The 144,179-nt window shown below is 34.9% G+C and overlaps 3 protein-coding genes and 1 pseudogene across 4 annotated transcripts; 2 read left to right on the top strand and 2 right to left on the bottom strand.

Annotated features, from left to right (window-relative positions):
* The first annotated feature begins 109 nt into the window (after positions 1-109).
* Positions 110-20,397, top strand: FAM89A (family with sequence similarity 89 member A). The gene is made up of 2 exons (XM_051993653.1): positions 110-520; positions 19,099-20,397. The coding sequence occupies exons 1-2, from the start codon at positions 203-205 to the stop codon at positions 19,360-19,362; spliced, it is 582 nt and encodes a 193-aa protein (XP_051849613.1). The 5' UTR covers positions 110-202; the 3' UTR covers positions 19,363-20,397.
* Positions 20,398-37,918: 17,521 nt separating this feature from the next.
* ARV1 (ARV1 homolog, fatty acid homeostasis modulator) lies at positions 37,919-51,469 on the bottom strand. Its single transcript, XM_051993650.1, has 5 exons — positions 51,215-51,469; positions 43,592-43,711; positions 42,501-42,654; positions 39,089-39,313; positions 37,919-38,256 (listed from the first exon to the last, which is right to left on the bottom strand). The coding sequence occupies exons 1-5, from the start codon at positions 51,383-51,385 to the stop codon at positions 38,123-38,125; spliced, it is 804 nt and encodes a 267-aa protein (XP_051849610.1). The 5' UTR covers positions 51,386-51,469; the 3' UTR covers positions 37,919-38,122.
* Positions 51,470-51,614: 145 nt separating this feature from the next.
* Positions 51,615-134,405, top strand: TTC13 (tetratricopeptide repeat domain 13). 2 transcript variants are annotated; one of them, XM_051993637.1, is made up of 23 exons: positions 51,615-51,973; positions 67,333-67,430; positions 78,997-79,072; positions 83,103-83,173; positions 88,387-88,452; positions 91,086-91,178; positions 95,108-95,224; positions 96,016-96,126; positions 104,172-104,254; positions 108,730-108,871; positions 109,294-109,468; positions 111,536-111,692; positions 112,583-112,713; positions 113,423-113,555; positions 114,198-114,290; positions 115,144-115,227; positions 118,022-118,106; positions 122,696-122,802; positions 127,523-127,658; positions 129,003-129,082; positions 131,314-131,392; positions 131,547-131,626; positions 133,466-134,405. In XM_051993637.1, the coding sequence occupies exons 1-23, from the start codon at positions 51,706-51,708 to the stop codon at positions 133,578-133,580; spliced, it is 2,580 nt and encodes an 859-aa protein (XP_051849597.1). In that variant the 5' UTR covers positions 51,615-51,705; the 3' UTR covers positions 133,581-134,405. The 2 variants fall into 2 exon arrangements, with proteins under 2 accessions (XP_051849597.1, XP_051849596.1); XM_051993636.1 differs by having other exon boundaries at positions 122,693-122,802.
* On the bottom strand, positions 68,833-78,822 carry LOC127559209 (casein kinase II subunit beta-like; annotated as a pseudogene).
* Positions 134,406-144,179: the final 9,774 nt, after the last annotated feature.

Here is a 144,179-nt window from a genome sequence, read left to right as displayed (position 1 = left end):
AAGGGGAAGTCTGCGGAGAGAGGGAGAGTAAGAGGCCAGAAGAAGGGAAAGGGAAGTGGGCGGGGCAGGCGGGGGGCCGGGGAAGGGGGCGGGCCCGGGGTGAGCCTGTCCCTCTGGATTCTGGCTGGAGAGGCAGTCGAATCGGGGCTGGAACCAGAGTCGGAGCCGGCCGCTGGGCGTGTGCTGGCGCGCGTGCTGGACTATGGCCGGGATGAGCGGCTCGGGGCCCGCCGAGACTGCCGGCGGGAGCAGCAACAACAGCGCGGTGCGAGGATTGCGGGTGGACGGGCTGCCTCCCCTGCCCAAAAGCCTGAGCGGACTGCTTAACTCCTCGTCCGGTGGGGGCGCGTCCGGAGGCTGGCGGCACCTGGAGCGGCTGTACGCTCAGAAATCCCGCATCCAGGACGAGCTGAGCCGCGGAGGGGCTGGGGGCTGCTGCGGCAGCGGGGGGCGGACGGCGGCGCTGCTTCCCAAGCCCCCCAACCTGGACGCTGCCCTGGCTCTGCTCCGCAAAGAGATGGTAAGAAGGGGGTTCCAGGAGATCGGAGAGGAAGCAGGCTGAGGCTTCCTCTCCCTTCTCTCTTCTCTTGGCTCATTTCTTCCAGCCTCGGAAAAGTTTGCTATGCTCACTTACACCCTTTAGATTGAAACAGCCCGGGTTGAGCAGGAGGGAACTTTGCTATGAGCGCCTCTAGCTCCTCTGGAGCCTTCTTGCTTCTTGCTTCTGGCGCCGTTGCTTCTGTTGTCTTCACCTCTGCAAGCTCACTCTTTCTTTCTCTTTAACTCTGACCTCTCGACCCTCCGCTGCCCCAGGCACCCGCTCTAGAGTGGGAGAAAACCTCCCCTCCCCCCTCTTTCATTGCCTTCTCCTGTAGGCAGGATTGGTTCCAGTTAAAGTTCCAGCTTCTAAAGACTGTGGCCAGGGGCTCAGGGGACTGTCGTTGGTGACTTTGAAAACCCATTTGGGAAATGGTTTCCCCGCTGGCCTACGACCATCAGCGAAGAGAGGTGTGTTGGGGGGGGGGGGTGTTTCAGCGTTTGGGGAAGCTGCCTCATTTTCTCTTATCCCAGAGTGAAATATATATTCCTCCTATAGGGGAGAGACTTTTAGTTCTGGGTGGGTGGTTATGGGCTGTGAAGCTGGGTGGTAGTGTTTAACCTACTCTGGAGAAAGGCTTTTTGTCCTGCAGCTAGTGGAGACAACAGATTGGAGAATACCTCCCCCTTTCCTCTGGGGGCCCCTCTGAGAATCCGATTACAGCTCTGATGCTCCGGCCCCATAGATGGCTGTGTAAGCAGAAAATTAACCTTGCTGTCTGGTAGCGGCTTTAATCTCATTCAGCTCTTATAGCTCTAATACCCTTTCCCTACCTTAAAAAGTACCATCCTTTCAACTTCCCTCCATATGGGTTACTTGTTGGCTATTAAAGTAACAAAGAAGTTTGTGGATGTGGATATAAGTATTTAGATTTCCCAAATTCTTTTGGAAACACATGTCATTTATAGACTGATGTGTTCCATTTGTGCTGTGGATAGCATAGATTTGTTTTAGCAAGGGAAAGCAACAAGGAAACTTTTCTGCATTTTCTCTTACATGGGTGGAATCCCGTCAGAGGGAAAGCAAGGGAAATTTTGGTGGTTTGACTACAGAGTCTGCTTTAGGTGGCCTACCCAAACTCCAGGAGATATTTATTTAACTCTATCCCATGCCTCTTACTGTCTCCTATTTTAAATTTTGTTTTCCAGAACAAGTGTAAAGTACTTTAAGCAAACACAAGCAAATCAAATTTCCCTCTAAAAGTAAATTGAGGGAAATAAGGGGATTCTTTGCTTTTAAATAGACTCCCCTATGGAAACACTTTGAATCTAAGCTCTCTGTATATATATGAAGCTAGGCAGTTAAGAAGCACAGTGGATAGGATGCTGAACCTGGAGACGAGAATTTGAGTTAAAATCCAGACCTCAGGTTCTTGGTGCTACTCTGGACAGATCTCTTCTTCAATTTATTCATTTGTAAAATAGAAATAATAATCATGACATCTACTTCCTGGGGTTGTTGTGAGGTTTAAAAAGATAGTATTTGCAAAATATGCTATATTAAAACTAGCTAGTAGTAGTATTACTACTGTTGACTGTTACTCACTTTCTGTACCCATCTGATCAGAGCATCACAAATATTAGAGCTGCAAGGAACTTCAAAGATCATGTAGTTGAACTGTTTTTTACAGGTAAAGAAACTGTGATCTTGAAAACCTTAAGTCATTTGCCTCGAGTTACATGTTATATTCCTAAGCCAGGATTTGTCCAAAGGTCCTCTGAAACAGAGGTAGTAGTCTTGCAAGGGCTACCTCTAAGTAGAAAAGGAATATGAAACATTTTGTAATTCTCTGGTTTTATCCCCAACGTTTTGGCCTGTCAGAGGATTTTCCATCCTTAATGAAGTCTTATATTTCTCACATATTTTACCAAACTACTTAATACCATGTCAATCTTTATAAAGGTGGGTGTCAACAGCAAACAAGGGGATAAGTTGGACCATAACTTTGTTGTTGTTTAAGTGTGTCCTCCTTTTCATTGACCCCATTTGGGTTTGTTTTTTTTTTTTTTTTTTTTTTTATAGAAATACTGGAATGATTTGCCGTTTCCTTCACCTTCACTTTACAAAGGAAATTGAGGCAAGCAGGGTTAAGTGACTTGCCCAGGATTTCAGGCCAGATGTGAACTCAACATGAGTCTTTATGACTCCAGGCAAGGGATTCTATTCATTTTACCACTTAGCTGTCAGAGCTATATCTAGACTGTGACTAGATGTCTGTCTATAACCACCAGGTTGACTCTGAGTGGGGCAAGCAGCAGAAACATGAGGTGAAGAAGATAAAAACAACTGGGTGGTATGTTTAACTTACAGGTTTGAACAAGAAACTGGGATATCTAACAAACATTTTTTTTTAATTGGGAACTTGTAGTTTGTAAGGATGTTGATGGAGTCTTGCCATATTGATGTAGATCCTTTTCCTTAGGATAGATATTTTTCAGGCCTCTGATGTAGTTGAGTTTCTCTCTTAGTGCAACATGAAGAATGGACTATAGCATTATCTTTGTAATTATGCCTTCTACCTAAGCTTTCTCTAAACCTGATTATTTGCATCACAGAAAAACAAACATCTATATTTGGTTCATCTGAAATTCAGATGTGATGAAGATAAAGTATGACTGTAAGTCTTGACAAGTATCTTTCAAGAAATGCCACTGGAGCCTTAAAAAGTATTCTGCTACATTCAACCAGCTTTTTAAAAGAAGTTTTTTAAAAGGCCTATAATTTATTGACATGTATGGAGGGAGGTGTCTTTGTCCTTAAGGAATTTACAATAGAGTAAAGGAGATAAGAAATGAATGTAAATAACTATAATATGAGGGTATATATCAGGGAAGATTTATGATAAAATTTCATGACTAAAACTCATAGGATAAAAAGATATTCGGTTGGGTTGGAATTTGCAAGGGAGGGAATGGCTATAATGATGAGTTCATAGGTCTACAAAAATACAACTGCCATGAAAGAAGTTCAACAATTTTAATAGAACTCTAGGAGATTAAGTTCACTTCTGGTTGGGGTGTTAAGGAAAGACTTCATGTATAAGGTGGCATTGGCTTTCAGAGATGAACATAATTCCAGTAAGTAGAAAATTGTGGCAGTAGAGGTTTCCCAGGTGGAGAGGAGAGCTGGAATTCATTAAAATGGGAGAAAGCATAGAAACCTCTTGAGAAATGTGAGTGGTTCAGTTTGGTTGTAGTAGAACATATTGGTTGTAGAGAAACAGGGAAAAAAGTGAATTGAAGACAAATGGTGGACGGCTTTGAAAGACTTAAGAAGATGGACTTTATCTGATGGGTAAGGGAGAACCAGTGTTGCTTCATAAGTGGAAAAATAGCATGACCAAGTCTGTACAAAAGGAAGATTAGTCTGAAAATGCTGGAAAATGTAGACAATCAATAAGTCAATAAATATTTATTAAGCACTTACTAGGTGCCAGGCACTGTGCTAAGTGACTAGAGAAGGGAAAGTCTGGAAATGAGAAAATCTTTTGGGAGGCTGTTGTACTCCACACTGGAGGTAATAATCATTGTTTGAACTAAGGTGGAGGCCTTAGAGATAGAAAGGTATTTGTTTTGGGGAAGTGTTGGAGATTAGTATTGTGACATAACTGACTGGAAGTGGGGAAGATCACAAGGGAAGAAGTCAAACATGTCCTTCCTAGATTTGATGATTAAGAGAATGCCAATCCCATAAATAGAAATAGGAAAGTCAGGAGGAGAAATCTTACCACATGGAAGAGACTCTGGGGTTCTCAGAGATAGTGCTAATAGAACAAAGCCAGTAGTAGGTCTTAGAAAACTAGAAGATATGGATCTGGTGAGAAACTCCAAATTTGGAGAGACTGACAACTAATACAGGGCCAGGAATAAGTTCAATATGGGACATTGATTTCTAATCTACACATAATAAATGCCTAACAGTATACAATTCATTGTATTAGTTGTTGGCGCCACAGAGATGAACCAGACATAGTCCCTATCATTAAGCAGCTTACAATCTCGTAAAGGGAAAAGACATCTATACAAATACTGTGATCTAATTTGTGTTGTAGTTAAATGGGGAAAAAAGCTTAATTTGAATGTGAAGTCTGAATAAAAAAATGTGAGGAATTTGAAGGAGAGATATCCAATGTAGGAATTTTTTCTTCCAAAAATGATTAATTTTATCCACTTTACATCTTCATCATTCTATACATGTCTGCTTCATCCAAAGAGACATTTTTAAAAACTGATTTTTTTTTTATTCATTAGATCTGTATTACTTAGGAGCTACCTTCTGGTGATGACCCTTTTTATGCTTAGCTAGCTTGGCCCTCAGACAACAAATAGGCCGTCATTGCCACGATTATACTTAGGCTGTTTTCATAGAACATAGCAGGGATATGCTATTGGTATAGTCTTAAAAACCTTGGGTTACCTTCATGCCATGATGGAGTTTCACAAAAGGAGTTTATGAATTTGATGAAGTTAGGAAGCAAGTAGGATATTCAGGCAGAAATGTCCAATAAGCAGTTTATTCTCATGAGCCTGATCAGGTCAGAATTAGAAGTAAAAATGTGATGTGATATTCAGGAGTAGAGAGGATCAGAAGAGAAGAAAAATAAAGTCAGAACTTTGAGGGAGTGCCTAAATTCAGAGGGTGGGAGAAAAAAGATGAACCCCAACCAGCATCAAGAACACTTGGCTCCTAAGTGGTGATTAACTCTGTACAGAAGAAAGCAGTTTCAATACAAAATTTAATAGGTTTGTTTTGTTGGTATATTTATACACATATCTTGTTTCTCTTAAAAATGGAATAAATTTTTTATTATGCAACATGACAAATATGAAAGGATGTTTAAAAGGATTAAAAGATGACTTGCTGTCTTGGGGAGAGAGCAGGTAAGGATAGGAGGGAGAAAAATTTAGAACACATACTTTTACAAAATGAATATTGAAATCTCTCTGTATATGAATTTGGAAAAATGAAAAACTATTGAAAAAAATTAAAAGAAATTGGAATCATAGTAGCAATTGGAAAGAGGCATGACATTGGTCAATTTTCTATAGAAATAATCCTAAAATAATAGGACATATCACATTTTTCCAAGGAATGCTTCTAGAACTTACCAATTTAGCATCACTGGAACTCTACTTTGAAAAATTTAGCTTAAAAAATAAGAATATTCTTTTTTCAGAATTATATACAGACTATCCTTTACAGGTAGATTGTAACATACTTACAACAAGTTAATATTTGGATTTTATAGAGTCACAAAGAAACTTGGAATCATAGGCTACAGAAACCAGAAGAGGAAGGACCTTTGACCTGTGAAGCCATTAAACAGCCTGGATGTGCCTGGGAGCCTGGTTTTTCAGCCTACATCAAAAGAACTTTATAGAAATGTATCCTGGAGTTTTTTCCCCCTAATGTTACTACTACTCTAGGCTTTATGGTGTAGATATAGTGATTTTGGCTTCCCAATCCTACATGAATCGGAAACATTAAATTTGTAGAGAACTTTGAGTTCCTGGAATGAAAGGGGCTGCCGAGGGACAGCCTTTCTTTTGAAATTTAAGAAATAAAAGGTTTAGTTTCCATAACCAGCTCTGCTTTCTTCCCTTCCTGGATCACTCACTGTAAATAAAAAATGTTTCCTTGAATTTATCAGCCCTTAAATGTATGGAATGGCACTATTAATGAGCCTCTCAGATGCTTCCTGGAGGTAAACATTAGCTTGAGTAACCAACTACCCCTAGAGAAATATAGTTCCTTGCCCTGCATATTAAACCAATATCCTGGAGGAGTTTGGGTCCCTAAAAAGTAAAATTCCATCCCCAAGTCTATAAAGGAACAAAATGGTTTCAATTTCCTATAGGCCTTTTGTATTGAACAAAATAAGAGAATTTTTAGGTGTCTTTTGGAACTGCTATTTGTTTAAAAGTCTGGGTATAGGAGAAGCCTCATTTTAATTTTTACTATAAAACATGCTCTTCTTATTGTGTAGTGTGATAGAAAGAATGCTGTGATCATGAGATCAGATTAGATTATTTTGTAATGTCTCTTTCACCTCTATACATTTTTCACCTACTGTGCCTTCATGTAATATCTTTTCTTTTTCCAAATACATGCAAAGATAGTTTTTAACATTCACCCCCGCAAAACCCGCAAATTTCTCTTCCTCTCCTTCTCTCCCCTACAACAAGCAATCCAATATAGGCTAAACATGTGCATCTCTTCCAAACATATTTCTATTTGCCATACTGTGCAAAAAAAAAAAAAATCAGATCAAAAGGGGGAAAAAACACAAGAAAGAAAAAATACTAAGCAAACTATAAAGGGTGAAAATACTATGCCTCCATGCACATTCAGTTTCCAGAATTCTTTCTTTATATGTAGATAGCATTTTCTACATGTAGTATCTTTTTTTCCTTAAGGAGAAGATCGTTTTGGGTAGCATGATGGTCTGGCACAGAAGATTCAATATTATCTACTCTTTAGATGCTTTTGTGAAAAATTGTCCATAGGTCCTTGAGGACATTTTCACAGCAATTCCTTATTGATGATGAACTAGCTTAAATACAGACATGCTATAAGGTTTCTTGGTGTTCAATCCTTTGTCATCTGTGCTGAGTTTTTCTGTTCTGATACCATACTCCTGATGGCTTTCCTTGCCCAGTGATGCTTTAAGTTTTTATAGCAGGGAAGGTTCCAGGAACCATTCTCCACATTTCCACTTCACCAGAGTAAAAAAAGGGGGGAAGAAGGAGGCAGAAGATGCAGGAGGGAAAAGAGTAGTAGTTCTGATAGGCACCAATAGCAGATACCTTTTTGATGTTTTGCAGCTTTGATCTTTAGCAGTATAGAGTAGGGGGGGCCTGAAGAGATAGAGTTGTGCTTACCTTGTTCACATGCTTTCCATTTGCTGTTAGCAAACAGCTGTTTGAAGTTTTGTTGCTTTGGTCTCTAATGATTCCCCTGGAACAATGCCCTATATATACAGTTCCTTTAGTATGAAAAACTTAAGTTTTTGATAGTCTTGGGAGTAGGAAGAGCCAATCCCCTCCAAACCCTCCTTAGCAGGAAACCAGTCCTGATGCTGTTTAGCCCAGATATTTCCTCCATTCTTGCTCAATGTCATTCCTAAGAGGTCTTGCTTCACTTCTCTCACGTTTCTTTGTTCACACCCTCCAGATGTTGGTAAATGATAATTAGGCATAGCTAAAGAAAGGTTGCTCATTTTTCCTGTGGTCAAAACACTTGATACAGAGATGTATGTTGGGATCATCAAGGGCCTCTGGAAGTTGAATGTGAGTTTTTATTCCATTGAGACAATTCTCCAGGAAAAATAACCTGATATGGGGCAATTTCTGTTTTGATGATTCTTTTTTTCTTTTCCCTTGTTTTGTTGGCTGAACTCCAGCACTCTTCAGAGGTGGCCACAACGCTGGGCCACTCTTAATAGTGAACTAAAGTCTGAAACTCAAGTAAAATCAGATGGCTGGTTATACTTCTTTAATATGAATTGCCACAGGCAAGACAGCTTATACTTTTGCCTTGGAGTTCAACCCTCTAACTACTGAATCCATTAGGTTTTCTGGAAAAAGTCAAGTGAGAGTTGGTGAAACTTTCTGCACTAAATCCGTCTAGGAGAGGATATAATATGGGAATATTGTAATAATATGGGAATGTGAGTAAAGGATAAAATGAAAAGAAAATGTATGGTGATTATTTAGTGCCTACTATTTACCAGGCATAATTCTGTGGAAACAAGTAGAAAGAATGAAACAATCCTCATCATTGAAGAACTTACATTCTAATTGGGGAGTCAAGAAGTACATATGTTCAGTTAATGACAATAAAAGCCACGAAATTATACTTGTATTAGTTTTAGAAAAATTCAGGTGTATGACATCCCTCTGAAATAGCTTCAGATTTAAAGAATCCTTCACCACATGAGGAGAGGTCATGGTAATTTATCCCACTAGGATCATATGTCTATGCAATGGTGGTTGGTGGTGGTGTTAGGGATGGAAAACTTTGGAGGTGGAGAAAATGGTAACTTGTATTATCATTTCTGGGTTTCACTAGTGAATCCAAGATGCTTTCTTGATTCTTCTTCTCTGGGCTCTTTCTTCTTAGATATAGAGTACATGGTTGAGTAATAATTTTGCTCATTTTCCTCTGGTTTTGTGCACATTTGGAAGAGGAGGCTATTTTTATCTATATTCTCTAAATAGCTTAATCAGCCATTTAGTGTTTAGAAATCTGCCTTATTATTTTTAAAGATTCTTTAAAACTTATTAATATACTCCTCTGTTTTAGAGAAACAGCTAGCTATTAGTGATACAGATGATTAATTTCATTATTATTTTCCTTTTGTCTGTCTTTTCTACTATAGAAGAATGTCATTGGAAATCACCATAGTGCAGTGGAAAAGACAAAAATTTTGGAATTAGAAGTTATGAGTTTGAATATTTCCTCTCCAGCTTAATGTTTGTAGGATTTTGGATGAGTCATTTAACTTCTGTCAGTCTCTCAGCTCTATCATGCTATCGAGAAATCGAAAGAACTGAATTTGTCAGCACAGATCCAACCACATCACTAAAATAAGCTTCTTTGTCATCTTTAGGATCAAATACAAAGCCTTCTGTTTGGTATTTAAAGTCCTTCATAATCTGACCCTCACCGACCTTTCTAGGCTTCTTATAACTTGTACCTGCCATGTACTCTTCAATTCAATGATGCTTATTTCCTTGCTGCTCCTTGAACAATGCTCTCCATTTCCCAGTTTTAGACCTTTTCCCAGTCTGTCTTTCATGTATAAAATGCTTTTTCTCTTCATATCTGTATCTCCTGCCTTCCCTGATAGTTCAACTAAAATCCCACCTTTTACAGGAAGCCTAAATCCCTACATTCCAGTACCTTCCCTCTTTTGATTATTTCCTATTTATCTTGTATGTACCATGTTTGTAGATATTTATTTGTTGTCTCCAAGCAGAGAAGAGACTCCCTCTCCATTCTTTATATTTGTGTTTGCCACAGGATTTGGTACATATTAGGTGTCTCATAAATGGTTATTGATTGGCGGTCACTGACCAGCTTTCTCACTTTGGGTAAATTGGGTAATCCCTCAGTTTCTTATCTATAGTATGGCATATCTTGCAGAGCAGTGGGTTTATAGTCAGAAAGTCCTATCAAATTCTATCTTAGATGTATCATGTGACCCTGCGGAAATTATTTAAACTTAGTCATTTCCTCTCCTGTAAAATGGGCATAACAATAACTATAATACTTAAGGATTGATTTGAGACTCAATATATAGGAAACACTCTGAAGCTTTAAAATGCCACAGCTGCCTTTATCTGTAAAATGGGGGTGAATGAACTGCTTTCTCTAGCGGTTTGTCAGGGTCAGATGGGTCATGTGAAACATTTTGAATACTATCAATGACTATAATCAGTCATTAAATATTTATTGTGTATTATGTGCCAAGTATTCTAATCATTGATCATACAAAGGGGAAAATGCCTACATGGCAAAAATGTCCAATTGTACAAGGTACTCACAATCAAATGGGGGAGACAACATGAAAATAACCATGTACAAATGAGATATACACACACAAAACATCTATATACACATACTTATACATTGCCAATTTTTAATAAATTGGCAAGAGCCATCAGAGGGGAGGCACTGTTATTTAGACAGTCTCTATTACTGATCTTAAAAAAAAAAAGCTAAATAGGACAATTTCATAAAGAAACCACCTCTCCTCCAAACTCCAGACCTAGTAAAGGACATTTGCTATAGGACCATATGTCCTGAAACCAGATTCCAAGGAGTCTGGATTTTCCTCCCCCTCTTTAAATATCTTGATGGGGCTTCCTTTGTCATTTTTTAAAGTTCAAAGGCAAAAGGAAACACAGTGGTAAATATGATTCAAGTCTGGTCCCTTTGTGAAAGTTGTACCATATTGGGAAACCACCTGTTTTCTAAACACTAGGTTATGTGTATGGGAGAGAAGAAGAATCAGTGATCAGACAGGAAGGAAGCTGGAAGTTTAAACAAAGAGAGAGGAAGGAATTGCATTAACACTTTTAAGCAATAGAAATTAGTTGATTGTTCCTAATTGTTGTTAAAATCTAGGATTTTTTCAAACCACAAACTCTTTAAAATTCTGTTTTTTTTCAGGATGAAATTAACTTCTGTTTTTAAAAACAAAGCTACTTTCAATAAGAACTTGATTTCTTGTGTGCAGCTGTTACTTGGGAGGCTGAGCTCCCTACCCTAAGAAAAATGGGATTAAATCACTAACATAACAAATACTCCTTGTTTATGGAATAGATATTAGAGAATTGCTCTGTGTGAATTTTTTTCTCCTGAAAAGACACACATTTTTATTAATATTCTCCATATGTTTTTGAATATAACTGTAGATTTCATTTTCATACTTGCTGTCTTATAGTGTGGTTATTTTAGTCAAGCAAAAAACATTTATTAAGCACTTACTTTATGTCAGGCACTATACTAAAGTTGAAGATACAAAGAAAGGCAGAAATTAGTTCCTGCTCTTAAGAAGCTACTGATATACAGTCTTATTTGTTTTATCTCCCCAATTGGATTTTAAACTCATTGAGACTAAGGACCATATCTTACTCGTTTTGTATTTCCTGCAGTACTGGACTTAAAATGGATGGATGTGTTTTAGGGTGGAGAATTGAGCCTTTCACCATTTCCTAAGTGCCTTGCATCAAACAGATCCAATAAGAATATTAAAGGAAAGGAAAGAAGAAAGTGATCCCAGCACAGGTAACAAAAGCACAAAATCCCACAGTGGGAGCTTCTTGGGATAAAGCAGGACTTACTTGGTTAATGGCTCTTTAACAGTTACAGAATTGTGTATAAAGAACACAACCAAGAGGCAGGAGAGGGAACAGGCAACTCTTTGTGTACACTTATCCCAAGATGCCCCTTTGGAAAGGGCTTGACCACAGGAAAACAGCATGATCTCCTCCAAGTTATCAGAGAAATACTCATCTCTTGCCTGATGACAACAATAAAAGGCAGCAAAACAAGTTTGCTTTCAAAGCATATTTCTACAGATATTGACATCAGGGAAGATTCAGACAGGTAGTAGTCATTCCTATCAAAGTTTAGGGATACTATCTTCATCCAGAGAAAGAACTGATAAATAGAAGCTGCTTAGAATGGTTTTATATTTGTTTCTTATGGTAGTTATTGTTGTATAACTTTATTATATTTAAGAGGAATAGCAAGTGTACATAATTGATTTGCAGTTTCATGTACAGTCTTTTTTTCCTAATCTATTATATTATTGAAATGCTTCTTTTGTTTCTTAAATTCAGAATAAAAAAAATTTTAAAGTCTAGAACTGGGGTTTTTAACATGTGGTCCATGAACTTTGAACATATGATACATATGTATGTATACATACACCTATATAGGTATTGATAATTGCATTTTAATATAATTGGTTTCCTTTGAAACCTTGTGTTTTATTTTATGCATTTAGAAGAAATGCCGTAAGAATGTAACAGTGTACAATAGGAATTAGAAGAGGGAAAAGATCTTTTTAAATTGGGGTGATTAGAAAAAGCTCTGTGAAAATCTAAATCTATAAACTGAGTCTTGAAGCTGCCCCTTTGGAAAGGGTTTAACCACAGAAAAACAGAATGATCTTCTGCAAGTTATCAGTGAAATACTCATCTCTTGCCTGATGACAACAAAATATAGCAAAACAAGTTTGCTTTCAAAGCACATTTACACAAATACTGACATTAGGGAAGATTCAGACAGGTGGTGGCAGTCAGTTATATCAAAGTATGGATAGGAGTTTAATAAATAAAATTGGGAGTCAAGAACTCCCTAGGTTGGGGGAAGGGGAGTTAGTGTCGTTGAGTTGTTTTTCAGTTGTGTCCAACTTTTTGTGACCCCATTTGGTCTTTTCTTGGCAGAGATACTGTAATAGTTTGCCAATTCCTTCTTCAGTTCATTTTATAGATGAGGAACAAAGGCAAACAGGGTTAAGTGACTTGACTAGAGTAATACAACTAATAAGTATCTGAGTTTTGGAATACTGGATTTGAACTTGGGAAGTGCCTGATTCCAGGTCCTGCACTCTATCCACTGTGCCACCTTTCTAGCTTTAGGCAGCAAGGGACAGGTATGAGCAAAGTGGGGGAAATGAAGATTTGGGTCAGGAAGTGGCAAGTGGTCCAGTCTGGTTGTATCATAGAAAAAAATATACAGTACTATGTATATCTATGTAAATGTATATGTATATATGTATGTATGAATAAATAGAGAGAATGCATGCATTAGTGAGGGGATATGACAAAAAAGTAGATTAGGGCCAACTCATGGAAAGTAACGAATGCCAAACTAAGCATTTTCAGCTTTTCCAACTTTAACTTGTAAAGTTGCTACGGCAACCTTGGCTACTTTTGACTGGATAAGGTATGATCCAGCTAGGAAAGCTGGCATTGTTCATTTGACTAATAGCCTCATGACTTTTTGTATGTAGGGATCTTCTGAGAAGTTAGAGGAGAATGTCGGTTCTTTAGCATGATTGGGAAGGAGAAAACTTTCCATTTGGAAAGTGGGACATGTGTAGGTTTGTATTTAAAGCCTTGTTAATTACTTATTCTAAACATTTGGCATCCGGAGAATTGTGTAATAGATTGTATAGCTTGACTCATTCTTCCTTTGCCAAATCTGTTTTCAGGACTGGATCACACCCTCTAAAGAGGTTGGTTTATTAGTCATCAGGTGTGTTTCAGTTCAAAAAGGTCTAAACTCAGCCCTATTCTGGTTCCTGCCCTTAGCCAAGAGTTTATAGCAGGTGAGCCCTTGTTATAAACCTGGAAAAAGTAGCATAAGAAGAAAAGACTAGAACAGCTTTTGGGCTAGCAGCAAGTCATGGACTGGAAAGGACTTCTGGCAGTCATTTTTAGTTTAGTCTCTGAGCCATAGGTACAAGAGTCACAAATTATCTCAAAAGTCTTGGAGGCAGCTTTTTTTTTTGGTTCTTGCCATTTACGAATTTCTTCACTATTAGGCAGTAATGAGAGTGTAATTCTAGGATCTCTTATATCAGTTTGTATTTAAATAACTCAGCAATACATTTGAGATGCCCAGAATGAATCATTTCAATTTCTGGATGGTTGCTGTATATCAGAATTGGTTATAAAACACCATAGATGTCTTTTAAAAATATAATTATAGGCCCAATTATGGCCCAGAAAATATTAATCCTCATGCTTTGAATTTGTGGAATCCATTTCTCATGATTTGGTTATTTTCTACCCCCCCCCCATTTTGATAGAGATTTGTTCAGTCATTTTCCATCTTTTTGAGTTAATTTAGAGATGAATCAGTTTATGATTCTGCATAATGGGATGAGTTCCATTTGAAAAATACTAAACCATTTTAGAATTGGGAGAGACTTTAAAATTACCTGGTCTAGTTTCTTTTCGTAAATATACAACTAGCCTGTGTAATCTGAAACATGAGGTGTGGGGAAGGTGCTAAGGTTCTTGAGATCCCCAAGGAAAGGAATGCTCTTGCTATCACTGCCGAGTCCAGTTTGGTTTCCTACAAAACCAGAAATTGTGCATACACATATTTGCTCACACCACGTTTACCTCTGAAGGCCAATCATTTAGAAAGAAGCTTAAGACCAGAGATATGATCAGCCTAGATGAGATGATCTGCAGATAGCGTGAAAGATGGTTTGACTTTGGCCTAAGCCTTGCAGAATACAGGGAAATGCCAGAAACCAAAGAAAGACATGTGACTATCTGAAGTATGACCCGATTTGAACACAAATATGTGGCATTCAGGGTTCATTTCTAATACTCCTACTTACTTGTAAATATATGTGGGTTTGTTTTTTTTAATATAACCTGAGTTCAGGTTCTGGCTATTCTTTTTAGTAACTTTTTTTTTTTTTGGGAGGCAGTTGGAGTTAAGTGACTTGCTAAGGGTCACACTGCTAGTAATAGTTAAGTGTCTGAAGTCACATTTGAACTCAGGTCCTAACTCCATGGCTGTGCTCTGTCTACTGTGCCATCTAGCTCCCTCTTTTTCATAACTGTATGACCCTGAACAAGATATTTTAAGTGCTTGAACTTTAGTTTTCTCACTTATAATATGAAGGGGTTGCTCTAAATTATCTGAAACCAGCTTTTACTACAAGGCATAAGACTTTGGAGGCTCACCAATTACTTCCAGTTTGTCAGATACCATTCAGAAACAACAAAAAAAAGTGGGGGAGGGCAATAAATGACTACATAGAATCATAACATGTTAGAACTGAGATAGGGCTCATGTGGTCCAATTAAACTAATTTTACAAGGAAATTGAAGATTAGAGTGAAGGGGAGTGATTTCCATAAAGTTTCAAGTCAAATGGGGGAGCTGGGATGATGACTAAGGACCCTTGATTCCTAGGGATGCTCTTTTTTCTGATAGTCCCAAAGGATTTATCACTGCTATCTCCAAAGGTTCATATTTCACTACTGCCATGTGGGCTACAGTAGTAGCAGTGGGAGAATTTGGCTCAATCTCTAGAAAGCTTCCTTTCAGCTTCTCAGAAGAAGGTGTTATGTAAATACAAGATGGTGCCTTCAGTGATGGAGGTGAATCCTAAATGTTCATTCAGCTGTAGAGGTTTGTTCCTTTGAAGAGTACCCCTAAGAACTATCTCCTAATCCTACCATCTTTGGTTCTATCCTGTTGCTAGAGTTTAGTTTCCTACTTGGTAAAATTGGAATTTATGAATGTCAATAATGAATGCACCATCTGTGACTTCAGGGTAGGGATTTCCTGGTGTGAGAACTCTACTCTGCAAATTTCCTAAGGCACGTAGGAACCGACTTTCCTGGAGTCATATAGCTAATATTGAGGGAAGATTCTTAGCCAGTATTCTATCCACTTTCTTATATTGCCTCTATTTATTGGAAAAATGTATAAAGAACATTTTCTTTGCCTATATTACATTCTAGGCAGAAAGGTGGTACAGTGGATGGAGCACTAGGCCGCAAAGACATTAACTTACTTAGGAGTTAGTGATTTTACCTACTTCAGTTTCCTTAACTATCAAATGGGAATAATAATAGCACCCCATCCAGGGTTGTTGAGACGATCAAATGAAATAAATGTAAAGCACTTAGCAGTGTGTCTGGCCCATAGTAAGTGCTTAATAAATATATATTTCCTTTTCAGTTTACCTTGTCTTTATTTTTGGGGGGCGGAATGTAAAGTATTTAGGGTTAAATGACTTTCCCAGGTTCACACAGCTAAGAAGTGTTTAAGCGTCTGAGGCCAGATTTGAACTCGGGTCCTCTTAACTTCAGAGCTGGTGCTCTATCTATTTCATATGCTTATCCTGCTTCTGTTTCCTTCAACACTCAGTTGAAACTTCATTTTCTTCTGTTGTTTGTTCAATCATGTCCAACTCTTCATGACCCCATTTGAAGTTTTCTTGGCAAAGTTACTTGCCATTTTCTTCTCTAGCTCATTTTACAGATGAAGAAACTGAAGTAAATAAGACTAGGTGACTTGCCTAGGGTCCCCCAGCTACTCAGGTCTTCCTAACTCCAGATCTGGTGTTCCAAACACTTACTTACCCATTTATCTCTTTTACTTTGTGTTTATGTTGTTTGTACATGTCTCTCCCTTCCTCCTTTCCCCTCCTTGGAAGATAAGTTCCTTGGGGATGGGGATTGCTTGATTTTTGTTTCTTGTCTCTGGTATATGTGTCCTCATTGGTTGATTGATTGATAAATATATTTCCACTAGTAGATTAAAATTCATGAAAGACCATTGAATGAGAAGGTTATAGTTGTTCCTTAGAACCTTATCCTTAGACCTTAGACCTTAGAAATTATCTAGCTCAACCCCCTCATTTTACAGGTGAGGAAACTAGGGCCAGAAAAGTTAATGAATTTGTCCAAGTTGATATAGGTGTCAGGACAATGTATTGAACTCAGATCCTCTGACTCCAAGCTCATTTCTCTTTTTGATGTACCAGGAAAAGACTTATCTTTATCTTTGTATCACTAGTGTCTAGAATGATGTCTTGCAAGTATTTGATGTTAAATGAGTTCTTACTCTAAAAATAATTCCAGTGATGCCTTACCTATATGTATTTTAAAAGCACTTTCACAGACATGTCATTTATGTCTCACAACAACCTTGTGAGTTGACTGGGCCAGATGAGGACACTGAGACAAGCTAAGGGACAAAGTGGAGGGCAGTCAGGATGGAAAAGGTGTTGAATCCTTGCATATGAGGCTTCAAGGAATTGGAGATGTTTAGCTTGGATGAGAGAGCTGCAAAGAAAGGCCGGGATAGGCTTGGGAGGGGATACCCTGATAGCTGTCTTCAAAGATTTGGAGGACTTTTGTGGGGAAGAAATTGGACTTGTTCTAGTTGATGCCAGACAGCAAACCAGAAGCCCCAGACAGAAGTTGCAAAGAGCCAAAGTTCAACTTGATGTCAGGGAAAATTCCCTAAAAATTAGATCTGTGCATGAATGGGACTACTTAGGGAGATTGATATGGTGGATATCCCCTCCCTGTAGATCTTCAGGTCAAAGCCTAGAGGACCATTTGTAGGATATGTTGTATTTAGGATTTCTTTCTTTTTCTTTTTCTTTTTTTAGCTCTTCAGGTCAAAACCTGGAGGACCATTTGTTGGATATGTTGTAGTTAGGATTTCTTTCTTTCTTTCTTTCTTTCTTTCTTTCTTTCTTTCTTTTTTTCTTTCTTTCTTTCTTTCTTTCTCCTTTTCTCTCTTTCTTTCTCTCTCTTCCTTCCTTCCTCCCTCCCTCCCTCTTTCTTTCTTTCTTTTTTTCTTTCTTTCTTCAGGTCAAAGCCTGGAGGATCATTTGTAGGGTATGTTGTAATTAGGATTTCCTTATTTTTTTTCTTTATTTTTTTAACTCTTTATCAAAGCCTGGAGGACCACTATAGGGTATGATGTAGTTAGGATTTATTTTTTTTCAGATGTGATTTGTGCTAATGTTTCTTGAGGTCCCCTGAACTTGAAATTCTGTGATTCTATGACTTTTTCAAGGTAACACAACCAGTTAGAGCTAGAACTTTAAGGTTATCTAAATTCTATCAGGATTCTTCTCTTGACTTGTTCTACTTGCATGAAGGTGCTTTTGGGGGTATTATTCACTCACTCTGATCCAGGTTTCATCTCTATAATGCTATGAGATGGTCAAAATGAATAGAAGTAGCACAATAATATTAATAAGCAGCATGCTTTATCATTTTCTATCTGGCCTGGCCATAGGGCTGGGTGATGGTGATAGTGATGGTGGCGGTAATGGTAGCAGTGGTAATGATGATAGTGGTGGTGGTGGTGGTAATGGTAGCAGTGGTAATAATGATAGTGGTGGTGGTGGATGGGGACAAGTTGAAAAGCAATATGGCATATCAATTTATGCTTTAGTCTGTTATAACAAGGAAGTGAGCTTGGGGGAAATTAAGGAACTTGCTTTCTACTTGGGTCCTGCTTTAGAATTACCTATTTCCAATCCACAATAGAGTAGACCTCACTGAAGAAACTATGGATGCTGATGGATGCATCATCAGTTGTCACCAGAAGAAATCAATTTCACTAAGATAAAGAGGGGATCTTGCATCTCTGAGTTTTTCATTTATTTGCTCTAAGCAGCATCATAGATAAGAACAGTAAACTTGGAGCCAGAAGCTTCAAATTCTTCCTCAGAAAAGTACTACTGCTTGACTTTGATAAGTAACTGAACTAGATCTATCTCAGTTTTTATATCTGTCAAATAGAGATAATAATAACACCTTCCTCCCAGTGTTGTTGTAAAGATCAAATAAGATTATATATATATATTTATAGGAATATAGAGATATAGTATTTTGCAAAGTTTAAATGCAATAAAGTAATACAAATAACAATTGCAATTCAATAATTCAAGATCCTTTGGCACTTACTTAGGGGAAAACCTTTTCAAAGTGCTGTGGTCCTAGTCCCTAAACCTTTGCCGTTTAATCTTAAGGATTGTTGATTTTCTTGGTCTCTTAATCCAGCAGGGGAAAAAGGAGGGAAGCTGCTCTGAGACCAATGCCTGGTGAGCTTTCTTTTGATCAGATCACAGTGCACGTCAGGCTTGTGTCCCAACGTTCACAGTGAAACAGGCTGGAGGTGTCAGGGTGTGCCAACATTGCTGCATCATCACAAAGAGTGCAGGGATAATTCCATGGCATGTGTACAGCCCCTAGGCAGTCTGCCTTCCCTGACATGCTGAGTAACTGTCTGAGGTGGGGTGATATCACAATTCATGTTTTCTTGAACTTCTGTCCCACTCGATGGATTGAATCATCAGCTTCAGGGAAAGAATGTGTAGATGCCAGCAGAATGTAGATGTGACTGTCGAACCAAAGTGAAACGGAAATGCTGACTCTTTGTTTTCTTCTCTCTCTCTCTACCCCCACCCCTTTTCCATGAAAGGTTGGCCTTCGACAGCTGGACATGTCATTGCTCTGTCAACTGTACTCCCTCTATGAGTCAATTCAGGAATACAAGGGGGCTTGCCAAGCAGCTTCCAGCCCGGACTGCTCTTATGCCTTGGAAAATGGCTTCTTTGATGAAGAGGAGGAGTATTTCCAGGATCATGGTTCACTTCACAATGGAAGGGAACAAGGTGCCCAGATGGACTTTACACTGCCTGTCACTCCTCTCTCCAACAGCGACTGGATCCTAGAGTCTATTTAGAAGACATGTAGGAAGGACGTATCTGACTGTAGAGGGGGTGTGTTTTGAAGGGAAATCCTCAAAAGTCCCTTTTCCTGTTACTTCTATCCATTTTTTTTTTTTTTTTTTTGTTTCTGGCAGACAGTGAATACACTCTCCTTTTCCTGCAAGCACTCCTTTGGAAGAAAAAAAAATGTATGTACAGTTGAGCTATTGAGATAGGAGCTGCCAGATTAATTTGTCGGCAAGGCTCTTCACCATTGACACAATATGTGGGCAATCTGTCCTGATGGCTAGAGTTTTCTGTTTTGGCAAACTCTCAGTGTTAGAGCAAGATGCTTGATGACCCTGTAGTGGGGACTTTGCTGAAGATATGCATCCCTTCAAGGAAAAAAAAAATAAAAGCCTTCTCCTCAAAATAGGTATTTAGTGGGAGGTTGACCTGTGTTGTATAGACTGAAATTATTGAGTCCATATGGTTCTATATTTGGACTCTTCCCTGGGTGAGTTGTTTGCACCCTGTCTTGTGTGCTTATGGATTTTTTTTTTTGCCTCAAGTTTGCCATGTGTTAAAAATAACACTTTACTCTTCCTTTTTTTTTTTTTTTTAAATACATTCTGCAGCTGTTCAACTGCCTTTTATTTCTGTTTAAATGAGCTTTCAGGACTCTTGGCTAAATGGCATTTTTATGAACCACATAACTAACTGGCTTACAGTTGACTTTATGAGCCACCTACTGAGAAGTGACCATTTAAGATAATTTGGATGCCAATCTGCTGGTTCCCAAGATATCACAGACATTTGCTAGTCAAATGCAGTTGAAAGGAGACTAATATTAGATTATGTTTAATAAGACAGATTGGGGCAAACTGCAATATTTTGAATTATGTAAATTTTCATTGTAAGACTATTGGAAACTGTTTTTTTTTTTAAATCTCCAAGTGTATCTGGAAAGTATAGTTCTAATATGGTAGAAGACAAACTGCTCCCTACACCCCAAAAGATAATTGTTGTTGATTTTACCATATTTATTAAAGTGATACTTTTAAAAAACATTCAGCTTTGTCATAGTTTATATAATCTGTGGGTATGTTTACTACTGAATGGTCTATGAGTGTGGAGAGAAAACAGTTTTCTGTGTTTTAAACTTAGGATGCATTAAAGTAGGTCATTGTAGTAGAAATGGAATAAACATGTCTTTGTTCCCCACTTCCTCCACAAGGTACTCTTGGTTTAGAAATGACTGGCCTTAAAATATTGAAGCTTCAGACAGAGTTGGAGTCTTGGAATGATGGATACTCACAGACACACACGCATGCACATATATAATTATATGTATATATAATTTATTTCATGTACATATATTTCATAATATAATAACATTTTTCATATATTTCATTTATGCAAAACATATTTCCATATTAGCCATGTTGCAAGAGAAAACACACAAACTCCCTTATCCCCAATAAAGAAAGTAAAAGAAAATATGCTTCATTCTGCATTCAGAGTTCACTAGTTCTCCTTTTGGAGTTGTATATCATTTTTCATAATGAGTCTTTTGCAATTGTGCTGGATCGTTGTCTTGATCAAAGCAGAATTAAATCTTTCACAATTGATCTTTGTTACAATATTGCTATTATTATGTACAGTGTTCTGCTTCTGCTCAGTTCATTTTACATCAGCTCATATATATCTTTCTAGATTTTTCTGCAACTATTCTTCTTGTCATTTCTAATAGCACACTAGTTAATTACAATGAAATCCCATAACTTGTTCAATCATTTCCCAATTGATGAGAAACTCACCAGTTTCCAATTCTTTGTTATTTGTATAAAAAGAACCGCCATACGTATTTTTTGTACAAATAGAAAAGGGAAACTTTTCTTTGATTTCTTTAGAATACAGACCTAGGAGTGGTATAGCTGGCATGATATATCTTAAGGAATTTTTGGTTTCTGTTGATTCAATATAATATTGACTCTTGGTAAGTAGTCAATAAATGTTTACAGACAACTACTGGGGACTATGGTTTTAGAGTGGGAGTTCTTTATTTTTTTTTTATGTCCTGTGGATTTTTTGAGATTCTAATAAGCCTATGGATCTCTTCTCAAGAAAAAGTATTTTAGAAGAGATAAAGTAAAAAGAAAATTACAAATGAAACCAATTATATAGGAATATGGTCAAAATATTTTTAAGACGTTCTCAGGCTATGGCTTAAGAACCCTCATCTATTTTAGAGGATTATTCAGCTGTTCTGTTTTTCTTCTGCCCTTTGTTCATTTCATTGTTAGATTTTCCATCAAAATGTGTGAAGGATTGAGAAGTGATAATAAAAAAAAATCATCATTTTTGAAAATATTGTTAGCACTTACATGTAGATAGAGATAAAATGACTTATTATCTGTGATAAAAGAAGTCAAAATTAAGGGCCAAATAGGCAATATCAGTGGATTGCTGAGTTGATGGGCGGATTCACACAAGAGTAGATCTGGACTTCTCAGATGTATTGTAGCTGCTGGTGTGGAAATTTCCTCCTTGAATGGTGACTGGCAGTTTATCTGTAAATTATAATCTGACGGAGTTGCCCAGAATAATTAGAAATTACATGACTTGCCTAGGGTCACATAGCTAATAAATGTCACAAATGAGCCTCCAATCCAGATCTTTCTGACTCCAAGGTGGATTCTTTAACCACTGTTCCATTCTGCTTTTCAGGTTTTTATTTACCACGTAATTTTATTCCCTATTCTCCACTGTCAGGAAAACCTAACAAAATGCTTTATTTGTCTGGGTTGTGGGCTACATGACATTGAGAAAACAGGAAAGCTGAGGTGAACTGAATGGTTTCAGAGTAGTATGATCCCAAACTTGGGGGAGGGCAGTTCATACTTTAAAACTTCCATGTCATTTCTGATCTTTGAAACTCCTTGGAATCTTTCTCAGAGATAATTCAGAACCATTTCTTGGTTCAAGTCTGAATGCTGACCTGTACTAGACTAGACCATGAAGGCTGACACCTGAACTCCTTGGTTCTATTTTCATGTGACTACAAAGGGAATAACTTGATCTGTTCCAGTTCAGGCTGTATCTTTGAGACTACTGTTATCTGGACTGACATTCTAATTCTAGACTGTGAATGATTTGGGGAAAAGGGTTAGCATGGTGCCTCTCTCAAATGCAATTGTTCCAAAGCTTGGTAGTGTGGAAATGAAAAGAGATGTGGAAGGACGCTATCCTCCAGCTTTCTGAAGGGTCTGACAATATGTCCCTTTATCTTAGGGTGCTGGCTCACCCATTTCTCTTTGATTGATGCAGGTAAAATACCATCCTGCTTCATTTCTGTCCTAATCTGACACACTGTATATAAGGTACTGCTAAAAATAGAGCCTGGGAAGTTAGTGCTAAAAATGACCAGCCCACACACATGTTATATTACTCTGACCTTCCCAGGGGACGAGGTGGGGCTGAGACAGTCTACAGATAGATAAATAAATGAAACTAGCATTCTTTACTTACCACTTGGCATAAATTCTTTTTCACTGTAGGTTATGGACACCCTCCCAAAGTGAAACAGAGTAGTACAATACTCATATTGAGAACCAAGTGCTATTTCATCAGGAAGAAGGATACAGTGATCTTGTGAGTTCAGTCACGGGACCTGTCTGTTAGAAGGTTGGAAGAAACTCTGGACAAATGAATGAGAAAAGCATTGAACTGCTAGAAATTTTAGCTCTGTCCCTGTCATTAACAAGCTTGCATGCTCTTGAGCAAATCACAATCCCTTTGGGCCTTAGTTTCCTCATTTATAAAATGAGCAAGTTGAATGAGATAATCTTTAATGTTCTACTAGTTATGATTAGTGGGTCTTGTAAAATTAGGTGGTTGGACCTGTGTGGTCTCTTAAGGCTACAGAAATTATATATTATGTATGGGTATTATTGTATATATTACATATATGAGTGAGGAAGAGTCTTCTTCCTAAGTTCAAATCTAGCCTCAGACACTAGCTGTGTAATCCTGAATAAATCATTTAACCCTATTGCCTCAGTTTCCTCATCTGTAAAATGAAACAGAAGGAAATGGTGAATCATTCCAATATCTCAGCTTGAGAAAATCCAAAATGGGATCACAAAGAGCCATGACTGAAAATGACTGAATAACAAGAAGAGTTACCTCACCGTGCTTTTTTTCCTTTTCTATGAAATAAGGATAATACATCATGTCATTTGCTAATATTGGGCTGTCACTGGATAGCTTAAGGCCAAGATGATCCTGAGTTTGTAAGCTTTCCACTTATTAGAAAATTCCAATGGAGAGATATCCACTTTCCCCACTTTTGACTCATTGCAACAATTCACTTCTCTGATTATCCATAAACTGTAGCTCAAAATGAAGCTAATCAGGGGGCTACAGATGCCTAAGGCACCATTTAGAATTTGGTATGGAAATCAAGATCCCTTAATTCTAGTCCCAATCACTAATAGCATGTGATTTTGTTTCCTTCTCAGAAAGGGAAAGGAACCAGCATTACGTTCCTATTATGTCCCAGCCACTGTGCTAAGCAATGAATAAATCCTATTTCATTTGTTCCTTTCAGGATCCCTATGAGCTAGGTAGTATTGTTATCCCAGTTTTATAGTTGAGGAAACTGAGAATGACAGAGGTTAAGTGACTTGTCCAGGATTACAGAGCTAGTTTGGATCAGAACTCAGTAATTCCTTCCTTCAGACCTTGTACAGTCTCTATTGGTCCACCTAACTACCTCTAAAGGAGATGAATAAATGAAGAAAAGGGTCCTTTTTAAGGGCAAATGCTCTAAAAGGATAAGGGGGGTAAGGGATGGGTAGGGGAATAGCTTCTTTTCACTTTTTTGTGTGGAGTAGGGGACAAGGGGAGCCAAGATGGTGGAGAGTAGACAGGATTTTGCCTAACTTCTTGGCTTCCCTCAGAATCAACACTAGATCAAGCCTCTGAATGGATTTTGCAGTGACAGAATCCACAAATATTTGGAGAGTAACAATTTTCCAGCATATCTTGGAAGGACTTCAGGAAAGGTCTGTCTCAATTGGGCAGGGGGAATGGCAGGGGAAGGCTCACAACAGAGAGGCCCCATGTAGGGAATCTAGTGGGAGGTTCTTAACCAAAATAAAGCTGGGTTGGTTATTCTGTTCTGGTTCAGAAAGTCAATGGATTAGCAGACTGGCTGTGAGATCTCTAACACAACTACAGAAGGCAAATAGGGAGCCCCTGAATCCCAGCATAACAAGCGGGATGTGGCCAGGCCCATCCAGCACAGTGGGAAAGTCTACAGCACCACTGGTCCCAGAGCAGCATGAAGCCCCTGTTATCCTGTGGAGGAAGGACATTCTGCCCTTGGCCCTAGGACTGACCTCAATCTTTAAAAATAAACAAAAAAGCAAAAAGAGTTGTGATCATAGAGAGCTACTATGGAGATAGAAAAGATCAGAACCCAAACTCAGGAGAAAACACTAAAGGCAAAATGCCTCCAGAGGTATATGAACTGGTCTCCAACTCAAAAGACCAACTAGTCTTGGAAGAATTCAAGAAGGATATTAAAAGAGAGTTTAAAAAATTGGGGAAAAGAAATGGGAGCTTTGCAGCAGAGTTTGGAAAAAGAAACAGAAATTGACTGAAGAAAATAACTCTTTAAAAATAGATTTGATGAAATGGAAAAAGAAAACAACTCTGAAAAATAGAATAGGTAAAATGGAAAAAGGGACAACACCTTAAAAAGCAGAATTAGTAAAATGGAAAATTTTGTGTGAGGTTTATGAGAATTGTTGACAATGATGGGAAATCTTCAGTGCAGGAGAAATTATTCCTTTTTGCTAACTTGTATCTCCTAATGAAGATTCATATATAAACCAACCAAACTCATTCTTTGATTCCACTTAGGTGTGATTGAGAAGAAGCTTTTAATACAGTAATGATGATATAATGTCTTAGGTTTTTTCATATGTTGCTGTGACCAAAGAACTTGTCATCAAGTGGCTAGTCTCCCAAGGGTGATTCTCTTCGTACTTGGCTAGAGCTGGCTTTCAGAAAACAGACCATCTGTTGTATAGACACTATACTATCTTATATATGTTCATAATGTTCTTTTGTTTTCTAGAGAACTTTCCCTCTGATTATTTCATTTTAGGCTTACAATAGCTCTGAGATGGAAACAACATACACAATGTAAATGGAAAAAAATAAAGAAAACTAAATTGAACACTGTAATTATACTGACCAAACATATTTGCAAAAGAGTTCCCTCCCATTAGTGAAGGACTGTAGGCTTAAAATATTTCATTTACTTCCAGACACGGTTGAAGTAGTTAATTTTGCCAAACTATTCCCTGCTACTCTTCCCCCTTTTTTAATCTTACAAAGGATGGCTCCATTGTTAAGGGAGAAGGGAGGGATATATTTGGAAACAAATGTGACATAAAAAGAAAAGTATCAATAACAATAAAAATAGGGAAAAAAAATCAGGATTAAAAAAGTAGTAGAATTTGAGGTGAGAAGAACAAAACCAAAGGATCATTGTTAAGTGATTGCCTAAGGTAAAATTATAAGTTAATGGTGGAGTTGAAATTCTCTAGAACTCCAGTTTTTTGATTTGCCAACCTCTTTCCTCTTCAATGATTCCTTTTTTGGAGTGTTAGAGAACAACCAAGCCAGTGGAATTTAAAAGAATGTGTTAAATCCCTCAAAATACATCTGCTCCTGGCATACAGGTGTGGCTTATGGAGTTGCTGTTGAGTGAGAGGCTGGGCCACTGCCCTCTGACACCTGCTTGTGGTATGCTTGAGGAGTTTCAGGGAGGCACTTTCTTACAGCACTGGAATCTGAGGAGTTGTCCAGCAGGTGAGATTTTGATTTGATTCCCAAAGTTGTGTTTGCTGATGGATGTTTATCCTTCCTAAAGAAGTAGTTGGTAAGCAATTTTGCTTGGTTTCAAAATCAGTAGTAAACCAGATGTCTTCAATAAAAAGAATAAAAGAAAATGAATGGAACAACTTTTACAAACTATAATAAAGTTTTGAATTTTGAAGCTTGCTTTCTGTTTAATACTTAGCCAACTAGTCAACTTATTAAATTTCTTTGTAAAATTCTGACTTGGTTAAAAAGATCACAAGCTAACAGGTTGAAGACTCTATAATTAATTTTGAAGGGAGGGACTTGTCTAATCATGAGCATTCATCATTCTTGTGGGAAAATGGTCATTTGGAGACAAGATCTAGGTTTTAAATAACTAGCTTGGATCAGAGTTGAGCCTAATCCAAGATTAAAGGTAAGGGATTTTAATAAAGAAAATCATTTCTTTTTCAAGATTTTGAGTTGCCACTAGGCTTGGATAAAGATAAAAACTGAACATGTAAGAAATCTGGTGACCTACAAATGTAAGAGATCATGATTTGCTAATCTAGCATGATGATTTACACATAGTATATATAGGTGTTTAATATTTTTTGAATGAATGAAACTTTCATAGATTTAGTTAGAAATATAGTTTGAAACTTTAACCAGCAATGTTTTTCTCTCATTTGCACCAAATTCAATACTTCTGTAACCTATATGTGGACAGACTAGTTTCAATTTTAGAGACTTTGCAAAAACATCATAGCTCATGTTCCATAGATAAACCTGGGAATATCTCATTTTGATATAAATCATACTCCGAAGGATAATCTAATGGGGGAGGGTAGAGGTGGAGGATATGACATGCTTACAAATATGTGTAATTCCAAGTGGACTCCAAGTGGAGAAATATGTGTTGTTCTTCAATTGTACCTGACTCTACATGACCCCTTGAGGGGTTTTCTTGGCAGAGAGAATGGAATGGTATGCCATTTCCTTCTTCATGTTATTTTATAGATAAGGCAACTGAGGCTAACATAGTTAAGTGACTTGCTCAGGGTCATAAAGCCAGTGTCTGAGGCCCAATTGGAATAGGAAGATGGGTTTCCTAATGCCAGGTCCAGTACTTTATCCACTGAGCCATCTCTTGCCCATTTGGGGAGAGAGTAATTGCTTTTCCCTGGAGAGATAAGGAAAGATTTTATAAAGGAAGTAAAAAGATTTCAGTAGGTGGTAATAGGGGAGAGCACATTTGAGATGACAGTGATAACCTGTGTGGATGCACATATATGAGAATTTGAAGAATGAGTAGAAGTTGAGTTTGATTGGAATATAGAGTGTGGAAAGGATTGTTGTATGAAATAAATTAGAAAGGTACCTTAGAAAGACATTGAAAATTTCTGAGGGGAAAGGTCAGAGTTGAGCATTCAGATTATTTTGGAAGTTCTGCGAAGGATGACTAGGCAGGTAGAACTTAGCCCATTAGTCTAAGTGACAGGTGATGAAGACTTGAATTAGGATGATTGCAACATGAAGGAAAAGGAGGAGACATGTTGTGTAGGACACTCTTGGCAGTTGATTAGATGGGATGGAGGGTAATGGAAAAGAAGAGTCTAATCACTTTGAAGTTTCAAACCTAGGTGACTTTCAGGAGTTAGATTGATGGTGTGTGTGTATTTCAGTGTAGAATGTGTTGAATTTGATGTGCTGATAGGATTTCCAAGTGGAGCTATCCAGCCTGCAGCTGGGAGATAAATCTAGAGCTCAAGGGACAATCTAGGATTAGGTATATAGATTTTAGAGTCATTTGCTCAGATGATAATTTAAGCCATGGAAATCATTAAGGGAGAGAATATACATAGAGCAAAGGATCTTAGCCAGAGATCCATGGTCTTTTTTTTTTTATATATATATAGTTTTTTTTTTTGATAATAGCATTGATTTCCTTTATAACCCTATTTATTTTACTTTATTTAAAAATATTTTTTCTGAGGAGGGGTCCTTAGGATTCACCACACTGCCAAAGAAGTATATGACCAAAAAAAGTTAAAATCTCTTTATATAGAGAGAACAACTAGGACAGAGCCTGATGGAACACCTGAACTTAAGGGGTAGGAAGATGAGGGTTCAATGACAGTCAAGAGAGGAGGAAAGAAAATGAGGAGAGAGAAAAGTCAAAATATAAGAAAGGAGAGGGTGTGTGGCCAATGGTATCAAATTTCTAGAAAGGTAGAAGATGAGGACTGACCAAAAGCCATTGGATGCAAGTAACCACTCACAGGTCACTGGTGAAATTGGAGTTATTTTGATAGGTTAGTTGGGCAAGAAAACATATTACAAGAAACCGAGAAGGGAATAGGTAATAGGGAAGCAAGAAGGCCATGAGTATAGGCCATTTTTTTTTCTAAAAATGTAGCAATAAAAAGGTGGATAAGTTGAAGGACTATCAGGTAAAAAAAGGGATTTGTTGTAGTTTTTGTTTTTTTTAGATAAAGCTAATAATGGTAGCTAGCAATTATGTAGTACTTTAAGGTTTGCAATACACTATATATCTCATTTGATCTCATTTAAACAAACAGAAGAGAACTGAACATGTTTTAGAGAAGGAATTAGGAGAAAGGAATAAATTGAGGATGATGAGGGTACTTAATGGAGGATCAGGGGTAGGCATGGCATTTGAGCATCTCAGCTAGGGTTTAAAGGATGGGCAGAAATTCAAAAGTCTTAAGAGAGAGAAGGAAGATAGTCCAGGGAGGGACAACATGCACAAAACTTAATGGTAGAAGGGCTGATGGTTTTGTTTGTCCTTTTTCAAAGAGGACCAATAATATTATGTCCACTTGTGCTTGAATTGGATTTCAGTGAGGCAGAGTTGTACAAAGTCATCAGTCTCATTCTCTCTTCCACAATCATCAGTCTATTGGCAAGACAAAAGTCAGGATGACCGATGATAGCTGAGATGTGATGGATGACCTTGATATTTTCAATGACTAACCAAGTTCTAAGCATACGGCATACTACTGCTTTAGCTGCCTTTATGACAATTGAAACAAATCATTCTCTTCTGCCAATTCTACCAAGAGAAGTCTTCACGTTTTGGGGTAGACATCCTCTTAACTCACTGATAGTTTTGAGACCCATCTGTGATCGAGTTGGTTTAGCCTATTTGCAGAGATGGCTCACTGGGGTTGACCACTGTAGCTAGAAGCTTCTTGGAGCCACAGGTGAAAGTTGGGTGGCAAATGGATAGCAAAGATAGATGAGCAGCCTTGAAAAGCTTTCACACCAGAGATGCTAGTCTTCCTTGAATACCCCATCCAGGAGAGAGTAGACCATTTTGATTTTGATCTAGAATGGATGAAAAATGGTAATATCTTTTAGAGGCAATTGGCCTATCCTAGGTAGATGATAAAGGCCTAAACTGGGCTAGTAGCTGGGGAAATAGAGAGGAAGGGATTGGATACAAGAGATGTCAGTGTGGAATCAATAGGACTTCATAACTGTATGTGGGTGACAAGGGAAGGAGAAGAGAGAAAGATGATCATAGTAATGTAAACATGAGAATGGAGGAATGGTAGTACCATGAACAGAAATAGTAAAGTCAAAAGGAAAGTGAGAGGGAGCAGGTGTAGAGGGAAATATGATTTGGATTTTGTCCATATTGCATTTTAGTGGTAGTAGGAGATCTAGGTAGAGATGTCCTGAAGGATATCCAGAAATAGGTCTTTAGCTCACAGCAATGAAGACTGAATAGATTCAGAAGTTATTTGCAGAGAGCTGGTCTTTGAAGCTGTGGTGATAAGTGAGATGTCTCTTTTAGCAAAGGACAAAGATAATAAAGGACCAAAGGATTGGTGATTTAGAGCTGGTAGAGAGAAAATGGTGGACAGACAAGAGAAAAAACTAGAAGAGTATGGAGTCTCTGCAGTCAAGAAGAAATAGAATATCTGTAGAAAGAGGAAATATCAAGAGAGGAATGTCTAGTAATTCATGTTGTAGGAAGTAGTCAACATGTCAAAAACAGTAGGGAGGTCAGGAAAATGATGACTTAAAAAAGATCATTTATTTTGATCTATAGTTCATTAATGATTTTTGAAAGAACAGTTTCAGTAAAGCCAGAGATATGGCTTTGATTGCAAAGGAACAGAGGAGATAAAGAAGATAATAAGTAGGGAGGAAAGTGGAAAAAAAATGAAGAGCAGATAAATTTTTCAAGACAAGTCAGCAGTGGTGGAGAGGAAAGACTGATTAGTAGGTATATAGGCAGGAAAGTCTGGTTAGTAGGTTTATAGGCAGAAAGGGTTTAAGGGAAGGCATTTTTATGTTCTTTTACGAAGGCCTAAGTATATTTCTAACAAGATAACTCATTGGAAAAGAAGAGCTAGAAGATGCATGTGATAGATGAAATCACCTGGGGCAAGGTCCTAGGGAAGGCAGGATGGAATGGGATCAGGAATGCTGACAGAGAGGATTAGCCATAATTAGAAAAATGGCTATTTTGAGACCAGAAGGAAGTTGGGTGAGGATACTAAGAAATTTAATGGAAAAGGAAGGCTGAGAGAACTTGATCTTCTTAATGAAATAGGAGGTTAGATCCTTTGCTCTCTGTGTAGTTAGAGGTTGGGAGAGGGATTGGAAGGAAAAGATCAGCTATAGAACCAAAAGTGAGCTGCCAGTTCAGTTCTACTTTAATGGAGAAAAAAAAAAGAGGTTCAATTTATCTCTCTCAACACAAAGCCAAAGCAAAGATAGGCTCATGGGACCTCCTGTGGCTAATTAGAAATTCTGTATTCTTACAATTCCTACAGAGAATCATGATTTTTTTTTTTCTCTAGCTAAAACAGGAACAAATGGGCTGACTACATTTATATTACTTTAAGATGATCAGCAGCATTGGGACTAAAAGGCTTAATTTCATCTAAGGAAGTTGCATTTGAATTAGGCTTTAAAGAATGAATAGGAATGGGGAGAGAGACAAGCTTTTCAAGAATAGAAAATAGTATGAGCAATTTATAGAAATCGGAATAATTAACTTTGGCTGGAATGTAGAGTCCTTGTAGGGAAGTAACATTTATTCATTCACTCAACAAAAATACTATTAAGTACATGTTACCTAGTAAATACTAGGCAAGTTCTAGGAATATCAAGACCAATTCATTTGAATAAACAGATATAAAAATGTCTTTGCCCATAATTACATAGTTGGACTTCCTACCTCCCAAGTCCAGGGCCTATCTACTTCATATTTCTACAGGCTTTTCATTTACTGTAGATGTAATGTGAAAACTTGAAGACGGTTTTTGTTTGTTTGCTTGTTTTTTAGAAAATTTATCTGTTCCCGAACATTAACAGAAGATTATTTGGCCTGCTGTTTTAAGCATTCTACAACTCATCAAATCTGTGAATGAGCTATTTAGGGTTAGGATTAGGGTAGGGTCAGAGTCAACTTTAAGACACAGGAATGCTGTTCTTGTCATAAGAGATATTTCCCTTTTGTAGTTTGGTTTGTTTGCCTTCTTGGAGAGAGAATTGGTGAGATGCTTGGATCATAAGTTTAGAACTAGAAGGAACTACCTCAGAAGTCATTCAGTCCAAATTCCCCATTTTACAGATGAGCACATTCCAAATCTTTCCGGCCTAGAGAGATTTAATCACTTGTTCAGGCCACAGAAACACAGGACTTGATCCCAAATATTCCAATGCCAAATCTAGCCATTGTACCATGCTGCCTCAATAGGGAACCTTTTAATCTGGCTCTAGTCCTTCCAGGACAATCTTGCTTAATGGCTTCTGTGTATGAGGATACAGAAAGGGAGTTGATTATATTCTTTCTCAAACAGGGATTGACGGACACAAAGCTCTACAGGTGGACTCTGAAATCAGGAAAGCTTGTTTCTTGTCCTAGCGACTAACTAGGAATGAAAGATTTTATTTCATCCCTAAAATGATGATTGGATTAAACAATCTGTTTAGTCCCTGTGACCTCTAAAGAATTAGGATTTTATGATCTTCACCTTTTTTAGTATCCACGAAAAATAAAGAAATGGAGGCAAAACTCTTTTTATTTAGGGAAGCATCTAGGGAGTCAGAGATTGGGGAGGAAAGGACAGATTGAATTGTCTCTCACAATAGGAATAAGGTGAGAATGGGTAGCTCAATTTATAACCAAAAAGATGAATTTGTATTAAATTGAAATTGAAACACCCATTTTCACTTTCTTTTAGGGCCTAGTCAAAAGTATGGTCTATGGCCCAGCTTCTTAAACAAGGGAGTAATGAAATTATGAAGATTTGATTTGTATACCTATTTTATATACCAATATCCAGGGTCATGTAAAAATTTTTCAGGCTAAAAGGGGTCATGAGTGGAAAAAATTTAATAAGCCCTGATCTCTGAAGTATTTATCTGAATCTTTACAGTATTCATGATACTCTTTACACAGAGAGATCCAAAGAAGGTTCAAGGAACAACATACTCTTATTTCACTGAAATAATCAGGTTTTTTTTCCCAATTGGCCAAAATACAGAGACAGGTTAGGAAGCCCCTAATTAAAAATTTAAAAACAGATCTTTGCTTTCTCTTCTCCATGATTTGTACCACTAGGTGGCGGGGCAGAGTTAAAATTGACTCATAAGGAAGAGCCAGTTAACTTTAGAAAATACTAAATGCAATTCTTGAAAAGGAAGCGTTCCCCTAGTCTTATTTCCCATTTTAGGGATAGTTTAGGACAGTAATTGACATCCTGAAGGATTGAAAGGGATATGCTGTGACTAATATTAGAGATAGATGAAATCTTAATAAGCTGTTCTTTTCACCTTAGAGTTTAAACATATATTCCAGAACCAAGGATCCAGTTGAATGGAAATTTAGAAATCATCCTCATTTGATAGGTGAAGAACCATGGCTTGAAGCAATTGTGACTTGTCCACGATCACAGGCACGAAGTAGCGGAAATGGAATATGAACATATACTTTCTGATTTCAAATCAGGTTCTCAAGTGACTTGTCTTTGTAGCCAGATGTTAATTTCTTAAGGTCATTACACACACACACACACACACACACACACACACACACACACACGAAGGTCAAACTGGTGATGGCAGGTGGAACCAAAAAATAATTATAATACAAAACAATACATTATAATTCATAAGAAATGTGTGAGCCTAAGAACAGCCAGTAGAGGGTTATTATTGATTGTGGAAAGTCTCAGAGGAGGTACTATGGAAAGATCATGTCTTAGTAATAGGCTTTCGGTTCAAGTACTGCCTCCCTATTTACTTCCCATGTGATCTTGAGTAAGTTGGCTTCAAAAAAATGAGCCTCTAAGTTAGCATTAGAGAAAGGCCTTAAAAACAGGTAGAATTTTAAAAGATGTGGAGAAGGGGCAGGGACTGAAGCCATTCCAAATATAGGGAACACTAACAAAGATATGGAGAGAAGATATATCTATTTATTCATGGATTTTTATTCTGTGTAATTCTTTGTCTGTGGCCCTGCATAAATCCTGCAAAGTACAATGAACTATAGTTGGAAACTTTCCTTAAATGCTTAAAAAAAAATTGGGGTTACCAGAACAAGATTGAGCATTTCTGTTTAATTGAGGATTGAGGAATTGATTCTGTTAACTAGACTCACAGGATATCTCCTTATTTTTGCTACAAAACCTTCCTACGTCCTTTTTTGATCACATGACCTGGAGGATTATGATTATGCTACTTCTTGGTAATATTTTGCTAAATCTTCATTGTTAATGTGTTGTAACAAGTTCTACCCATTCAAGAGTCTATCCTTCTTCCATTCCCTTCTGATTTTGATTTTTTGTAAATCATGACATAATATGATTCTCAGTTCTATCACTGCAAATGTTGGTTTGAAGAAGAAAATGGGCTGTGTAAAGTAGTTTGGGGGGTTACTGAATGTACTGGTATCATTTCTCAAATGTAATCCAGGTCACTCTTTTTCCATTCAAAAGTCAGCTATGCCTTTGCACCTTTTTGAGATTCATTCTGTCAGAGGGCATATGGAAAGATAAGTAATAGAGTAAACCATCTGTCATTTAGATTACTCCTAGGAGACCTGGGAAGAGGGGAACCAACAAGTAAGTTTTTTTCTTTCCTGGCTTAATGTGTAGTACCTTATGGGACCCAGAGACATGAAAAGCTGAGTAGTAATTCAACCTAGTATCTGTGACTTGTCAACTAAATAATAAACAGGTTATATTGGTAAAGCAACAAAATCACTGATACTTGATCTATGAAAAAAGAAAATACTATGAAGTGATACAGGATGAAGAAAGGAGAACCTTTTATTTATTATTAAAATGACTACAATGAGGTCAATAAGGAGAGATAGAAAAATTGGTCAAATAAAACAAACATTAGCACTTTCCTGCCTGAGAGAGAAAACAGCTCTCCTTTTTGTTAATAATTGATTAACTTTGGGGGAATATATTTTGTAAGTGGGGTCATTTAGGGTGTTAGGAAGTGTCTGTTGGGTAAAAATGCAGCAATGTTTTTTTTTAAAAATACAAAATATTAATTTTCTAAATGTAATCCAGCCTCTTCTTTTCATTTTTATTTTGTTCTGGACTATGACTGTAGTGCTTGTCCTAGACACATATACCAACTAACTCAATGGATTGCCTCTCCAACTACATGTCATAATCTGGACTATATGCATTTTTTCCCCCATGTAATGTTAAAGCTAATCTCTCTTGATTAGTTGTGAATTTCACAGAGAAGCCCCACTATGAAATCAGCACTATATCATTTTCAAATAAGAGAACCTGAAGAACTTCCTCATCTATAGTGAATCCCACTTCCCTTTGTGCAAAACACCCTCCAGAATAGAAGAACTTTGTTGACAATAAATTTCTTCGTTCTATTCTGATCATTTTGACGAGAACAAAAAGATGCATGAACAAATAGAAAAAGCATTTAGTATATTCCAAACACTGAACTAAGTACTAAGGAGACACATGTAAAAGAAAAAAACAATCCCTGTTCTTAGAAGCTTTCATCGTAGTAGGAGAAAATAAATGTTTAGGGTGGTGGCCAGGAAGGGATAGTTTGATTTGGAAAATGACAGGGATTCTAAGTAGAGTTATAGGAGAGTGGATGAACATTGCATATCTAAGGAACATTGACAGAGTTGATCTGATCACATTTACTTAGGGGGAGGGATGAGTGTAGTAGGAAGTGGTGGCCATGTGATTGCAGATATTTTTTAATTCAGATGCCTTTTGGGATTTTACTTCACTGCCTCGGTGTTCCTCCCCAGGAGCATGCTTCAGCCACACTTGTCCCCTTTTCCCACTGGTGAACTGGTTTGGTCCCTTATAGACTTGAGTGCGTATCCTCCAGTATTTCAGTTCTTTTTATATATAATAATCTTTCACTGTTTAAATGTAAACTTCTTGAAAGTAATGAGTATTTTACATTATAAGCACTTAATAAATCCTTACTGCTTGCTTGAACAGTGAAACATGAGTCCCCCCAATTCCCATTCCAGGTTGCCCTCCTCGATCTCTCTCAAGAAAGCCTTTAAGGTTGTAATTTACTCTAAACTAACTATATGTGAGGTCCTATGGGAGGTACAAAGCATAAAACAAAATGCTGATTTAAAAAAAATGAATGAAAAATAAATTAAATAAAAATTAAATAAATACAAAAATGTCATGTTTGTCATGAAACAACAACTTAACACATGAGTTTAATATACAAGGAATACTTAGTGGAGGAAGAAATCACTTAAGAGTGAAAGCTTCAATTAGGAAGGATTTGAACTTGGTTTTAAAAGATGATAGGCTTTAATTAAGTAGATGAAAAAGGAAAAGATACAGATGGGAAGAATGGAAAATGGCTAAATACAGTCAATATCTAAGGTCATCTAAAGTCAATATCTAAAGTCAATATCAATGAGATCAATCTTTCTTTGGAAATGGGAAGAGGGAGCTGAGAAATAGGGCAAGAAAATTAGAACATTAGACTGAGGGAAAGTCAAAAGTAGCCTCTTAGGAAAAGTTTGGGGACTTCTTCCGAAGGATTTGGAAGAGAAATAGGATCAAGACAGCATTTCAGGAAGAATCAATTTGCTCCCAATGTGCAAATTCTATTGGAGGGAAGAGACCATGAGGCAAGAATCTCATTAGTTGGGAAATTATTTAAAAAGTCTAGGCGTGATAATTAAGGCCTAGAATTAAGAAAGCCGGTAGTGATTAACTAAAAGAAATGAGCCACTGTAAGACTGCAAAGGGAAGGTGTGATAGGGAATGGTAATTGATGGCATGTAAGGAGCAAAGGTGAAATCCAAGAAAGTTGAGGTTCTGTGCCTGACTGGAAGAATGCCACTGAGAGCAAGAGGGACACAGGAGAGGGAATTCCTTTAGAGTTGATTGGGGGAGGAAATGAGAAAAATGATGAATGTGGCGAACACTTTGAGTTTATGGTGATGGGTAATTATCTAAGTGAAAAAATCTGACAGAGATTCAAAAACAGAACCTGAAGGAGAAACTGGGGCTAGATTCGTAAATTATTTACAAAGAGGTGACTGAAATCATGGAAATAAAAGACATTCACATAAGGGATAATAGTTAGGGACAAAAGCCTGGGGGAATATCTACATTTAGGGGTTATTAGAAGGAAAGGAGGCAGTGAACAGACAGGAAGAACAGTTAGAAAGAAGCTCAAAAATTAGGCAAATGTCAAAATCTGGAGAGAAACAAAAAAAAAGAATTAAGATGGAAAAAAGAACACTGAATTTGGTAACTAATTTGGTTATAAATGCCTTTCAAGAGATTACTTTCAGTAGAGCAGTAAATAGATTGAAGTGAAGTGAAATGAGGCAAGTGGTGACAAAGTAGATACAGCAGGTAATATATATTTGTTGTCTCTAGACGTCTGTTAGTGAAAAGAAGGAAAGATACAGTAGTGGATAGAAGGAGGGCAGCACAACAGAATTCCAATTTAGTGGCAATGGAGCAAATGAAGATGCCAGAAAGAATGAAGGATATTTTGACAGTCTCTGAGATGAGAAGGGATAGATTTGAGAAATGGAAGGAAAGGAGGAGACCCTAGAAATAGAGGTTGAAAATATCTTTGCGACTGGAAGAAAAAAAAGAGTGGAGGGAAGAAGCAGATTTCAGTTATATCTTCTATCTACCTATCTAAATTTCCTAAATAAAACAGTACAAAATAGATTATATTGATGGGTAGTGTATCCACTGATGAACATGGCCTCTCTTCAGGAAAGTTGGAAGAGATTCAAGGAGAATTCCTACTTCCAGTATAAGCTGGACTAGCTGTCCTATGAAGGTTTTACTAAATGAAATTCTATGAGTTATGGAACTGTGATTCTAGGAATTCATGATTTGTACCTTCCCAGCCAAAAAAAAAAAAAAAAATGGAAGGCAAATTTATCTGATAGGATATGAAATAGGAAATGAAGACAGAACTGGCAATTTGAGCAGAAAAGATGTTTTAAAACAACCATTAAAAAAATAAAGGATAGAGAACAAAGTTTCTTACACTATGGGTCATGTAACAGAATGTGTTGAGAAATTATGATTTACTATCAGCAAAAGTTTGATTTGTAAACCTATCTTACAAACTTATATGCCTGGGATTGTGCAAAAATTATTGGGCAAAAATGAACTGTGAATGGAAAAAATTTAAGAAGCCCTTATACAGAAAACACAGTAGAACTGAGCACAAAGAAACCATTTAATTAAAAATTGAAATACAACCAGTATTTCAAAAGAAGTGCCACTGTATTCCTAATTACTTTGCTAGTGCATGTCCCTTTTTTGGATGAATTTTTCAGAAAAAAAGAATTCATGTCACCATTTAAGATAGTTTCCTGAAAGTCAACATTATAGAAGTTTTTCTTCTTTATTTTCAAGAAAAATTTTAAGTTTTATAGATGGAACAATTACTTTCTACATCCCATCCCATCTTTTGGAAGAAGCAGACCACACTGCTTTCAAATATTAATCCACTTAGGATGGCCAACAATGAAAGCTTGCGACTGATGTTTAGAGTCACTGCAAAAGAAATGAAAATCACTCATTGTTTACAAAATTAATAAACTGGTTACACTTAAATTTTGTACAAGTTTTTACTGAGACTATTTACAGAGAATACTCTGTAGACTTAAAGGTTATTATTATTTTTTTAATGTATTTGTTCTACAGAACCATTGCACTGGATCATATTTATCAATGCTGCTATCTTCTCCCATACATACCTTTGCATCTGTATACTTTTCTACTGTCAACTGTATCACAAGATTGAGTGAGCCCCAAAATGTGCTTATAGTGACAATACAATCTCCTCATCCTCCCAAGATAAAAACCAAAATTTAGGAAACCCAAAATAAAAGGGGGAAGCCAGTGAGAAGGTATTAATATTAGAAATAATATAAAAATGAAAGGCAACAAAAATAGTACTAAAAGCAGCACAAAGGCTGAGAAAGGTCATCATATGGATAAAGAGATACCAGATTAAAATCAGCATTCCCTAAAAGAATAACTTTTGATTTCTCCTACTTGATTTGGGTTTGTATGAAAAAACATTCAAGAAATGCAAAGGGCTGACTTCCACAAGCAAGTCATTTAATGTCTCTAAATCTTTGTTTCTTTACGATTAATATAATTAATAATACCATTTACCTTGCCTAGCTGATATCATCATTGTATTGTTCACACAGAAATATAAAAGTACTTTGAAAAGTGCTTTTATAAGCACTGTACAATGTATTATTCTATTCATTATGATTTTAAAGTTATGTGCCCTAAATATATGGGATTAACTTATTTCTATGCCAAATGGAAAAACAATGGAAACTAACAAACAGAAATTAAAATATGAATCTACCTCTGATTGCCTGAGAATTTGATGTAAGGACAAATACTTTTATAAGTTTGAGGCATAGAGGAGTGTAGTCATGTTCCCAAATGACGGCTGGAATCAGCAGGAGTTTCCCATAGCTGGACAATAGTAGTGCTTTCAGAAGCAAAATGAAGTTGGACTTTCTTTTTAGTGTTGTGGTTTGGATTAGCCATAAACCAGAAAAAATCCCAATAAAGAAAGTCATTTGTTCTATAGAAGAAATGAAAATGGAAAATATGAATTATTACATCAAAACCAAACTCCACCTAAAAACAAATAAACCCTAATTCCAAAAACCAATCAATAGATTTTGTGAATAATGTTGTATGGGAATTTATCTGTTTTTCTGGACCTGTGGCTTTTAGTCAAACTGTGCTAATGTAATTTCTGAAACACAATTTAATTCAACTTGATTTATGTGGTTTACTTGAGACAATTCAACTAGAGATAGACTGAGTACTCAATTTTTTTCCTCTTAGATTTTCAGTTCCTATTTCTTCAGTATCTAGAGATAATATATAAACTCTCCAAAAGTCTATGATTTCTGAGATGTATCTTAAAAGGAAGAATAGAATAGAATAAGGAACAAGAGGTCTGAATTCAGAGGATTAGAGGATTTATTCTAAAGATAGCAAATGTAAGGAATTTGATTTTATATATATACATATATATAACATATATACTGATGATTTTTTCCCTTTTAATATACTTATCTTTTTATTGTGAAATCCTTGGCTTAAACAATTCCAATGAAAGAAACTAGATAATTATCTGCAAAGAATGCTATCTAAAGGTATTTTACTCTCCCGTTTAACTACATCCCTTTTAATATGACTTAAGGTTTAGAAACTGGTCTTACCACACATTATGAGACATGGCTGATGTGGGAAATGTTTTACTAGACTCTGTAGCTATGTATTGAAGGTTTCATCCATTCATTTCTCAACAGGAATGGAGAGCCAGAGAAAAGAACAGAATTAATTTTCAAATGATTGTTAAATGAAAAATTATTAAAACTTAAAAAAAAAAAGATGTTAGTTGGATTTAGATTTGCTTCTCAATAATGTAAAATTTGAGCCTCCAGTATCCTTATTTATAAAAGTATGAAAAATAAGGCTGCTTCAGTGTCCCCACCTATAAAAAGAAAAGATTGGACTACAAGAATCCTAGGATTCCTTCCATCTATGAAATTTTATGAACCCATGATCCTTTACAAGAAAGATAAGACATAATATGAATACTCTACTTGGAATTCCTTGGAAATGAGCCATAAAAACATAACTAATATGGTATTATTGAATTGAAAAGCTTTTCCCTCTTATTTAACAAAAGCCAAGACCTCCAACAATTTTCTATAGAAAATTTGTGAATTGATGCTTTAGCCATATTAAGTCATTTTAAGTTTTCTAGTGACAAGTACAAAGGGCATTAAAAGAAGAATACAGTTTCTGAAACTTACAATAGGCTCTCTTGTTATTTAAAAAAGTTGAGAGAAACCCTTTGATAGCTTTCCTTTAGAATAAAAACATAGATCAGTGTCTGTGTCATTATTAATCAATACTTACATAGTATTTATTGTAGATTTGGTATTGTTTAGTTTTTCTTGAATTGAGACACTTTATTTCTAAATTCAATTAATGAACCTGATTGCTATACTATGTCAAATGCTATAGGGGATATAGACGCTTACAACCTAATGGCAAAAATGTCACATACATTAAAAAATTCAACAAGTAGAAAATAATACAATATTTCTACTTAATTCCCACTGTAAGTAAATACAGAATAAGTATTCTTACAGGGGTTTAAAGGTTTTCTTTTCCTGAGTTTGTGTAGTTTACCCTGCTTAGCTTTTGATGCTTGAGGGAAAAAAAATACTGGAAGCTAGGATGTTTGTTGCTAGAAAGTCTATCATCAGTTATTTTAAAATAATAGTAGTTATCCCCAGGTAAAGCATAAGATAATTATTAGAATTGACATCAGCAGTTGACAAGCAATTTTAAGTCTCATCTGTAAAATGTGACTAATAATACCATCTGCCTCACAGAACTGTAAGAATAAAATGAGAAAAAAAATATATAAAATATTGGGCAAACCTTGTAGCACTATTTAAATGTCATCTATTATCATTATTAACATCATCAGCCAGCCTCAACAAATAAGGGATCTGGATAATCCTGATTTGTTAACATTTGTTTAGATCTCAATTTTGATTAAAAATAAATTTCCTTTCAAATTCCCAAAGCATTTATAAGAAACTGAAAAAGATTTATGTTATCTCTATTTATAAATACATTTATTGTTCAGTCATGTTCAACTCTTTGTAATCCCATTGGGGTTTTCTTGGCAGACAGACTAGAGCAGTTTGCCATTTCCTTCTCCAGCTCATTTTACAGATGAGAAACTGAGGCAAACAGGGTTAAGTAATTTGTCCAGGATCACCCAGCAAGTAAGTCCCTGAGGCCAAATTAACTAAGTTTGTGATTCTGGGAAAGTTATTTAACCACAACAAGTTTGTTCTCTCATCTACAAAACAGAGATACTATCATACATAAAACTTATCCTTACAGGGCTCAAATGAGATAATGGGAAATATTATGCAAATATCAGAGTGAGTGCTACATATAAGACATTTGTTAAGACAACAGCATTCAGAGAGAAGACTGGGAAGAATCCTCCCACTGACCAAACTGACTATTTGAATGTAATAAGTCCTACATCTAGTAGGACACATGTGATTAGCATATATATGCAAATATTGCAAATCTATTTAGTTTATTTATCTAATTTCTTCAAATTAGATAACTGGTCACCCAAGTAATAAGACATGCTGAATTAGAGGTATATTATTACAATGACATATATATTACAAAAATTTTTTAAAAGCTATTTGATTTATTGAAGAATGATTTATCCCCCATTTCATATGAAAAAGCAAAAAATAACAACAAAAAAGCTGAAGTGATTTAATTAAAATCATAGAGCACGTCAGTGGCCGATTGTAGAACTTAATCTCCACCTCTTCATTCCAGTTCATCTGACCACTTCATTCTGAATGCAGCAGTCCATCGCCCATCTCCCATCTCAGTGCCTTTGTAGTAGTCATTTGTCAGGCCTGGAATACAGCTGGAATCTCATCTTTGCCCCTTAAAATCTTTAGCTTTCTTTAAGGGTCAGCAAAGGTGTCATAATCCATGATTCGCTCCCTCCTTAAATTCCCTTTTTACTTTACTAGACTGTAAACTCCTTGAGGACAGAGATAGACCTGTTTTTGACTCTTTAATTTCTAGCAGAGTGAACAAAGTAGATACTTTTTGTTAAATTTAACTGATAAAGCCTCTCTGAGGTTTTAATGAAGATTAATATTTCCACAGGAATAGAAAGAGTGACTTCTTACCTAAAGAAGCTATTGTAAACATTCTATAGAAATCCCATTCTTTGGCATATCTTATTAAGTCATCAGGGTCAGTGTGCTGGCTTGAATCTTGTAGCTGCAACCACCTCAGATATGCTTCACAAAGCAAACAAAATATGCAGAGCTTCCCATGGATCTGATAACCAAAAACACCCTGGCACTTAAGTCAGGTAAAGAAACAGCCTAAATGTACTTAATATAAACAAGGCAAAAATACTGCAGAAATGTTTATTTTTGCTAAGTAGGTTCCCACTTAATACCTTTTTAAATTTAGGACTATCACATTAACAATCCATTTGCATTCATCCTTTAAATCATTTCACTAATCAACTATATGATTTGTAAGTTCTTTATTTCCTTTCACACAGAAGAAAACACAAAAGAGTGACATGTAATGGTGAGAGGAGAAGCAAGAAAACAAGGGCAATATAAATTTTACTTGGTATCTTACTAAAGTCGTTTGTACTGACTGTAAAATTCCTAATAAAACTGATTCTAGTCCTTATCTAGTTTTTGTTATCAAAGACAGGAACAGATTACAAATCAATGGAAAATTCTAAAGTTTAAAGCTGTTGTAGAAATAGAAAATATTAGGAAATTCAAGGCAATTTTTTGACATGTTCCTTACATATGCCTATTTATAAAATTAAAATCTTTCTGACCTTTAAGATTTTTAAAGGTAGAAGGGATCAAGCCTAAACTTGCAGAGGAGATAGGGTCAGATGGCCTACAAAGCAAGGACTTTCCCTCTTGTTATTTTAAACTACTAAGATTTCCTAATGTTGAGCAAACAACTCTTATCATCTTACTATTTATAGAGTGTTTATTGATCTAAAATGTTAAACAGATTTCAATTCAATAAATTAAATGGAACTCTGAAATCCTACTTCCTTTATGATGACTTCCAAGATTAAATGGCAGAAGGGTGCTTTACTATATTCATAGTCACTCAAAAGCAACTAGGTATGGAATAACAACTTGTAAATAGTGTAAATATTCCTTTTAATTTATCAGTCTCTTAGACATTTAAAAGTTTTCAAATGAAGCAAAAATGAGAAAATTGCACAACTTACATTTATCTCAGTATTGAAAAGAATATGCCTGTAGGCTTGCGCTTTGCATAAAATGGCATTGATCAAGATGATAACAGGATCATACTCGATGTACTTGTCCACAGGCTTCTGGCAAGATTTCTGAAATATTTCAACAGAAGATTATGTCAGAACAAGTAAACCCACATTATGAAATCTTACAAATTTAAAAATGGCTGCACTATTCTGGTGTTGAAAAATCAGGTTATGTTGACATTTTCACGCATTTTGATTAAATACATATGTGATGACAAAGTTTGTCCTACATTATAATCTTTCAGGCCAGAACTACTAATATTTTAACCTGGAATTGAGATATATGTAAAATTGTATTTAAAGGTTGACATTGGACATAGTTTTGTTTGTCTTCTTTTAAAAAAAAAATTATTTCTTCGTTTCTTTCTTCCTTCCATCCTATATTTTTTTTTTGGCTGAGGCAATTGGGGTTAAGTGACTTGCCCAGAGTCACACAGCTAGGAAGTGTTAAATGTGTGAGGCCAGATTTGAACTCAGGTCCTCCTGACTTCAGGCCTGGTGTTCTATCCACTTTGCCATCTAGTTGCCCCAACAGTTTTATTTTCAAAACATAAACATAGATAATTTTCAGCATTCACCCTTGTAAAACCTTGTGTTCCATATTCTTTTCCCTCCCTTTCCCCAAACCCCTCCCCTAGACAGCAAGTAATCCAATATATGTTAAAAATGTGCAATTCTTCTATATATATTTCTACAATTATCATGCTGCACAAGAAAAATCATATCAAAAAGAAAAAAAAGAGAAAGAAAATAAAATGCAAGCAAATAACAATAAAAAAGTGAAAATACTATGTTGTGATCCATAATCAGTCCCCATAGTCCTGTCTTTGTGTACAGATGGCTCTCTTCATCACAAGACCTTTGGAACCGCCTTGAATCACCTCATTGTTGAAAAGTGCCATGTCCATCAGAATGGATCATCATATAATTTTGCTATTTACTGCTATGTATAAATGTTCTCACTTTACTTAGCATCAGTTTATGCAAGTCTCTCCAGGCCTCTCTGAAGGCCTGATCATTTCTTATAAAACAATAATATTTCGTAACATTCATACCAGTGATTCCCCAAATGATGAGCATCCATTCAGTTTCCAGTTTCTTGCCACTACAAAAAGGGCTGACAACCACTTTTGCACATGTGGATTCTTTCCCTTTTTTTATGATCTCTTTGGGATAAAGAGCCAGTAAAGATACTACTGGATCAAAAGGTATGCAGAGTTTGATAGCCCTTTGGGCATAGTTTCACATTACAGTTATCTTAAGTCTTTCTGACTCCAAGTCTGTCACTCGGTTCACTCTGCCACAAAATTTGCTATAGTTAACTGTGCCTATAGATTACTGGAGGAACTAAATAATACCAATTTAAAAATTCTTGCTATAATTGAAACCAGAAGACAAAAAAAAGTTAGTTGTAGCTAAAGGGAGTGATGGCTCATGAGTCCTTTCCAGAAAAGCCAAATGTATGGAATTGATTTTTATCATAATTCCTGTAATGTTCGGGCTAGCTTTCTGGAGGTCCTTCAGATGGGCCTTGTTGTCAGTATCCTTGTTTCAAGTATACTTCTCCAAAATTCCGGCCTTCTACAATTCCAAACACAACAAAAAACTTCCTTTCCAAGATCCATGGGATACCTGCAAACTGTATGTTACAATGTTCATATCAGTTTTTGCAAAAAAGACTACCAGTGAAGCCAAATGCTGGCAGGGGTCCTCAAACTACGGTCCGCGGGCCAGATGCAGTAGCTGAGGATGATTATCCCCCTCACCCAGGGCTATGAAGTTTCTTTATTTAAAGGCCCACAAAACAAAGTTTTCGTTTTTACTATAGTCCGGCCCTCCAACAGTCTGAGGACAGTGAACTGGCCCCTATTTAAAAAGTTTGAGGACCCCTGCTGTAGAGGATGAGGAAGTAAAGAAATCCTACCCAAAACACCTCTCTATTATTCAGTGTTTACTGTAATACTCAGTAGCTTCAATGCTAAGAGAGGCTTTTGAGGGAAGATGGCAAAAAAAATGTTTTGGAAAACATGGTTTAAGAGTAATAAATGAAGAAAGGCTAAAAGTTCACAGAGTATGCATAAGCTTCAATATATCAAGAGTATGTACTTTCTTCAAAGAAAGAGTCGGTAGGTTATTAGATGTGAACACCAAGAAATATCACAAAACCTAAAATGTATTATTTTCCAACAAATATACAGACTGGTTAATTATATAGGAATTAATACCTATCTATGTATGATTAATCCCATTGATTTGAAGGAAGAAAGAACAACATTAGTATCAAATTAGTCCAAAATTGTACATTAAGAGAAAGGGCAGTATTTTCTTTGGTAAATCTTGCAATGCTCAACGTCAAATTTCTTCTTGAAACAAATAGCAATCTTTATACATTGATATTTTTCTGATGATACTATATGGTTACAAGTTAAATAATAGTTGTCTCTGAAGCACTAAAACTGCAGGTCACCTAAATGGCCAATGGAAAATGTGAAGATTTCAACATATTATCAATGAAGTATTTCACAAGACAAGTACTGTAAGATGGTAAATAGTGGGTCATTTTTATATGAGAATGATAGCTAGCAAAGGATTATTTTGTAGTAAATAAAGTGAACATATACTTACTGTTTTCATCAACAAAGTATTTCCTGAAGCCAGTAAGAACAAATCTTAAAGAGACTGTTACCTGATTTAAGGATTTTTGAATCCCAATTCTATATTAAAGAGATTTCATACTCACAGCTGGATGGGTAAAAAAGCCCTTGGTATAATTTGAATAGCTATAGGCTAGTCAAAATAGAGGAAGAGAAAGCAAAAACCTTGCTCTTTCTTTCTCTTTAGCAATATGGAATTTTGGAAAGATGTCTATGAGTGTGGCCAGGGTGGGGATTTTTGGCTGCTCTAGGAGGATTTGAGGAATTATGTGTAACAGAAGAGAGAGCCTGGCTTTTTCAGGGTAGACTCCAGGCTTTCAGGGTTAAATTAGTGGCTTTTGGGGACTCCTATAAAAGGGAAACAGAATTTGGAACAGGAGTTTTAGAAAGAATCCTAATATACTTACGTGACCAACTTCACTAGAAATTTTATATTTTTGTTCATTTCAACATAATGAAATTACACAGGCAATGAATAATTCCATATATAATTGAAGCAATAATTTGCAAATCTCATGAGAATGGTATTGAAGCTTTGAAAAAGTTATTTATAGGTGAAAAGGTAATCAATTTGCAAAAAGATTGGAAACAGTAATTTAATGCATTTTAATTAAAATCATAGAGCTACAGGGTAAAATTAGCTGAAGCATATCTGACCCCCTAAATCTACAAACATCAGGACAACCTCTAACAAAAAGTTATTTTACAGGAGGAAAAAAAAAAAAAAAAGAAAAGCCACAAGAAGTTACAAGTCCCAATTGAATAAATGAAGGCAGATGTATTTTTTCACTTTAATTTGATCTCTGTAGTAACCAAGGTATAAAAAGGTAGCATGATACAATAGACAAACCACTACACTAAAAGTCGGGAGGATAGATGGTCTCAGAAGCAAAGTGCCACAGTTGATAAAGTTAATTGGGGGAAAAGTATTCAAATCCTGCTTCTTTTGGAGCCACTACTCTCTTCCCATTAATTCCAGCTACCCTGGTCTAATTACTTCAAGAATTTAACTTTAGCTCTAAAAGAAGCTACATTTCACCTTTTGGATCAAACTGACAAGAATGTCAGGATTTTTCTTCTAAATATATGTCAGGCCACATATTGCTAGGGGACAAAATCAGAAAAACATAAAAAAAGGGAAGCTGGGTGCTGCTGTCAGGATCCTTGGCAAAGAGAGACAATGTGAGTACACTGAGAGGTGATTTGGATAAGAAGTCATACAGAAGGAATGAAATAGAGTTGTTAGACCGTAAGAAAGAAATTAAAAGGTGGGCCTATATATATTACTTATTTGCTGTAATTACTAGACCGGCTCTGACCCCATTAGACGAGCTTCAGTCTAAAACCTGTGTTCCATAGATTACCCTCAGCCCTCTCCAATTTAACAACCACTTTGTGGGAAGCAAGATATCCAAAAGCATTTCAGTTTTCCAAGTAAGAATTTAAATAAATGTAATTGGCTAGACACTTTTTATATACTAGTTTAATATAATTAAAATGTAACTCCTAAGCAATGGTATTTCCATTGGAAAATGAATATCAGCCAATAGGCAGTCAAGAAGCATTAGTGCTTATTATGTGCCAAGTATTATGCTAAATAAGGAGGATAGAGAGAAAGGAAAAAATAAGGTCCCTACCTTCGAGGAACTCACATTCAATAGGCAAAAAAATTTTATACACTTGATACATACAGTATAAGTGGAAGATAATCTCAGGGAAGACATCAGGGGAGTGGAAGTTGAAAGGAAGGAAAGAGTTCTGTGATGGCCTAAAAAGTAGGATTTGAACTGAATCTTCAAGAAAGTTGGGGAAGCTAAGAGGCAGAGGGAAAAATGGAGAGCATTTCAGGCAGGCTGTCAGTCAGCAGAACAGCATGACATAGCATAGCATGGCATGGCATGTCTGAGAAGCAATGAAAAGGCCAGGGGATTGAAGCGTATGTGAAGGAGAGTAAAGAATAAGAAGAATGGAAAAGTAGGAAGAGGCTAGGTGATGAAGAACTTTAAAAGCCAAATGGAATTTTATATTTTTTCCTGGAGGTAATAGAGAGCCACTAAAATTTACTGAGTAAAGAAATCACTTTGACAGCTGAATGGAAGGAAAGTTATTGTAGTGAAACACTTGAGGCAAAGAGAAAAACCAAAAAGCCATTGTATTAGCCCAGGACAGAAATGATATCTCCTGTGTTGGGGGGTGGCTGTGTGAATGGAGAAAAGGGGACATGAAGGTAGAAATGACAAGAATTGGCAATGTATTAGATTTGTAGGATAAGAGCCAGTTGGAGTTGAAGATTGACTAAGTCAGGATATATAAATATGGGAATCAACTGCATTGAGATGATTATTTTATTCATGAGAGCTGATGATATGACCAAGTAAAATAATAATAATAAGTGTTATACAGTGCTTTAAGTTTTACAAAGTGAGATATATATATATATATATATATATATATATATACACACACACACACACACACACACATATATATATATATATATATATATATATATATATATATATATATATATATATATAAAATATATATATATATATATATATATATATATATATATATATATATATATATAAATAAAACCTCATGTAATTATTTGAAACCAGTTCTCAAATTTTGGTCACAGGAATCTTTTATAGTTTTTTTGGTTTCTTCTTCTTCTTTTTTTAATAGTATCTTTTCCCCCACTCCAAATACATGCAAAGATGTTTTCAACATTCACTTTTGCAAAATCTTGCATTCCAAATTTTTCTTCCCCTTCCCTCTCCCCCAGACAGTAAGAAATCCAATATAGGCTAAACATTACACTCTTAAAAATTATTGTGAATTCTTCCACAATTTGTGTTGTTTGTGTACATATATACACAAATACATCCTATTATAAATTTGAATATTAATATGATGATGAAAATATTTTGACTTCACAGATCCTCTGAAAGATTTTAGGGACTTCGAAGAGTCCTTGGACCACACTCTGAGTACTTTCAGGAGGGAAGGCCCAAGAAAAACCCTTGTGAAATATCCCAGCATAATGGATATGGTCTGGATCAAAGTTCAGAGAAAAAATGGTCAGATAGATACCATAAGAAATATAAGGGGAGTGTCACAAAAACCAGAGGAGAGAACATGCAGAAAATAAGGGTGATTGATAATGTCAAATGATGCAGGGAAAACAAGAAGAATGAGAATTAAGAAAAGGTTATTATATTTAATAATTAAGAGGTTATTAGGAATTTTGAAGAGAGCAGCTTCTGTTGAATAAGATTGGGAACCTGATTACCTAGAGTTTATAAGTGAAAGAGAGGAGAGGGAAGTGAAAGACTAATTGCTGATGGCTTTCACATGAATTTAGTCAATCAAGAGGAGAAGAGATATGTAACAATAAAAAGTGGAACATCTCCAAAATGCTTTGACTTTTGCTACATTGTGTGCATTAACATACTAAGATCAGTCCATCATATGCTTCACCTCATGAGGGAGATAACTCTATACAAAAATTAGACCAATAATATACTGTGACAGGATCCATTATATTATAAACTACTCAAAAGTGTGCTCTCTGCAGAGCTCAAAGTCAGCAGAAAATACTGTTTTTGAAGAATTTTAAAAGATTTTTTATTTCACAAATATAATGTCAAAGATCTATAAGCACAGATTCTAATGTTAACAACTAATTGCAAATAACAAATGGAATGCATTAAGATTTTCCCCCTACAAAGTCTGTTCTGTCTGTGCTCGTTTTTCAAATAAGATATTTAACTAAGCCAAGTTGAACTCATTCGGTTAGCAACAGAGTATACCTGTGGTATTTCTCCCCCTGTCTTAAATTAACCAACAAGCATTTATTAAATGCCCATTATGTGTTAAGCACTATGCTAGGAATCAAGGATATATAAAATGCAATAATCCTTACTCTAAAAGATGTTAAAAACCCATTTTTAAGAGGATACTTTGACCTCACATTTCTCTTAATGAAGAAAAAGATTGTCTGAAGGATCAACTGTAATTCCAAATGTGGACTCCATTCAAATATCTTCCTTATTTTGCCCCAGAGAGCTCTAATTCTTCCATTCTTAATACTCAACTATGCACTTATAACTTAACTTGTATATAACATGGTATACTGGATACAGGGGATAGCTAAGAAGTCAGAACTAGAGTTCATTCAAACTGCCCCACTGATACATATTGACTATATGATTTGTCACAATCCCTCATTTAGATTGTAAACTCCTTGAGAGCAGGAGAGCTTCTTTTTGCATCTTCAGCGATTAGAATAGAGCCTGGCACAAAGTAGGCGCTTAGTAAATTTTTATTGATTAATGGAATAATTAACTAAAGAAGAAAAAAGGGAAAGGCAATGTATTTCTCTGGGGTAAGCTTAATCACATCAAAGCCAACGAAAACCCAATGATTTGGGTACCTACAGGTATTACCTAACCTGCTGTACAGATAGGGAAACCGAGGTACATGAGAGATGCAGGAAGCTGCACAGGGGCTACTAAGTGTCAAAAGTAGGATTCTAATATGCGTCTTCCTGGCACTTTAGACACTTTGTGATGATGCTCTCAAAAAAAATAAAAATTTAAAAAGGGAAAAAAATAAATCAGAATTAAAAACGTAGTTACTCAACATGGTTCTGCACAACTCCTTACGCCAGGAATGGTGGTGAAAAGGTCTGCATCCCAGGTCTTACCACCCACCAAATAAGAATACATAAAAGGCGCCCCTCTTGCCATATTTTTTACCTGGAGCCACAGGGTTCCCCTTTATTTCAGGTACACTGTAGTCTTCTCTTACCCCCAATACCTTACATTTCAAGGCATGCTTCGCGCCCCCCACCCCGCCCCGCTGGCCTGCCCAGTCCCCACCTCCAGCGCCCGTAAAGCCGGGCACTCACGCAGATGGTTATCTTCAGCACCCCATGATTATAGTCCCTGTATAGTTCCGTCGCCTCCTGGTTACACTCGATGCACCTGTAGCTGCTTGATGCAGAGGAGGCGTAGTTCATTGATGTTTTTTCCGTGCTTCCCTTCCCGAACCGTAGCCCGCTCCGCCCGCCGGTCCCCATCTCCACCGCCCGCGACACCGCCTCCTTCACCGAAGATCAAGTTAGCTCCTGACTTCCTGGTTTGGAGATGAGGGGGCGGGAGAATTTGTAGAGAGCTCACGGCTACGTAGCGCAATACCTCCTGGGAGTAGTAGTTCTTTCTCTCTGCTCCCCGTATAATACAGGCCGATTTATGGACTACAATTCCCAGGAATCAATGCCCGTTCCCTTTTCTTTAGTCCCACCCATTCACGCCTCCCACCTGCCCGGGCAGCGAGCTAAAGGCGGGGAAGCTCGAGTGTCTAGGAGAGGAGCCGGTCGCACATGCGCCTTGAAGGAAGATGGCACCTGCCGGTTGCTGTTGCTGCGGCTGGGGCGGCGCTGTGTCCGCAGCCGGCGCTGCCGGGCGCCTCCTGGCGCTGCTGCTCCTGGGGGCCCTGTCCGCCGAACTGCACCCGGGAGCCCTGGGCACCGAGTACTACTCGCCACTGTCCCTGCTCAAGCAGGAGCTGCAGCACCGGCAGCAGGCGGCGCCTGGGGCTGGCGGAGGCGGAGGCTGCGATCCGCATTCTGGGGACTGGGGGGAACAGCCTTCAGCGGAGTGCAGCGGTGAGTAGGCAGCTACAAGCCGCGCTTGGGAGTCCGGCCCAAGTCCGAGGCGCGGTGCCCGGCCCGCGCTGGAACTGGGGGAGCTGGCGAGGGCAGGCTGTGGGAAGGAAAGGACAGGGTTGGACCGAGGGTCCCGGGGGAGTCACGCGGGCCAGCTTTCCCCCTCCCCCCTAACCAGGACCGCTGCCGCGGATCCCGGAGGCGCCCAAATCTCCGCCGTTTTTTCCGCCGACAGCATAGCTTTGGGTCCCCCGTGAAGAAACGCGCCCAGTACAGCTTTCCCGCCTCTGCTCCCCTCCCCGGGACTTGCTCTAGCTTTTCTCTGCTGCAGCTCCCGATCCTTCGCTTGGGCGGGAGGGAGAGCACACGAAAAAAGCGAGGGAAACGTTCTCAAATTAAAAGCTTCTCCCCTCGACCTTTTCCGAGCTCGGCCAGCCGGGGTGCAGTGCAGTGCAGTGCGGCGGGGCGGGCCAGGGTGGGGTGCATCCTGGAGAGGAGGGCCGGGTAGCCCCGGGTTGTCCTAGTGCTGTGGGGAGGTGAATGACACCTGCCCCGCTCACGTTCTAGGTTGAGCAGCACTGTATGCGAAGCCCTCGAGACACTCATCTTTCGTTGCTCCATTGTGCTCCTAGAAGGACACCAGTTATGTCCTTTAACAGTCAGAAAAGGGGAAAGCACTCTTAAAAGCTGTGGAAAGAGCATAATCTCTGAAATCTGTGTACTCAGAGGGGCAGGGAATAGGGGAAGGGAGCAGGAAAAAAAAAAAAAAAACTTTTTTTCTTCTTTAGTTTTACTTATTAAGACTGATTTGTGCTCTTGAAGCTTCAGAAAAGGTTAAAAAAAAAAAAAAAAAAAAAAAAAAAGCTCTGCAGGCTTTGGATTGGGTGTATCAGAAGTTGTGTGTATATTGGAGATGGGCCAACTCATTCATTAAGCCTGAACGTTACTGGCCTCAGTTTAATAAGTAATGGGAGATGTTTCACAGACAAAGCAAATATTGCTTGTGGATCAGGTGTTAATTTTCTGTGTGTATGTGTGAAACTTTCTGATATTTAGTTGTTCCTTCTCAAAGGCATTATTGGGGAGGAAAGTGAAGGGATTTTCCCCACTCCAACTTTTCTCCTGGGTTTGTTTGAGTTAGTGAAGAGAATTTCCAAGGATTGCAATTAGCTGGGGTTTAAGTGCAATATTATTATTTAGGTGCAGCAGTATTATTTTCTTTTGCTTCTATCAGTGGTGAGTAAAATTAGATTCCTAAGGGAGAGATCTGGCTAGGATTTCCACAGCCTAATTTGCATGAGGTAGACAAAATCTGAGGGGTTGTGTCACTTCTTAATTCTTTTGATAGTCCTTTTTTGGGAGGAAGAATGTCTTATGCAAGGAGCATGGTACAAAAGTAGTAGAACCACTTGCACTAGAAATTTAAAACTTCTTGGCTAAAAAAGGGAAAAGGACCTGTATACACATACAAAATGTTTGTAGCAACCCTTTTTTTGTATTAAAAAATTAATTGTGTGCAAGAAACTGGAAACTGAGTGGCTGCCCATCAGTTGGAGAATGGCTGAATAAGTTATGATATATGAATGTTATGGAATATTATCGTTATATTAAAAAACGGTCAGCAGGATGATTTCAGAGAGAACTGGAGAGACTTAGATGAATTCATACTAAGTGAAGTGAATAGCACCAGAAGAACAATAACAGCAAAATTATGTGATGATCAATTCTAATAGACATGGCTCTTTTCAACAGCAAGATGATTCAGGCTAGTTCCAGTAGTCTTGTGATGAAGAGAGCCATCTGCACTCAGAAGTGGACTGTGGTGACTGAGTGTGGATCATGACATAGTTTTATCACCTTTAAAAAAAAATTTTTTTTAAGACCTCTTAGCTAGGGAGAATCTAGGTAGTGGGGAAGTTTAAAAACACACACACACACAAAACCGGAAACTCCACATCATTCTGTAAGTTTGAGGCCATTAAAACTGACTTGGTGACCTGCACAACATTTACCCTAAATTTTGTACATTTTTTCCTACTAAAGTCCTATTCTTTTGCTTCATGTTGACATGGAAATGACCCTGGATTTTTGAAGGCAGTTAGTGGGATTCAAGTTCTGTCTAGCCCCTTTTGAGTGATGACTATAGAGAATTTTCAGGTTTATTTTATCTAAATTCATCGGTATAGAGCACAAGAGGGTTAACCTCCTGGTGACATTGGTAGTGGTAGTGGGGGGGGGGTGCCTCAGCACTTTTTGGGATCTATATAAATAGGGGATTATCCACATCAATTAATCATGAATTCCTGAAATATTCACATTCCGTGAAATGTTCAAGTATGTTAAGTGATAGGAAAAAGAACACAATTAAAATTTTTCTTATTCTATACAATTACTTTTTGAGAATCTATTCTGGTGTCATTCTTAAGTTCAGCATTATAGATACTTGACAAAAAAAAATCCTTAAACTCAGAAATTGTTTGACTCAGTTCTTACTTTGATAATCTCTCACTTTTCTATACATCTTTATCTCCTTCTCATTTTCATTTTAGATTAAGAGAACACCAGTATCTTCATATAACCCATCTTCTGTTTAAAAAAAAAAAATTCCTGCCCTTTACATGTGATCTTCTTGGCTCTACCTGGAAAGCACTGTATTTGTAACTATCTTCCTTAGTACCAATTGCATTTTCTCTCATGTTCCCCAATACATACAGGCCAGGAAGAAGAATAACCATATTCCTTACTTCTCACTGCCACTTCAAAATTCTCCCTCCTGTTTGGATCACTGGATATTTTTTTTTCCCTTAAAGTTCATTGTCTCTACCTTTGCTATTATTTGCCATTTTCAAAAGGGTTTTAGAACCTAGTTTATCATTCTATCTTCATATTTTGGGATGTAATGGTGATGATGATGATAATGAAGTAGTAATAATAACATCTAATATGTAGTAATTTAAGGTTTACAAAACAGTTTACATATTATTTCATTTGATCCTCACAGGAACCTTTGTACTAGGTATTATTGTCCCCATTTTACGGATGAGGAAACTGAGACTGAGTAAGGTCTCAAGAATGGTGTCACAAAACTAATAAACTCTGAGACAAGATTGGAACTTCCTGACTGAATCCAGCACTCTATTTGCTGTGCCTCTCAAATACTCTAGCCTTCCAACTTATCAGTCTCCTCACTTCCTATGATCTCCACTTTTACTCTGCCAGAGAAATAGTAAAAATAAATATCTTCGATCTCTTCATTAACTATAATGATGGTTGGACCTCTCTTATTCAAAACTGAAATTCTTATTTGACCACATAAATTTATTTTTTTTTGCTTTTTTGTTTTCTTCTGAACTTGACAAACACCAACAAATAAAAACATTTTCAAATGGGAAGAAAAATAGAAAAAGAGGATTGTATATTAGGCCATGTGTCTCATTATGTACAGCTTTTGTTGTTGTTATTTTTAAGTGTACTATATATTAGTTCCAGATTCTTTTGTTTGGAATTCCAAAAGTTCTTATCTTTCATCTTTCTTCCTCATTTCTGAACATATTCTTCATCTTTCTACTCTGCCAATTCATCATCCTCTGCTCTGGTTTGTTCTCCCTTCACAATCTTGACACTATAATGAATCTGATAAAATTTTTACTATCCTTAGCTCTTAAGTCCCTGGTACCCATGTCCTGTTGTTTCAGACATTTACTGGCTGTGTGTCCCCCGATAGGTCTCCTGAAACCTCTCTGGGCTTTTGTTTCTTTATCCATGAGATTCCTTCTACCTCTTAATGGATGATCCTGTAAACTTTATGTTAGATCTATCTAACATATCTAGTTCAAACTCATCCTATTTGAAAGAGAACTTACTGTCTTTTCTCCATTAACATACCCTTCTTCTTCACTTCCCTTTTTCTATCAAAAGCATCTTACCTGTTTTGCAGTTTCACAATCTCAATCATACTTGACTTTTGCCTTTACTTTCACCTTCCCTCCTTTCCTAGCCCATGAGAAGATGGTAGATTACAGGAGACAAATCATGATTCTTCCTCCACATCACTTAGTAGCATTTCTGTTATTAAAAGATTTTTTTCATTCATAAATTCACTGTATCATTTACATCTTTTTTTTTTTTTTAAATTCAGAAAGCCTCCACCCTAATTCAATCCCTCATCGCCTTTATCTGGACTATTGCAATAATGTAGCTAGAGCCCTTCTTGCTAGACTTACATTTCTAACCTTCACATATGTAGCCTTCCAGTCTAATTTGCCTACTTGCTGTTTTTTGTATATGACAAGGCATCTGACAAGTAACTGCTTTTATGCGAGCAAGCTTTCCTCTTGTCTTTTGTGTTCTCCTCCCTTACCAATACCTCTTGGAATCCCTAGCTTCTATCAAGTTCTGTCTATTTGCCACATCTTACATAAGACATTTTCTGATCCTCTCCTTGAAATTACTTGGTATCTATTTTTGTATAAATTCTTTATCTACTTATTTATGTAAGGGTGTATGTTTCCCAATAGGATGTAAACTCCTTGTAGGCAAGAAGTGTTGCTTTTTATTCCCAGTGCCTATTACAATGCTTTTTTGAATGCTTGTTGAATTGAATCAAATTCATTCAGATTGACTGACTGATGTTTTTTCAGGGAGATCAAAGAGCGAGGAAATTAAAAAAGGCAACATAAAATAATTTGTGGCTGATGTTGTCTTTTTAAAATTAGTTTAATCTCCTGATTTTAGTCTTCCCCTAATTTCTTTGAATTTTTAGGATTTTAGAATAAAAAATTTAAAGCTTCTTCAGAAGTCCTTGAATCCAACCTTGTCATTTTACAGATGAAGAATCTGAATCACAGATATTGAGTGACTTAAGTGCCAGAATCACACAGTTAGGAAGAATCTCCAATGAGATTTGAATCAGCTTTTACTTTCAGTCCAGTGACCTATCTTCCCGGTGCAGGGATCCTCAAACTTTTTAAATAGGGGGTCATTTCACTGTCCCTCAAACTGTTGGAGGGCCGGACTATAGTAAAAACAAAAACTTTGTTTTGTGGGCCTTTAAATAAAGAAACTTCATAGCCCTGGGCAAAGGGGATAATCGTCCTCAGCTGCTGCATCTGGCCGGTGGGCCATAGTTTGAGGACCCCTCTCTCCAGACCATCCTGCCTCTCCTGTACACGTAATTCTGTTATGCAGTACTGAAAAGACATGAAAAATGTGGTAGTGTTCTTAGGAAATAATATGATTGCTTGGAAATTGAAAAGTAAACTTTCTTTTTAACTCTCTTTTTGAGTTTCTGTGTTTGCCCGGTGGTATTCATGATTTAAAAAACCTAGGTATATTGAGGTTATAATCTCTAGCAGATAATTTTTGTGACATATTTTGAGATCTACAAATTTAAAAAAAAATAAAAGAAAATTAGGTTGGAGTTAGGAAGTTTGAATTCTAGTTCCTACTATACTAATTAGGATTATGATGTGAGGCAAGTTATTTAAACGTCCCGAGTCATTTTTTTATTTGTAAAAGGAAGGGATGATAACAGCAAGCGAATTGCTTTACAAAGATCTTTGTATTTGATCTTTCTTTTTTTCCCTTTTTTAAAAGAATTATTTTAAATATTCTTTTTAAATTTTGGATTTCGGATTTTCTGCCTCTCTCCCACCTCTCCTCCACCCACTGAGAGGGCAAGCAAAAAATATCAATTATACTTGTGAAATCATGCAAAACATTTCCATATTATCTAGAAAAAAAGGCGGGGAAAAGCGAGAAAGTTACACTTCAATTTGCATGCAGTTCATTAGTTCTCTTTGTGGAAATGGGTAGCATTTTTTCATCATGAATGCTTTGGAATTGTCTTGGATCATTGTAATAATCAGAGTTGTCAAGTTTCATAGTTGATCATCATTAGAGCATTGCTCTAATTGTGCACAATGATCAACAAATTCTTCTCACTTTTGCATCAGTTCATAAATGTCCTCCCATATTTTTTTTCCTGAAATCACCCATCTCATTGTTTCTACTAATATAGTAATATTCCATACTATCATATCCCATCTTTTGTTCATCTATACTCCAACTGATGAGCATCCCCTCAATTTATAATTCTTTACCACTACAAAAAGCATTACTATATTTTTGTACATATAAATACTTCTCATTTTCTTTTGATATCTTTGGGATATAGACCTAATGGTAGATTATGGAGTCAAAGTTTTATAGCCCTTTGGGCATATTCCATGTTGTTCCTCAGAATGATTAAACTAGTTCATAATCCAATAGTTTATCTGTGTACCTATTTTCCCTCAACTCCTCCAGAATTTGCTATTTTTGGTAGAAATAAGGTGCTGTCCAAGAGCTGTTTTTATTTGCATTTCTCTAATGAATAGTGTGCTTTAGAATATTTTTATATGATGATAGTTTTTATTCCTTCTGAAAACTTCCTTTTCATATTCTCTGACTATTTATAAATTTGACTCAATTCTATATTCAATATATATTTAAGAAATGAGGCCTTGGTCAGAGAAAGTTGCTGTAAAAATTTTTGATATTGCTGTGGTATCTTTTAACAAAATATTGTTAACCTGATTATCTTTTTAATTGAGTTTATTTTGTCCATTTAGTAGTTTTCTTTGAACCTTTGGTTGTAGCTATTTTTAAGATGTTGTCTTCTTCTGAGTTTGTGTCTTAGTATTTTATGCCACTGTAATGATATTTTATGGTCAGGTTTTTGTTGTTGTTATTTTAAATATCTCCTATTTCTTGACTTTGAACTTTATGTTAAAATTGGTCTCTGCTCATCTTTGGGTGAGGAGGTACTGTTGTAAACGTCAGGATTTTCAGAGCTTGTTTTGGGGATCTGCAAGATTTTGGTACCTACAAAGTTGTATGAAGTGGAAAGAAGTGTTGTCACTGCTCTCCTGTTCGTCACTCTAGTTTTTACCCAGGGAGGGCTCCTGCTCCCTTGCAACCCTGAGTACTAGGGTCTCCTTGGTCTTGGAGCTTAGACCAGGTCCCCTGTTCTCATGCAGCCACAAGTGCTAATATCTTTCCTGCTTTGGCAGGGTCCCTGCTCCCCTGTGATTTACCACAATCTCTCCTCAACACTCTAGAACTGTGACCCAGAACTATGGGCAATAGAGTTTCCTCTATGGTGGATCTGTTTTATAAACAGCTTGCTATTTACTTTGAGCATATAACAAATTCTCCAAAGCCATTTTTTCACTGGCCTTTGTTCTGTTGCCTTCTGTGCTTCAAAAAAAAAAAAAAATGCTTCAGTGATCTTTTTGAAACTTAAAAAATTTTATAAACCCATTGCTGGCCTCCTTTCTTCTCAATGAACTCCTTACTCTGAAAGAAAAACAGATAGCTTGTATCAGCTATGTATAACCAAGTTAAACAATTCACCATGTTGGCCATGCTCACAAATATACACCTTATTCTGAAGCCTTAGATCCTCACTTCTTTGTCAGGAAGTTTTATAAAGTATTAACTATATGGGTTCTAGGGAATCTAGGTGGTTATTTTGTGGATCAGAATTCTTAAGTCTTTATAAGTTGTTTTTTTTTTTTTTCTTTTTTCCCCCTTAATTAAAGCTTTTAATTTTTTTTTAAACATATGCATGGTTAATTTTTCAACATTGACCCTTGCAAAACCTTGTGTTCCAAATTTCCCTTCCCTTCCTTGCATCCCCTCTCTTAGATGACAAATAATTCAATGTATGTTAAACATGTTAAAAATATATGTTAAATCCAATATATGTATACATATTTATACAATTATCTTGATGTACAAGAAAAATAAGATCAAAAAATGAGAAAGAAAAAATGCAAACAACAACAAGAGTGAAAATGCTATGTTGTGATTCACACTCAGTTCCCACAGCCCTCTCTCTAGTATAATGGCTTGCTTCATCACAAGATCATTGGAACTGGCCTCAATCATCTCATTGTTGAAAAAGCATATTTTGATACTTAAAAGTTGTTTTTCTTACAATATTGCTATTATTATAAAATGTTTTCTAGTCTTTCCAGTTTTTTCTGAAACCATCTATTTCCTCATTTCTTATGGCACACTATTACATTCATTTAGGGCAGTTGGCCATTCCTTAACTCCCCCTTTCCCCCTTTTCTTTGTTACTATACAAAGAACTGATTTTAGTATTTTTGTTTAAATGTGTCCCTCTCTGATTTTTGGGAAATCTTTAAGGTATGGATCTAGTAGTAGTGACTTTTTGGGTCAAAAATTATACACAGTTTTATGACTTTTTGAGTAGAGTTCCTAGTTGCTCTCTAGTATGACTAGACCAATCCATAATATCTAATCAGTAGTATATTAATGCACATGTTTTCTCACATCTTCTCCAATAATAGCCATATTTGTCTATCTTATGAATGCATTTCTCTTATTAGTGCTTTGGATTTTTTTTAAATGATTGTTGAAAATTTGAATTTTTCCCTCTGAGAACTTTCTGTTCATATATTTCGACCATTTATCTGAACATAACAATTTAAAAATATTATCTGTCTCTACATTTTTATTTACTACTTTAGTTGAGTCTTGGCTATTCCTTACTATCTTGACATTGTAATGTTAAGTCCTTGTGAATTTTATTTGTTTCTATCATCTTAGACACTTTTTCTGGGCTTCTGAATAGTGTAACCCCTGCATCTTAATGCATTCTGGATTTTTTTCCCTATCTGATAGCTAATATCAGCCTCCACTCTGGTTGTATTATTTTTAATCACACCTTGTTTAACTTCTTAATTATGTATACTAATTTATTATTTCAAGTATAGTATTAATAATTATTAAAATGAATGACTTAGAAACTCATTTTTTCCTCCTATTTTTCTCAGTGTGCAAAAGAAGTTTTTAGCAGCTGCCTTTCTTATTAGATATCTTTTTTTTTTCTTTTTCTGATATAATAGGTAACTTTGATTTCAGCTTTGTGTCTTTTAACCTTCTGATTGCTTAAGAAAGACTAGGTTGGATGGCTGTTCAGTCATCTAAACTAGTGGAGCATCAGTAGAATGTTTTTGGAAGAAATTACAGAATTTTAATAGAATTATAGTTATGTTTTCTTTCACATTTTTCAGAGTAACTAAATATCAAACCTTTGTATTGCTCAAATAAAATTAATCAGTTACTCTTTATAAGCAAGATAACAATGCAACAAACATTTATTAAATGTTTACTATGTACCAGGATGGAGCAGGTAGGTAATATAGAAAATAGAGCACCAGAGTGAGGAAGACTTGAGTTCAAATGTGGCCTCAGATACTTATTAGCTTTTGCCTCAGTTTTCTCATCTGTAAAATGAGCTGGAGAAGGAATAATGGTAAACCACTGCAATATTTTTGCCAAGAAAACCCAAATAGGGTCACAAAGAGAGACACCTGAAAAACCACAAAATGTACCAGGATTTGTACTAAATTCTAGGGATATAAATACAAGCAAAAAAGAAAGGAAGGAAGGAAGAAAGGAGGGAGGGAGGGGGGAAGGAGGGAAGAGGGGAAGGGGGGAAGGGAGGAAGGGAGAGAAGGGGGGAGGGAAGGAAGGAAGGAAGGAAGGAAGGAAGGAAGAAGGAAGGAAGGAAGGAAGGAAGGAAGGAAGGAAGGTCCATCCCCACAGTGCACATATGTTCTAATCAGGGAAGATTAAGAGAGCTAGAAAAGGGAGTAAGAAGAGTGCTAATGTTATTGAAGTCTGAATAGTTAGAAGCACAGCTTCTGTGTACTGGAACTTTGCCCTTCTATTGGAAGTATGCCATAGTGCACTTGTGGGGGGGAAATTGTCAGCTCTCCAGATGATTTCAGAAAGATCATTCTGTAATATGATTAATATGAAGATGATGGTTCCCATTGTATATGATGTTTGCATTCTGATTAATCTTCATGTACCCTTCACAAATTTGTGATCTGAAGAGGACTATTTTTTGTCTTTAAAAGCAAAACAATTGCTTTTGCATCTTCTGTTAAACATTCATTTTTTTTCTTTAGACTTACAAGTCAAATTTTTGAACTTTGGAGCCATTGGGGCTACAGTTATGCTAACTGGAGATCACCTAGTTTAGTTTTATAGATGAGGAACTGGAGGACCAAAGAGGTTAATTTGCTCATATTCAGTTAGTGAGTTTGTTTTTTAAGAAGCACATCAGGATTAATACCTCAAACCTAATTTTCTAATTTTCCTATTATGCTATAGTCTTAAGATAACATTTTTAAGAAAAAGAAAAGAAAAATAGGCATGGTTGTTGTGAAGAATAAGAATAATACGCCAGCTAAACAATTATTATTTTAAATTTAATTTTTTCTCAATTACATGTAGACAAAATTTTTTTAACATGCTCTCTTCATCTTCCCATTCCTTGAGAAAGCAAACAATTTGATATAGATTATGCATGTTCAATCATGCAAAAAAAATTCCATGTTGCAAAACCAAAAAGACCCCAAGAATAATAATGAAGATTTTTAAAAATATGTTTCAATCTGTGTTTATGGACCCTCTATTCTTTTTCTGGAGATGTACAGAATTTTTTTTATCACTCTTTAGAATTATCTTTGATTATTATATTGATCAGAATAGCTCAATTACATCTGATCATCTTGCCATTGTTATATACAGTGGTCTTCTGGTTCTGCTACGTTTACTTTGCATTAGTTCATAGGAGTCTTTCCAGGTTTTTCACCATCTTTTCTATTAGAACAAGAGTATTCCATCACAATCAAACACACTCATTTATTACTCAGCTAATGGACCTCTTCTCAATTTTCAATTCTTTGCCACTACAAAAAGAGCTGCTATAGTTATTTTTGTACATACAAACCTTTTTCTTTGATCTCTTTGGAGTATAGACCTAGTAGTCTCAAAGGATATGCAGTGTTTTATAGTCCTTTGGACATATTTCCAAATTGCTTTCCAGAATAGAGCATGTCAATAATGTATTAGTGTCTCTGTTTTTCCCCATCTCTGTTTTTCCCCATCTCTTCCAACATTTGTCATTTTCCATTTTTTTCCATTAGGCAATCTGATAATAGTAAGGTGGTACTTCAGAATTGTTTTAATTTGCATTTTTCTAATACATAGTGATTTAAAGTGACTTTTTAAATATAACTATAATTTTTTTTTCTTCTTAAAACTGCCTGTTCATATCCTTTGATCACTGATCATTTGGACAATGTTTCATCTTAAAAATTCAGCAAAACACTTATTACAATAAATTTTTAAATTTTATTTTAAATATAAATATATCCAGCAAAACACAAAAAATAGATTGGCTTATTTAACAGTTTTCTCCTTTTGTTATACATAATTTTCAGTAGACCTGTTTCTTTGTTGATACATCTAGATCTAGTGTTCTTAACCTTTTCAGTGTCATACACCCTCTTAGTGGCCTGGTGAAACCCAGGAATCCCTTCTCAGAATAATATTTTAAAATTGTTCATAAAAATGTTAAATTTTTGTTAGAGGTGAGTGAAAATAAAAATGTAATTTTTTTCTTCATACAAATTCATGGACCCTTTGAAATCTGTCCATAGACTTCAAGTTAAGAACTTTTATCCCAGATAAACTTATAGGCTCATAAAATATTTTAGAATAGTAAATACTGTTTGCAAGGAAACAGGATCTTTTCACTTTTGTGTACCTTGCACATGTTGTTATTGATGTGTTTGATACTCATTTTGGGGAGTTCGTTTATTATAATTTTTTGCTATTTCATGCATTGTCCTTGTGAGGTGAGTCCAACCTTGTGAAAAACAAGAGGCATTAATGCCTTTGCCATGAGCAAGTTATACAGGATAATGTTGCCAGGATTTGGGATTAGAACTCAGATGTCTTGAGAGTTTCCCTTGATGCTAGATCCATTGAGTCATACTATTTCCTATTTTGATCCCAGATTGTAAAACACCCAGAAAAAGAAACTGTTTATAGTTGACTAGAAGAAAAAAGCATCTGATCTCTCACAGGAGAGGAAAGTATGAAAACTGGTAAGAAGAGTTTCAAAGCCTTTTCAGATTCTTATCATTATGATTTGAAATGAAGAACAGAACTCTTTTTTTTCTAAGTAATCCAAGGTGTTTTGCAAATCTTAAATTGCCTAGAAGGTATCAACCCTCATGCCATATATCTCCCATACAGGTAGGTAAAGTAGAATTATAAAATCTTTTCCTTCACTCAAAACTATTAGTAATAAAATAACATGTAGATAGTGCTTGAGGATTGAAATGATTCTTAAGTGATCACCCTTTTTGCATAACAAGTTAAATTATTAGAGTCCTTTTCTCTTTGTTGCTTAATAGTAGAAATGCATTTAAAAAAAAAAAAGGAAGAGAAGATAGAATTAAAACTAAATAACACATGGTAACCTGATACAGGATAGCTACCACGATGAGTGTGTCACATGAATCACAGAATTTGGGAGTTGGAAGCAACTTCAGCAACTATCTGTTTCAATCCATATTTAACTGTGAGTCGGGCAAGTCAGATATTCTCTCACAGCCTCAGTTAATTAATTAATCTATAAAATGGGGCATTATTGTAGCAGCTCCCTTATGGAGTTGTTGTGAGGACCAAATGAAATGCCCTTAAAAATGCCCTTAAAGTCTTGTAAATCTTGAAGCACTATATGAGCATAAGTACCAGCTTATCAAAAGCTAATAGTTTGCATGACAGAAATCCTAATCCAGCCCTATATCTAAGATTCTGTGCAGCTAGAAGAACAACATCTGAAATCTGAAAATTAAAAACAGCAGTTGTTGTAGGTAGAGTGAGAAAAGTTGACTTTCAACACTCCAGGAACATCTTTTCAACTAGAGATAGCTAGTTGGAATCATGTATTTGAAATGATTGAAGGAAATGAAATTATTGAAGATTGAGGTGCCACATATTAACTAACTTCAGACATTTGAAGAGCTGTCATGAGCAATAGAAAGTAAACTTTTTTCTTTTGCTTCAAAAGGAAGTACTTAAATTAATGAGTGAAAGTTACAAGAATACAAAGGTTGGTGGGATAAGGATGAGCTTCTTATAGCTTATAGTAACAATTTCCTTATCATTGTTAAGTTTTTAAGCCAGAGGTTTAAATTATGTTTGGATTGGTTTAGAACAGAAGTATCAAACAGAAAGCCAGTGTTGTCAGATCCAGATTAAATGTAATTGAGAAATATTTCATATATTAATTGATAATAATAATATAATAAATGTATACATATAAATATTATAACAAAAACATACCAAAACATATATCATTATCATATGTATTATATAAATTAATGTTGTTATAATATGTTTTTAATAATTTAAAATGTCAATATGCTTTCTGCAGGGATCTTTATTTATAGAGTAGCCCCCCAGTTCCCTTGTGTTTCTATTTGACTTTGATACCACAGGTTTAGAGGAGATTCCAATTTTAGGAGAAGGTCCACGTAAATGATCTCTTCAGGTCTCTGATAACTCTCAATCTTTGTTCTACAATTAACTTGTTCTACTATTACTTCAAACTCATATATTTAAGATCAAACTGGTCTTGTTGGGGGCGGGGAGGGGGGAGTATCTTTCTTCTGAATTCCTGTATCTACCAATGGTATAGTAGCCCTAGTTACTGAGATTTAAAAAAAAAAAAGACCTTTTTATCTTTTACTTTTTATTCTTTATATTTTTATTTCTCTTCCTTCTCTCCCTATTCCTCCACCCCATTTGCTGGTCAGGAGTAAAATCCTTATTGATTTTTCATTTTAATATTTTCCCATTTTCCCCTGTCACCTAAGTCCTATTCTGGATGCTTCATTATAATCCACAGGTGACTTAACTTCTTAAAGATATGCCAGGTAACCAGTTCTAGTGGGTTTTGTCAAGTTGGAAAGATTTCAAGTATTGTCTTCTAAATAGACTGAATCCACATTTTGAGGACCAGCATAGCTAATTATGGAAAAATTTACAGCCTCAGAAAAGCTCATTGTCAGTAGCCTAGCTACTTTGTGATCAATTATTTGGCCATTGCAACCCAAGGGGGGAAAAAATAAAACTAAGTAATGATTTGCATTTTGAAATGAGTATTCACATTTAAGGAGATCTTATGATTTCCTGGCAGTAGGTGCTTAGGGAATGTTTCTTCATTGATCCCAGATCCATTGAAGTAAATTTCCTTTTTCATTTTTGCCACTGACCTGTTGAAGACCTTAGCTTTAAAAAGCAATGGTTTTCCATTTCATCCAGGCCATCGCTAGCCCTCTTGATCCATATTTTGCCACTGGATCCAGTTGGCTTTGGAGCGGAAAGTGAGGCAGGTGACCTTGCACAGCCCTCCATCATTAAAATGCAGATCACTTGCAAGTCATGGCATCCCCTCTTTGATGTCATGGTCCTCTTTGAGAACAAAGGACAAACAACAATAATATTGCTGGTTCAAGTCCTTATATTAGTCTTTTGCTTCTATTGTTATCATAGCCTCAATTAGTTTTCCTACTTAATTGATATCTTGATATTCCAGTTCCTTGTACATGCCCAATTAGCATCCCTAAAACATAGCTTTGTTTCTGTCACTTTCTTGTTTTAAAACTTCAAATGTCTCCTTATTTGAAAAAAGATAAAAATCCCAACCCCTGACTTTCAAGAACTTCCTTAATCTGGTTCCAATTGCTGTAGATTTTTGATCTCTCATGTCCTTGACAGGAGCCTTTCCCTCCAGTATCCATATAAACTTTGTACTGTCTTTCTTCCATGCCTTCATCTGTACAATTATTCTTTCTGCTCAAAATGTACTTTTTTTTTTTCTTTTCCCCCTGTGTCCTGGGAACTTTAGTTCAGATCCTCCCTTCTTTATGAAGCCTTTCTTGACATCACTAACCCATAAAAACCTTTGTTTTCTCAGAACTCAAAATATTAAATAAGAGACATATATGATGGAAAAATTATCTTCTCCAGACCAAAATGTCATCTTTGACAGCATAGGCTAAATTTACATTGCTTTATGCCCCTGACAATACCTTCCTAATATTGTGCCTGGTACATTGGAGTTGCTTGATAAATATTTGCTGGTTTGCTAATGAGAAGTTTTTTATTAGTCCTTTGGGTAACTTATCTCACGATCTTAAATTATCCTCTTGTGGCTTATTTTTCTGTTGTTCTCTCATTTTTACCTTTTGAATGTACTTATCTGTGCAGGTGGAATATGCTGTCTTGATAATGAGGTAAAAGATGTTAGTTACCATAGCATCTGTACTTATATAATTTCACCAACAAAATTACTGGTTATCCTAATTGAGTTTTGAGACAATTCTGAATTTTTTACTTAAGTCAGACTTAAATACTTGTTGAAATGCCTTGAATTCAGTGGGAAGAAAATAATCAGAAAAATTTCTGTTTTGCAGAAGCATCTTTTTTGAACTTCCATGATTCTTCAGACTGTGAGCCAAAAGGATCACCACCCTGTGACTCCTTGCTTTCCCTTAATGCTGAAAAGATTCTGGTATGTCTCTCTTATCCTTGCTTTCTATGGCCTTTCTTGTGGCCCAATTAAATGGTGAAATTCTAAGTACTCTTAAGTTAATTGTGTTTATTGACCAAAATTTAGTTCTAGTTGTCTGTATGGATAAAATCTATGTGTTTCATAAGTAGGAGTCATCTGAAATTGGATCTAAATTGAATCATTGGTTGTGAATTAGAGAAGTTGAACATCGTAGGTCCTATGACTTTTCATTGAATACCATGCATGGGAGCCTGAATACTTGATTCTTAGGAAGGAAGACTTTATAATTAGGTAAAAGCATAAACTAATTTTTCCAGTCCTAATTTATGTAGATCTCTTGACTCTATAGACTCAGTTGTGCAAGAGAGTTCCCTCTTGTACTCCAAAGTTGAACAGCAATGTAATTTTCATAAAGTTTGGTTCACACATTGGAATGTATCCCATATCCTATGCAAGAAAAACAACTTTCCAGATAATTATATATCCAGAATGTTTTTATTCAAAATTCATATTTCCAGCTGGGCAAACTTAAACCTATATGGATTGGATTGGATTTAAAAAAAACAAAAAAGATTCTTCTAAATGAAAAAGGTGGGTTTTTTTTTCCCCCTCTCAATGCCAGTATCATTGAAAATAATAGGGCTTAAATTAGAAAATGATCACTTGATAATTTTCATACAACTTTGAAAACTAACCTGTTTCAGTCAGTGCAAGATAATAATCTTTAGAAGAGAGGATCAGTCTCATTTTTTTTTTTTTTTTGTAATTATTCTACCAATTATCATAGTTCACATTTATATATTGGCTTAATATTTACAAAGTACTTAGTGGTTGTCCCACCCTCATAATATATCTAATATAAGTTTTTAATTTCCTTTTTCATATGAGGAAAAAATGGTCTTGAAGAAGATAATTACTTGTCTGGAGTCATTCAGACTATAAGTGTCATAGCTGCTCTTCACCCTGAGGTCTCTTTTCCTAAGTACAATGTCCTTCAGTTATCATGCAGTGCTTTAATGTAATGCTAGTATGACCAGTAATAAGTTCATATAGAGCTTAAAATTGGGAACATTTTTATGCACATTTAATCTTGAAACTGTGATAGTAAATGTTCATTTGCCATAATTTTTCTTCCTTCTTTCCTTCTTCCTTTCTTTCCCTCCTTCCTCTCTTTTCTCCTTTCCTATTTCCTCCCCTTTTCTCTCCCTCTCTTTCTCTCTCTCTCCTTCTTTCCCTTCCTCCCTTCTTCTTTTCCTGCTTTCCTCTCTGTTTTATTTCACACTCCCATCACATCACCACAATGATGACTTACCAATTTAAACTGAAAACTTGGTTCTGGAAAGATATGTGTCTTTAGGTATAGTGGGGAAGCTAAGATATTGGGGAATGAGGAAGAGACATGTCAATGGATATTATTGATGGGGCTGTTGGAATTTCTGACTGCCTTAAGTTTTAGATCATAGGCCATAGGGTAAATCTTGAAGCCATACAGCCTGGGTACAATTGTTTAGCAGACCACTTGTATTCAGGCTGCACCATGAAGAGCACATTAGAAAAGTCAGTGCCAAAGTAATCCCCATCTGTGTGGCAGTACCTGGACAACTTGGGTGCGTAAACATCTATTTACTTGGGGCAATAATGCTTTACCACGGTCTTACTGGTATTTCAGATAGTCCAGCGGGATGCTTTTGGGAACAGACTCCCTATTGGTATTTTTCCAATTTCTGGGTGATGCTATATTTTATGAGCAATGTAGCAGGCCTGGATCAGTCTGTACGGAATCTTGCTTGTCTGTTCAATTAAGTTTTTCTGGTTGGAATTGTCTTAACAGCTTCCAAATCAAAGAACATGTCTAGTTAGTGTTTGTTCAGAGAGCCTTGTGAGATTGAACTTGTCCTGGATTTCACAGAAGAATTCATTGCCATGAAACCTCCAGAGCCGTGAGATCCATGATATGTCAGTGTGCTGGGGCTAGAATGGGAGAGGGAGAATTTGTTTCCAGAGGTAGCAGTCTTTACTATCATTTTTCAAAGTGCTTTAGGAATCCTTCCTTAACCACATTTTCTATGATATCCCCCAATGAGAGTATGATGATTTGAATTGGAGGTTATTGGAGTTCAAAGAAAACAAATTCAATACAGCTGTTCCAAAGATAGGCCATGTTAGTAAATGAATAGCAATCAGAACCAGAATGGATGTATATGGCTTAATTTAATATGAGGAAGCCAAGTGATTTTGTGGCAACAGAGACGTTCTTTGTAGCCTATGAATGTCCTGATGCTGTAAGACATAGCCAAAACTCATGGGAGGGACCTTAGAGATTATGTACTTAAATTACCTCATTTTACAGAAGAGGAAACAGATTTAAAGAGGTAGTGACTTGCCCAAAATTACATAAGTGGTAAAAAAAAAAAAATTTAGGTAGGATTTGAGCGCAAGTTCTCTTTTTAAAAAATTAATATTCCTTTCTTTTATTTTTTTTAAACATAATCATAATTTCCCTCAGTATGTTTCTTTGTCCTTGTCTCCTAAAGGGCTTTTCCATATAACAAATAGTTGTTTTCTTTTTTAAATCAAAGAAAAAATGAAAAATAAGAGGGAAAAAAATCAGCATAATTGGTCAGTATATTGAAAACGTTTGAAAATATGTGCAGTGAATAACACTTGTGAACCTCCCCCTCTGCGCAAAGGGTTGGGATGGGGATGTTTTTTCATGTCTCTTTTTTTGAACCATACTTGTGTATAATTCTGCAGCATTCATTTTTTGTGTGGTTCTTTCATTTACATTTGATATAATCATTGTATTTATTGATTTATTGGCTTTGCTGACTTCAATCTGCATCAAATTATGTGGATCTTTCCATGCTCTCTGTAATCAACACTTGTCATTTCTCACAGCACAGTAATATTCCTTTACATCTATGTACCACAATTTGTTTAGTCATTCCCCAATCAGTAGAACCTAGGTTTTCTAACTACAAACTCACTGCTATTTCTATTACACTACATTTGTGTTGTCATTTGCTACCATGATCATCTTATAGATTTTGAGTATGTAGGGTAGTTTTTTAAAGTTACATGATAGTGGTAGAAACCAAAATAGAAATTTGTTTTATATCCATACCCTTAAGAGAACTCATTTATTTAAAACATGGTAGAGGCAGGTAGGTGGTACAATGGATAGAACTCCAGCCCTGAAGTCAGGAGGACCTGAGTTCAAATCTAGTCTCAGACACTTAACACTTCCTAGCTGTATGACCCTGGGTAAATCACTTAATCCCAATTGCCTCAGCAAAAATAATAATAATAATAAACCATGGTAAATCAGTTTACATGTTCTTTTAAACTGTCAATGTCAGTTTGCCTAATAAGAAGGCAACATTGTTGAAACATTTAATGCTTTCTTTATATATTGATTAATATGATGTGCATCATCATTTCTTACCCCTGTTTATAGAAGATACTATAGCTTTATTGTAAGAAATAGGAAGATAGTCTTGTGCATCATGATTTCCACTTAAGATCATCTTGTTCAACCCCTTTATTTTGCAGATACAAAAATGGAAGTCAGGGACATTTAGTGACTTTCATGAGGTTATTCAATTAGAAAGTCCAAGAGCCGGGATTTGAACCTTAGTTACTTTGGCTTCATATTCATTAATTTGTTCTCAGTTAATTTGTTTATTCTTGATTTGGGACTTATACTATGTCATTGCTTGCGTCAGGATAATTTCTTTCTCAATACAGTTAATTTCAACTATCCAAATAGCTGCTTTAGTCATTTTTTATATCACTTAGTGATTCTGTTATATATTTTCTTTTAATACATAAATGTGTAAATTCACACAGATTCACCTTTACTTCTTAAAGGAGAAATATGTTATGTATTTTATTTGTAAAGTGTAAACTTTACATTACCCATTGTTCTTAGAACAGCTTTGATTCAAAGTCCTGCCTTTAGTTTCTGCCTACTTCCTAGCCAATCAGCAAGCACTTATTAAGTACTTAGCATGTGCTAGATATTCCTCATTGTGAAGAGCCTGGGCCTATCAAAGAGACCGCCTTTTCTCTTCTGTATCGTGGTACAGAAGAGAGACCACAGGATTTGGACTCAAGATTTTGATGGTAAACTATAAGTACAAAATAGAAGCAAAAAAAAAAAAGCCATAGCAGATGTATTTAGACATACTCACAACCTGCTTGGCATGAATACTTCAGGTTCTGTGTTTGTAATTGCTCCACAAAGAGGAAGGAAAAGTATTCTAGTCACACCCAGCCATACAGGACATGACACATCCCTTAGATTTTCTTAAATCTGGTAGATTGCAGTCAATCAACAAACATTTATTACAAACACTGTTCTGAGGATAAAATATGAAGAATAAATTAACTCACCGCCTGTCATAAGTTGCTTACATTTTTATATATATATATATATATAATTACATACAGAATAAATATAAAGAGAATATATACAAATACATTCAAAGTAGTTAAATACAAGGTTCTTTGGGAGAGGATACTCACTTAGGGGATCAGGAAAAGTTTCATGTAGAAAGTGGTTCTTGATCTGTATCTAGAAGGAAGAAAGGGATTCTGTGAGGCAGAAAATGTCTTCCAAATATTGGGAGTAACCAGAGCTAAGACAGAGAGACCAAAGATAGTGTTTTGTGTGGAAACTTAAGGGAAATGCCAGTTTGGCTGAAGCTTAGAGTTTAGGAGGGAGAATAATGTCCATCGAGATTGGCAAGAGAGATTGGGGCCTGTTCATGAAAAGTTTTAAAAGCTGAACAGTGGGGTTTTTATTTTATCCTAGAGAAAATAAGGAGCTCCTGGAGTTTCAGAATGTATCCCATCTCTAAGGCAGAAATAGAGTGGAAATGATATCATTTCTGTCTTACATAACTGAAATGAAAATATGTATGGAGAGGAAGAAAGAGAGAGTCCTTGACCAATTTGAGTTCCTTATACAAATGATCTCTGTAATTTCATAGGGTAATCCAAAATGGAGGTGCCATCTGAAAATTTCTGCAATAGATCTCTGTAGTATGAAGGCCAATCTGGCAAGGGGTTACTGCAAAGTTGTTCTAATGTACCTCCTGCAAGTAAACTAACTACTTGTATGAACTCTCAATATGTGTGACTCCCCAAAATTACATAGTTAGAATCCACTGGAAGTCAAACCCTTAGTACCATGTAGGTCCAGATTTCTCTCTTCCCCTAAGAAGCCAGATTCACATGGATTAGATGGACTAATGCTATCTCATTGCTTGTGTCAGGATAATTTCTTTCCTAATACAGCTAAATAGCTCATGGGAGCTAATTCATAAGGGTAAATTTCTTTCTTTGAGTCATTATCCTCACCTGTTGTTACTCAAGGAAATTACTCAAAATAAATCTCCCCAGTTCCATTTTCTTTGATTCTACCCTGCCTGAGTAACTCAACAAATAGCTCCAAATAAGACACTATTCAAGAACCATGTAGAAAGTGAAGTAATCCAAAAAAAAAAAAAAAAGCTGACAGATCAGTTTCCTTTTCTATTCCTTGATCCTTTCTTGTAGAGTACAACAAAGGAGAAAGAATCAGATTTCTCTTTACCAACTTCTCCCTTTTCCTAGTGGCATATGAGAATTACATGTGTTCACCTAAACTTTCTCTGCATATAACTCAGAGTAAAATTCTGAAACCAAAACTTGTGAATTCCAAAGTTGGTAGCAGTCAGGGCACAGAGAGATTTTATGTAGAAGTATACAGTAGAGGAAGACTATTGACTCCTCATTTGATCTAAGTTCAGGTGTTCCCAAGTTTGAGATTAAAGACTCAAGGATTGGTTTTCTAGAGTCCAGCTTCTTAAACTATGGTTTACTGCCCCATTATGGAGTCTTGTAATTGAATATGTGGGTTGTGAAATTATGATTTTTTTTAAATCAGCCAATGTTTTGATTTGTATTCCTATTTTCTATATCTATATATTGGGGCTCATGCAAAAAGGAGTTATGAGTGGAAAAAAGTTTTAAGAAGCCCTGTTCTAGAGGAAGAATGGAATTTCCTCGTGCTGCATGTTCTTTTGAAGATGGAAGAGATCAGCTTTAAGTTCCTAAAATATATACTATCTGGAAAGCAAGTCTAGTGTGTAAATTAGATCTTGAAGATATGATGTAAAATGAAGGTGGCCTAGCTGTACCAGATCTAAAATTATATTATAAAGCAGCAGTTACTAAAACCATCTGGTATTGGCTAAGAAATAGACTAGTTGATCAATGGAATAGGTTAGGTTCAAAGGACAAAACAGCCAATAACTTTAATAATTTAGTGTTTGCAAACCCAAAGACCCCAGTTTTTGGGATAAGAATGCATTGTTTGACAAAAATTGCTGGGAAAATTGGAAATTAGTATGGCAGAAACTAGGCATTGACCCACACTTAACACCGTACACCAAGATAAGGTCAAAATAGGTTCATGACCTAAGCACAAAGAATGAAATTATAAATAAATTGCAAGCGCATAGGATAGTTTACTTCTCAGACCTGTGGAAGAGGGAGGAATTTATGACCAAAGAAGAACTAGAGATCACTATTGACCACAAAATAGAAAATTTTGATTATATCAAATTGAAAAATTTTTGTACAAACAAAACAAATGCAGACAAGATTAGAAGGGAAACAATAAACTGGGAAAATATTTTTACAATCAAAGGTTCTGATAAAGGCCTCATTTCCAAAACATATAGAGAATTGACTCTAATCTATAAGAAATCAAACCATTCTCCAATTGATAAATGGTCAAAGGATATGAACAGATAATTCTCAGACAAAGAAATTGAAACTATTTATAGACATATGAAAATATGCTCCAAATCATTATTAATCAGAGAAAGGCAAATTAAGACAACTCTGAGATACCACTACACACCTGTCAGATTGGCTAGAGTGACAGGGAAAGATAATGTGGAATGTTGGAGGGGATGTGGGAAAACAGGGACTCTGATATATTGTTGGTGGAATTGTGAACACATCCAGCCATTCTGGAAAACAATTTGGAACTATGCTCAAAAAGTTATCAAACTGTGCATACCCTTTGACCCAGCAGTATTTCTACTGGGCTTATACCCCAAAGAGATACTAAAGAAGGGAAAGGGACCTGTATGTGCCAAAATGTTTGTGGCAACCCTGTTTGTAGTGGCTAGAAGCTGGAAAATGAATGGATGCCCATCAATTGGAGAATGGCTGGGTAAATTGTGGTATATGAATGTTATGGAATATTATTGTTCTGTAAGAAATGACCAGCAGGATGAATACAGAGAGGATTGGCGAGACTTACATGAACTGATGCTAAGTGAAATGAGCAGAACCAGGAGATCATTACATATCTCAACAACGATATTGTTTAAGGATGTATTCTGATGGAAGTGGATCTCTTTGTTAAAGAGAGCTAATTCAGTTTCAATTGATCAAGGATGGACAGAAGCAGCTACACCCAAAGAAAGAACACTGGGAAATGAATATAAGCTGCTTGCATTTTTGTTTTTCTTCCCGGGTTATTTATACCTTCTGAATCCAATTCTCCCTGTGCAACAAGAAAACTGTTCGGTTCCACACACATATATTGTATCTAAGATATACTGTAACCTATTTAACATGTAAAGGACTGCTTGCCATCTGGGGGAGGGGGTGGAGGGAGCGAAGGGAAAAATTGGAACAGAAGTGAGTGCAAGGAATAATGCTGTAAAAATTACTCTGGCAAGGTTTCTATCAATAAAAAGTTATTAAAAAAAAAAAGAAGATATGATGTAAAATAAATTGCTTGTTTAGTTATTCCCAAAGTGTATTTACCTAGAAGGATTCTAAATCTACAGGCTAGTGCTATGTATAGCACTGTGTAGATAGCTGATCCAGTAGATAAAGTGCGGGATCTAGAGTTAGGAAGATCTAATTTCAACAGACTCCAACATTTTCTATATAACTGTGGAAAAGTCACTTTTCTTCAGCTTTCTCATCTATAAATAGGGATAATAATAATGATGATACTACCTTACAAAGTGCTTTATAAATATTACTATCATTATCATTATAATTCTATAAATTTAATTCTATAACTTTCTGATGAACTTGATATAGGATTTTGTCAGATCATCTTGACTTTTTCATAGAGAGAACTTGAAAAATGCCTATTTAAAATTAATATAAAGCCCTAATTATAAATTCTTAATCTTAATAATAATAATATGTATTAAGGTAACTTGGTTTCCAGAATCATGACTTAGACAATAAATGATCAGATGCATTAAGCAGTTAAATTTTGCTAGCTAAAAGAATTGTATGTAAATGTCAAAGAAATTGTAGAGTTCATTTTAGTGATCTGCCTTACCTCCCAACTTACTCTTTATTAAATTGATAACATTCTTCAGAAAGTAAAACTGTCCAGCCTAGTACTTAAATTTTTCTTAAATTGATAACATACTTAAAAGAGAAATGCCAACCAGTGGTAAAGAATAAAAATATTTTAAGAAAATTGATCAATTTCATTCATGAAACTCTATGATGTCATTAAATCCTAATCATAGCAGAGGGCAAAGCTTCTTAGCCCTCAATAATTTGATTTTTCCTTACCTATATGATATGTTCCAATTTTATATGCCCCAGATGAATCTAGTATGAACTCATAATTTTAGTGTGAATTCAATTGGATAAGCACATTACAGTTGTGTATTGGAATTAAATCTCCCATTGGTCTGGAAAGTGTATAAAAGTGATACCTTTTTGAACTGTTGAAACATGATAGAGCCATAGATGTATAAAATGTTCAGCTATTACAAGAAAAACTATCTTAGCTATATAATTGCATTTCTTTTGTTGTTTTTTTTTCTTAATAACTTTGGTGATGCCTAATAAAAATGAATTGAATTGAAATAGCTCTTATTTTAGTTACTCAGTAAGACAATGATATTAAAACTTTTAAGGAGTTTACAATTCAATAAATGGGTGGAGTAAATGGGAAGAATAAAGTAAAAATTCAAATGTAAATTCATAGAGATGTCAGAGTACTGATTTTTTTAGAAATCAGAGAGGGAAAAATTTCCCTTCCCTTTTTTAGAGTGATTAGAGAAAAATTTATGGTCAAATAGAGATTAGTTGGGAGTGAAAGGGATGTTGACAGGGTGAGCAAATAAAGGCACAAAGAAAGAAAGGTAGGCTGATTTTGGGATATAGTGATTTATTGAGTTTGCCATTAAAACAGTGCAGGAATATAGAATAAATGAAGTAGTCTGCAAAATTGGAGTCTAGTGGGCAGAGTTTTGAATCCTAATCCAAGGATTTGGACTTTTTGAGATTTGCAGTAGGTATGGGGAGAACATGTTACTCAGTTTTAAGCTGGGGAATAGTGTGATCAAAACTGTACATTAGAAAAATGGCCCTGGCAATATAGAGACTAATTTGGAACAGGGAGAGATTATAGTATAAGAAATGATTAAAAGTCTTTTGTTATGGTCCAGTTAAGAGGTAACAAAAGTTTAAGACAGCAGTTCTAAATTTTTTCTCTCATGTAGACCCCCTATGGCAGTCTTCTAAAACTTATGGACCCTTTCTCAGAATAATGATTTAAGATGCATACAATAAAATACTTAAAGTTACACAGTAAACCAGAGGTTAGTGGAAATAAAGATGTCATTTATTTTCCCCATCTGAGTTCACTGATCTTCTGAAATTTATTCACAAGACAAACTCCTTGTGAAGAACACTAGAAAGTGATGAGAATAGAAAGGAAGGGGTGGATCCAAGAGATTTTGTGGAGGTAGAATTGACGAGATTTGACAACTGGTTAGATGTGCTGGGTGAGGGAGAGAGAACAGTTTAAAAAGACTTCTGAAAGGTTCTGAGTTTAAAATACTATGAGATTGTCAGTATGCCTTTGATCCAGCAGTGTTTCTACTGGGCTTATACCCCAAAGAGATACTAAAGAAAGGAAAGGGACCTATATGTGCCAAAATGTTTGTGGCAGCCCTGTTTGTAGTGGCTAGAAGCTGGAAAATGAAAGTATGTCCATCAATTGGAGAATGGTTGAGTAAATTGTGGTATATGAATGTTATGGAATATTATTGTTCTGTAAGGAATGACCAGCAGGATGAATACAGAGAGGACTGGCGAGACTTACATGAACTGATGCTGAGTGAAATGAGCAGGACCAGGAGATCATTATATACCTCAACAACGATACTGTTTGAGGATGTATTCTGATGGAAGTGGATCTCTTCGATAAAGAGAGCCTTAATTGATCAAAGATGGACAGAAGCAGCTACACCCAGAGAAAGAACACTGGGAAATGAATATAAACTGCTTGCATTTTTGTTTTTCTTCCCGGGTTATTTATACCTTCTGAATTCAATTCTCCCTGTGCAACAAGAAAACTGTTCGGTTCTGCACACATATATTGTATCCAGGATATACTGTAACCTATTCAACATGTAAAGGACTGCTTGCCATCTGGGGGAAGGGGTGGAGGGAGGGAGGGGAAAAATCGGAACAGAAATGAATTCAAGGGATAATGCTGTAAAAAATTACCCTGGCATGCGTTCTATCAATAAAAAGATATTAAAATTAAAAAAAAAAAAAAAAAGATTGTCAGTATGGTTAGATATAGAGAAGTTAGGATGAAGGTTATGTTTGGAAATGTTGAGTTGCAGATTTTGGTGTGGGTTATTCTGGTAGAAATGTCCAATAGATGAGAGTTAGAACTAGAAATATAAATTGAGGAATTGTTTACATAGAGGAAATAATTGAAACTAGAAGAATTAAAGACAAAACACTATGTTTAGAATATGGAAAAGGAAGAAAAGCTATAGAAGGGAACAAAACAAATTTGAAACATAAGATTACATCATCAAGCTAAGGAAGATTGGTGTCAAGAAGGAATGGCTAGCCCTTTTTTGTCCTTCAGAAAGGTCAAGATGAATAAAGATTGAGAAAAGCTAATTACATTCAATAATTACGTCACTGGTGACCTTTGAGAACAATTTCAGTTCGGTGGGGGGGGCAAGCATCAGATTGCAAGAGATTTTCACAAATCTAAGTGGGAATGATTATACAAATAACCCCTCTTTGTGTTTTTATTTTTATACAACAAGATACTTTAACTCTTGGTCAGGATCTATTTCTTTTTTGTACAGCTCTGTACAAATGCCATAATTATTTTTTCTAAAATATTAATGTTCTCATTTATAATGCCATATTCCATTATTACTCATATACTCATAATTCCTGATGTATAGTCTTTACAGAGTAATTGTGTTATTACTGCCAGAAATCTTTAAAATCATGGCAACGACTTTTGTGCAACCAGCCAGTTCTATTTCCAATTTAAAAATTTATAGACCTGATTTACTTCCAATCCCATTGTTGTCCCTTTCACAGACAAATGCATTATAGTATTTACTACAATTTTGTAATTACCTTTAATGGTTTTCCTGTTAGATTTTTCTAGTTTTAGTTTGTTAAATGTACATTTTAAAAATTGATGTTTCCTATATTCCTTCAATTACTGAAAGCGTTATTATTGGATGTTTTACAGAACCAAGCAAAGTCTCTTGCAGAACAAAAGCGATTACCTTTTGCTACTGATAATGACAACACGAATGAAGAATTAGGTAAGATATTCTGGAAGTATCAGGACTTCATTTACTCTGCTTTTATAAGCACATTCACAAAAATATGGCATTTTTATATAATGCAAATACCGATCTGGTATTTAGGTTCAAATCTTATTGTGTAGACTTTACAGGTCAACAGCCTCTCTTAGCCTCAATTCGTTATTGTAAAAGGAAGGGTCTAGACTTGTTTGTAATCTTTAAATATGCTTAGTGTTATGATTCCAAAAAAGATTGTTTCGATAAAGGGTATTTGCATTTTCAGTTTTTCCTGCTTTACTAGCTCCTAATGTTTGTTTACAGAAGTTGGGAGAATGAGACTTGGAGAAGGTACTACCATCTCTATACATCTCTCAATATTCCTTGTGCAGCTGGATTGAAGCTTCAGTCATCCTCAACTCTTTAATCTTACCCCCGTTTTCCTTTATAGCATGTGTTGGCCATCCCTTTTTCCCAACCCACAGGTACTGTAATCACCTTGAGTAAGCATCAATTCTGACCTTATACTGTCAAAAAAACCGTTTAACTGTTCTCCTTGAATAGAGCCTGTCCCCTTACCATCTTAGTGAATGTATTATTTAGCACTGAATTGCCATGTTACTATTTTAGAAGCCTATTTTTGAATCATTCTTCTTAAGGAGCTTCAATGATTCCTTATTGCCTCTAGGATAAAAGATTGTTTCTTTTAACTTTTTAAACTCTTCATAACCTTTTTTTTGTCTCTCTTTCCAGATTGATTATAAATCCCTACTTCTGTCATAGATATCCCAAGATTTCCACTAGACTCTGACCCTTGAATCTACCATATTTTTGGTAGAAGAATAATCATTTGTCTTGATATTTACAGCCTAAAGTTCTCTAGACTTTGCCACCTGTTCTACTTTCCTTTCCCAAGAACTATCTGTCTTGTCAATCTGCCATGAATTAATAAACAAATCTGAACCCTCCTTTTTGTGTTACTTCCAATTAGAATATGAGCCCCTTAAGAGTAGAGACCGTTTTTATTTATATCCCCAATACTTAGTATCTAATAAGCTCTTAGATGCTTTCCAATTTCATTCTTTATAGTGCTCCATTCCAGACAAACTGATTTATTTTGTCTACATATATGACATTCCATCTCTTGTCATTCTTCTTTTGTATGAGCTGCAGCCCGGCCCTTATCTCTAATGCTCTTCCTTTTTCTCTCCAGGTTCCTCCTGGAACCTCTGAGGTCTTTTAGAAACTCTGCTCAAATGTCACTTTGGGGAGGGGATGTGTGGCAATTTTGGATCCTCTTAGAAGTTAATCCATTTTTATTTATTTTACGTATGTGTATTTGTGTTGCCCTTCTTGTTCCTTGACATTCAAGGAGAATTAAGAGGGCAAAACCCCTGAAAATGTGAAAATGTACAAATTACTCTAGAACTTACCCAAAATCCTTTTTTTAAAAATAATTCTAATATTTATTTAACACACAAAACAAGTAAAACAACACATTGCATCACCAAAAAAAATTCAAGTTGTATGTGAGAGAGATTAGAATCTTGCACACTATGCAGAGTTTTTGAATCTATAGCTGGTATGGCTGCAACAACTGCTTCACAAATTTCTTTTCTAAGAAAAGCACAAGTTACAAACATCACTGTGAAAGAAATCAAGTGATCAAGTGTAGATGGTAAACAGACAAAAGAGGAGAGGTTCCTAAAGAGAGTATATATAGCCTGTAGTTCTTTAGAGCACTGAAATTTTTAACAAAATTTAACTGTTTAGAATAAATTTATGTATGTATATTTATGGTAATAAATGATAAAAATATGTTAATAACATACAGTATGCTTTTTTTTTTGTCTTTCTTTATATTCATGCATTGTCTGCTGTTTTCCAGAATATTCTGCAAATCTACCCAAGTTCCCATTTAGTTATTGATGGCCAAACAGACATTTGAAACCCATGAATATTGAGGGATGACTGCATTGTTTACCATTAGTAGAATATAAACACCTTATTTAACTTTGTATTCTTTGTGCTTAACATAGTTATATCCAGGAGACAGTTGATGCTAGTTAAATTAAATAGAAATATATGTTTTTTCTCTTGACTGCTTAAAAAAAAAATCCTGGATTTGTTACTATTTATTTATTTTAGCAATTTCCTGAAAATTTATGGTTAAAACTTAATTGTATTTGTATTTTTTGAATCATCTGTCTTAGATTATCTTTTTGAGCTCTATATTCTATTTCTGTTGTCTTTGCTTATAAATTTTCCAACTCTTGTCTCCAACTCTTTTAAAAATCGTTTTTCCATATCTTCTGCTTCTAACTATTGACCTTCCAAACAATGAATTTATTCTTTTCTTTCAATTTTTTCATCAGTTTGGCTAAAAAAAAATAGCAAAAGTAAAAAATTCAATGTTTAAACTAATCTTACTGATAGATACTAGATTCCTCTTCATTTCCTTTAATATGTTTATTTAGTTAGATATGTCATTACATTGGAACCATCTCCCTTTTTTAGTCCAGTGTTCAAGTTAATATGTTCCCCCCCCCCTCTGATGACTTCTCTTCAGGATCTTTTAATCTGTTGTATTTACTCATTATCTGGGAGACTTTGCTGCTAACTGCTCATGTCCTCACCTTTCCCTTTTCTTTATCCAAAGGGTTATTTTCTTTTCAGGCTCTTCAATTAGTTCCTTTTTCCCTCCTTTTAAATTTACTAATCTAACTATTTAAAGGCATTTTTATCTCTTCACGGGGGAGATTGAGGATCTGGTCTTTGTTTGCCACTTCTAACTCCATTACCTTGCCAGTTGATATTGTGACTTTTCAGAGAATCTTACTATAGAAAGTATATCTAACACAAAACTAAGCTGGATATAACTTAGCTTAATTGGTTTCATACTGCACTTTGAAGTGTATTATGATTATTATTGTACAGATGAAACATGAGGTTACCTTTTAATAGAGGTTTCTGTTGTTGGATAAAACCAATCTTATATTTGGTTTTTGGGCCATCATTATGAGATTAGATACTAATATAGTTTGTTTTGTTAGTGAAAGATTTGGACTAGGATGACTTTTTTTTTTTAATGAGCATATTTAGTTTTCTTCAGAAAGTTAATTACCAATAAGAAAGTGATAAGAATATAGTTACTTGAATGGAGGTTAAATCATCAGTGATGTCAAACTTACATAGAAAAGGGAGCTACTAGTCTATACATAAAAATCCTGGTGGGGTTGATAATTTTAAATTGCAGTGTTATCTGTGTTTTATTATGGCAGATGGCAACTAGGTGGCCCAGTAGATTGAGTGATGGGCCTAGAGGACCTGAGTTCAAATCCAGCCTTAGACACTTACTTACTAGCTTGGTGAACTTAGACAATTCAGTTTCTTTAACTGTATAATGGGGATAATAATAACATTGACCTCCCAGGGTTATTGTGAGGATCAAATGAGATAATATTTACAAAATGTTTAGCAGTGTGTCTGGCATATAGTAGTGACTATATGCTAGCCGTTTATTAGCTATTTTTAATTTTATCATCATATTTTATTTATTAAATATTTTCCATTTACATTTTAATCTGGTTTTCCTGCCAAGTGGGCTACATGTTTGACACCTCTAGTTTAGGTGTCCTGAAACTATCCAGTTCATTCTCAAAAGCTGCATTTGACTTCAGTACCCATGGAGGGCTGCTTCTTCAATTCCTGTATCAATGAACTGGAAAAGAAAAGAGGAGCTCACATTTTATTCTGTGTAATGATTTTATTTTTGTTGTTCAGTCATTTCTGAGTCTTTATGACTCCATTTGTAGTTTTTCCACCAAAGATGCTGTATTGGTTTGCCATTTCTTTTTCCAGCCCAATTTATAGAAAAGAAAACTGAGGCAAACAAGGTTAAATGACTTGCCTAGGTTCATACAGCTAGGAAGTGTCTGAGGCCAGATTTTAAACACAGAAAGATAAATCTTCTTGACTGCACCAGATAACTGCTTTTAATTTTCTTATACCTTAATTTTATGTCTTAACCAACTTTCGTTTTGTTTTGTAGCTATTGCCTATGTGTTGATTGGCAGTGGTCTATATGATGAAGCAATAAGACATTTTTCATCCATGCTCCAGGTAATTTTTCCATGCTCTGTATGATATAATTTTAAAGTTTATGGTCCTTAGCCAAGTTAAAGACTTTTCTACAAGGGGCAAAATTATTCTGGGGAATGGTGTTCAAAGCTCTTTCAGAATTGGAGTAATTGTTAGTTTGTGGTTACTTCTCTTTTTCATTGTGGAATTAATTTGTGTTTTATTTTATTTATTTATGTATTTTTTACTTTAGCTTTTTATTTACAAGTCATATGCATGGGTAATTTTTCAGCATTGACCCTTACAAAACCTTCTGTTCCAACTTTTCCCCTCCTTTCCCCCATCCCCTCCCCTAGATGGCAGGTAGACCAATACATGTTAAATATGTTAAAGTATATGTTAAATACAGTATATGTGTACATATTTATACAGTTATCTTGCTGCACAAAAAAAATCAGATTTAGAAATAAGGTAGAAATAACCTGAGAAGTAAAAACAAAAATACAAGCAGACAATAACAGAAGGAATGGAAAAACTATGTTGTGGTCCACACTTGTTTCCATAGTTCTTTCGCTTGGATGTAACTGGCTCTCTTCATTATTGAACTATTGGAACTGATTTGGTTCATCTTATTGTTGAAGAGAGCCACATCCATCAGAATTGATCCTTATATAGTCGTATCGTTTCCTTGTATAATGATCTCCTGGTTCTGTTCATTTCACTCAGCATCAGTTCGTGTAAGTATCTCCAGGCCTTTCTGAAATCATCCTCCTGATCATTTCTTACAGAACAATAATATTCTATAACATTCATATACTGCAGTTTATTTAGCCATTGTCCAATTGATGGCCATCCGTTCAATTTCTAGTTTCTAGCCACTACAAAAAGGGCTGCCACAAACATTTTTGCACATGGAGGTTCCTTTCTCTTCTTTAAGATCTCTTTGGGATATAAGCCCAGTAGTAAGCTGGATCAAAGATTATGCACAGTTTGATAACTTTTTGAGCATGGTTCCATATTGCTCTCTAGAAGGATTGGATTCATTTACAATTCTACCAACAATATATCAGTGTCTCAGTTTTCTCATATTCCCTCCAGCATTCTCATTATCTTTTCCTCTCATCCTAGCCAATCTGAGAGGTGTGTAGTGGTATCTCAGAGTTGTCTTAATTTGCATTTCTCTGATCAATAATGATTTGGAGCATCTTTTCATATAACTAGAAATAGTTTCAATTTCTTCATCTGAAAATTGTCTGTTCATATCCTTTGACTATTTATCAATTGGAGAATGGCTTGAACTCTTATAAATTTGAGTCAGTTCTCTAATGTATTTTGGATATGAGGCCTTTATCAGAACCTTTGACTGTAAAAATGTTTTCTTAATTTATTGCTTCCCTTCTAATCTTGTCTTCATTAGTTTTGTTTGTACAAAAACTTTTTAATTTGATATAATCAAAATTTTCTATTTTGTGATCAATAATGATTTCTAGTTTTTCTTTGGTCACAAATTCCTTCCTCCACAAATCTGAGAGGTATTCTATGTTCTTCTAATTTATTTATAATCTCATTCTTTATGCCTAATTCATAAACCCACTTTGACCTTATCTTGGTGTACGGTGTTAAGTATAGGTCAGTACCTAGTTTCTGCCATACTAGTTGCCAATTTTCCCAGCAGTTTTTGTCAAAGAATGAATTCTTATCCCAAAAGCTGGCATGTTTGGGTTTGTCAAACATTAGATTATTATAGTTATTGACTGTTTTGTCCTATGAACCTAACCTCTTCCACTGATCACTAGTCTATTTATTTCTTAGCCAATACCAAATGATTTTGGTGACCAAAATTTGTGTTTTATTAATCACAATTGCATCTACCTGCATTTGAAAACGAATAATGTATTTATGTGCAAACATACTAATTTATAGAAGATAAAGAAGATGTTTAATTTTCTCTGATGTATGTGGACTGTCATGTAGATTGCTGATTGAATTAAAGCATACATTAAGAGGAATAATTTATATTATTTATATTCATAAATATATGAATATTGAAAATAACTTTCAGTCTAGTCTTTTATTAGTTCTCTAGTTATGTTCACTCTAGATATTCATTACAGTTTGTTGATTAATGCCCTCTCTTAAGCATTCTGCATTATCTGCCTCAAGCAATGCTCAAAGATTTTGTTTTTATACATGTGATCACTGTACATGAGTATCAAAGGTATAACTAAATTAAAGGTTTATTAAGCAAAAAGTAATTGATATGACAGATGTTTTATTCTCTACTTCAGAGCATTGTTTTTAAAGCACCCCTTTTTATTTTTTGTAGTTAATTATAGCATGGCCATCATCTTTCTGTTTTGATTTATTTTATTTGAGGATCCAAGAACAAAGTTGTTATGGATTATCATCATTCGTTCATTAGGTTTTGTGTAGAGTTGGATTACTTTGTGAATGGCTTTTTTTTTTTTAATGTACTGATTCCTTGCCATCAAAACATTATAAAAATTGAAGCCTATTACATTAAGGGAATCTATCTGTGTTGAACAAGGAAGGGCTTACTTACAGTGGGACAATTATAGGAGCAAACACTAGTTTATTCCTGACAACTATTTGAAACAAGCAGTTACAGAAATCAATAACTGTCTAATTTGCTCATTATTCAAGAACTCTTTCTCTTGGCAACCTTCCCAGTACATGTGTTTAAGGAGAGCAATCTGTTGTTATGATTTGACAAGGAAAAAACCATTTATAACTTTGTAAATGTAACCTACCCTAATTACTAGTAGAATAAACTTGAGAAAATATGGCATTGAGTAGGATTATAACAAATTTGTAAAGAGATATACTACTGTATACAGTTTTTCTCTAGAAATAGTTCCACATTGGAAGTTTAGACTGCTTTATTTATTGTCATTCCATTACCCTAAATACTCCTAGAAATAAATAGGTGATACTAGAAATAACAGAGAATTTAAAACTTAGAACTGATTCATAGAAAGAAAACTTATATGATTGTTTAAAATATGTGTACTGTTGATGATGTTCTATGAATGGAAGATGCTTTTCACTTAACATCTTTCTTGCAATGAAGTTCCAGAGAGCCATAAAAATATTATCTCTACCTTGTTCACTGAATTCGTCATTGTAGCTTAATTCAAATTTAACTTTACAGTTGCAAAGTGATTTATAATCTTTTTATTAGCATTTATTCACGTAAATCTTTGTTTTCATAAAATGGAAAATACTGACTAGAAATAAGACACGGTGTTCTAGTCATGAGTTGTGTTATAATCAAGTTGGTTAGAAAGAAGCTGACAGGGTCTCAGGAAAAGTCTTCTATCCCTTTGTGGTATCATCTTTGTCCAGAGACTTGGAAGTCCAAACTGAATGAAATTCAATTTCATTAAGGATGATTAGCCTCAAGAAGGGTTATTCATGCTAGCCAGATTCAAAGGAAACTAAATTCTGATTTCACTATTAAAGACATCTCTTTCTGATTTTTAGGATTCTTAGAAAATTTAATAGTAATCAAAAGTGATTTATTGGTAAGTATGGAATAAGAATCAAGGAAGTTGAATACATTTTATTGGTTATTTTGTTCAATGGATTTTGGGACAACATTCTGATTTCATTATAAAGTTCCTATTACAAGGATTCTCTGACTCGTGAATGACCTACTTGGGGATACAAGAAAAGTATAGTACTTACAAATTAATGGAAAAGTGATTAGAATTTTGTTTTTGTACAAGTGATACTGCAATTCATTTTGCAGAGGTAGTAAGAGAGAATAAATCCAGTGGGACTTTTCCAAGAAGCTGGCATTAACCCCTCAAAATGCAAATCATTTCAACAATTTGGTGATTTTATTGGGATTTCTATCATCGTTGCTAATCTGATTCTTTCAATAAAGTCTCTAAGAATTCACAGGGTGTTATATGGTGTTTAGGAGGACTAGCCCCTCTGGTGTGAGGGATTGCTGAGCTTTTTTTTAGGGCTGTTCATCTATCTTTTGTTTCCCTCTACCCCCCCAACTCTTGCCTTAAACTTCAAAAAGGTATAGCATATTCAGTGGCCACACTCCAGTAAAGCCTCAGCAGAAGAGCTAAGTTCTCAAACCCATGGGTGTTTTAGGGGAATGTCTACACCAAGCATGTGAAGACATCTCTCCAGCAGAATGGGATAATGAGAACATTTGGTTCCAGTGGCCATGAAGGAGGCTGAAGCAGGTGATGTGGAGTATTTATGGCTTAGTCAGACATCAAACGCTAAGATCATCCACTGCGTCTTGGGGCATCACAGGTGATTTTGAATTTTGTGTCTTGCCACTAAACTTGGATGATTCAGGAAAAAACAATGAAATTGACAACTTTGCAACTTTACCTCACTTAAATCCAGTTCATAAGCAAGTCAAAACATCACCTTATGATGTCATTGGTCCTTTCTGAAAACAAGGGATACACATCAACAACAACATTAGCCAACCTTCACTCAACTCCCTGGCTCATATAGCTCCAAAGACAGTCCTTTCTTCTTTCATGCTGTTAGGGATTTGCCTTTCTTTTCACTATACTCCTAAACTCCACTCTTTTGATAATGGCTCAGGTCTGTCATCCCATTCCAGAAGTCCCAGAGAGCTTAGAGAGCTACTTAGAAGAAGGACTCCGATTCTTTCTACACTGTTTCTAAAGTCGACATTTTGGCTACCTGCCACTTCTCTTGCTGTTACATCTGCCTCTACCTCATCTGCTTCCTTCTTCACCCTCCAATATTAGAGTTAGCTCAATCTTACTCCCCATGGCATTCTTAGCTTCTTTCCACCCTAGCCACCAAACTTAGCTTATCATTGGATCATTTCCAACTGCCCCCAAGCTTTTTTACCTTCTTGTTTCCAGAATTGGCCTTATTCATTTGCATTTCACTCCCATCAAACCATTTATTAAAGGAACTACTCCTGCAACTGCTCCCTGGGAGTCATTATTACCAGAAGCCCTACCACCATCATCCCCAGATGCCTCTGCAGAAGTCTTTGTAGCCTTGGTCTGCTGGTTTCCATGGAAACAAGCATCGAATCCTCTGATTCCCTTCTACCTAGTACTTCCCAATCAGAAGCTGTTTAGAATCTCCTGCTTGAATTAATTCATAGGTGGTATTGGCCTATCGGAGAAAAACATTTACCTGGGGCACACATCTGCCCTAATTAGTAACGAGGATTTCTTTTATTTGTTAACTCCATGCTATATTTTTCTTCTGTCTAGGAGGAGCCAGAGCTCGTTAGTGCAATTTATGGCCGAGGAATAGCCTATGGAAAGAAGGGACTACAGGTGAGTATTTGATAATGATGGCTTTGGTAGGAATGTTTTGTTGTTTTGCACCATCAAGATTAGATTCTTCTGAGGTATTTGAAACTCCATAAATGCTATAATTTATTTGAATAATTCTTCATAAAAACTTCTATAGACTTTATTGTTCAAGAGGAAACAGAAAAGCTAAGAAAAACAAATTAAAAAATAGTGATCTAGAGCCATTTGGTATAAGGGTAATCAGATCTATACACCTCAGTAATGAGGTCATCCTACTTTAAAGCATAGAAAGTCATCATTATTTACCTTTGGGTCATTAAGGAAAGACTAAATAATTTTTTATATACTCTATTTAGGCAGATAACAGAGGTGGATGAAATTTTGCCATATTAAGGAGCCTATAGCACCTGTGTAAATGATTTGGGCAAAGGAGGATTGAATAGCACCTCGCCTCCTCTGGGGATAGTGGAAAGTCAGCAAGTTGTAGGCCAGAGAGAAGCCAAATATACTGGGCCAAGTCTGCAACTTGTAATGTTCTCTAGGGCCCCTGAACAAGATGACAGTGTAATTGGGAAATATTAAGCAAAATAAATGAAAATGCAATGAAACCTAAATAATTTTACATTTTAAAACTAAAAAATCATGCCATCACAAGAATCCTTATGTAGGAATTTATGGCCCCTGTTTCTTTCTGAGTTTGACATCACTGATGGAGATGATAGAACTTTGGATAGAACCCGGCCCTGTTTGGGTCTAGGAATACCAAAAAAACCAGAATGAAAAATCTGCTTTTTTTAGAACTTCCAATATAGCAGAATTTATTTCTCTAGGCCTCAGTTTCTCCATCTATAAAAGTGATGGAGGTTGAACTCTTGGATTTTTAAAGTTCCTCTAAGTTCCAAATCTACGATCCTATGGGAACTCAAAAGCTTTAGAGAAAAATGAGGAAGACTGAAAACATGTTGGAGAATAGTTGCTATTACGTTCAATGAGGAACTGCTTTTAATTCTCTGGTAGTTTTCTTAGGCTTTCTTGAATTGGAGGTGGAGGTGGAGAATGTGTTCTTATATTTCAAAAATGTCTTGGATATTTTAAATATTCTTCAGAGCTCAAACCAATAGTCAGGTATTATTTCTTTGCCTCCCTCACTCCTCCTGATAGGAAGAGAGTGGTATTAAACAACTATCAATGATGACTATGAAACAAAGACATAAAATGAGGGACAAATCTGGGCTGTCCAGGAGGCAGGTTTTGAAGCGTTTGATCTAAAACTTGATACATAAAAACTTGCTTGTGCCATGAATACTATATTATAAATTGCTAAAACTTTAAGGCATACTTTTTACGAAAGGGAATCTTGACTTTTAAAAGCTTTTGCTATTTAGAAACTACTAAGTTTTTGTAAAAATCCAAAACTGTCCAACCTAACTCTTAATAAGCATCTCCTTTGTTCAAGGTAAGAGATAATTGTTTAACTAAAAATCAGGAAGACTTGGGCTGAAATCTGGCTTCCCATGAAAGCTGACTATGTGATCCTGGATAAATTACTTAAAATCTCAGGGCTCTAGATAACTCTCAAAGTCTCTAAATTGCTAAATAATTATTGATTTGGACAAAATTGCCTGTAACCCTCTCCTTTAGACCATAAATGTTCCTTGTGAATAGGACTTGGTAAGTACAGTGCCTGGTATAAAGGAAGTACTTAATAAGTACTACTAAGGCTGGTAGAATTTACTCAGCTAAAATTTCAATTTCAATAATGTCCAGATAAAAACAAACTAGCCAGTAATATAAGGTACTAGCTACATCATGAAGATAAAAAAAAAAAAATGAAATATAGACTCTGTCTTCAAAGAGGCTTACATTTCTCTTTTCTTGGTCCTGTTGTCATACAAAGAAAACATTCAGTATGTGATTGAGTATGTGGAGAAGCATGATTTCACCCAGAGGGTAAGAAATTCCTGGTATCAGAAATAGGTACATTCTAGGAATACAGAAATGACTACCCTTGTATCTTTCAGTAAACTTCTTAGCTTGCTTCAAAGTTAATTCTGAAATTTATATGCTTTTGAAAAAGTAGGTAAAATATAGTTATATGATTTTTAAGAGTGACTATGATTTAATCTGTTTTTCTCCCTTTGCCACACAGCAAAGCTGAAGCCCTCGAAGGTCATTGACTTAATGAAGGCATGTTCAGAGAATTTATTTTTATGATAACCAAAGAAATTGAGATATTAAGTCTCCATCAGAGTTTTTGTTGTTTTTTAAAATGGAAGTTGGGGAGAATGCATTTTAGAATATTAAATAAATGCTTGAGTCTAGTAAATAGTTATTATATACTTTCATTTGGGGATATTTATAATTATAGTGAATTTGCTGAAGGGGGACTTAATTAAATCTCTATTAATTCAAAATAGTATTAATCATGTGATAAAAAAGGAGTGGTTAGTTAATATGTAGAAAAACTAAGAAATCTAAATATCTATAAATGAAAAAAGTATATTTTGGTAAAGAGTATTAGATCATTACTAATGACGTAGATTTTTATCTTATCATTTGTGGCATTACCAAATGATGTTTTTGATCAGAAAATCATCTAGAATTGTTTTTGAGCAATAATATATCTCACATAAAAACTCTAATTACTTTTTAAGGACATAAAGAATGCAGAACTTGCTTTGTTTGAATTGAGTCGAGTAATTACCTTGGAACCAGATCGTCCAGAAGTATTTGAGCAGCGAGCCGAGGTGAATTCCCTTGACATTCTCCTTACCTTTCTAGTCATTGTTAAGATTTTGAGTTCCAATTTTTTCTTTTTCTCCCTCTTTTACTTCCCTCCTCCCCAAAATAGCAAATTGATATAAGTTGTACATGTACAATCATTTTTAACATTTCCATGTGTCATGTTGGAAAAAAAAAAATCAGTACAAAAAGGAAAAACCACAAGAAAAAAAGAAAGAACAACTTCTCTCCCCCCCCCCAACAAATATTGAAAATATGATCCACATTCATTCTCCATAGTTCTTTGTCTGTATGCAGATGGCATTTTTCATCCAAAGTCTATTGGAATTGTCTTGGATCGCAGTATTGCTAAGAACAGCTAAGTCTGTCATAGTTAATCATCACATAATATTGCTATTACTGTATATAATGTTTTTCTGGTTCTGCTCCCTTCACTCAGCATCTGTTTATGTAAGACTTTCCAGGCTTTTCTGAAATCTGTTCATCATTTCTTACAGAACAATAGCATTCCATTCCATTCAAATACCATAACTTATTCAGCCATTTCTGATGGGTATCCCGTCAATTTCTATTCTTTTTTTTTTTTTTTTTTTTGCTACCACAAAAAGGGCTGCTGTAAACATTTTTGTACATGTGGGTGCTTTTCCTTTTTTTATGATCTCTTTGGAATACAGACCCAGTAGAGATATTCCTGAATCAAAGGGTATGCATTGTTTTATAGCCTTTGGAGCATAGTTCCAAATTGCACTTCAGAATGATTAGATCAGTTCACAGCTTCACCAGCTGGGACATTAGTGTCCCAGTTTTTCCACATCTCCTCCAACATTTATCATTATCTTTTTCTATCATCTTTGACAGTTTAATAGGTTTGATAGGTAACTAATGTCTTTAAAAGTACTGTATCAATTTTTTGCAAGGGTCATGTTGAAAAGTTACCCATGCATATGTTTTGTCAGTAAAAAGCTATAATAAAAAAAAAAAGTACTTGTTCTAACAAGACAATTTTTTCTTATTTCTGAATTCATATATAAGGATCACAATAAATGTAAGCAAGAGATTAACTTTTGTATTTTTATTTTGAGGGTGTGTGGAATTATGTTGTGAAATTTAAAATTAAAATATAAGGTAACATTAATTTTAGGAATGTAATTATTTTATTAAACTATGTCCTAAGTTAAAAGTAAAAACCACAAAAGCTGTGATAAAATTATTTTTACTCCTGTGAAGATGTAACAGTTTATTAATGTTTCATGTTGTATTCATTTTACTCTACATTTTATGTGAGTTTTTATTCTTTCATTTAACAAATATATACTATTTAAATGCTTACTACATACGGTGTATTCATCATATGTACTGTGGCAAAACTACTTAATTCTGTGTGTGATTTCTGGCAAGTCATTTAATTAGGTAATCTTAGAATATTGTCTTGGCAGTTTTCCCGTTTAATTTAAATTTTGTTGATGTATTTGTACTGCTTGGGCAAAGCAAAGATTAAGAAAAGGGAAAAAAGTATTGATAATTTTAAACTATTTTTAATTTTTTTCTTAAATTAAATTTTAGCAAAAAATGGTATCAATTAATCAGAAAATCAGTTGACAATTAAATTCTTTCTTAAACCAATTACTAGTTTAAGTTTTTTTTTCCTTTTGTTTTGGATAAGAATCTGGAATAAAAATGGAATCTCATATTTATTTGTTATATTATCATTTGGCAATAGAAGGATCATATTGATTTTCCTGTTTTATATTAGTCTCAAAAAGTACCATGTACAAGTGGGTGCTTAATATATAACATTTAATGATTGATTTGGTTTTCTTATGTTCTGGATACAAAATGTGTACATATTCTTATGCCCTTAATGAAGGGATGTAAGAAGATGACCATCTTTGACTCTGCTAATATGTAGATTGAATATTTCCAAAAATGAGACTTAATTGCACAACAAGGGTTTTGATAAAAACTTATATGATATACTTTTTGGTTTTGATTGTGATCTTAATTTAAATTTGTTTGCAATACAAAACAGATTTTGGTGGTTTGACATATTTTGGGTATTTTTTAAATAAAAAAGGAAAAATAATTATACTTCATCTAACATCACTGAGGAATAAGCATGGCAAAATGAATTTTCCAGATAATATAATAATACTTATCCTTTCAAGTAGAGATAGTAGTGGGAAAGAACTTTGAAGGTGAAGTTAGAATTTATGATTTCAGATTCCAATTGTGCCACTGACTATCTCTATGATCTTAGGCAAATTTCCTAATCTTTCTGAGCCTCAGTTTCCCCATCTGTAAAATAAAGGAATGGGACTAGATAACTTATAAGGAAACTTCCAAGTCCAAATTTATGACCCTTTTAAGTGCTAATATTTTTTTTTAAATTAAACTATTCTGAGGGAAATCTTTTTAAGATATGTTATAGCTTAATTTTTTTTTTAAGCAGCATATATTTAAACTTAATCTATGCTTTGCTTGATGATGGAGACCCATCACTTTGAATATCCATTTTCATTTTATGCTGATAATTAATGATGCCCTAAAGAGATGTTAGGGAACATAGGACAGTATACCTATATGCCAGATGGTGCCCAAAGTGCTGTAATCTGTGAGTTCTTAATGTCTGTTTTGGTTTGGTTTGGTTTTCTGATGAGGCAATTGGGTTAAGTGACTTGCCCAGGGTCACACAACTAAGAAGTGTTATGTGTCTGAGGCCAGATTTGAATTCGGGCACTCCTGACTTCAGAGCTGGTACTCTACCCACTGCACCACCTAACTGCCCCATTAAGGTCTGTATTTTAAATAATATTTCTGTCTGTTTTATTATTGCTTGCTGTCACCATTTCTGACACAACTTTACCTATTTCAGATCTGCAGGGAAAACAAATAATAAAAACTCATATCCATCTAATACTTTAGAATTTATAAAGCACAATCTCTAAAATAACTTCTCCCTGTGGAGAAGTTATGTCTTATATTCATATATCTAGTAAATGTCTAAGACATATCTAGTTCTGGTGCCGGATCCAGCATTCTTTTCTCTATACCATAATTTTTAGGATTATTTCTGAGAATAAATAGTTACTGATTGAGATCTGAGAATTCCTACTCTGAGTAGGATTCTGTAATACCTAATTTGGCTTCTCAGACCCCCCCCCCCTTTTTTTTTTTTTTTTTTTTGGCTTACCTATAGGTTCTATGTTTTGGAGAATTGCTGTTGCTGCATAAGAGGCCTATAGATAATTGAAGTGCCATAGAGTCAATAGCATGTCTTTTCCCTTTAACTTTCAAGATAATAACTTCACCTCCAAGAGATGGTCAAACATAAAAGAATATCTTAAAAGAATGAAGATTTTTTTTTAGAAAGTTAACCAATGAAAATAGCATCTACCAAGTTAGGCACAAATGAAGGGCTGTAAATTTGCAAGCTGTCATTCTACCCTAGCTATATTTAGAACTTGCTACCCCGGAGTGTGTATTTAAAGATTGTGGTAAGCGATGAAATGTGTCCAGAAATGTGACTTAGTTTTATGATTCAGAGATGTCATTCAGATGAATCCTCTTAGCTATATTTTAAACAATACATATCAAATTCTAATTTTTGTAGAACTTGAAAGATAAATATAACAAGAGTAGAAAAATGTGACCATATTAAGAAAAGTAGCATCAACTTTGCCTCTGAATGTGAAATAATATAAAAGCAATTGTTCATGTATTAAATTCAACAGTATTCTTCATTGGACAAAGAAATATGCCACTTTATTTTTTGGGGGGGTGTTTGAGCAAAGTACAAAGTGTTCAACTATGTGCTTATGCTAAGTAAAATAGATTTTAAAACAGAAAGATCAAATTAGTATTAAAAAATTAAAAGTTTATCAATTTTAAGGTGACCTAGATTTCCTTCCAGCTTAATAGAATTTCTTGGTTTTAGATACTGTCCCCTTTGGGACGAATCAGTGAAGCAGTAAGTGATCTCACTAAAGCCATCCAACTGCAGCCATCAGCACGACTCTACAGACACAGAGGGACATTGCACTTCATATCAGAGGTGAGCCATTTTTGCTTTGGGACGTTTTCCACTGTGGAAAAGAAAAAAATTTCACTTTCCCTTTGCCTCAGAAAAATATTGATGATAGTAATGGAGAGAGGGGATATAGTTCTAACTTCTGCAGCTTTGCAATGGAAAGCATTTTTTAAAAACATTTTCTTTTTCACAGTAATAACCTGTGGAAAAATGCTAAGGGCCTATATTTTACTTTCTCTGGTGGTCTATACTAATTCACTGGTTGGATTAGGATAAGAAAAGTAAGAAGCAGAAGAAGAAAACTTGGCTCAAAAGTTATATTTTCACTTCTTTTATAACTGTTATTGTGGATGCATATCAGCAACATTAATATTTAACTTTTAGCTGTGATTCTGAGCCTGGACCAAGTATCATAATGTGTCTGTGGCTTCTCTGTGAGGATTCTAGTAATAAAATAATTTCAACAGTTCCTTGGAGTTTATAGTGAGAAGATTTGCTCTCTTTATAATTTTTGATGCAGCCAAAACAAAGGGTTCATGGTAAGGGAAAAGATAAAAATTGACTAGTAAAATATCATGAAAGATATTTTGGAATAATCTCAGTTTTATAATTGACATAAAGAGTAGTTGAGCCTTTGTGAGGGATTTTTCCTTTCCAACAGTTCTTAAGAAAATCATAAATGTTTTGGTGAATGAAATATAAACCTTGAAGTGAATCCAAAAACCCAGATGCCTGGGCATAGTAAGGTGAATTAGAATTTTGTCTCCACAAAGAAAACTTTTCATTTCTCAATGGTTTTTCTACCCTTCTTGTAGGATTATGCAACAGCCCATGAAGACTTTCAGCAGTCTTTAGAACTGAACAAAAATCAGCCTATAGCTATGCTGTACAAAGGCTTAACTTTCTTCCACAGAGGTCTTTTGAAGGTAAAAATATTGTAAAATATATCTTTGAGTAAAAGTCACTTATTTTATTTGAAATGTAAATTTTATTGATTTTTTTGTTTTTGTTTTTGCAACAGTCCTTTCCAGGTGGAATCAAAACAGAAGATGGATGTTGTAGTTCAGTATGGGGAGAGTTCATATTCTGCCCATCAAATTTAGTAAAACCATTGAAAGTTGACAGTGTCTAACAGTGTATGCAGCATTTCTCATATTTCTCCTACTTTACAACCAATAGGAAGGAGATGTATTTTATCACTTTTTCTGTAGAACCAAATTGGTTATTTCAACCATCTCAGAAGTCAGCTTTTTTTAGTGTTTTTGTTGATTCTTATTCTAGTCTTTGTATATAAATGGTTCTCCTAGTTTTATTTACTTCATTCTATATCAGTTCATATAAATCTTCATATATTTCTTTGAGTTTCTGGTAGTCATCATGTCTTAGTACCTAAATAATAGACTATTATGTTTACATGCCACAGTTTGTTCAACCATTCCTCAACTAAAATTGATATACTAGATATAGGATATGGGAATGATTGGAACCTTTATTTCTGAAGGAAACTGATTCTTTGTTTTCTTAGAAATGACATGACAAGAATTTCTTTTAAGATATAATGAATGTTAAAAAAATTTGTTATAAAAAGTTTCCTTCGGTTCAGCAATCAGCAAACTGTAGAAAAATCATTATTAGCTCGCAGGCAGTACAAAAAGAGACAGAGGCCCAAATTTGACCTGCAAGCTGTAGTCCAATTGACTCCTGTTTTAGTTAATGCATTGCATCCCATTAACATGTTTCTAATATTATGTCAAATCCAATCAAATCTTTTAAAGCCAGTTGGCAAATTAAAGATGGTTTTAACATGGAAAGTTTGGTTTCAGATAAAAAATGATTATTTATTGTACATGAAGCCCTGGGGGAAAAAAGTCCCACTCTGATGCCTCACTGTGGTGTGGTATGCGGGTGATCCTTGGGTCTGGAAGGATATGACTGCAAGACTTAATCTCTGATCTGATATGCTGTGCTAGAAAGACTTCATGTCTCTTCCTGGCAGCAGACTGGTTTTGGAGGGCTGAAGACCATTCTAGTGAATAACAGAGTAGCACTTCACCAGTCAGTTGGACAAGAGGTGATGAATTCTTTGACCATGACCACCTATAATACAAATAAACATAAAAGGGTATCAGTCCTTTGTGCATTCTTGTTCTTCTGAATTCTTGTTGACAGAGTAGGAGGAGTGGCAAAAGGAGTTAAGAATGACACAATTTCTAAACTTTCTATAAAAATAATCTTAATTATTCTCAAAATATGATACTTGTTCAATAAGTAACAAATTGATATGGCTAGTTAACCCAAATTATATCTTCATTGATTTTCTTTTTATAAACAAAATTAGAAGGTTGATACTTTCTGTAGTTGTAGCTAAATGGAAGAATGTTCCCGTAGGCCCTTCTTGGAGTAGCAGTTAAAGGAGTTGACAGCACTGGGTTTTTTTCTTTGATCAGAAGCAACAAGAAACATTTCTTGAAACCCTTGATTATCTTATACTGCATTGCTCAGGATGGGCATCTGCAAAAGACCACCATGAAGAAAATTACAGTTTAGGTTCTAAAATCTGTTGCAAAAGACAAGGACAAATTATATCAGTAGCTCCTAAAACCTTCAAATTAAGACAGCATATATTTTATCTTGCAGTGATTTGCACTTAGGGAAGAACAGTGAAAAATCTTGCAAAGTAGGAGTTAAAGTCACAAACTTTGCAGAAATCACATTTTTTTTTTTTTTGGTATCATGAAAACATTCTTCTAGAAAAGTCAGGCAGCAGCAAGCATGACAAGTCCTGAATAACATCATAAAATATGGCTCTGTCTTAATGAATAGGAAGCAATTGATTACAAATCATAGGCTCATAGATAAATCATACTCATTTATCTAGCCTCCTTACATAAATGAGGACATTGAGACCCAAAAACACTAAATGAACCCAAATTTACATATATCATAAAAATCAGAAATTGAAACTGTTCTCTGATTCCAAAGCTAGTGTTCTGTGGTAGCATGACATTGAGGAGTCATTTTGATATCAGTCGTTCAAACCTTTAAAATGAAAAACAAATCAGAAAAAAAGAATAAAAATGAGAATCTGGTATACAATTAAAACTATTTCACCCCAACTTTTATAAACTATTGACATCTAAAAATGGAAAATATACAAACAGTACAAATTGCCGCAGACTATCAGCATTATTTTAGGAAGTCTAATCAGCTAAACATATATAGAAAATGCATTAATAGCAACTATTTGATATTCTTTGCAAAGAAAGAGATGGAAGCCAAAATTTATACTAAATTGAAATATTTACTCATTCTTACAATCTTAATGAAGAATGATGGAAGAAGGTGAGGAGGATTAAGTCTCTTTGGTAAGGATGTCCCTTCCATTGAGATAAATAGTAATTTCTTTCCTCATGCCTGCCTCACCCATATGATTCTTGTCTAGTAGACACAGAGAAAATACTATTCTGGAGTTTCCCTCAGTTGCCCCTAATATCAGGAAGTCACCAATAAAGTCTTTGAACTGGCCATTTATTGCACAATGAGTAGTAGTATCATTTCACGAAAGAGACAGAAACCAGGAGAAAAAAAATAGGTGGGAAAAAAAAATTTACTCAAAGCTTGGTGAGAGATCCAGTTAAGCTAGGTTATTCTAAGAGCATTTAAAGGTCAGCTGGCACAATAAGCCAAAAATGGAAAAGATTTCTCAGGGTTTTGTTTAGTCTTTTCTTTTTCATTAATAATGAAGCTCACCCTATTTGTACTCTATCATCACAGTCCTTGATTTGTTACATGATGATATGCAGAAATAATATCTAAAAAAAAAAAAAAAAAACAACCCCCCGCAAAAAAAAAAAAAACCCAAAGATGGGAAGAGCAGCTAAACCAGGACATACATACGTAGACAAAGACCTGCTCATTTCCGAACAATTTTAAGCATGTCACAATATTTCAAGATAGCTTGAAAAAAAAAAGATAAAATGTTAAAGCTTGGGAAAATTACAGATGTTATTACTATTTTAAGTAGGTGACTAAAAAAATATTAACAACCAACCCATATATTTACTTTCCCAACGCTTACAAAATGTTTGAAACGAACAAAAATTTGCAATCAGTATATTCCAGCTAACCTCAATTTCTTCATCTGTGACCTCCAAGTTCCCTCCTACCTCTAAATCCATATTCCTTTAGATATAAGAAAGACGTTTGTAGACTTTCACAAATGATGTTTAATCTCATAATTGACTAAAAGGTAAAATTATAAGCTACTAGTGTGATCATTGTTAATATGTTACAAAACTTTTGATTCACTACAACAAAATACAGTTTAAAAGACTATTCTAGCAAATTGTTTTTTATATAACCTAAAATGGTAAAAACAAACAAACAAACATTTACTTGGTGCTATAACAGAGATGACTTTCTGTGATCTTCTGATTATTAATATAAAATTAGGCAGAATTATGTTTGCCAAAGGTGTTTGGCGTTGTCATGGAGGGTGTACATTTCAGGGTCCAATTCTTAAGGAGGATTTCATCCAAATAGTGAGTTTCTTCAGATAATCCTTTTGCAGATGACATTGTACTGATTTGTATCAAACTCTAGATCTAATTTATGAAACTCAGCAAAATGTTCTAGTCTTAACACATTTAGCACAATGTTATTCACAAGCGTATCTGGAGGACCTTACCAGCTGTAGGTATTTCCTCTTCTATTTGGGCTTTTCATTTGGACATGCTCCAGTTACCAATAAACTGGTCATTTAGTGTTGACTTTTTTTTGTTCATGGCAACCTGTAAGACAAGGAAAGTACTTCTACCAAACTAAGTTAAAATTGGATTAGCTTTTGTGACATGTGTGTCATTTTGTTTATTCATCTCGTGGTCAACTAAAACCTTTTAACTCTTTCCTTCTGTCTAGGTATATCTCTTCTATCCTATAATTGTGTTGTTGCCTTGCAAAAAGGATTTGTGTGTATGTGTATATTAACCGAGTTTATATGGGATTAGTTGTGAGTTTAAAAAAAATTCAACTTGTTCATTAACAAATTCAAGAATACAAATCAGTTTTCCTCATGGATATCCATCTCTCCCTATTCCTCCTCCTAATTATCAATTTACCAACATCTTCTAAAATCAAGTTTTACTTATCCTTATTTTTCCCATATTATGCGTGTTCATTCTTTTCTCAATAAGAAAACATACAAAGATTTCATTTTATTCTTAATCTAACTTTGATTATTTCATTTGTGTTTTTAACATACAGAATGCTATGTTTTTTTCTTTTTATTATATTTACCATGTTCTTATTCCTAAGCGAAGTTTCAAACTTTCAAAGAGAAGGGAATAAGTTTTTGTTAATATCTAATATGTGACAGTATTAAGTGATTTACAAATATTATCTCATTTGAGCCTAATCCCTTAGATACTTGTATTAGCTCTCAAGTAAGTTTATGTAACTTGTCGTATACCTGTACCTTGTCCCTTCCCTTTACTTTCATGGTCACCTGAAAGAAGAAAAAACTTTTAAAATAATTTATTAAAGCAGTCTTCTCCACCCACACCTCACAAAAGACATTTTTTTAAAAATTCCAAATATTATGATTTTATTAGAAGCTTGGAAATATTTCAAATGATATCATTGAGCAATATGTTAATCTTTTTTTTTTTTTTTTTTTTTGTAATAAGTAAGATGGCTGACAAAGAATCAGCAGGATCAAGACCAAGAAGGGCTTTTCTGCCTCTGCTTCTGCCTCCTTCAAATCTGGCAGACACAAAGTGGTACTTGGTGCAAGCATTTCAGATGGTTATAGTTTGCAATGGAAGTGCAACTTATAGTACTGGACTGTTTAATTAAGTTCATTTTGAAGCTAAGTGACCTACACCTGTAAATACTACTTTAAGCATTTATTTAAAATTTAAGTAAACTGAAGCAGGTTGTCAGAATTTTCAGGTTCTCAACTCTGCATAAAGTAAAATAGTTCATCTTTTTAGCATGTCTGTGAAATATGGAATGGGAGACTGAATCATTGGCAAAGTAAAAGTTACACAAATTAATTCAGATTCTTGATCTGATTGGGTAATGTTCTCTCTTGTGAATTTTAGAGTCTTTGTATTACATGGACCAATGAGTTTATTATCTTCATATTCTTATGATAGTTCCGTTAGATCTAAATTAAATTAAAAATGAATTTAAATGAATGACTTGTAAAACAATAACAACAAAAATGTACTAAAACCTTGAGGTATAGCATTAAGTAGAATTGAGGTAATGCTATATTAAAAATTTCACAGATGTCAAAGTAATTAACAGAAATAATATCAAAAAATGCCAATGTTTTAATGAGAAAAGGGTCATATTCCTATTGAACCCCATCAGGCTTAACTTTAGGACAAGTTTTAGGACAATTCAAAATTGCATATTGCCTATCATTTTACAAGCCACTTCTGTCTTTCTTTGTAATGTTAAATAACCTCAGAATGAGATAGGAGAGAGCTCCTTCATCTGTGGGACAGATGACTATTTTTGTGATGAATGAATTTGCTGTTCTCTGATTGCTGGTCAACTCTAGTTGCCTTTTTGTTTCTTCTAGGTTTTAAATCTTGCTTCTACCATGTTCCCTCCTATTTAGGCAAAGGAAGACAGAGAAAAATATAATTTGGTCAAGCAGTGACTTGAAAGAAAAAAATAAGACCCCCACACTTTTGAAAGCAAAGAGAAATCTGACATAATTGCTTTAGAAAGTCAAAGAGTGACTTTTTAAATGTTAATTTAAAAAGTTGATATGACTTAACTAACATGGGTAGCAGATTGAAAAAGGGAAATGAATAGAAGAAAGCAGAAAGTAGTTGAATTTCAGGCTTAAAAATTTGGTAATCTTTAAAAGCAATAAACAGAACATGTTGGTATTCAGAAAAGAAATCTATTTTTTTTTTTTAATTGGTAAAATAGAAGACATTTGTTTAATTTTTCCTTTTATGTCCTTGCTGAACTACAAATCTAAATTCATTTGAATTAGCAAATAAGTAGGCATATTCCCCCCTCTTACTTCTAAAAAAAATTTTTTTTTAAACAAAGTCTCTTGCTTGCTTTAGCCAATAAAGTTGTTCCTCATAAAAAAGTAAAGAGAAGGATTTTTTTTTAAGTGAAATTGTCATGATTTGGGAAAAATCCTTGGCAGGTCTATTTAAAGACTGCTAGGGTGCCTACCATGCCCAAGAGACAAATTTTTGAATAATCTTCTCTTAAGAATCATTAGGTGTGATTTTATACACTGTTGGGATTTTTGAAGTAAAATTCTTTTAATTGAAAGTACTGAAGATTATGTAATGAAAGAACAGATGTTCTGGTCAGAGCTTACTTCTTCCTTGATATAGGTAGCAGTACATACATGTATAAAATATTTTCACAATTAAGATAGTTGATTTTCCCCTCTTATATCTAGCATTTAACAATGTGACAGGATAGGTTGTTTGTTATTAACTTTTACAATATGCCATAAATATAATAGCACATATTACTAATAGGTTATATATAGCCAGATAAAATTTGGATAGTGATGCTAGAGCACACAGCGTGCTTCCAAAAATAGTATTTCAGAGAATGGATAGCCTCTGACTAAAATCACTTAGTTTGTCTTGCTGATATTTCAGTTTCATAAACTTTTCCAAATTTAGGTGAATTAACATTTAATTTTGTTCCTTTGCCTTTTCAGCACTTTTAAATCCCATTAAACTTGGGAGTTAGAGTTAGTTCTCCTATGAAGGCTTCTATTCAAACTTAATTTTTTTCTCTTGTAGTTTAGTTTATTGGGAGTAACTAGGTGATGCACTGGATAGAATGCTGAACCTGGAGTCAGGAAAACCTGGATTCAAATTTGGCCTTGGATACTTAGTAGTTGTGTGACTTGTGCAAGTTATTTAACCTCTGCTTGCCTTAATTTCCTTATCTGTAAAATAGCATTGATAATAGTAGTACCCACCTTTCAAGAGTTGTGAGAATTAAATGGGATCATGATTTTAAAGGGCTTAGCACAGTGCCTGTCTCATAGTAAATGCTATATAAATGCTAGCTTCTGTTATTATTATTAGCTGTCGTAGATTCTTCTCATTATCTATATGTTGAACTACTTAATTGTCTTAGTGGCTGTTACACATAGTTGATAGGATATAATGTCTAATTAAGAAGACTGGATTTGGGTCTGTCCCCTGGTATTTACTGCCTCTGTGATTCTGATCATTTGCTTAGCTTTTCTTAGGGTGCCGGGGTACCCTTCTCTGTAAAATGGAGATTATAATAGCATTTACCTCACAGAGCTGTTTCTTGGATAATATGAGATAATGGATATAAAGTTCTTTGCACACCATAAAAATTTATATAAATGACAAGTAGCTATCCTCTTATTATTTTGTAGCATGTGCTTGTGATAGCATTGCGGGGAGCTCACATCTTAATTCCCTCTGCTGAAGAAGCTTGGCAATTGTTCTCTATCTTAAAGCATTTAAAAGAGTTGGTCCAGATATTGAGAGGTTAAATTGCCAGCATATACCAGAATCAGTATTTGAACCTGGTTCATGCTTATCTGAGCCATGTACTATGTTACTAATTGTAATTTTCTAGATTTTTATTCAAAGAGCAGTTTTAGCATAGGAATTTTATCATTATTCATTACAGAATTTAAAATTCTGTGATCTATGAACTCAATGAATTAAGTAGCAGGTAACAGTATTTTTCCTACTTTGCAGAGTAGAGTAAGAAATTTAAAATTTTTTTGTTCTTTCCTTTTCATTTGGTTCATAAAGTAATGACCTTCCTAATGACTTGTTGCACCCCACCCTCATTTCTACCTTGAATAGTTTATTATAAAGAATCTGAAAAGGGTCATGTATGTTATACACACACACATACACATTTCTAAAGCCTCTATCAGTAAAATACAAAATAAAATTGTGTCCAAAAAATTCTTTTTTTATAGGAAGCTATTGAGTCCTTTAAAGAAGCTTTGAAACAGAAAGCTGATTTTATTGATGCATATAAAAGTCTTGGTCAAGCCTACAGGTGAGTAAAAATGATTGAGTATATTTTGAGAGTGGGGGCTGATTTGAATGACATCTAAGATAATAGTAATATTAAAAGTATCTTTTAATCTTAAATTGGGTTAAGAAGTTGGTGGGATATACCATTTTCTCCCATTTAGGAAAAGGGCAGAGACTTTCCTGAGTCTAGGGCCATTGCTGCAAAAGGAAACCTAAAAAGCAAAATTAGTTGTAAAAAATGAATTTTAGATACTTTACTGTGGAGTTTGTTCAGTACCCCCCCAAAAAAAATATACTGTTAATGTGTACCTGACATTGATAAATGTAGACAGTGTTTAAGGAAGATTATTTTTTCAAGTGCACCTAAACCAGATCCTAGAATCAGGGGAAGTCAAGGAGCAACAAGAGAAAAAGAAGAAATTAAAAAAAAAAAAAAAAAAAAGACCTGGAGGGCAAAGAGTCAAATCAAATAAACAAAAAGAAGACATTATTACAAAAGATTATGATAACACAAATTCCTAAAACATAGAAAAATATGCAGAAAGAATGTGGGACCTTGTAAATTTTAAATTAGTTTTAAAGAAGTAGCAAAGTTTCTTTTATCATATATTCTCCCGTAGTAGAAATTGGGGAAATAGTAAACTGCTCTTCTCCATGGTATTTTCACTATTCTGTGCAAAGCTGCTTTTCTTTTATTTTTTTTAGATGGCTAGAGTTTGATAAATGGGGGCAGGGAAGGGAAAGAAGACTCTGTCATGCTAATGATGAAACAGATTTAGTTAAATTAAAAGATTGATTAAATTTAAAAATTAGATTTGTCATTTAAATTGCATAGGTATATGAATGTATAATCGGGAAGTAATACAATCTAATCTTTTTTTTAATATATAACCACTTAAAAAAATTAAACTAAATCTCTGTTTTATACATTAGCATGACAGATTCCTTTATTACACTCTGATAAAATCTTAAAAATGAAAGAAATAGTTTTGTACAAAATTGTGAAATGCCTCCGATAAGCCTACTATTTTACTGACTATAGAACTCAACAAAACTATTTTCTCCAAGGTTACCAAAATTCTATAGCTTCTTAATCAGTTAGGGTTTTTTCCCTCCCATTCATTAGCCTTCTTAATCCCTCTAAAGTATTCAAAATCATCAACTAACATCTTCTACTAGATACTTTTGCCTTTCTCTGTTTGACACTGTTCTCTCCTTATCTTTCTCCTGCCTGCTCAACTGTTCTTCTTCAGTCTCCTATGCAGATCTTCAGTCTTGCCTCATGCTTTGTGCTAATGAGTTCTGTTCTGGGCCTTCTCTTATTTGGTTCTTAAAAAATAGATTTTCATTGATATCTTTCATTTTACATCAGCTACATTTTCTATGTTCCTTCCATCCTTTTTAGGCAGTTCTTCCTTAAAATAAAGTATGAAGAAAAAAAAGGAAACAAAATTTCCACAACATTAAATAAAATGAAAAAAAGCTTGTCATTATATGTAGCCATCCCCCAAAATCCCCCTATCTTTGCAAAAAAGATTGGAAGAAGTATCATTTCATAACTCCTCCTTGGAGTAACAGCACAATATTTAACATCCTTTGTCATTAAGAGGAAAACTACCTCTTGTATTCCTCTTTGATGGGGAGTAGAAAAAGCCCTGAGTTAAGGCCTGATTGACCATTGCCCTTTGCCTGGCAGCTACCATATAGAAAGAGCAGAAACAGTTTGTAGACCAATGCCCACTTCAGTGCCATTTTATCAACTTTTGGAGACTGAGCTGTTACCTTTGTGGTTTCTCCATTTCTGTCTTTGTCCTTATATAAATCAATCACTGACTATATATAGAAAGAAACCATGTCCATTTTGTAATTTGGACTCTTTTACCCCCATTTTTCTCAACCCTACATTGCTCAAATCCTACTCTTAACATCATCCAGTCCCTTTGCTGTGCTCTCTGAAATTCTTCTTCCATAATAAACAAAACTCCCCTTAGTCCTGGACCTCTTTCTCTCACACTCCTTTCCTTTATCAGCTCTCCCTGAGACCTGGTTCCCTCTGAGCCATACCAGAACCACAGGCATTATTATCTGCCCTGTGGATGCAACTTAAAGACCTCTGGATCTTTCTGTCCACCATGAAGCTGGACTCTTATGTGTTGTCTTCCTCAATAGAATGTAAGTTGCTTGAGATTAGGGACTGTTTTATTCGATCTTTGTCTCTGGCACTTTGCGCAGTGCCTGAAATGTAGAAGTTGCTATTTAAATGCTTGTTCAACTATTGAATTAAGTGTTAATTAGGTAGTTGGGAATTTGAAACAGGAGTTCAGGAGAAATTAGGATTAGGTAGCTAAGTCTGAAGTGATAATTAAGCTTATGATTGTTGATAAATTTATAAAAGAAGAGAATATAGAGAGAGAACAGGTCCAAGGACAAAGTCTTCATTTATACTTTTAGTAAATTGGAAGAGGAGGATCCAGTCCAGGACACTGAAGTTAAGCTGAAAACTTAAGAGAAATTCCATGAAACCAGAGGAGGAGAGATTGTTCAGGAGCAGAGAAAGGTCAACAGCATTAGAAGCTTCAGCAGGTCAAGTAAGGTAATGAATGAGAAAAGGCTGTTAGATTTAGCAGTTAAAGAGAGAATTTTGTGGAGAGCAGTTTTATTTGGGGAGCTGAATCCAGACTGCAAGAGGAGTGATGTTGAGAAATTAATATGAGGCAAAGAAGTGGACATAGTAAATTAAGTGATTCTTTTTTATCATCTTATCCCTGCTTTACATCTTATGCATGGTATGAGAGGCAGTGAAGATATACTAAAAAATACCGGATTGACAGCTGCAACACCGAAGTGCAAACTATTTTATTGTCTTTCTATTTTGGTCACTTAACATCTCTGACCTTTGGGTTCTTAGATTGCAAAATAGGATCAATATTACCAAGATTTCTACCTATATTAGTGATCTGAAAATTCTGTAATTCTATAAATGATGGGGTTTTTTGGTTGCTTTTTGTTTTTCATAGTTCAAGCATATAGTAGATTTTTATTAAGCATAACTTTGGTTCTAAATATTCCACTCATTTTTGTAATACAGTTAAAAACAATTATACAAGAATAAATTAAAAAATATGAAATTATGAAAACAAACTCATTAAGACTTCTTTTATATATCTTATATATACTTAAGCAAATCAAGATTTTTCAGAATAGAAGAATAAAGACATAGTATAACTTAGAAAGCAACAAAAATTTGTTACCATGCTATCAAAGTGGGAGACAACAAAATTTTCCAGTATTTTAAGAGGACAGAAAAACAGTTAAAATAAAACATTGGACTGTTGCAAAATTAAAATGTAACTCAATAAACAGAACTGCTCAAAAAACTTCTACAAATTGTATAGCTTTTTGATTTTAAGGGAGATTTTGCTTGCCACATTTTAATTCAGACTTCTCTGAGGCCTATCAGGATCATAGGATGAATTCTAACTATATATTCTTCTCGTTTTGTAACAACAAACCTTATTTTCACACTATATTTACAGGGCTATTTTGAGGCATCTTATCTATTAAGCTAACAACCGTTCAGCATATCTACTAATAGGTTTGGGAGGAAATACCTATCCACTTTTAAATCTTTTTGGTTCAAATAATATTTTGGTTTTGGGTTTTTTTTTTTTTTTAAGGAAAGTACTATATCTTTTCCAGGTCAATAACCATTTAAATCAGGGGTTCTTAGCATAGGATATATTTACTAGCATGTTTGGAATTTTAAAAAATATTTTGATAACTTTTAATAATGTATACTTTGTGTGTGTATGTGTATAAACTGTCTGTAGGTAGATAGATTCATTTGTATTCTGCTATAATTGGTTTCTGTTGAAATTCTCTGTATTTTATCTTATAATTCTAGGGATCCCTAGGTTTCTCCAGATTGTCAAAGAAGTTTATGTCATAAAAAAAGATTAAGAATCCCTAATTGAGATACAAACTGTTTTCTAGAAGCAGAATCCCTTTGTGAATCAAAGTGATTGCATTATTCACATTATATGTATATAGAGTTTCATTCATATTCTACTATAATTGGTTTTGCTTAAATTCGATATATTTCAACTTACACATTTAAAAACCTTGTTCTGAGAAATGATCTATAGATTCCTGCAAATTGTCAAAGAATTCCATGTCACACACAAAAACATAAGCCCTAAATTAGATGCAGATTTGTTTTCTAGGAACAGAATCCCTTGATGATTACATTACTCACATTATTTGTAAGATGAAATTTTTTAATCTACCTCACAGATACTTTTTTGTTTTTATATAACATTTGATAGTAAATGATGTGCCAGAATTCATATAAGTAGTCAATAACATAGCTTTGGGATAGAATATAGGCATCAAAACTAATAAGCAATAATCTATTTGATTAGAATTCAATTAACACAAATTTTGTACATTATCTAATTATATCTATTCCCTTTCTTAACTATTATATGATGCACCTAGAGAACTGGGCAACTTTGAAGCAGCCACTGAGAGTTTTCAAAGGGCCTTACTCCTCAACCAGAATCATGTACAGACCCTACAGCTTCGTGGGATGATGCTATATCATCATGGCAGCTTACAGGAAGCCCTAAAGAATTTCAAGGTGAGCGCTGTAGATGGAATTCTTTGAATGCAGGGTGGAAATTTTTACATGCTGTCCAGGAGAATGTGTGTACTGGGTACCATTTAGATGAAAAAGAAGGTTGGTTTTGGAGTCTGGGTCAGGCTGTAAATTTTGCTTCTATCACTTACTACCTGTATGGTTGGGAGGAAGTTATTTAACTTTTCTGGGTTTCCATTTCCTCATCCATAAAATGAAGAGTTTGGATTACATCTAAAGTCCCTTCCACGTGAACCCAAAATCCTGCAAAACGTACCACAGAGATTAATTTATAAAGCATTTATCTAGTTTGTCCTGCAGTGGAAATCTAATCACTGAGTTATAGGTATCATCTGAATAAAGAGTTTGGATATTGTTTTAACCTGGACAGATTATATGACTATGTTTTCTTTTGAATCCCCCAGAGATGCCTGCAACTAGAGCCATACAATGAAGTGTGTCAGTATATGAAAGGACTCAGCCACGTGGCAATGGGGCATTTCTATGAAGGAATAAAAGCACAAACTAAAGTTATGTTAAATGACCCTCTCCCAGGCCAGAAGGCTAGCCCAGAGTATCTGAAAGTAAAATACCTCCGAGGTAAGGCTGAAATGACAAAAACAGTAACTGTCTCTCATCTTTTACCTCTTTAGAGCTATATTAATTTAATTCACAAAGTCATTTATTTGCAAGGCACTGAAAATATAAAGACAAAAATGAAATATTGCTTATCCTTAAAGAACATATTTGGTCAAAGACTATAACAGCCTTATTGTCTCTTCATTCATTTGAGAGCTCTGTCATCTTCTAAAAATAGGTTGGATAAGAGTGGTAAAAAAATAAAATCCTTTGCAAGTAAAGGTTTCTTGACCTAGTGTTTTATGAATCATTGGTCTTCTTCACAGAAAGCATCTTGTAGCTGTAAGAGAATAATTGTCGATTATTTTGCTTTGGGGAAAGAAGTTCAATGACTTATCCTCAGCTGTTTTTCATTTTTCTTTTCAATTTTTAAAAATTTATTGAATAAAATAATTTCCATAATAGTATAATAAAAAGACAATTATACATAAAACTGCAATTCTTTCATGTACAACTTGCTATTCCTTTCAAATATATGTTATCACATAAATTTCTTACTTTTTGTCTTTTCCCTTTCCCCCCTTGCCCTAGAGATGGCAACCATTAGACACACAAATCGATTACACACACACACACACACACACACACACACACACACACGTAAGATTATTCTATCCATCTACTTGTCAGTTCTTTCTCTGGATGCAGATAGTGTTTTCCTTCATCTGTTCTTTACACTTAATTTGGTTATTTATAACAGGGAAAAGAACTCATTTGCTCGGTCATTTTTTAAGTCTTGCTGTTACCATATATAATGTTTTCAGTTTTCCTCATTTTGCTCTTCATTATTTTCTGCAAGTCTTTCCATGTTTTTTTCTAAAATCATTGAGCTCATTATTTATTTTTTTAATAACTTTTTATTGACAGACAATTGTTTACAACATTATCCCTTGCATTCACTTCTGTTCAAATTTTTCTCCTTCCCTCCCTCCACCCCCTCCCCCAGATGGCAAGCAGTCCTATACATGTTAAATATGTCACAGTATATCCTAGATACAGTATATGTGTGCAGAACCGAACAATTCTCTTGTTGCAGAGGGAGAATTGGATTCAGAAGGTATAAATAGCCCGGGAAGAAAAACAAAAATGCAAGCAGTTTACATTCATTTCCCAGTGTTCTTTCTTTGGGTGTAGCTGCTTCTGTCTGTCCTTGATCAATTGAAATTGAGTTAGATCTCTTTGTTGAAGAAATCCACTTCCATCAGAATACATCCTCATACAGTGTCGTTGTTGAGGTATATAATGATCTCCTGGTTCTGCTCATTTCACTTAGTAGAGCTCATTATTTTTTATAGCACAGTAGTATTCCTTATAGTGATGAAATCATATCTTCCATTGTTTCATGTCATTTTTGTTCCTCTCTGAATTTAGTTTCCATATTGTCTATAGTTTCGGAGTTGATTTGGCATTTTTAGTCTATCTTTCAATCTTGAAGCAGTTAGGTGGTGTAGTAGAGTACTTGGCATGGGGGCAAGTGAACTTGAGTTCATATCCTACTTTAAGTACTTATTAGCTATGTGGTTCTTGGCAAATGATTTAATACTCTCAGTTTCCTTATCTGCAATATAGGGATAATAGTAACCTCTAAACCACAAGATTATTGCGATAGATCAAGAGCTTTGGAGACTTCAAAATTCTATGGAAATGGTAGCATTATAATAATGATGATAAAACTCAGAACTCTGGTTCCATGATGTCATCTTCCTCAGGATAAATATGCTCCTTTTGTGGTCATCTAAAACTTTTTTAGCTCTAGGATTGAGAAAATCAGATCTTTGCTATTGTGCATGGAAGGATACATGAATTTAATCTAAAGTAGCCTAGATTCATTTGACCTTAGCACTTGAAGTTAGTGTTGTCTTATTATCATTTAATCACAGCAATTTGCTAAATTTAGAATGCCCATTTTAAGTTTCTGAATAAATTAAATAACAGTTGGCTGAGAAGACAATTATATGGCACTTAGCCATGGGGAAAAAATTGTTGGCACTGTGTTTGAGTGGATCGAACATTTCTCCTTTTCTACAGAATACTCCCGATATCTTCATGCACACCTCGATACCCCACTTACAGAGTATAATATTGATGTAGATTTACCTGGAAGCTTCAAAGATCACTGGGCTAAAAATTTGCCCTTTCTCATAGAGGATTATGAAGAGCAGCCTGGATTACAGCCTCATATCAAGTAAGTAATCAAACTGAAAGTCTTTTGTTAGGCCCCCAGTTCACTGCCCTGTATATGCACAATAACATTTTCTGTACATATTCCTTCAAGTTAACTTTGCTTAGAGTTAATAAGACCAAAAATATTTTTAGCAAAGCAAGTTGAAACTTGTTTAAAGATAGTTTTTCTTTCTTGTTTATGTGCTATATGCCATTGGCTATAGTACCAAGCTGAATTCCAAACTAAAGGGACTCTTATGTGGATGTGTTATTAAGTTGTTTAAAATGTTACTAGTTCAAAACTAGTTCTATCAGAGAAAAGATATATGCTTTCCTCTACCATCTTCCCTACCTACTAGAACAATGGGTAAATCAGGTGACATGTGTTATATGTACATAGAAGATTTATTTAACAAGACTATTGATAAAAGTGTATGTATATATTCAGTTTCAGTATCACAAATAGGTTCTTTTGTGACCAGGGATTGTTTTATTTTGTCTTTATCTCCTTAGCATCTAGTCTAGTACTCTGGTACGTGGGTAGGTGTGTACACAGGGTACCAAAAGACTTAGTACAGTTTTAAAGTTTTAATAACTTAAAACTATATTGACTTTTAAGACATCTTTCATTTAAAAAACATATAAATATGTATGACCTTTGAAGTAATTTCCTGTTGTATGCATTTATGATTCTACAACCTCCCTTTTTAATTGATTCATTTTTAATTGAATATGATTAAGTGCAGAGATCAAAGTGGAAATTATGTTGTAATATATTTCCTCAGCATAGGTTCAGCTGTAGGTCTGATTTATCTATTTTCCCAAAGGAGGAAGTGATCACTCCTTGCGTGGAGTTGAGTTTCCAAATGGCTGTTGTAAAAGCCCTTATCATGTGTGTAATGTTTCTTCCAGAGATGTGTTGCCTCAGAATTTTGAGAGCTACAAGCCTGATGTGCAGGAGCTGATTTGTGTAGCAGATCGTTTGGGATCGCTGATGCAATATGAAACACCTGGTTTCCTGCCAAATAAGAGAATACACAGAGGTATGTTGGAAATTGGATCTGAAAATGGAAATTATTTCTACCTGTTCTTGTTGGGGTTGGCATTTTTAATTTAAGGTAACTCTTTACTGACTTGCAAGAAGAATGGAGCATTAACTTTTTAAAAATAGTTTTACAGTTTACTATTCCAAATTATGAATAATTTATACATGGAATGTCATATTATCTTGTGCATGTGGAGGGCCCTTGGTAAGTTTTATTGAATTTCTATACAATAGAACTTGTATTAAAAGTAAATTCTCTTATTTACATAAAACTTTATACAGATATCATCCTTAGGTTGGGAGTGGAAATTGGAGGGGGAGTTGGGGTAAGAATACTCTGACACTTGTGCAATTTGTCTGTAACTACTACTGTTAGTTTGAATTATAGTTCTCAGTAATTAATACTCCATAAACAGCAGCTGTGTTGAGGCCCAGGTTGAAGGGAAGAGGAATCTGGCACACATGAAGTTTTAGTAACAAGCCTAGAAGGGAGGAGGTTACTTTGCAGAAACCTCTTGTTTCCATTTATGGATTTAAGTAGGGTTAGCATAATGAGACGTTCTTAAATCTTTTTATTCTTTTTAAAAATGTCTCAAAAACACTTTCCTTAAATGGGGAAAAATTACAGTTAAGTCTGAAAATTTGTTCTTTACCACTTGAACTAATGATATATATATATATCTTCTTGAATATTCTTTGCTCTTCAGCAATGGGTTTGGCTGCATTAGAAGTCATGCAAGCAGTGCAGAGGACGTGGGCTAACTCAAAAGTACGAATGAATGGAAAAACTCGACTGATGCAGTGGAGAGATATGTTTGATATTGCAGTAAAATGGCGAAGGTAATGATCCAGAACAGAGCTTTAAGCCTTATTTTGAAATGGTGCTTATGGCCATGAACTAAAAAATTGACTTGACCAAAACAAGGCATTGCATATTGATTGGCTTAGTGCACACTACATCAGGCCTGGTCTCCCTGCTTTCTAAAATTATAACAAACTCTATCCTAATCTAGGTTATAAATCACTCTTCCTTGCTTCCCCCTCTATCCCACCCCACTGCCCCCCAAAATGACAGAGAGATTGCTGCTACCATTTTCTTTGGGAACATTTGCAAATGAAGTCTTTTATTTATTTTCATCACAGTTCAGTCCCCTTTGAAAAAAGACACCTCTTATGTTGCAGGGTCCTTGGAAGTGAATTTCATTTTATTGGTTCCTCCTGTTCAAAATGTGCCTAATTAAACCTGCTGTAGATAGTTGGGGGACTTCCTCTGAGATTCATTTTTATGAGAAGCGGGAACCATTTGTTAAATTTCTGATTATAATACTCCAAGTTAAGGATCCATATTCTCAGGTACAAATGAACTTCCAGCTTTTTTTTTTTAATCATTGTATTTTAAACACTTTGCATATCTTAAAAAAAAAGACTTGATCATTTCTAGTTCTTATAAATTTTTTGATTTTAATAGGCTCTGTTTTGTAGGATTGCTGATCCAGACCAGCCTGTATTATGGTTAGATCAAATGCCAGCTCGAAGTCTTAGTAGGGGCTTTAATAACCACATCAATCTAATCAGGTATGAAATTTTTGCTTATTCTTCTTTTTTAAAAGGTTTACCCTACTGAATAGATATGGTAGATCATAAATGATCCACTCTTCATTTTCTTATTTACAGCTATGGAAGCTCACACTCTAATTGTTCCATCTTTTCCAACGTAAACTTTTTTATTTGTCTAGTTGCTTAGCCCTGTGGAAAAGAACCCCCAATTCTTGGCAAGATCCCGTTTCTTAAATTTTTAGCAAAAATTAATGTCATCATTTCACATCTTAAATGTTTTCTGATTCTAGAAATTAGACTATTAATTTACAAAAATCACTTGACATTTTCATTTGTTTATATTTAATAAAATGATATTTTTTATGTTTGAATATTTTCCATTCTCAAGAGATAAATTACTTGTCCCTTCATAATCTCTTGAATTCTTCTTTTTATGAAATAATTTGTGACCTTTATAGAGAATTTTTTGGTTTAAAGATTAAATATGCTTGAAGGCAAAAAAAAGGAATTGATATTGAAGTTTCAATTTAGTTTTTTGCTTATTAAAGCATCTGATATTTTGAAAGTAGATGGCCAACAAGTTTCATGTGAATATTATCTCAAAAAAGTGGTTTTTTTGACTCTCCTGTGCTCTCAAACTTTGGCTCACTTCATGTTTTCATATTTAGGGAGGCCTTTGATAAGTCATGAGATCTAGTGAGAACCTTGCTTACTCTCTTGGTTCTTCCATTTGTTTAATGGGAAATGAATCCATTACATGGATTCTTACATGATTCTTACATGAAATTTTCAACGGTGCCAGCTTTGAATCCTATTGTTTTTCTAAATATTTCTCATTAAATAACTAGCACATTTTATTTGAATCTTACAGGGGTCAAGTGATTAACATGAGATACCTGGAATATTTTGAGAAAATACTTCATTTTATCAAAGACAGGATTCTTGTCTATCATGGGTAATCCTTTCCTTTTTTATATTACTGACTTCTAATATATTTATAATCAGTAGTCAGATTTCCCTTGAGAAAAGATGACTTATACTGACAGGCCAACCAGGCTTGTTGTTAATCATATTTGTTGTTTGTTTGGCTAGGCAATTGGGATTAAGTGATTTGCCCAGAGTCACATAGCTAGTGAGTAGTAAGTGTGTAAGGCTGGATTTGAACTCATATCCTCCTGATTTCAGGGCCAGTGCTCTATCCAGTAGATCATCTAGCTGCTCTTATTAATCATATTTGTAAAATCGTTTTCATTAACTCTCCCTCATAATAGCTTTGCAGAATATACTAAAAATTTCCTGCTACTTCATGGAACTCTGCAATATTAATCTTTAGACTTGAGTCTTATTAACCATCTTCCAGAAAACAGTGTGACTTCTTCAACCCTCTTCTTTTATAAGAATAAGCATTTTTTTTTTGAATCTGTACTATAGCTTGGAGGTTTAAGCCATAGTCTTCTATGTGTCTAAATACCTTCTTTCCCTCATCATTTTCCTTCTTTCTTTCTTTGTTTTTCTTCCTTCTCCTCTCCTTCCTCACTTTCTTCTTTCATTACTTTCTTTTTTCCTTCCTTCCCCTTCTTTCTTCCTTCTACCCCTGCCTCTCCCCTTCCTCTCTGATTCTTTCAAGTATCCATTAAATACCTGCTAATTGCCAGACAGTTTCTGGGGAGAAAAAGACAAAAATGTAAGTCACTGCTTTCAAGAAGTTTACATTCTTTTGGGAAGAAATAGCATGTATCTAAAAAGAAACAAACAAAAAAAAGATAAGATATAGATTGAAAGCTATCCACCTATATATACATAAAGAGAAAAAAAAAAGTAATTTTTAGTGAGGAGGGCATTGGCATCTATAGGAGTAATTGTTTTTTTTTTGTGTTGGAAGCTGAGATTTGAAGGAATCAGAGATCTTGAGTGGCCACAGTACAGAGGGAATACATTCCACATATGGCCTATTCAAACAAAGATATGGACATGGGAAGTAGAATGTTGTGAACTGAAATAATAAATAAGCCAGTTTGGCTGAGCCATAGAATATGTAGAGGTGAATGATATAAAAGAAGCCTGGAACCAGATTGCAAAGGGTTTTAAAAGTGAAAAAGAGGAATTTGTTTCTTGTCCTAGAGATAGGTGGGGGCCATTGGAGATTCCTACACCAAGGGAATTTCATCATTAGGCTCAGACCTTAGGAATATCAATTTGGCAGTATCTAGATGGATTGAAAAGGAGAGAGGTAGGATAGGAAGCCCATTGGGAAGAAAGCTATTGCCAGGGTCCAGGTGAGAAATGATGAGATCCTGAATGAGGAGTGGGTTGTCTATATAATAAGAAAGGAACAGATGAGCCAGTGATTGTAGCATTATTATTAATAAGACTTGGTGGCTGAATGTGTATATGGGGTAAAGAGGAACGAGAAGTTTAGCTGATGCTAAGATTGTGAACATGAGTGACCAAAAGAATGGTGATAGTGCCAGCAGAAAGAGGGAAGTTAGGAAGTAAGGGGTGGGCTTGGGAGGAAAGATTATGAATTCAGTTTTGGGCATAATCAGTTTGAGATGCTTGTGGAACATCTAGTGTAAAATGTCGATTAATGGTCGTATGGGACTAGAGGACAGAGGAGAGACTAGAGTCTGATAATATAGATCAGAGAATCATCTGCTTGTGAGATGATGGTTGAATTCATGAAACATGATGAAATCTTCCCGAAAAAGCATATAGAAAGAGAAAAAAAAGAGAGCCTAGGATGGAACTTGGCATATATTCACACAAAGTAATTAAGACATAAATGATTAATTCAGAAACCTGAAAAAAAAAATGCCCAAACAGGTAACCTGAGAACCAAGAGAGATCATTGTGACAAAAACCAAGAGAGGAGAATATCAAGAATGAGGACGAATCGCACATTCTAGCTTATGTGATAGTTCAGTGGTATAATGAATAGAGTGTTGGGCTTGGAGTCAAGAAGATTATCTTCCTGTATTCAAATCTGGCCTCAGACACTTAATAGTTGTGTGATTCTGGACAAATCATTTAACCCAGTTTGCCTCAAGTTTTCCTTATTTGTAAAATGACCTGAAAAAAGTAATGGCCAATCACTCTAGTATCTTTTCCAAGAAAACCCCAAATCAGGTTACAGAAAGTTGCATACAACATTAAAAATGCCTGAATTTATATAGAGTAAATATAAGACTGGGAGTAAAGAGTTCTGAGTTCTGCTTTTTTGCTCATCCACTTGCTCAAGGACTTCATTCAACCCTTCTATAAAAGTGATTGTAAATTGCTATGTAAGTTGTTATGCAAATATTATAGGAGCATAATTATAGAAGCATATTATAGAAGCCAATAGATACTTTTGTTCTATAACTGAACTTAAAATGTAGTTTGTGAAAGGAAAAAATAGAAACAAAAACCTGTGTCCAGTTTTTATTTTTGGCATAGGAGAAACAAAGATTGATGCAAATTTTTGTGAACCATCTGTACACTGTACACACTGACTGTTATTTTCATGGTTGTCAATTTAGTGGGAATTATCATCCACCTAAGTTCTCATCTATTTCTCAAAGCCCATTAGCTTCAAATCCATTTCATGGTTCAGAAAATTCCTATATAGCTTATCACTAACTTTGCACATTTTGAATAACTCATGATTAAGAAAAGTTTCTTAAATTGAAAATGGAAAATTACTCTAAAATAGCTTGGCTAATTATTACATTTATGTATTAACCTTAACTGCCACCTTTCTGTATTTTTAGTGCTAATAATCCCAAAGGACTGTTAGAAGTTAGAGAAGCTCTTGAAAAGGTACACAAAGTAGAAGATCTTCTTCCAATTATGAAGGTAAATTTGTCAGGAATCTTTGATGCTTTTAGAAATAAAACTACTTTCTGAAGAAGGAACTGCTAAATGCTTAGTTTGCTTGTTTTATGACTGGTTTTAGTTAATATAATTGTGAAATCATTTAACTATGGCCATATTTTTCCCTTGGATCAAGTTTTGTGTGCCACAAATAGGAGATTAAGATCATGTCCTTAATTTATTTTGGTTTTGGCATTGGGAGTAGTGATTTTGTCTCTCTCTCTCTGTGTGTGTGTGTGTGTGTGTGTGTGTGTGTGTGTGTGTGTGTAAGTTTAGAGGAAGTAGTTGAGATTATCATCTATTTTATCTCATTAAGTAAATCATAATATAGAGACAGCAGGGTGATTTAGTGGATAAGCATGCTCAGGTAAACCTGAGTTCAAATACTTACTAGCTGTGTGATTTCAGGCAAGTCACTTTACCTGGCATGGCTTTGATTCCCTTATCTGTAAAATAATAATAGTACCAATCTCACAGGTTTGTATTAAGGACCAAATGATAAGGCATATGTAAAATGATTTACAAACTTAAAAGTGCTAGCTATCATTATTCATTTAAGACCAAAATGTACTAATTCATCATCAGTCTAATAAATGACATGAATTTCCTGAACTTTATTGTTGTATAAGTATAAATAACTTACTCTTGGAGTATTGGTTGAATAAGTAAGTCAAATAGCATAATGAAAACTGGACTAAGAGTCCAAAAACTAGAGTTCTAGTCTTGGTTTGTTTTTAATTGGTTGAAAAATCATATTAACTTTTCTGAGCTTCACTTTTTTTATCTGTTAAATTATATTTATCTGTTGTGGTTATTGATGAGTATCTGATGATTAATGTATGTAAAAATTGTTTTGAAAGTGTAAATTTCTGAATAAAAGATACTATTTAGGCTTTCAAGTTATTATTTAATATTATAAAACTCCTGGATTCCTTATAATTAATTATGGTCTTTATAGTTGGTTTACATGAAACATTTTAGTCACTTAGATTTTCTGTATGAAAACTCTTTGCCTTTGAGATATCTTGAGATACCTTTATTATGAGAAGGAACATCTTTAAACAGGAAGAGACTTTAAAAGAAAGCAGATATTTTTGTGAATATCTTTATTTTAAAAGCAAAAGGCAAATTTGATAAAGGTACAGAGAGAGCTTTAAGTCAGTCTGGTTACTATTTAAAACAAAGGTTCCTATTGCTGCTTATTTTGTTCACATCTATTTGCTAATGTCAATTGGACTATGAAGTGGTGGTATCCTATGGGAATGGAACAGTTGTCAACATTCTGTGTCTGGCTTCAATACAAAGGAATCGTGAATGTAATGTGTTTTTAAAAGTACTTAACTTGACATTTTAAATTTAAAAAGAAAATTTCCAAAAGTGAAATAAACTGTTTAATAGTAGAACATTGGAAATTTAAACATATGCTTCTTTTAGAAGGCTTGGCACAACAAAAGAATTGGGTTTAAAGGGCCTAATACAGGACACCAAAGATACTGCAGATAGATATGACACATTCTTTCAAGACATTTCATAGTTAAAAAGTCCAGAAATGATATTTAAACAAATGTATGTGAGAACAGGGAAGGCAAAGCACAAAGAGGTCAGCATCATCATACTCTGAGAAATTTTTGAAGGGAAGTTATCATGTTCAGCTAAAGGCAGAAGGTGTTAGGGAAAGTTCTTTGGAGGAAGCAGCCCCTAATTTGTCTTTGAAGGAAGTGTGGGGCTTCAGCACACAGACATATTGGGATAGAAAGAGTTGGGGAAAGATGTCTATTGTAGGCATGGTGGATAATGTGAGCAAAAGCACAGAAAATTACAGAGGGCAGGATGAGAATGAGAGATGGAAAGTGGTACGTACATTTTGACTATTAACAAAAAGCATATGAAGTAGTATGAACTAAAGATTTGGAAAGAGATTGGAGAGAAATCACAGAATTCAAGGATCAGGGGTTGATATTTTATGGGGAAAGGTCATGGGGAGCTACTGAAGGTTTTAAATAATTCTTTTAAAAGAACCTGATGTGATCAGAGGAGTGTTGCTGGGAAGATTACTTGGTCAGCGGTGTGAAGAATGGATTTAGAGAAGGATTAGACTGGAGACTGGAAGACCAGTTAAGAGGCTTCTACAATAGTCCAGGCAAGAGGTAATAAAGGACTTAAACTAAGGAAGTTATAGTGGGAGCAGAAGTTAAAGATACACTTGAGCCTTTTTCTTCATTTCATTTTACATTTTATACTGGATAGTTGTTGCGAGATGTTACTCTCTGCCTTCAGCATCAAATTGTTACTTTTGTTATTTTAGTTGTCCATTTTAAGACTTTTTGATCTTTGCTTCTTATCCTTCAAGTGCCTTCACTAGTTCTCTGATTTGCGGGGAGAGTTTCTGCTACATTATGTTGCGCTCTCTCTATCCAAATTCCATAAAAGGGTTGTAGTAAGCAACTTCTTAATTAACTCCATTAGTGTCTCTCCATGTCTTGACTTCCCTTGGAAGCCAGCAATTTGAAACATCTAGGGTTGAATCTACTTCCTTTTTGTGAGGAGTAGAGACAAATGCAATACTTTCATTTTTCAATTCTTTTGTGAATAGTGAATGTTGATAACATTAAATTAAAAAAATGATACTTGAAATAATCATTTATTAAGATTTGCTTTAACATCTATGAAATTTTGTCTTGTTTTTATGTGGTCATTTATTTATTGTTTTTACTGCCATCTATTGAGCTCTCCAGCAAAATCTGTGCTTATTAACATTTTTATACTGTTAATAAGCATTACAAAAAAAAAAAAAAACAGAATTGAGGTCATCTGTGCCCTCAAGGAGCATTAGTGATTCTAATTTGTTGGGTTTTTAATTTTATAGTTAAGTATAGTACTTTATAAAAGATTTAAAGCTATAACTAAAATTTTTTTAAAAAGTGATTTTAGGAAGTCTTTCATATATTTAAATTGAAGACTAGCATTTTAAGCATGAATAGACAAACAAAATTTTCAGTTTAAAATTGCAGTATAATCTTAAAATTAAATGACTGCTCATTTAGCCTTATTACTCTCACTGATCAGCATATACAAAGTAATTGTGGCATTTGTTCTTTGACACAAATTAAGGTAGCTTATTTTTCATAATAGCCCAGATTACAGATATTAAGTTCTTAATAACAATTTATGCTCAGTCTGTTGTGCAGTGAATACAAAGTAATGATGTGCATGTCCCAGCCTAAAGAGTGAAATTCAGTCCCATTTCAAGTCCTATTCTTGTTAAAAAATTAACCCCACTGCAAAGATGACAGGGCATTGATAACACATAGTCTGTGTAATCCATCAAGGTGTTTTCTATTTTGAAATAGGCTGATTGCATGCTGATCAACCAGTCAACAACCCTTATTGAGCATCTCTTGTGTACCAGGATCATAATGTTAGTGCTAAAAGAACTTTAGAAGCTATTTTCTTCAATCCTTTTATTTACAAATGATTAAGTTGATTCTTAGAAAGATTAAGTAATTTGCTAAAAGTGATGTAAGTAATAAATGGCAGAGCTTGGAATTCACCTTGTATCCAACTCTGAATCTATTACTCTTTTCTACTGTGCTATACTGACTATCTTAGGAATGAATATTATTGCCTCTCAAGGAACATGGATATGGGTGGCCATAAAAAGAAACCATATAGGAGAAAAATGAGTCTATGAGCTGCTACACTCCCTCCTCACCCTCCACCCCCCGCCCTCGGCCTTGTTAGGCTATATGGAGGGATAAGCTAAAAGTTGGATTTCTAGAATCCTGGATTATTAGAATAAATCTGTTTTGTTACATGGAACAAGCTAAAATTATCTGATATCTGATATTTGGAAGGATCTTTACTCTAGCCTTCTAATTTAATATGTGAGATGAAGAGGGGGAAGCATCCCTTAAAATGCTTATGATATGCTATACCTTCTAATTTAACATATGAGGTGAAGAGGGGGAAGCGTCCCTTAAAATGCTTATGATATGCTATATATATATAATATTTTCTCATTTGAGTTTCACAACAGCTCTTAAAAAGTACTTATGATAATGCCATTTTATATATATAAATTTTTCTCATTTGATCCTCATAATAGCCCTTCAAGGAAGATGCTGTCATAATCTCCATTTCACAGTTGAGTAAACTGAGGCAGACAGAGGTTAAGTGTTGTGCTCAGGGCAACTCATCTAGTATGTGTCTGAGGCTGGATTCGAATTCAGGCCTTTTTAACTGCAGACCCAATACTCTCCACTGTGCCACTTACTATTCTTAGAAGCTGAGACCTAGAGAAGTTTTAAATGTTTTCCTAAATCCCATAGCTTCTATAATGTAGAGTAGGAACTATAGTCCATTTCCTGATTCTTAATCCTGAGCCTTTTCTATTACACCAAGCAAGAGATACCACTTGCCATAACTGATTGGTCTTGGTAGACTACAATTCATTTATTGCATCAGATTGACCCTGTTTAAAATAGCCATGTAAAAACATTTACTAAGCTGTGGTAGGGCCAACTGTGAAGTTTCAGACTAATAATATTGTTCTTTTTTCTTCCTGAAAGCAGTTTAACAGTAAAACAAGAGATGGGTTCACTGTGAATACAAAAGTTCCCAGCCTCAAAGATCAAGGGAAGGAATATGATGGATTCACAATTACTATAACAGGAGACAAGTATGTATGCTTTAAAAAGTGTGAGTATGAAATATGACCATGTATCGTGTGTGTGTGTACATGTGCTGAGAATACATATATGTGCTATTTAAATAGAAGTTTATCATAAGGAATAGTATATGAGGTAACCTACTTCATTCATATTAGAATGAAAGACAACAAGACCTGATTCATAGCCAGAACCCTTGACTTTTTGGGGGACTACTGATTTGGGATGTCTAAAGATTTAATTTGGTGTAGTAGATGCTGCAAGACTAAATCCATCAGTTTCCCATATTTTAAATATAGTATTCTAATAGCTTTTCTAGAAAGTACATTTTTTTCCATATCTTAAAAAACTCCTATTGGATATCATTGATCCCATAGGAAACTGTCTCAATAATTGTTTTTAAGATTTGGAGGGATTATGACTGTTGGGAAGAATTGTGTCAGCTTGTGATTAGGGAAGGGAGGGAAGATTAACCAGAGCTGCATAGGCATTGACTGGCAGAACTGTGAACTCAAATCTAATTTGAAATGGGCATAATAACTTAAAATTCAAAATCAAGCACGATCAAGTTTATACCAGAAGAAGTAATTGGCAAATGATTTGGAATGGAACATGGAAATTGAGAGGGGTAAAATAAAGAGTGGGAAATGAAGTACAGAATTTCTGTTCTTACTGTTTTTTATTTAATCATTATATTTTAGGCAACTCCTAAAGCCAATTTTGTTTAGTTGGCTAAATGACAAACCCAGTTGGTCCCATTCAGTAATTATGATTTTCCTTTATGTGACATAAAGGAAGGAAGGAAACAAGCATATGTTATCTTAAGTGTTTATTATGTGCCAAGTACTAGGGATACAAATAAAAGCAAAAAGACAGCCCCTTTCCCCTCCAAGAGCTTATATTCTAAGGGGAGAAATATGATATACAATAGGGAGCTAAAAAGTGAGGGAGGTTGAGTAATGAAGGCCTAACATGAAACATGCTTTTGAAGCCCAGAAGCCAGGAATAGGGCTAGAAAAGTCTAGGCCATCTCCAGATCATGGAATCTCCAGGAGGAACTCATCATTGGAATTATCGAGAGAGATTCCAAGTTGAGAAGACCCTAGTTGTGTTTGGATTTGCCAAGTCAAAGAAGTACCAGGCTATGTAAGTTCTGGCCACAGAGTGGTTTTGAAGTCAAGTCAGAGCCAGGACTAGGAGAGACATGAAGCATATGAAATCATGAACTAGTTAGTTACAGATCTTTACTTCCATAGTGTGACACATGAATATATATCACTTTAGGAAGTGTTTTGGTATGCATGTATAGGATCCCTAAATAAATACTGTGATTCCTCAACAAATTGATCTTTAGGGGATGAAGTTTCTTTACAATGAAGTTCAAAGAAGGTTGTTGCTAAAAGTCTTCATAAAACAGATGAAGGAAGCAGTGTTGGTATGCATTACATAGCTCAACAATGTTCTTACTGACCTGGAAAAACAAACACCATCAGCATTTATTAAGCATCTATTAGAGTAGACACTGCAAATTCAGTAATATATGAAACAGTTGAGATGTCCTGTCTAGTCGGGGAGCTAGGACATGTTCATAAAAGATGTCAGCCAAAGGATTTGGCATGAATAAGGTCTTTTGAACATGACTATGAGAACCAAGTCTCTATCATAATTTTAGCCAGTACTCTTTATTCAACTGGTTATAATTTGATACAACTACTATAATCTTGTCCTTGCTGAGGTTCAGTTAAACTATTTCTTTAGTATTCTCTTAACCAATGTAATAGCTATGTCAGAAAATGGGATGTCTGACATGACTTGTATTTAGTGCCTCGTAATAGGTGTTCTAAATCCTTACAAACCATCAGCTTATTAATCCAATTCTAGAATTTTATCAGGGATAATTTTGAAAACTATATATATATACATACACACACTAATGTATATTACTAATATACATTATTGTTTACAATATAAAAAAGATTTTTTCCTTTTAGAAATTTTATATATATGTAAAATTTCTAAAAGGAAAAAGAAGCTTTCTCTTTAATCCTGCCCCTTCAGGAATTTTTATATATCGTACTTAGTATCTTACCATCTCTGTGAGATAGATATTTTGCATATTTCCACCCCACAGATGGCAACACTGAAGCTCAAAGCAATGATTAATTCCCTCCATACCAGTTGCTCCTGATAATGTCTTTGATTGTCTCTTTATACATGTTCAATGGCTGTATCAGCAATATTATTCCAGATGGTTTATTTCTCTCTTTTTTTCCATTTCATGTCTGATTTAATTTCTTACTATTCTTTTGACTTGTACTTTGGGGAATGCCAGATAAGATTACATTTCTATATATAGGGAACTCTTAACGAGAAACTCCCTTCATTCTTTCCGCTAAGTATGTGATCTACATACATACAATAGCCACAGTGTATAAAAATATTTTTAAATAACTTTTTATTGACAGAACCCATAACTGGGTAATTTTTTACAACATTATCTCTTACTCTCACTTCTGTTCCGATTTTTCCATCCCCTTCCTTTCCCCCCCTCCCCCAGATGGCAAGCAGTCCTATACATGTTAAATATGTCACAGTATATCCTAGATACAAAAGGTAGAAATAACCCGGGAAGAAAAACAAAAATGCAAACTGTTTACATTCATTTCCCAGTGCTCTTTTTTTAGGTGTAGCTGCTTCTGTCCATCATTGAATCAGTTGAAACTGAGTTAGATCTCTTTGTCAAAGAAATCCACTTCCATCAGATTACATCCTCATACAGTATCATTGTCGATGTATATAATATGATCTCCTGGTTTTGCTCATTTCACTTAGCATCAGTTCATCTAAGTCTCTCCAAGGATCTCTGTATTCATCCTGCTGGTCATTTCTTACAGAACAATAATATTCCATAACATTCATATACCACAATTTACCCAACCATTCTCCAATTGATGGGCATCCATTCATTTTCCAGTTTCTAGCCACTACAAACAGGGCTGCCACAAACATTTTGGCACATACAGGTTCCTTTCCCTTCTTTAGTATCTCTTTGGGGTATAAGCCCAATAGAAACACTGCTGGATCAAAGGGTATGCACAGTTTGATAACTTTTTGGGCATAATTCCAGATTGCTCTCCAGAATGGTTGGATTCATTCACAATTCCACCAACAATGACAATGTCAATGTCCCAGTTTTCCTGCATCACCTCCAACATTCATCATTATTTTTTCCTGTCATCTTAGCCAATCTGACAGGTGTGTAGTGGTATCTCAGAGTGTATATAAAAATATTAACTGTTCTTATTATTCCTGACTTAATTCCAGTTCTCTCTGCACTGTACTATGCTGTCTCTCATTATCCTTCTTAATAGCAAATTTACTTCACCTATATTGGTTACTATTTGTTCAGTGAACTGTTGTTCATTCTCTAACTTTTGGATGTGTAGGATATATATATAATATATGCATTTTTGCTTACCTATAATAGCTTGGCTATAAATAAGGGGCATATGATATATAGAGGAAAGAGGCAGTGTATTTACTAATATACATTGTTTACAATATAAAAAATACTAGATTTGTAGCCAGAAAACCCAGGTTCATATTCTGACTTGGCTATTTGAGTAACTTTGAGCAATTATTTCTCTGGCACCTTCATTTCCCTTCTCTATAAGATGAGATCATTTGTAAGATCTCCAAGGTCTTTTTCACCTTTGAATGCTATGTCTTTATAAGGATTACACCCTTTTTCTGTTTAATTTTGTCCTTTGTATATATGTCCAATATTGAGATTTCTGGAAGTAATCAGTTTTATGATTTTTTGCAAAAAGATTGTTATACGAGGTTATACTAGTTTGTAATTTTATCAGTAATATACAAATGTGCCCATTTTGCCAATTTCACGAAATGGTGCCTCAGAGTTGTTTTAATTTACATTTTTTATTAATAAACATTTTCGCAGATGTTTATTTATAGACACCATTTTCCATTGTGTTTAATTTGTAATTGTTAATCATTTTAAGAACACAGGCTTATCTAAGGTTTTAAAATAATTTGCCTTCCCAAAGTCTAGTGTGCCTGTCAGATTTTGCCTCATATTCAACTCTTCAACTCTTATACATTGTTTAAAAGGATATATATTGAATCAGTCTGCTTGTTCTCTTTGAATAAAATTACTCCTTATATATAAATGACCTATCTAAAGCTACCTAATAAAATACTATCATTATATTTAGAAGTTTTTAGTGCACAGTACGTATATAGCCCAAAATATTTACACTCCTTTGAGTAAACCAGGATTAGTTTCCTTACATTGGGATCAAGACTGTTGTTCTGTAGTAGATATTCCAGATATGCAAATTTCCTCAAAGGTCTAGAAACTGTTACCTTGCTTTTACTATTGATTAAGTGATGTGTTATTATGCCTATTAACTATTGATTGGCTGATTTTTCAGAACCTGTAACTTTCATCTATAATAGTAACTTTGGCAGCTCAGTCAGCCTTTAAGATGTAGAACTGTTTTCTCTTTTGTTAGTCTAAATGCAGAGAGATAACCAGTGTAGGTACTAAATGCAGTGAAAGATAAGATAGGCAGATATTTAGTTAATTGCCTTCCAGCCACATTAAAAAAATTCCTGAGTTTTGCTTTTCTTATCCTCAGTATTTGGATCTCTGAATGAGTTGTATGACCCATACCATTTCTGTTCATTCATTCATGCTTGTGCTTCCAGAGTTGGCAATATATTATTTTCTGTGGAAACGCAAACTACAGAAGAAAGAACGCAGTTATATCATGCCGAAATAGATGCACTATATAAAGATCTCACAGCTAAAGGAAAAGTATTAATTCTGTCATCAGAACTTGGGGTAGGTTATTATTTCTACTTTTTCCCAAATGAAATTAATTCTTAATATGAATCTTTTATGTTTCTGCTAACGTTTTTTCCATTATGAAAACATAAGACTATCCATGTAATGATCTTGATTTATTATATGTAATATCTACATTCCTTTTCTGATACTACTCTTTAAACATACACATAACAAAACTAAAAATCTAGAATTTAGCAGCTTCAGTTAAAGAAAACAAAATGATTGGTTTTCCATATTTAGGAGCAGAATGATACAACTAAAAGCCTGTAGTATGATATAATTTTGATTTGGCTAGAGAAATTATTTGAGAAATTGCTCTATGATAAAAATGGCATGAGCAAGATCTTTCCCTGTCATTTTTCTTCTTTCATGATTTCTGTGAATGATCACAAATTCATAATAGTTACTTATGTAAAATTCCACTTTTTAAATTAACTTATGATATATTTGTTTTTGATTTTTGATTAAAGTTTTATATTTTCAAAACATATACATAGATAATTTTAAGCATTCATCTTTGTAAAACCATGTGTTCCAAATTTTTTTCCTTCCTTTCCATTCCACTCCCTCCCCTAGATGGAAAGTAATCCAATATTTTAAATATGTACCATTCTTCTATACATATTTCCACAATTATCATGCTGTACAAGAAAAATCACATCAAAAAGGGAAAAATGAGAAAACAATAAAAAAGATGAACATATTATGTTGTGATCCATACTCATCCCCCACAGACCTCTCTATCACAAGACCATTAGAACTGGCCTCAGTCACCTTGCTGTTGAAAAAAACCACATCCATGTTTTTGACTTTCTCTTAACAGTAATAAGAGTGCACTTTAGGTTATCTGTGCTTTGTGTATTTCAGATGTTTCCTAATTTTATTAACTTTAAGCCTTGATTGTTTGCTTAGTCTAGATTTTCATTCAGATTCAGCATTGATTTGATTTGCTTTGTGATCCCAAAAAAATCACTTCCTCTCTCTGATACCAGTTTATTAGTGTATATATGTCATGAAGATTTGTGAGATATTAGCAAAAGACTTAAAACTTACCTGATTTTCATATTAAACTAAATTTCTTTAAACTGTAGCTAACTATTGGTTTTGCAGGTATGCCTTATCTTTTGTGAAAAAGGAAAAGGAATAAGACAAGAGTTTGGTATAGACTACATATTAGGACTTACAAAGGATATGATTAAAATGGAAAGTTGAAGAGTGTCATTCCATGTAGGGATTTTTTTCTTCACAGAAATAATTCCTGTGTGTCTTGTCACCTTTATGGTTAATTATTTTACAACCTAGTATTTGATGTTCTTGGATTTCTGTTTTACTCCCCAGGAGGCTGATGCTGTCTGCAATCTAATCTTATCCTTAGTTTACTACTTCTATAACTTAATGCCACTCTCCAGAGGATCCAGGTCAGTGATATTCTTAATTATATAAAATGTGCACTTTGTATGGACTGCCTTAGAATTCAGCTTCTTAAATTGGTCACAACCTCATATGGAATCTTATAACTGAATGTTAGGATCTTAAAATTATAATTTGTTATCTATTGTAAATCTGTTTTATATACCTATATATCTCGGATTATATAAAAATTTCTTGGAAAAATAGGATCATGAGTGGAAAAAATTTAAGAAACTCTTAGAATACAAGTAGAAAATTAAATATTGAGAAAATAAAACTATTAGCTAGTAGTACTCCTTTCCTGTCCCATGAAACAAGACTAAAATTATAAAACACCATTATCAGAAAATGCCAGTTTTTTTTTTTAAATGGTACTCGTATTATTGCTTGAAGATTAGTAACTCAGAATCTGCTAATACCAAAGAAGGAATTCTAAAGATGAGTTCCCCTTCAATTTCTGAAAAGCAAATTTGTGAACTATTATTCATGAGAGATTTGGGTCATTAGTGTCAGGGTAATAAAGCTAATTTCCATAGCAATATAAAGTCAGACTAATTTTGATAATGTTAAGTAACTAAAATCTTCCTTTCTTCTTTTCTTGGTGATTGGACTTCAGGACATTTAGTTTTTAGCCCTGGCACATACCTTTTATTTATTTTATTCATATATTTACTGCTTTTCTTGTACAATATATATATTTACCAATATTTGCTTTAAAGGCCTAGAAAAATGAGTGTTTGTATAATGAACCTAGTTTTTATATATATATGTGTGTGTGTGTGTATATATATATATATATATATATACATATATATATAATATACATTTCATTGTATAGAGAAAGTACAGATCTAAAACCTCATCCAGATATCTTTCTCAAGAAGGAAACTTTTGCCAGGCAGTATTCTCATGCTTGTAATTTCCAGTTAGGTTGGGTTGTTGGAACTTTTGAGCTTGAGAATTCTGAGGTAGGCTATTCTGATTAGCGTCTGCACCAAGTTCCACATTAATTCAGTGAGCTCCTGAGGAAAGAACCTGGCCCAAATTGCCTAACCAACCCTGGTTAGAAACAAAGCAGATTGTTTTGGCTCCTGAGCCAATAGGTTCAGTAAAAGTCAGGCTTGTGAGTGGAGAATCCTTTGAACTTCCAACTTAGGCAAAAGATAGGGAAACAGTTTTTTAAAAATAAAATGAAGCTTTTATAACAAAGTTAGTTTTCACATTGGTCTGGTTATCACATGCTGAGACAGAGTTCAGCTTTTAACTCTCTTAGAATGTTGTAATCAAAATTTTAAAGCTGGAGATTTTTTTTTAATACAACAATGTATAGATAATAAGACTGTATAGGCCAACTCTATGCACACATAAAAACCTTTGGAAATCCAGGGTTACTTGTGTTCCATGAGAAGATATTGGAATGGAACATAGACATGGGAATAGGAGTTGTGATTTTACTGGCCATTCTGGTGTGGAAACTCTACCAAGAATGTTGGCCTTCTCTACAATTTATAGTCTTAGAAAGTTGCCTGGATCACCAAGAGGTTAAGTGGCTGTATTATGCTCAAGGGTCACACAGCCTGTCAGATGCAGGACTTGAACCTGTCTCCAGTAGCAAGGGCTCTCTAACCATTAATCCATACTATGGAGTCTAGAAATCAGAAGTTCTGGATTCAAATTCAGCTGTGATATCTTCCCAGCTATATGAACTGGGGAAAGCCATGTGTCAATAAATTTGTGTCAATGTAGAGGACTGGAAAACATGGATGGATTTTGATCTAGATTATTGGAGGAACATCCATACCAATGAGATCATAGATCTATTTGATCATTAATAATCACATTGTATTAATATTAACCTTAGATATAGTGACTAAATTTTTTCTTATTTCATTGTAATTAAAGTGGCTAAGATTAAGACTAAAGATATGATTCAGTATTGTTCCATTAAAGCTTAATTGGTATCAAATATTTGATTTTCATTAGTTTTTAATACTCGAGTTTAAAACAAAGTGATTGAATTTATATACATATGAATATAGACAATGATGTAAATGATCTCTTAAAGGCCTTTCTTGCTCTAAAAATCTTGTCTTTCTGTAAATTTCATTCTTAGCATCCAAAATACTGTTGTAAATAGATATAGTTAGGTCATAATTTAAGTCAAAGTAACTGTATAGTGAACAGGAAGGTCGTATTGGCAGCATAGAATTTGCTCATTGTTGCTTTTTTGTCCACATAGTGTAATAGCTTATTCTGTGATTGTGGGTGCATTGATGGCAAGTGGGAAGGAAGTAGCCGGAAAAATTCCCAAAGGAAAGGTATGTTGGGATTTGTAATAGAAAGTTGATCAATTGTATGTTAAATTTCAGTTTAATTCTTTCTATTTCAAGGTACATCAGTTGCTTTCAAGCTATTTTCTTTAGTACTAAACCACATAAACTAAAGTTCCATTTTTTTCTCCCCCTACTCCAGCTAGTTGACTTTGAAGCCATGACAGCTCCTGGGTCAGAGGCCTTTAGCAAAATAGCCAAAAGCTGGATGAGCTTGCAAAGGTAAATAAATGTTTTGGGGAAGGCTGAAAATTGCTACAGACCAGGCATAGCAAGTCAACTCCTAGATCACGCTAGATCCCCCTAGATTTCCTAGGATCAATATGATATGAGTCATTATTGACCAATGAGTTATATTCATGTTTTAAAATTTTTAGTTTTTTTCCCTAGCTATAGTGGACCATATTAAAAGAGTAATTATATTGAAATAGAATGGATTTTTTAAAATAGGGTTAACTGTTGAAAGCAAAATTTATTTACCCCCCCCCAAAATATCTTTCTTTTAACTTATTTAAAAAATAATCAGATCCTTATTTCCACCTCATTAGAAAAATCACTGAAATCTTTTTTAAAATGAGGTTAACTGTTGAAAGCAAAATTTATTTACCACCCAAAATATCTTTCTTTTAACTTATTTAAAAAATAATCAGATCCTTATTTCCACCTCATTAGAAAAATCACTGAAATCTTTTTTAAAATGAGGTTAACTGTTGAAAGCAAAATTTATTTACCACCCAAAATATCTTTCTTTTAACTTATTTAAAAAATAATCAGATCCTTATTTCCACCTCATTAGAAAAGTCACTGAAATCTTTGGTAGTATTATCCTGTATTAAATTGTTGAAAGTCCATACAATTTTCATATTTTTAATAAGCAGAAGAAAATATCATTCCTTTTTTTCCATGTTTTCAATAATAAGTGTTCCTTGCAATTTAATTAGAAGCATAAGTTTCAGTAATTGTTATTTAATAATGATGTACAGAAAGGGACCAGTGACTGCTATAAGTGGTACAGGGAAGGGAACTACAGCTTTTATATTGTTTACTGGCTTTTGTTTGCAAAAACCCTCAAAAATCAGTCCTAGGTTAAATCAAAGTGAGACATATGCTTTAAGCTTCAGAGAAGTAAGCAGATTATGCTGTCTGAACTCTCTTGTTTTTTTCTCCTTTCCCCGCTTAATCTATTCATTTTACTTTCAAATCCATTTGACAAATAGCTATCCTTATATAATTGCTGAAGAATTTCAAAAGTTCTAAAATGCATTCAGTTCTAAAGTTTAAAGAGTATTAAAATTGGAAAGTTCCTTGGTTCTGGTGTTAGAGGTCCTGGATTCAAATCCCACTTTGGATGATTGTGTGACTTTAAACAAGTCACTTTGCCTTGATGGGCCTTCATTTTCCTCATTTAAAAAACAAAAGTACTAGTTAGCCTTCCAGATATATGCTCCTCTGAAACTGTTATATTTAATTCAGCAGTCAACACTTGAAATGTTCATGCTTTGTCCTATGCCTTAGAGGTTAGATTGTCTTTTATCACGTAATTTTGAATCACCTCTACCCTTAAAATAACATTTTAAAGAAGAGCTATATTCACTTTACAAAGGAAGAAAAAAGGTTCAGTTTATTTTTCTATTAAGCAAAACTCCCAACCCAGCTAATTAGCTGAACCTTGCATCTCTTACAGGAAAAAAAACTCTTGATATTCCCTGCATCCTATTCCATAAATTATGTTGTATACATATTTGTTTTTTTAATGGATGTTATTCTCCACTTTTTATGCTTCTCTTACCCTCATAAAATGTAAACTTTGAGAGTGGGTACTACTTTGGTTGTGTCTTTGTATTTTTGACACAGTGCCTCAAACATAGGAGCTCCTTAATAAAAAAATAAAAAAATAATTCTGATCATTTTTGTTATCTGTTGAACAAGGCAAAGCTATTTTCTCTAATTTTTCCCCTTACCCAGTTTATTTATGTGTGTTAGGAAATGTATGAATACAAATAAGAATCTTATTCTTTTAGGTAAATCATGTCGTCTTTATGTTTTTTTTTTCTCTTTCAGTATTTCTCCTTCTTACAAGAGTCTCCCATCAGTATCAGAGACATTTCCAACATTAAGAACAATGATTGAGGTGCTAAACACAGACTCTTCTCCACGGTGTTTTAAGAAACTATAGTTGTTCTATAGTATTTATTATAAAGTAAAGGGCTGGGACCTCTTGCTTCTCTTAAGTTATTTTTTTGAAAAGTGAAATTATGAAGAAATTAGGTCCTTTATTACTTTTGATACCAGTTTTTTGATAGAAACTGAATACTTGAAAGCATTTTCTTTACTTTTCCAGACCAACAGAAATCAACAGTTTTGTGGGTGGGCCTAAAAGTCTGGGAGGGGAAAAAAACTATTGGCCAATGTTTGGGTTTTCATTAACAGCCATACACTGCTTCCCTATAACAACAACAGTATATATACATTTTATTTTTAGAGATCAGAAATTAGTAATTAAAAATTAAATAACCCTAAATGAATGAATAATTTTATTCCTTATATACCCCCATGTGGGTTTTCCCCTGGCAAGGAATATTTCTCTTTATAAATTTTCTGATAAGATTGCCCTTTTCAGCTCATATAAAATCCTACTTTGTGTTCCAAGATCTCAAATGTTTTTGAGTTGTGAAAGCATTATACAACCAATTGGATGCCACATAACACACACAGAAAATTTTGGTGGTGCAAATTATCAATTAGTGTTCTTAAACATTGAATTGCTCAACCATGCTTTTTTTCCCTTTTGTTAAAAACTTAGTGTACACATCACAATTTTTGGCACTGGATTGTGTGTTGTATGTCATATTAACTGGTTGCTGTTTCAGGTAGCAGTGTATTAATTCAAAAATTAAAACCACCACTGATTTTACAAAATCTGATTTCCCTTTGGGGTTTGGGGAAGGATAATGAAAACAGTGAAACTCTGATGAATTAAAAGATTACCATTTCAAATTAATTTTCTTTGACTTTTTTGACTGTTTTAGAACTTTGACCGTTTTTCTAAAATTCTTGCAAATACACCTAACATTGACCTGTATTTGTATAATACAGAATTATTTGCACATAGGTAACTCAACTGAGAAGTGTTACAAAAAAGTACTATCATTCTTGGTAAACTAGCAAGAGACTAACCATTATGTAAGAGAAAAAGAGAAAAAGGAACTATGGCTAAGCTTTCCCTCCAGTTAAGTAATTTGTTTACAGTGGGGAGAAAAAGTTTTTAAAACATCAACACACCGATATATACATGGAATTTGAGTTTTTTTGTGTACACAAATATACATAAATATCCTTCAAACAAGCCATTTGTTCTGAAGGGATATGGGATAAATGATTAGTAGGCTATATTTTCTCTGAGATGAGTTCTTAAAATGAGTTTAGAGGGGGATGCTGAAAGATAAATGGGACAGACTAGAAGCATTCCAGAAGAAGAAAACATTCACAAAAGCATACAAAAGCTGCCAACAAAGAGTGAATTTTGTGTAGGAAGGACTAAGAGGAGGGTTCTGGGACATGTGTGTAAGGGCGTAATTGGAAATTAGGTTTTTAGACTTTGAATGCCAGACAAAGAAGTTTAAAGAAGTTCAGGACAACTAAGCTAATGTTTATTTTAGAGAACATGTAAGAAATTTCCTAAATGGCAAATTTTTATTCTTTTGAAGAATTGAAAAAGTTTCATATGTAGAAAAGAAGTCTTACAGTAATATAGATGGTTTCTCTATTAGAGAAATGGCTTGGAAAATGTGTGTACATAAATATGAACCTGTATTTAGTATATATAAATATTGGTATATATACCTGTATCCACATACATACCTATATATATTTAGATGAGGTGACCCACTGAAATCCCTTTCAACTCTCAAATTATGTGCATCTTGAGATGTAGGATTAAATTCCAGCAATTTAAATTTACAACTACCATATCAAGATATAGTAATTTTACCCTATTTTTCCTGTGTTACAAAGGACTATGATCATTCCTCTGACCAAACTTTTTCAGGAAATCCTGTGTAAGGCCTTTGTCAGTCAATAATCATCTGTAAAGCACCTACTGTGTTGCTAGGTGCTGTGCCTTCTTTAAGGCACTGGGAATGCAAAGGCAGGCCAAACAGACTTTTAACTCTTAAAGAGCTCATAATCTAATGTGAGACAAAACAAAAAGAAACTGAAAAGTAAGCTGGGATGAAAGAGGTACCTGACTCTGGGATAGTGTGAAGGCTTGTAGCCAAGTGGAAGATGAGGGGGCTTATCCTGGACACCCCTTCCTCAAATGGAGGATCTGGAAGGAATTCCCACTATTCACTGGAGGATCCCAGTGTTAGTGTATGGAGGAGTGAGTTCCAGACTTGATTCAGTATTGCTAAAAAATGTCACTGAAGACAGTGGTATAAAAGGCCAGAATAAAATTTGTACATATCTTCCAAATATGGATAACACCCAGCAGAAATTTTATATCTTGAACATATCTAAGGAATAGAGTACACTCTTACCCTATGTCATGTCAGAAGACAAGATGGGGACCTCTGGCGCACTTAGTAATCCACCTGAAAATGTGTTATTTTCAATAAGGCATTGATGCCTTGATTTTATAGGAGCTGTCATTCCAGTTATCTTCTAGGCACTTGAGCTGTGTCTCATCCATTCCTGTACTTGTGCCTTTCCTAAATGTTAATTCACCCCATGTATAGAGCAAGTCCTGTCCCTTCTGAGCCCCACATTTCTCCAAGTTAAACTTTTGTTCATAATCTTAAAAAAAAAAAAAAAGTCTCCAGATGCAAAAAGATAGGTCATGAGGGTCATTAATGTGTGATATTAGCTGCAGAAAGACTGAAGTCCTGGGCAGTTTTCTGGGCAGAAGTACTTCTAACTTAAGCCTTTTAAAACAAAACAGTTTCTTCCAAACTAAGGTAATTTTGCTCACTTTGGTGTTTTGTCTTTCATAATTCAAGTTAAGATCATTCCCTCTGGCATGAAACAGCAAGGTGTGACATGAAAACTACTGTTCACAGTATCATTGAGGGTACTTCTAGAGATCGATTTAAATAGATGGTATGGATTCATCATTTGTTCCCTTGGCTAACTTTCAAACCACAAATTCCAAAACAAATAAAAATTCAAACACCAGAAATGTTTTTGTAACAATTTTTTTTGTATTTTTAAAAAGTAGAAATATAATTTATCCCCTAATTCTGTTTACACAGTGATTGTGCATCTTTGCTATCTTCCTGATCATGTTCTGAATATGGTAGGTATTCAACTCTTGGGACTAACTGATTTCAACTCAGTTTCAGGAATTTTCTTGAAAAAGTTTGTCATATAATTCCCCCATTGACAAATCAAATTCGACAAATTTGTCACCCCAAGATCAAATCAACTTGGAAGAAAAAAGGTGAGGAATATCCTTATGTTCATATAGGATCTTTGTATAAGGGCCTCCAACATTCCCTAGTTGTCAATAATTTTCCTAAGCAACAAAGTTTTGCACAACAAATATCTAAACAGAATTCCAGCTAAAAGCTGGTTCCTGATGCTCTGGAGGAAGGCGAAAAACCTCCATCACACTTTAGGCCAATTTTGTGTAGATGGTGGAAAAAATTCCTTCCTGACTCCCTAAGGCAATCAGCTTTTGCCCCAAGCATGAGGTTGTAATTCACCATACATATCCCCCAGTAGGCACTAAATTATGAGAGGAAAAGTCAGGATCAAGAACAGAAAAGGGAACTGGGACAGTTAAGACAAATAGGAAGGGGAAGGGATTAAGATGGGGGTGAGAGCAGAAATGGATTTTTTTTTTTTTGTCAATATTAACCAGGAAGCATTCTGCCTGAATTCTTACTATCAGCCTATTGAGAGTGTTGGATACATCTAGCAATGTTACCCACTAGGGACAATTACAATAAACCTTTTTCTTAGCCTTTAAAAATGTTTGGTTCGTTCTTGTGGATCAAAATGGGAGGATATGGTTCCTTCATCTTAGAGAATCCTGGCTTTTTCTTCTCTGGAAATCCATCACCTAATGCAAATGAAAAGATTTAATTAGTAAGGAATCTGGTGGCCAGAAAGAAAGGAGGTGTCATCTTCATTCCACAGTCTAACACTGGTTTACTTGGGGGTTTCAAAACAAAATCAGGCATCCCAAATAAACAGTATAATACCCTTTGGTCCTTCCCACAAACCTATTATCAAGAAAAAATAATTTAGTAGAGAAAAAAAAAAAAAGCCTTGAATTCTGGCTAGATTCTCCGTTACAGAACATTAACTGCTACAATGACATGTAGGAAAACATCTATTACAATCCCTCATTGTCAAATTGAAAAAAAATTTTAGATTATTAGTTATTGATATCCTGTTGCCCTTCTTCTGGGTAGAAAACTCACCTTTAGCTCTTTCTGTTTTCACAATTCTGGCTCTAGAGTCATTCTGACGAACAAGCTGAAGCCTAGAGTGAAACAATCCATAAAATCAAGTCCAAAAAATACATGTATCCCTAGCACTTTTTCATACAGAGAGGTACCTAATTGATTACCTTCTTACTTTTTACTTACAAAGACATTTAAGGAACTGTGAAATTCTGGATTTAGTGGGACCTCCCCAAGTAACCACCCCAGAAGTAACATTCAATTATACCTGGGGTCTGTAGCCAACCATTCTACAATTGTTATCTGCTTCTCCTGCTAAACTGTCAGGATGAAGGAAACACTATCTATGCCCTTGGGGAGCTTATGTCTATTTGAAGGTATGTGACAAAAACAGATAATACAAAATTTATGATTGTAGCACAGTAAAAGAAAGCATAAGGTAGACATGAGCCACAACCTAAAGTCAAGGAATATTTGTGAGCCCTGGGCTTAGCAGGCAGTTAACTTGTTGACTAGAGATAGGCTATCAAATGTGCATGTATTTATTAGTACATTAACACAATTCAACTCATGAGAGTATCTAGAGATAGGCTGGCAAATATACATGTATTTATTAGCACATTAACACAATTCAACTCATGAGAGTATCTAGAGATAGGCTGGTAAATGTGCATGTATTTATTATTACCTTAACACAATTCAACTTTAATACAATGGTTGTGTCCCTTCTAGAAGTCACTGTCACCTCTACAAAAGATAAAAGTATTGCTATCTAGGTGAGGGAAAAAATTTGGAATACAAAGTTTTGCAAGGATGAATGTTGGAAATTATCTGTATCTTTTGAAAATAAAAAGCTTTAATTAAAAATAAAAAAAAGATAGAAGTACTCACTTGAGGGGAGGGCCCCTTGACTTCCTGCCCAGAGTCAGTTTGTGAGCTGTGTGTGACTGATGACTGGAGACTGAAACAAACAGAAAAGCATCCCGGTATAAAACCCCTCTCACCCTTCTTTTGTCACAATTAGTCTTCAAGGTATGACCACTGACTTCACAATGATCTGAGGGATGAGTTGGGATATAGTGCTTGTTTAAGAGAAAACTTGGCAAGTGGTTAGTAACAAATAATTTCTATTGAATCAAATTTGTCTTGTTTATCTTGAGTAACATTTCTAAATAGAATAAATTCTTTGACTATAATATAATACTAGGCAAATTGTTAAGACATGATAATGACAGGAATAAATAGAATTTTGCCACCATTTTTCAGAAAACAAAGTATAAACTTGTCTTCCCTCCCCCAAGTAAATCCACCCCTACCTTGGTAATGAAAGTGAATTACAAAGCAGTCTCAAGGATGGGCCTGGAATTTGAGGTCAGATTCAGAATTTGCAATTCAGATTCAGAACTAGGTTCCTTGAGTTTGAGTCAAGCAAACTTTGCCATAATTAAATCATATTTGTTTAGTAGTAGAATTTTTTAGAAAAGATGGGGGTGAAAATTTTCACTCTATGACCTAAGAAATAAATAATAAAAATTAGATCCTTAATGTAGGTTATTTATCCTTCCCCTAAATTTCTGACTTTTGCTGTCCAGGAAGGAATCCAGCAACTGATGACACAAGAGGTGACTCAAAAAAAGGAAGACAGTGACTAACATTACTGTCATCAAATTGCTGCTGGATCAGATATCACTGATTTTTTTTAGAAAAGGTTGAAGAACTTAGCCTTCCCTGGTTGAAACTGAAGGCAATGTTTGAGGACTATTGAACCTTTATTAGAGCTCTCCAGGATTATTTCTGCTGAGTCCCTCTACTTGATCCTTGAAAACCACTTTATAATCAAGTCTGTTTATCTTGCAGTGATATGAGAGGAAGGGAGAGCTCCATACAATAAGGTATAAAATAAAATTAAAGCTTACTTACCAGAAATTAAGCCTAAGACATCTACTAGCTGCATGATCCTGGGCACACTTATACCTCAGTTTCTTTCATTGAAAAATGAAATCATAGCATCCCTCATGAGATTGTTATGGGGAACAAATAAAATTGTTGAAGTGCTTAGTACAAGGGCCTGGCATACTACTATAGGTGCTCACTAAATGCTTGTTCCCTTCCTCCTAAACTATATAATTATTTTATCTATGTACACACACATATATATATATGTGCATTTTCCCCTTAGTTCCCCTGTAGTCTTGAAGATATCAGGTAGAAAAAAAGCGTTTCATTTATACCTTAATGGAGAATCTCACATTAGAGTTTAAATTGTTGGAGTTACAGAATCCGGCCCTATCTACTTTCCATTCAGAGATAAAATAGCTCCTGTTTGTGTAATATTTTGGGCAGCTAGGTGGTTCAGTGGATTGAATACTTATCTTCCTGAGTTCAAATCTGTTCTTTGACATTCACTAGCTATGTGATCTTGGGCACGTCACTTAACCCTGTTTATCTCAGTTTCCTTATCTTAAAATGAGCGGGAGAAGGAAATAACTGAACATTTTAAAGTTTAGAAGATAACTTTCCTCATAATAACCTTCAGAGGTAGGCAGCATTGGAATTATCTTTCCTATCTTATAGATAAGGAAAGTAATGAAGTTCACTGAGGACTGACTTGCCACAAGCAAAACGGTAGTCAGGCAGAAGAGGAATGATATGAATCCCATACTCCTTCTCTAAGTGGTTTATCTAAAGTCTGACAACAGATCTCTAACATACCTGGCCTTTAGACCTAGGCCCTGTTTAGCTATGCCAAAAGACCTCTTTTTAGTTCAAATAAAAATTATACAATTAGTTCTCAAACCTAGGAAGTAAGTGCCATTACAGATCTTAATACCTAAATAAGATTGATAGATAAAACATTTATAAAGTTATCAGTAATCAGTGCCTTCCCCCAAGGAGCTTGCTTTCTAAAGGACAGAAGATTAAGGTGAGTTAGAAGGATGCTGGTGGTATTTTTGTGGGGAGGGGAGTAAAAATCTGGATCCCAGTCCTTAAAGCAAAGCTGATCAAAGCCAAAGAACCTAAGAGTCTTAAGGGGTTGGGGCCCTGATTCCTGGAGGTGATGTTCTAAGTAAAGTTGGCATGGTTGGGGCTGGTCAGGAATTAATAGCACCTTTTGTTGCTGGGAAGTATCCTGGGAAACTATCCAAATTTTTCAACCCAATTCAACATATAATGAAGTAAAGTAAAGTGTGTGAGAAATTATATTTCCTGTATCAGGGACTTGAAGAAAATTCCTTGTCTTGAAGCTACATTCCAGTTTACTTCTCTGAGGGCTTCTTGCTAATGTGGAATGTGTTTATTATGCTAAAGTTCCTTATCTCATCTCCAGATAAATAGTTTAGACTGAAGAATTACACTTCTAAATTAAGAGGATTCTGTTGCTCAAGATTCCTGGATTTGGGTTCTCCTTAGCCTTTACTTTAACCTTACTTTATGATTGTTTTTTTAATTAGCATTCAAAATTAATCTGCCAGAAGCCTTGAATCTGATTTATACATTCAATTTGAGCACCTAGATTATTGTGAAGAGAATGAAAGCTATGTTTATTTTTGAGACTCGGGAAAACTTTTGCTCCCTTACCTTTTTTTTTTTTTTAAAGTTTTTTATTTTTCAAAACATTTGCGTTTTCTTGCAATTCTTGCAAACCTTGTGTCCCAATTTTCCCGCGCTTCTCTCACCCCCTTCCCTAAATGGCAAGTAGTCCAATATATGTTAAGCATGGTAGAAATATATATTAAATCCAATATATGCATACATATTTATCCAGTTATCTTGCTGCATAAGAAACATCAAATCAAACTGGAAAAAATGAGAAAGAAAATAAAATGCAAGCAAATAACAAAAAGAGTGAAAATGCTTGTGAACCATACTCAGTTCCCACAGTCCTCTCTCTTGGTGTAGATGGCTTTTTTCATCATAAGATCATTTCCATTATCTCTTTATCCTCTATTCTATTGGGAAAATCTGCTACAAGAAGCCCTAGGCCCCATTCTCCTACTAGCTCCTTGGAGAGAAATCAGGAACAGAGTTTTTAGTATTCATTTATGTCTTTTGTTGATCTGAGAATGTAAAGAAGAAGCCTAGCTTTTAATGCTTTGCTCAGAGATTTAATTATAGACAAGACTTCCCTTCACTGTAAGACCATAAATGCCTGAGAAGTTGCTCGTGAAGTTCTTCAGAAAACATACATCTATTCTAATTGTTATACCTGAATATTTACTCATCCTTAGAGAATTTGAATCAAGCATTGGGAAATAAAAGTTAGCTCAATTAACAAGCATTTATTAATTACTTTATGTGCCTGAGGACACAAAAGAAAGGTAAGAACTGATCCTTGCCTTCAAAGAACAAAAATTCGTTTTTTTTTAATCTTCAATAGTACTTTATTTTTCCAAATACATGTAAAGATAATTTTCAACATGCATGGTTTTTAAGGATAGCATTTATTTTCAAAATATAGGTAAAGATCGTTTTCAACATTTACCCTTGAAAAACCTTGAGTTCCAAATTTTTCTCTCCCTTTCCCCACCCCATCCTCTAGACAGCAAGTAATACAAATTCATTTTTGAAAGTTTTTGTATTCCAAATTATTTTCTCTCTCTCCTTTACTCTTCCCTCCCAAGTAATCTGATGTAGGTTAAACATGTGCACTTTTGGGAAACATTTCCATATTTGTCATGTTGTATAAGAAAAATCAGACAAAAAGGGAAAAAAAAAACATGAGGGGAAAAAAAGCAAATAAACGAAAAGTGAAAATATTATGCTTTGATCCATATTCACTCTTCATATTTCTCTCTCTGGATGTGGATGGCATTTTCCATCCCAACTTTTGGAAACGATTTGAATCACTGCTTATTTGAGAAGAGCCAAGTAGATTACAGTTGATCATCACATAATCTTGTTTTTGTGTACAATCTTCTCTTGGTTCTGTTATTTAACTTAATATCAGTTCATGTTAGTCTTTCTAGGCTTTTCTGATTTCAGTCTGCTCATCAACTTTTACAGAACAATAATTACAGTCATATACCATAACTTACCCCGTCATTCCCCAGTTGATAGGCATCCACTCAGTTTCTAGTTCCTTGCCATTACAAAAAAGGTCATTTGGGTTCTTTTCCCTCTTTTATGATCAAGTAGCATACATTCTAATGGGGAAGACAACATGAATAATTTGGTACATATAAGATAAGGGACATATAAGAGGTACATTGATGGAACGTAATCTGAGAAGGGAAGGGCCTCCTGCAGAAGTGAATCCAGGTTATTCATACTGCAATCTTCTCCAAGACACATAGAATACAAGCTGCAAAAGCATCAAAGTAGATTATATGAAAGATTTCCTCAGACAATTAGGTTAGAACATGGAATAAATGAAGAATGAAGTGAAAACTCTGGAAGGATTGGTTGGAAATTTATGGTGATGGCATTTAAATGTCAAGCTAAGAAGTTTTAATTTTTATCTTGGGAGCAATAGGGAGTTAATCAAAAAGACAGATCTAGAGATGGAGTGTCTTTTTTGAGACACAACCAGGAAGTCAATGGTATGAGCTTGGGGAATTTGAGGTTAATGAAAGGGGGAAGGAAAACTTACAAGGTATAAGCTTTGTGGAAAATGAATTAGAGAAAGATGAACTGGAAGGAAGAAAACCAATTGGAAAGCTATTAAATAGTCCAAAGGAGAGAGAAGAGAGCTTCAAGAAAGGTGGTAGCCAATTTAGTGAAGCTGAGGGAATGAATATTTATCATTTCCTTCTTGGAAACTAGTGACACTTAACTAGACTCAGCTTTTGCTCAACATTCTATCACCTCTGTATATACTGATTTCCCCAGCTAAAAATTATTTCTTCTAAAATGCTGTTGAGTACTTTATCTATACTCTCTTTTCCCCCATTATTTCACACTCACTGTATTGTACTTTTTTTTGGTATTTATTATGTCCATTGCCCTCATTGTCCCCTTTCCAGCCCCTATCATGTAAGCACCTTAAGGATAGAGAATTGTCATTTTTAATCTTTATATTTCTACCCCCTAACAATAAGAGTGTCTCATGCATAATGGAAGTTCAATATATACTTGATGAATTTAAGTACAACATACCATAAAGAAAAGGACTTCATATAGTTATTTCTTATTGGAGATGTCATTTGGCCAAGATAGTTTATTATGGGCACATGTCATCCTATGTGGATAATTTGAGATAATATATTTATGAAAGAGGAAGTTAAACCATGGAGAAAGATATATAAGGAGGTTTCTAAGACTCTTAAGTGTGACTGGAAGGTCTAGCTTGCAGCAAATGGAAGGATGAAAGGGACAAGTCTATAAAAAGCACAACAAGGAAGCAGAGCTTTTTCAGGGAAATAGAAACC

This window comes from Antechinus flavipes, chromosome 4, assembly GCF_016432865.1.
Source record: "Antechinus flavipes isolate AdamAnt ecotype Samford, QLD, Australia chromosome 4, AdamAnt_v2, whole genome shotgun sequence".
NCBI classification, from domain to species: Eukaryota; Metazoa; Chordata; class Mammalia; order Dasyuromorphia; family Dasyuridae; genus Antechinus; species Antechinus flavipes.
This window is presented reverse-complemented; position numbering and strand designations above follow the sequence as displayed.

Coding starts and splice junctions, on each gene's coding strand:
- FAM89A (XM_051993653.1), top strand. CDS start 203: ATGGCCGGGATGAGCGGCTCGGGGCCCGCCGAGACTGCCGGCGGGAGC. Junction 521..19,098: donor CTCTGCTCCGCAAAGAGATG/GTAAGAAGGGGG, acceptor TTTCCATGAAAG/GTTGGCCTTCGACAGCTGGA.
- ARV1 (XM_051993650.1), bottom strand. CDS start 51,385: ATGGGGACCGGCGGGCGGAGCGGGCTACGGTTCGGGAAGGGAAGCACG. Junction 43,712..51,214: donor TGCTGAAGATAACCATCTGC/GTGAGTGCCCGG, acceptor GAAATATTTCAG/AAATCTTGCCAGAAGCCTGT. Junction 39,314..42,500: donor GTTTACAATAGCTTCTTTAG/GTAAGAAGTCAC, acceptor TTTCTTCTATAG/AACAAATGACTTTCTTTATT.
- TTC13 (XM_051993636.1), top strand. CDS start 51,706: ATGGCACCTGCCGGTTGCTGTTGCTGCGGCTGGGGCGGCGCTGTGTCC. Junction 67,431..78,996: donor TTAATGCTGAAAAGATTCTG/GTATGTCTCTCT, acceptor GATGTTTTACAG/AACCAAGCAAAGTCTCTTGC. Junction 114,291..115,143: donor AACCACATCAATCTAATCAG/GTATGAAATTTT, acceptor TGAATCTTACAG/GGGTCAAGTGATTAACATGA.